The sequence below is a fragment of the Nipponia nippon genome, unplaced genomic scaffold (assembly GCF_047370975.1).
Source record: "Nipponia nippon isolate SJK-2023a ecotype South Korea unplaced genomic scaffold, ASM4737097v1 scaffold_31, whole genome shotgun sequence".
In the NCBI taxonomy this organism is placed as follows: Eukaryota; Metazoa; Chordata; class Aves; order Pelecaniformes; family Threskiornithidae; genus Nipponia; species Nipponia nippon.
Window position 1 is genome coordinate 801,791 of NW_028262349.1, and position 132,830 is coordinate 934,620.

The window sequence follows — 132,830 nt, forward strand, 5'->3', positions numbered from 1 at the left end:
GAACGCATACTGACCCATTCAGCAATGAACTAGTCTCCTCCCGCAACCACCACCGCCTCTGCAGCTGGTGCCACAACCACGTATTTCAGTTACCGCGATCGCCTCCTCCCCGTCCCAGCCCGGTTCCCATTTTAGACGTGAACCCGTTGGCCCCGCGGCCCCCGGGGGCCACCGCCGAGGGAGCCCCGCAAAGCCGGCTGCCCCGCTGCCCCGGTGCTCCCCCCACGGAGGGCACAGCCTGCGAGGTGCTGCCACGCTTCGGGTGCGTGGGCACCCTGCCCCACGGGGCACCCGTGCCCCCCACCTCCGGCTGCAGGCGGGTGCTGCTGCACCATCAGATGGTCTCGGGGAGCTGCTGCAAAGGCAGCCGGTGCCTCGCCTGCTCCCACGCATTCCCAGGCGCGCCCCAGCCCACCCTGCAGCCCACCCTGCAGCCCACCCTCTCCTGCGACAGCATGGCTCCCTGGGCAGGGCTGCAGATAAAGCCTCTGCCCTAATTGCCACCGCTTGCTAAGGGAGGGGAGGGCTTGCAGGTGCTCCTGCAGGAGCACCCCGGGCTGTGCTGGCAGTGGGGCCCTGGGGGGGTCGGTGCAGGGTGGGGAGGCTCAGCAGCAGGGGAGAGTGGGGTGGGTGCTGGTGGGGAGCACCTCCTGAGCCTGCTGCTGCTGCTGCAGCAGCGCAAGGAGAGGGCAGCGTCTTGGAGGGGACCCCAGCACGAGTTTTCTCGTTGAACCTGTTGCTGCTGTGACGAGACTGGCATTTTGTGCACACGCAAAGCTGCGGCGCAGCCCCTGCTGCAGGCAACCAAACCGCAGCCCGCTGCTGCCTGCAGCTGCAGCCCCCAGGGCTGGGGAGCAGGCAGGGATGCTCCTGGCACGCAGAGGGCTCTGCCTTCCCTGGCACCCCGGTGCGGGTGGCCCCCCGGTGCGGGTGGCCCCCCGTGGCGGCCCTGCACCTCCCTGCAGGGGAGGAAACCCCCAAGCAGGGGATGAGGCAGAAGTGATGCTGGTCTGGGGTGGTGGGACTGGGGGCACTGGGGTTGCCCTGTGCCCGCACTGGTGGGATGTGAGGAGGAGAAGCACGATGTGCTGGGGACACGGCTGAGTGCGTGCTGATGCTTTGGCCCTTGTGGGGGGGGGCGTCCTGGGAAATGGCTGGCTTCCCAAGAAAAAGCCCTTCCTGGGCAGCTGGGTCCCCGGAGGGCACCCGGTCCCGAGGAAACGGGGTCAGCCGGGAGTGCTGGGGCCCTGCTCCTGCAGGCTCTGCTCTTGCGCGCTGCAGAGCGGCTCCCACCAGCCGTGGCTGTGTCGGGGTGAGCCTGGCCGCTGTCACACGCAGCTGGTTCCTGTTTTTCCCTACAGCCTGGAAATCCCCTGACTTTCCGCCGGGGTGAGGAGTGAGGAGCCCTGCACCCAGCTGGCTCCACGCCTCCCCGCAGCTTCGGGAAGAAGGCAGCCCCCAGGGAACCGGGCTGCCCCAGTGCCGGGGCCCCCTCTGTGCTGGTGGTGGGGCTGGAGTGCGCAGGGAGGCAGGGACGGGACCGGGCAGGGACCATCCCGGGGTGGGAGAGTCCTGCAAAACCATCTCACGTTTGGGCAGCCCCCTCCTCGCCCCCCTGGCTGGGAAGCGGGGCCGTGGCCAAGGGCTCTCTGGGCTTTGCCCCGTCCGGTGGAGGGGACGGGGTGGCAGCGGTGGCCACGCACCGTGCAGTGGCCCACATGCAACGAGCTTTGTAGGTCTCAGCCTGGTTCCCCTTGGCTGCTGGGCAGGCTGACCTCCCAGCTGGAGCTGAAGATGCTGGTGCAGGCGCTTGGGAAAGCCGATGCGGCCACAAGCCCCTGATGGGGAACAGCGCTGGGGCATCCGAGGGGGCCTGGGGACACCCCGTGTGTGCTGGGGGGCCTGCAGTGAGACCCTGGCATGCCCCGCTCCAGCTGCCCGTTCCTGGAGGGTCGGGCAGGATTTGACCCCGGGGGGAGCCTGTTTTCCCCCCGCCCCGGTGGGGCAGGCGGCAGGGCCGGCAGGAAGCAGAGCGCAGCTGATGCAACGCAGGTACGGAGCTGCACGCGAAGCGATGGGAGCTGCCTCCTGCCTGGGTTTCTCTGCCGTGGACGGTTTCCAATCGATCCTGCCCTCCCGCTGCTGGGAACCCGGCCCTCTCGGGAAGGGGAAGCACGGCACTTACCAGAATTTGGGTGATCGCTTTCCAGCACTCCGGACTCGGTGCCAAGATCGAAGTAAATCACATGTGGCTGGGCGCTATCATGAGAAAAGGCTGCGAGGGAGCAGGAGGGAAACGCAGCGCTGGCAGGAGCCTGGGGGCTTGGCGGGGCAGTCTGCTCCCGTGCACCCCCCCTCCTGCGCTCTGGGGGTGCTCGGCAGCCCCTTGGAGCCTCCCCTACCTCCTCCTGCGGTTACGGGGCTGGACACCCCCGGACAAACCAGCAACGGAGCTGGGGCGAGACCCCGAGCATCACCGTGCTCTGACACCCGTCCCTGGGGACGCACCGAGCCCCTGGGGATCCCAGGGTGGAGGGATGTGCTGTGACGCTGCTTGGGCCCCCCAAAACGGGCTCGGGGATCTCCCGCCTGTGCTTTGTGATCCTGCGCGGTGCCAGTAGCTCTCGTGAAAAAGCAGAACTTGTGGATTTGTCCTGTCCTGCCTCAAAGTAACGGCTCAGCTTTTGGAGCCGGTGCCCCACATGCGATTCCCAGCCGAGCCTGGCTCGATCCCTTCGCTAAAGGGCGTTTTAACCTCCAGTGCAGCGCGGCCTGGGAGGAAGCTGCGGCTGCAAACATCTTGGTTCCTCTGCGTGTTTGGAAGCGGGTGTGCAGCTGGTAACTGCGCGGAGCAAGCGTGCCGGCACCTGCGCCCAGCTGTTCCCCGGGAGGAGCTGGAACGGCATGGGCTGCGCCGGCAGCCTCCGCGCTGGAGCTGGCTGTCGTAACGCAAGCCCTCGCACCGGCGGTTTGGCCGGGCTGGGAGGGAGGGAGGCTGCAGCGTGCTCTGATGCGCCCGGTGACACCCTTCCTCTTGGGAGACGCTTCTACGCGGGGGAAAGCAGCGGTGTGAAGCCCAACCCTTATTAGACAGCAGAGAATCCCCGCGGGAGAAGCGTCTCAGCCGTCACCGAGGCTGTCCAGGGCCGGTGGCCGTGCCAGCGCCCGTGCTGAGAACAGCCCGACCCCTCGGGACGTGCCGGGGCGGTGGAGCCGGGCGCTGGGCCGCTATTTCGGAGGGCACCCTGGCAGCTGCTGGGCCTCATCCAGCGCCCCGCCGGCTTCCCGCGTGTCACCCCCAAAGCCGGGTCCCCCCGCCCAGCACTCCTGCTGCCCGAATCCGGAGCGGGGCTAAGGAAACCACGGACCTCTCCAGAGCTGCTGTGCTGGGGATTTCTCTCATTGCCCTCTCATTTTTTCCCTAGCCTTCTCCAAGCTCCTGTGCATGGCCACGAGGCCAGCAGGCTATTTGCATGTTTTAATAAAGGCAGAGATTCCCGGGGAACCAAACCCCTTCCAGGAGAAGGGCTTAAAACGTGATCTAGTGCAAAATTCAAAATAAAGAAAATCACAACTTATTCAAAGGGAGCTATTGCACGTGTCAAATCAGGGATGTTTTCTTCTCTGTAGTGCACTGACCGAAGCAAACGGCAACAGCCAGACACTGTCGCACAAATAACAGAGCCTTTAAAAGCCAAACAAGCCCAGGCAGCCGCTCCCTCGCTGCTCGGGGCTGATGCGGAGCTGCCCCCGGGGCCGCTGCAAACCCAGCAGCCGCCCTGCCGGGAGGGGGCAGCTCCCGACTCCCCCCTGCTCCCACGTATAAACCTTCCCGTTGCGATAGAAGGGGAAAAGAACAAGTTTTACACAGATTTCAGCAGTGTCCAGCTCACAGGGGGGTGGGGAATCCGTGCCCCTGCCTTTAAATGCCCTTAAACACGCACTGCTGAAAGCACGGGGCCGCCGGTGCGGCTGGGAGAGCAGCGGGAGCAGCTTTCCACGGCGGGGGAGCGCGTGCGGAGCCAGGGACCCCGGACTGGACCCGGTACGGCCTTGGGCGCCGGCAGAGAAAGCGAGGAACCCGTGGAAACGCGGGATTTGTGGCACCAAGACATTTGCATTATGTATTGGGAACAACCTCCCCCCGGAGACGCAGCTCAGCACCGATGCGGGCTGCGCGGGGCTGGGAAGGCTTCCAAAGGCCGGATAAACGCGTGCCGGAGGCGATCCGCGCCGGAGGCTGCCTGGGGGGGCCGGAGGGCTCCTGGCAGCGGTTCTGGCCCTGTGTTTCCAGGCCTGGCTGTGCTGGGAGGAGCGTCCCCGCCTGCCCGCTGCCTGTCCTGCCTGTCCTGCCTGTCCTGCCTGCTGGGGAGGCCGTTCGGGCAGGACGCTCTGTGCCGGCGCCGTGGGTCTCCCAGGGGCTGGGGTGATCCCTGCGTGCTGCTGCTGAAACACGGCGGAAGGCAAACAAATGGTTGTGAGATGAGAAAAGGGTGAGGGGGGCGGGAGGGTACGCGAGGGAACGAAAACCAGAAACGATGGTGGTAAATTCCCCACTGAGCCCCTCTCCCGCAGCCAGAGCGACGTCCCCGGCTGATCTCCAGGCGGGGAAGGTCGGGATGCACCCGGGATCAGCCGGGGTTTAGGGATGGGGGGCGGTCGCAGAGGAGGCCGCTGTGCTGCTAAAGACGCGCAGTCGGGATCGCCGGCGGGCGCTGGGAGCAGCAGGAGCACGAAGGCTGTGTCTGACTGGAGGGGAGCCCTTCCCCAGCCGCGTTTGCCATCGGGAACAGCAGACCTCAGCGCCCGCGTTCACATCGCGCAGCAGAAAGAAAACAGCCGCCGCCACCCGGCCCAGCGCTGGCGTCACCTCGGAGGCGGCTGCAGCGTCCCCGTGCCTCTGCCGCCGCTGAGAGTTACAGATAAAAACCGCATGCTCCTTTATTTACCGTCCGTTGTTTATTATTGTCCTGGAGCGTGAGGTGTTGGGACTGAGCCTCCTCACCAGAACACGGCGCGCCCGCCTCAGGAGAGCTCTGCTATCAGAATCCCCGCACGCACGGCGCAGGTTTAACACACGTTCAATTCAGCACGAAACGCGCAGACCAGCGGGAGAGGCTCCCGAGGAAGACGCGGTTTGACCCAAGAGCGTCCGCGCCCTGCCCAAAACCGGGCAGTGCCAAGTTGCCGCCCGCTCCCCGCGGGCTTGGGCCTGCTCCCCACCGGGGAGCCGCCGGCAGGGCTGCGAGGGGCCGGGGGGACACCCGGCAGCGGGAACCGCTCAGCCCGGCCTGGAGCTGCGCGACCGCCCTGGGAGCTGAGCTGAGCCCCGCGGAGCCGCCGCAGGGGAGACCGGGGAGGCCCCGGCTGCACCCCGACCTCGGAGCTGCTGCAGAGCGGCCCGAGGGCCGGCAGCCCGTGAGGACGGCGGGAGCAGGGCCGGCCCCCGGCAGGGCCCGCTCCCGGCAGGTCCGGCTCCCGGCAGGCCCCGCTCCCGGCAGGTCCGGCTCCCGGCAGGCCCCGCTCCCGGCAGGGCAGGCCCCGCTCCTGGCAGGGCCGGGGCCCTCTCCCGGCAGGGCAGGGCCGGCCCCCGGCAGGGCAGGCCCGGGCAGGGCAGGCCCCGATGGCGGGGTGGCGGGGACAGGCCCCGCGCCCCGTCTCCATGGCAGCCGGTTCCCCTTCGCCCTCCGCCCTTTGCCCTTTGCCCTCCGCCGCAGCCGCCAGCCCCGCCCCCGAGGCTGACGGACAGCTCCCGCAGTCTATCACAGCGCCTCGCCGCCCGCCAGAGTGGGTGGGCGGGCTGGAAAAGCAGAGAGCCAACCGGAAGGGAAAACCGTACCGCCGGCTCCGCCCCCTCGTGGCGCCGTCGCAGCCAACCAGCGAGCGAGCCCGCGGGGGCGGGGCCGGCGCCGCGGCCAATGGGAGCGCACGTCGGTCGCCAGGGGGGTGCGAGGCCCGGGGGGGGCAGCGGCGGGAGCGCGGCGGGGCCGGGCGGGGGCGGGAGGTAAACAAAATGGCGGCGGCGTGCGCGCTGCGGCGGGGCTGGCGGCGGGGGTAAAGGGGCGGCGGCGGCGGGGGCCGGCGGGTCCGCGGGGCGGCTGGAGCGGGCCCCGGGGCAGGGCCGCGGTGGCAGAGCGGGGGCAGCGGCTGGCGGGGCTCCCCCTGAGGCCGGGGGGACGCGGGGGGGAGCGCGGCGGCGGGGCCCGGCCCGGTTCCCGAGCCCGGCGACGGGGAGGGGGGACGAGGCTGCCCGCCCCCCTCCCCCGACTCCACAGCGGGGCGCGGAGGCCCGGGGCTGAGGGAGCGGCCGGAGCTGCCGGCGGGGCTCGGCCTCGGCCCCGGCCCGCGGGGGAAGGGCCCGTCCCGGGCGGACTCCCCCCGCCCCGCCGTGGAAGCGGGGAGCTCGGCTGCGGCGGGGGAGGAACCGGGGGTCCCCTCGCCCCCCGGGGGTCCCTCCCCTCCTGGCTCCACCCCTGGTTTGGTTGCACTTAAGGTGTTTTATATCCCCTTTTCGCCCCCTCCCCGCTCCCCCCGGGGGCGGCCGCGGTGTCGCTTGTTTCCTCCCCGCCCCGGCTGACACCTGTGGAGGGGCCCGAGGGAGCGGGGGAGCCCGGGCGAGGCTGGCGCCTCCGCGTTGACCTTCCCGTGTCGGAAAGGGAATGGGGTGGTCTGGGTGCTGGGCAGAGAGAATTCCCGCCTCCCCCGTCTTCCCGTTTTAAGGTGGGCCGGTAACGCTGCGGTAGGTTTTGCGTTGTCTGACACCGGCTGACACCTGGACCAGTGGTGGTGACACATCATGTGCCAGGCGGAATCCAGGTGGTTGAAGGATGCCCCTGGGAGATCTTGATAGGCACCGAAGGCCTCAAACTTTTGTAGGCGTGAAAAGCGAAGACATTAGAATTGTTTCTGAAAACTCCTTCAAGGAAACTTGGTTCCAGCTTCCGAACGGCTGAAAAACCCCATCTGTGCTCGTACCGGGACGGTGAGGACAGCAGGGCAGAAACGCTTCGCCTGTCACCCAGTTTGGAGTTGGTGACTATGGTCTACTAGGAATGGAAAGTCACGAAAGAGACTCGGCAATTGTCTGTTTTTATGTGGTGGCCTAAAGTCCCAGAGGATGACCTAGCACTTAAGAATCAAACTGGGCCAAGTTAAAGGCCAAGTTGACTTGAGAGAACCCTAGCAGTGGGACCAGGTCAGAAGCAAAGCAAGTCCCAAACTGAGTGTATCTGGTCAAAGATATATATTCTTTTTAAAAGACATTGTGTTACTGGAGCCAGGCCTGGATCTTTTAGCATCCAATTGAGCTGGAAGCAGCTCATAGGTTTTTTTGGTTTTGTTTTTTTTATTCATGTTTGTACAATCTTCTGGATTTTTTTTTTCAAGAAGGAGTAAAAGGGAGTGTTGGAAACTAACAAACAGGATTAAAACCCTGGGCGCTTGAGGAAAACAGGTTAAGGAACTTAATCCAGGATGGATATGCAGGAGCCACAGCAGCTGGGTATGTTTGCAGAGAGCGAGCTGATGTCTGTGGGGATGGACACTTTTATCCATCGCATTGACTCTACGGAGGTCATCTACCAGCCTCGGCGGAAAAGGGCCAAGCTCATTGGCAAATACCTGATGGGAGACTTACTTGGAGAAGGGTCTTACGGCAAAGTCAAGGAGATGTTGGACTCTGAAACCCTCTGTAGGAGAGCTGTGAAAATACTGAAGAAGAAGAAGCTACGCAGAATTCCCAATGGGGAGGCAAATGTGAAAAAGTGAGTAAATATTTCCAGCAGCTGGGAACCGAGGGGTTAAACTTTGTCATTATTTTCCACCCGAAGTTCCATATCATTTTAAGTCACAACATGGCTTTCTGCTGTGGAAGCGCTTCCTAAACCGTAGGTATTCAGGAATGTCTTTACCATTGAACCGCAGCCAGCGCTCTTGTTGCGGTTGGGAACAGGGAAGGGAGCCGGTTCTCAAGGGCCGGGGAGGCAGGTCCGTCTGTCTGAACAGGCGGCCCGCAACACACGTCGCTTTTTTAGTAGTATGGCTTAAAGAGTAAAATAGTGTTTCTAAAGAAATTCCTTTTTAAGATTCCACATTGAGGAGGTAAACCGTGGTGCTGTCGGCTAGGAAAGGTGAGAGGCGGTGTAGCTGAGAGCACAGACGTACCCTTTGTGTCGTTGCGTTCTGCGTTATTTGTGTACCCATCCAGGGGTGCGTGCTCCTTCAGCTCTTTGGGATGGCGATTACCGCTCCCACCCGCGTAGGGGGTGCCTGGAACGCGATCCAATGGACCGTGCGCCCAATGGGCATAAGGAGTCTTGTTTTTTTTTCTTGGTTTCACTTCTGACTAATGAGCTTGGGAAGTAATTCAAGGCTCTTCTCAGTTGATTTCTGCAGCTGTAAAATGGGGACAAGGGTTGTCAACCTTTTTTATTTCAGTGACTCAAGATCTGTGCTTGGAAGCTTTCGAAGTGCCAGTTACATGCCGATTAGTCAGGGCACAAGTAACTAATTAAAATTAACTGTGGGAGAGGCCTGGTGTTAGGCTTCATCTGTAGGGCTGGGTGTATGAAACTTTCCCTTTTCTTGGGGCCGCGCTCTGCTTGCGGGGACCTCGCAGCCAGCTGTGTTTTCCGCAGCAAGCTGTTTGTCACAGCCCTGCGAGATAGTTGTTTATCTGCTGTGGAGGGGAGCCTTCTGCAGCCAAAACAAACTATTCACAAGGGTTTATCTCGTAGTGGGAGAAAAAACTTGCGAGCTGTTTAGAAGACTCGTGTATTGCGTCTTTAGCTGTGGCGTGCTGAGTGTAGAGCCCTGACCTAGCAGGGTCTTGTTTCTGTTTCTCAGTTTGGTTTGAGTTTCCGAGCTCAGCTGCGAGATATTTCACATCCTGTACCGGGACTTCTGTCAGTGAGCTGTTTAAGTTTGCCTTCTAACCTTCAGTGACAGACTTCGCTACGAAATAGTCACAAATCCTAATGCTGGGACCTCCCTTTCTCTCCTTTGCTGGCTCAAGTTCAGAATCAGAGTAAACTGTTGGTTAATATGTAATGAAATGTTTCTTGTTTTTCTGGTGAAGCATGAGTTCCCCTTTCCACCCTTGTCCCCTCCTTGAGTTACATCAAGAGCTTCTACTGAAGAAGCGGGAGATTCTTCCCTCCTTAGTGAAAATTTAATTTTAAATTTTTCCCCCTCTTGGTGGAAAACGATTTGCCAAATAACAGGAGGTTTTCCTGATATCAGAGCCATGGTAATGGGCCTGTGTCCTGAAGTGAACTCTGTAGAAGTTTTATTCACGCACAGAGCCTGTCTGTGAATGTCTTGTTTGGCTTCATTAAGGTTAGTTATTAAAGCAGACCAGCCAAGCACCGCTCGGTTTTGCTGTGGATGTTTTTCTGGCTCAGCCGCACCTGCTTCAAAACACTGAGGCAGATTTTAGATGTCGTCTTGTAACAAGGGTTTACTTTAGTTCAAGTTCCTATTTTTGTCACCTTGTCCTTTTCTCTTTGTCCACCTATTCGTTTGCTTTATCTGCTTCTTCGGTGGTGAATTTTTTTAAGGCAAAATGTCATATTTTAATATTGTGATACCCGTGGAAATCTGACCTTAACAACACCCTTCGGCACTACTGCACCAGGCAGGGAAAGCCGTCTTTGCTCTGAATAAACCCGTTGTAGTGAGATACGTTGTCAAACCTGTATGGTTTGACTGGTCAGTATGGATGTGGGGGAGCAAACCATTGCTGGATTTCCAGGTAGCACTGCAAAGTACTCTAACATTATTTTTTTTTTAATGTCACATTGCTTGGCCAGACTCCATTAAAATTTCACTTTCTACAACTGTATTTGAGCAGCTTTGCTGAGTGGTTTATACCCAGCAAACTACTCACATGTAGTAGAACAGCAGAAAATCAGATTGTGGACCGAATTGCACCAATAGGTTCTACTTTCTTTCTTCAAAGCTACTAATAAGTGCAGTAATAAGTAAATATGTAATTCCTGTGTTAGTGAGGCCTGCTTCCAGTCCTTATCTAGACAAGGATGTCTGCAGCTCAGTACATGTGAGAAGAGTGCGATTAGTTGTCTAAGCTTTGTAAACATCCCGACTTAAGTTGGTGCCCTTTGAGATGAAAAATCTCTTCATCTGCCACCAGAACTCGACCGCCACGTGGTGCTCCCTCTCCCTGCCAGTGGCCCTGGTGGTACGTGCAAGCAGAAGGCTCTTCCAACGCGTTCGCATTCATGGTAAATGAAATGGTCAGGAGGGAGAGTCTTCTGAATCCCTAATGAATTGTTTTCTCTGCTGTAGAACCACTGCATTACGTTTTCTGGGGGTTCATTTCTTCATATAGTGCTGCAAACGCGTTCAAAGTGCGCTGGCAGAGGGTCTGGGCAATGAGGGGGTGTGTTCAGGCTTGGTTTAAAAGCGCGCGTCTCTTGGAAGTGACCCTTCGCTATTTCAGTCTCAAAATACCCCGTCGTACGGTTTTCTCTTAACTGCGAAGGCAGGGCCTGTTCCTACTGAAGCGATCTCCAGCATTTCTTACCATACAGGAAAAAACAACATATGTGGCTTTGTTTGTTTGACAGGTGTAATTGAATTGTTCTAATGGGCTTGTGCCTCTGCCGTTGTCGCAGGATGCCTCGGTATTGCTGCTGCTGTGGTGAGGATGGAACTTGCGTTGATAGTGTGTCATCACAGAACTTCCCTAGAAAACAGTTCCTGGACCGTTGGCCCTTGGGTAATTACCTGAGCCAGTAATATACAGGGAGTAATGACAGCGAGGGAGAGCGTGGTAACGATGAGCCGCGGAGGATCGTACGGGTCTGCGCCGTGCGTCGGGGACCCTGGGTACGTGGGGCTGGAGATACAGCTCAGGAGCTCTGACTGTTCACACCATCTCGGTGTCGCTCCTTACCAGTGCTTCAGCCTGCAGCCTCATCCTGCGCGTACGGGCTGGTTGCCCCAGCCCTCTCTCTTGGTGCAGTAGAGAGTTCTGGGCACCTAGAAATCATGCCTGAAATATGTTTGAGACTTATAAAATTGAATGATTCTTCTCCACCCTAAAATACTCCAGTTCTGCCCCTGAAAAATGAGCCCTTAAGGGATCTGTGAATCCTGGTGAGGATGTTGGGGGTTTAAACTCGTAAGGCACGCGTTTCCCTAAGTCAGCCTAGGGAATCTGCACTTCTCTTCAGTAGAGACAGGTTGGGGTGGCTTAGTTGACCAGACAGTGCTATGGCTAATTACTGCTTCCAGTTAATACAAAAAAAATGAGTTTAGTAGGATTGCCAAAGAGATGAAAGAAAATTTGGAGGACTATTTGTCTCTAGCAGCACAAGTTTAATAAAACTGTGTGCTAATAGCCTCATATTTTAATTAAGTGTTTGGGACTTTCTGTGCGTATCCCCAGTGTCTTGTACTGTACTTACCACGCTCGGTGATTACTTAGATTTGAATATATGCTCATTAGAATTCCTCAGAGGTTTAAAATGTCTAGTAGGCCTGTACTTTGGCAATTTGCTCCTTGGGTCTGCAAATCAAGACTCTTGCACCTCGAAACATAGACAGTTCTGCTGGAGGAAGGACTTGTTGCAAGCCGCAGAGGCGTGTGCTTTAGACGAAGATGGGCTAAAGCTGACTCATCTGATTTCCTGTCCCTCGCTCCCAACCGAAAAGGTCTGCGGTACGTAACCGGGTGGCTCTGTTATTTTCTTTGCTAAGCTGGATGTTTGCTTGGGTTCAGTGGTGAAATGTTGGAAACTGCAATCCCTAGCTGTGCTGTGGTGGATATGGGGCTTGTAACGCCAGACATCCCTGCTAGGAGTGTGATGTGGAGGAAGGCCTGGAACTAGGAAAGAAAAAAAGCAACGCTGCGATCTTCCCCTCCCTCAGCAGCCCCTCAGGCTCACAGGCACGGTTCTGGAGCAGGGGCTGCCCTGCCCGATGCTGTCAGCTTCTGCAAGGCGAGGGCTGTCCGGGTTGGGGTCGCCGTGTTGGTGGCAGAGGGTGCGCTCTGATCTGCCTCTGCAGCGTTTTACCTCGGGGGCTTCTGGCTGCACATGAAGAAAGAAGCGTGGCGACCACCGGGGATGTTTCTGTATCTTGACATGTCGTGGCCCTGGGGGAGGGAGAGGCAGCGGGAGCGTGGTGGCGATGCTGTAACGCTCGCAACGTTATTTTGGGTAATGGCTGGTGAAGAACTGCTTGGATACTAAAACTTGAAAGATGTAGGTCAGCACCGGATTCATCAACACGTGACGGTGTCAGCCCCTCCCCGTGTCAGATGGACATTCGGATGTGTAAAGCTGGGTTTGAAGAAGGAAATAGTGAAGCACTCCGCTCAGTCTCTTATCTGAAATATCAGTCGTGCTCGTGAGAGGTGCAGCCTCTCACGTGGGTGACAAGGACAAGCTGCATCCTTGCAAGTGGAGGCTGCAGGTTTCACCTATTTTTTTAGGTGAAATAAACAGGAAAAAGCTGTTCACAAGCTAGGCAAGTTAATCTGCTTTGGCATATTGGGAATCCCAACTTGTAATTACAACTTGCTTTGGCTGTACAGGATTACAAAATCAATCTAAATAAATACATAATGTAGTTGTTCAGTTGCGTAAAGGCCATGAATGATTCTTGAGTCCCTTGTAGCAATTAGCGAGAATGGTGTTAGTGGATTTACGGTGCGTGCCAAAACTGGCACAGGGAGCTCTTCTCTCTGCACGTCTCCAGCCCTGATGGCACCGGCTCTGCGGTGGAGGTGTGCCGGTTCCTTGTGCCTGGCTCCTCCGCACCACGTGCCGCGTGTAGAGCGCGCGAGACGGGCCACGGTTGTGTGTGGGAGAGTGGAGGGGCGGGTGAGGGTAAGCTGCTTCCAGGCTGAAGGCTGTCCCTGCAGACCTGCTGCAAACCCTCATTTCTGACACCATCTGACCTGGTAGGTCGTGTGGAAAAGATTCACCATTGTGTGTCCATATATGTATGTCGTATGTCCGCAGTAAAATCCGAAAAGCTTAGACCTGTGGAGGAACCTTGTCAACCAAAGGCAGGGAATGGGTCTTTTGGCTGTACTGCTCACTTTCATTTAAGCAAGGATGGCTTCGATGAAACTGAGGCTTGAAACAAACTGTAGACAGAATGCTAAACCTCGCGGTGAAGATGTGCTCTTACTAGCGTGGTCCGGGGAAGAATGTCTTCTTTCCAGGCTGTCCTTGGCATCTTCTGCAGTTGTGTAGCACGTGGTACAAGCAGGCAGCTTTGCTAGGTACACTTCTGAGCAGCACCACCAGCACCCTGTTACTTGCCAGAGCAAGGTACCTTCCTAGGGATAAGGCTTAATCTGTCAGGATGAGCTTAATGGGCCTGACAGAGCCACACAGCAACCTTGGAGATGGAAGACCTTTTCTTTTCTCTTCAATTCTGTTCTCCGTCCGAGATTGTTATATTTTGAAACAGGCCCCAAACTCTGACAGTCTGTCTTGTCGCACACTTGAGGGCTTTCTAGTCTGGAAAACTAGGAGCAGAATTCCATAGCGGAGACTGTTCTGGCCACGTAATAGGGGTGTTGAGTAGGGTGGGTATGGAAGCGATTAGCATGTTGCAGAGAGCAGAGCCTAGCCCCTCGCTGGGGTTCTCCCTCTCCCTCTGCGTTGGGGAGAGGTCTGATTGCAAAAGCAACTGTTGTGATGAAATTTCGTGTTCCGTTTTAGAGGTAGCAAGGAAAAGAGGCAAAGTTGCAGCAGCTTGGAAGGTATCCTGAAAATCTGAGCAGGTTCACTAGGCCAGGAGGGGAAAGGCGGGAAGCCACCTTGCCCCGGCTGGGAGGAAAGGCAGCGAGCTGCAGGCGTGCAAATCTCTTTCCCGGCGCTGTCAGTTGAAACACTATTGTGCGGGCAAATTGCAGAGAAAGCAGTGGGCTGGGGTGGCTTTTTTGTTGTTAATTTTGAAAAATGTAAATTTGGGCACCTTCTGACGCGGTGAGCGCCTATGTTCGCTTACTCGGTGAAGTTTGAAAACCGAAATGGAATTGGAGGTGACTGTGGTCTGGCTGTCTCTGCTCCGCAGTCGTTTGAGAATGTAAGAGTAGCTAAAAATAGAAGTAATCTTTCCTCTGGGAAATGGGCTGCTTGGCCTCTGCCCCAGAGGTGGGTGCACTTCACTGGCATTTTAGATTGGTTCGCAAAGTCCTCCCGGGGGGGGGGAAAAAATCACTACAGAAATATGAAATATTTATTAGTCCCTTAAAGGTGGAAGGAATTTGTATTTGTGCTTTCAAGCCGTATTACAGGGAATGAGCTGTTGGGATCAGGATTTTAAATGTGTCCCTAATATTGGAAGCTTTCTTTGCCTTCACAGCAAAGCAGTCTTACTCAAATAAGCATGCCTGCTCGCTGCCTCTCCTGCCGGCTTGGTCCGAGCGCTCGGCTCCCTGTCTCCCTTCATTATGCAGAGACTCCTTAGACCCACACTAATGCTGGCTGCAGTTCCTATGCTAATTTAATCCACTTCAGCCTTTTGGTCATTACTATAATTAGAGCGGCTGCATCACTTTGCAAATCTGTCTGCCATTTAAACTAAACACTCTTCTGAGCTTTGCCGTGTTATCCTAGGTTTCTGTTTAGCTATCTCAACTTTTTTCTTTTAAAGCCATATATGATAAAGGAAGAGTGCCTGGCCTAAACTTCGGTAGTGAAGTAGTTAATACTGCTGCTCAGGGATCCTTACAAGATGTTTTAAAAACCTGCTTGCATTCCTGCATCTTATGAGCCTTTCGAAGGAGCAGTTACTGGTTTGTTAATCAGATGCGATGCATCAACGAGCCTTTGTACTGGCCACAGCCTGTTATTAGAGGCGGGCTAATTGCGCAGGCAAGGGGCGAGTGGCTTTCTGAGCTCGCTGTGTCATGTGTTTGGGCAGAGGCTCTCGCTTCCCAAGCTGTGCTCTGAATTCCTTGTAACGCTGCTTTCAAGAGTCCTAACTGTTGAAATGTAACCATGCTTCTTAAAGCAACTTCCCAAATGGCAAGAGAAGGAAGCTGGAAAGAAGAGTTTGTGTGCGGTTTCTGTGCAGTTTAGCGCAAGCCCAGAATCGAGCAGCCGCAGAACAAAGTCAAGAGCAGTACCTGCACTTGCAGACACACCGACAGAACCACCCTGACCTGACTGTCCTGATCCGCCTGTTTCTCTTCACAGCTGGCATCCAGTGGGATTTTGCAGGCTGAGTTCAATGCAAAAGATACTAAAATGTGGTTTGGAGCACAGTACCAAATCCCAAGAGACAAAGATCAAAACAGCTGATGTGAGGTGACATACAAGGGACCATTTTCCTAGCCAAGGGAAGATGTCTCCTCGCTCAGTTTTACATTATTTATTCTCCACAGAGGATTCAATTCAGATCTCTGAATCGCTCAGTCAAGTTAAGTTAGAACTAAAGTTTGGAAGAAATGGAGTTACTAGCTGGAACTCCTGGTTTTGACTAATTCTTGAGACTAATGTTGCAGTTCTTGCATCGGTGGCTTCATTTCTGAATTCTCCTGAAAGTTATCGCTCTAAAAAAGGGCACTGTGAAATTGCCTCAATAGCTGGCTACCGCATATGAGGAATTTGACGTGTCTTCAGGATGATTTCTGTACTAACGCTGCTGTAAAGACACTCACACTGATCACAGCTGGGCTGGCCAGCTCGGGGGTCTTCGGGCTGCAACCCCGACACCGAGCAGCTCCTTGTATTCGGGGGTGGGCAGCCTGTAGCTGTTAAACTCTGCGTGACTTCCAGCAGCTCTAAGCGTGGTTCGTGCGGCGGGGAGCGGGGTTGTGTTGCTGTGGAGGTCTCATCAGGAGCGAGGAGGTGAGCCGGAGGGGTGCTGAGGCAGCATTTGGGGGGGCTGGGACCCAGCCAAGGCCAGCTCTGCAGGGGCTGAGGCATCTCCCACCTGGGAACTTCTCTGGAGTCCTCCCATCCCTCAGCCCCGGCATCCGTCGCGCTCCTCTCCTGGCCGCAGGGAGCTTTTGGTGCGGGGCTTCTCGGGTCGGGAGCGTTGGCGACTCGCTGCCCCTTCGGCAGCCTCGGCACGTTGGCTGCCTTCCCTTTTCTGGCTGCAGACCGCGTGCACGGCGCGGTGCTGCTGGTGATGCGCTTCTCTTTGCTAGCGAGGTGCCTCTCCTGCTTTTCTGTAGTTTATACATTATGTAGAAAACCATGTTCTGCTGAACAGCCCCTCTCCAGACGATTTTCATGTGGTATAATAAAGAATCAATTTAGTGTCATTTGTTTGTGTCTTTAGTAGATTAGCCAGTTTCTGATGTTTGTTTAAATGACTTCTATCCATTCACAATACGACAACTATCAGAAGGAATTGCTTGTTAGGTATAGAAACTTTTTATTTCTTTTTTTTGTTTGTTTTTTCACGTAACTAACATTTAAGTTGCTTCCCAGCTAAACAACAGAATTTGTGCTGAAATGGGCTATAGAGCGCGTTAACTGCTCTGCCACAGTTGGCACCGGGCACCGCTGCCTGTGACAGCGGGAGCGGACCTGACCGCACGGCGCTGCGTTACGCTGGCAGCGGGGGGGTTGGTCCTGGTCCTGGTCCTGGTGCTGATTAAAAACATCCCCTGAAGCATGAAGACTGGGAGCCCAAGCAAATTTATTTCTGCTCTTGCAACTACAGATGACACGTGTAAAGAAGCACGAAGTGCAAACATAAAAGGTTTGTCTTGGAAGCGACTGTCCTAGATATTATGGTAAACACAAAGGTAGCACATCTTTAGGGTTTAACTGAAGAGGCTGGGGGTGAGCTAAGCTCCCAACAGTCCAGCATCGTTTGGAAAGCTTTAATTGGAGGGAAGCTGATGAAGCCACATCTTTGACACACAGAGCAAATCGGGGTAGGCCTTGGCTTGCCTGAGCGGTTGACAGGGCAGCATTTCGGTTCCGATTATACCTTTCCTATAGCCAGCACTAGCTTTAACTGGGAATGGCGAGGCACTTGCCCAGGGCCACGGGGAAGGGCGTGGGCTGAGGAGGGGGCCGCAGGGGACAGCTGAACCCCTCTTGTATGGGTGGGAGGAGGAGGAGGCCTGGCTTGCTGCGCCAGGCCCTTGGAGGTCCGGAGCCGGTGCTGCCTGCGGAGGCAGGGGGTTTGCAGAGCGTGTCTTGGGTCGCTTTCTCTTTCCACACAGCCTGGCGTCGAGGGTCCGGCAGGATCGCGCCAGGCGTTGTTTTCTGTGGGTTGGCTCAGCATGATGCGCTTCGGGTCAAGCTGGCCGTTGTCTTGTTCCTACTCGCTTTGAATGGGGCTGTTTTGGCTGTCAACGTCCTACTGTTGGCCAGTCAAATAGCTAAAGGGGAGCACTGCACAGATTTTATGGGTAAAACTAGAGTAAAGCTTACGTTGGAGCGCAGGATAAAACTTTGTATTAGCAGAAGTAACGCAGCCCGCGTTGAATGGCACCAAAGCATTGGCACGGGGCGTTCTCACGACCGGTTTCATGTCTGGCACAACGGTAGGTTGCTCCTTGAGAAGACTTCTGCTGTTGTTTACCAATGGACTAAAATTCCTGCCCAGAGAAAACTGGCTGGCTGTGTAGCGTTAACTGAAAGGGTGCTTGTTTATAGTCCTGGTCAGGGACCAGTAAGTATTTTCATGGTCTAACCTTGGACTAATGAATTCAAGAGCACACAAGACCTTCTGTCGAACAGCGTGCGTAGGTAGTCTTGGGTGAAGCAGCTGGGACTAACAGGGTTTGAAGTGTCTTTAAAATCCATGTGATTTAGAAAACATTAATTTCATTCCATAGTAAGGAAATAAGCTTTTTAAACATAACTTTTTTCCTTTTCTCTTCCTGCAGGGAAATTCAGCTCCTGCGACGATTACGGCACAAAAACGTTATCCAGTTGGTAGATGTATTATACAACGAAGAGAAGCAGAAAATATATCCTTTTTTTCACGCAGTTGTTAATAAGGTTTGAATTCCCGTTGTTCTCTGCTATAGTGCTGAATCATTATCGTTCTGCTTTTGTTAAGGCCCTTTTGAATGTTTCTTAAGCTTAAAATTGCTTTCACTGGTATTAAACATACCGCATGTCTGGAATACTTTCCACGCAAATACATTTTCTTAAGTTTCCCAGCTTCCCAGTTAGGAAACAAAATATTGTCCCCAGGTTACAGATGCCGGGCTGGGGTAGGGCAGAACCGACCCGCAAAGACTGTGTTCTGTTGTGTGACCTTCAGCAACTCGGAGACGAAAAGAGAGCTGTGGATCTGTCATTTCTAACCTCCTGTCTTAGCTGTGGTATATGTTAATGCTTTTTTTTCCCCTGAAAATGGACCTTTTATTGTCTATGCTACGTGAAATCAATTTTTGTAATGCTTTTTTCTTTTAAGTCCTTAGCAGTGGTTTAGGTATTTTTTTTCTTTCCCTCAAAAGAAGGAAAAAAAAAAAAATCTACTGGTTTGCTGGCATCCGGATGCCTGCAACTCTCTCCTTCCTTTGGAGGGTTGTACTGCTGCAGTGCTGCCCTCTCTGAGGGCAGTTGGTTTGCTTTGCTGCTGGTTATCCGTAACGAGAGAAGATGAACTCCCGAGCCTGCCCCAGCCTCCTCTGTTTTGTTGTTTGTGTGGAAGCCCCCTGTGATCGTGCTGTAAGCGCCCTAAAGCTTGTCACAGTCACGAGGGATCGAAAGCATATTGTTCCTGCGAGATCTGCAGCCCAGCTTTTTGAGACTAAACTGTTCGGTTCTTGTGTGACTTGTGATCTCGGTGCATCTTTCCGACTGTCACATGTTATTCCAGTGCACTGTGTTCCCCAAGTACGCGCAGATGCTAACCAGCGTAATTGCCTGCCTTAACTTGCGAGTAGCTGGATTTCTGATGAGTCTGCCACGCTTAGAGCGCGCTTGGACTTGAACCAGTTTGTAAGCTTATTGAGCTGGTCTGTTGTAGTACGTGTTATAAATGGTTGCTTTTATTTTTGACAGTTTTCTGAGTACTGTCTTCCAATTACAGCGCTTCATGAAATGGGTAATTTAATTGTGTGCCTTAATTAGATCGAATACTCTGCCACCAAATCATTAGCGTAAAAAAAGCATGACAACTTCTGCTTGTGTTTTGTAGCCTTAACAGACCAAAGGGACTGTAATTCAATTACTGTCTATGGAAAGATACCATTTGATTAATACGGAGCTGGGATGCTAAAGGAGAAGCGTGGGGAAAAAGAGCCCGAGAGAGACCTCATGTGTTGGTAACAGGTGATGACAACCCAAAACGGTCATTCAGAAATGTGACCTCTCTCAGCCCGGAGGGATGTTCCTTGCTTTACTTTCTGAACGGTAGCGTTTGAAAAAGAACAAATTGTTTTTCAATACTTTTCCCTCGCAAGTATAGATTAACTTCACTATTTTTATCTGCTTCTACGCTCTTGGAAAGTTTGTTTCTATACCTGCTTATTCCGTGCACACGAGTGGCGGTACCTGGAGAGATGTGCTGATTTTGCCGGGGCTTGGAGCAGGAATTCATCCACGATGATGTTCTTGCTTAGCCTTCCTCCAGCTTCTCACTGGCGCTGCTGGTGCCCGTGCAGCACGGCCGAGGATGCGGCAATGCGAACGCTTGTGCGGCCGCATGGTAAACGGGTTTGGGAACAGATCCAGCTGCAAAGTAACTTTCTCTTTTAGGCCGGCTTCTCTGTAGGTCCGTTCCCTCACTCATTTCACTGGGTAGCCATGCAGGTGCCCGCATTAGCGCCTTGCAGGAAGCAATACAAGGTGAAAGTTGCGTGGGGCGTAGGGGAGGGATGTCAGCTTCCCCCTTACTAATGAAAAAAACGTCCTCATTTCTAGAACGACCATCGTGGCGTTTGAAATTGGGCCAGTAGAAGAAGGAAGGATTCTGTCCTCACCTGAGTTTTCTGTTGCTGATAGAAGAGAACTGCAGGCTTCAGCCATGCTTATGCTTGGGCAGATGGCGTTTTAACAACTTACCTGCCTGGTCAAAGCCTTCGATGATTTTCTTTGGTAAAGGGAAAGCTGTGATGACTGGATTAAAAATGTCAACTGCGTTTAGTATTTAATGGGCTGCTTTGATGCCCTGCTGTGGCTGGGAATGGAGAGCTAGCGAGGAATGGAGAACTAATCCAGGCAGAAAATAAACCCAGTTCAATAAGCAGCATCCCAGTTGGCACCCTCTCTCGACAGCTTCTGTTACCGGTATGTGCAGTTGTGCGTGGGAGCAGAACCCTATCGATTAGAAGAATTGAGAGCCTCAGTCGTGTTGGGGCACCTGTAATAGATCTGCTCCAGCTTGGAAGTTTGTACTCTTATCTGGCTGATCAACCTGCGATGGATCGGTTACAAAAGAAGGGGCGAAAAACAGTCTGGCAGCAAATGCAATCCCAGTCAGGCTGTCCTTTGTAGATGAGAACGAGACCTGGGTTTTGCTTCCCGGGAGCTAATCTATATAATCTACTGTTAGCGTTATTCTCTTGAGGGTGGGGGAGTTGATGTCTTCCGTATCACTGTGATATAAGTAGTTCACAGATTTCTTCCAGAGTACGAAACGGTAGGAATGAATTTTGGGAGCTCTTTCTGCTATTCTTGCTTCTCCTGGTTTACTGGGTGGCATTGTGCCCATCATAAAACCTTGTAGTGCTTTAGTGTACCTCTGAAGAGCAGCTCACACGGGGAACGCAGCGCAAATGTAATGAGTTTGGACAGTGCTTTGAGCTCCTCAATAGCACGTGCTACAAAAGGGCAACGCAATTTTTAGCACAGATCCCACTTAAAGTGCAGGTCATCTCTTTAGCCTCTCCTGCCTCAAGAGTTAAGATGGCATCCTGGGGCATAAGCAACTTATTTTAGGCTTAGGTTAAGAAGGCATCTGCCAGGAATAATTAGAGGGACCAAAGAAATGCTTGTCTGATGGGCTGCCTGACAGTCGCGCTTTTCTCTGCTCTTTATCTCGGAGGTGCACTCCCTTGGCAGAGCCACCAGATGTCTCAGGGTCTGTTCTCGCGAGCCCCTCTCAGCACGCAAGAGGAGGAAGACAGAGGCAATTGTTGCTTTAGGCAGTGGTGTAGTTTCCATTGTCTGGCCCCAACATTAAAGCTTAAGGAGATGAAAACTAGAATATGCTGCAAGGGAACAAATGCTAAAAAGTGCTGCCAGTTCTTGGCATTCCGTTGTAACTTTTTTTTATCCATGCAGTTTCCAAAAAGCTTCCCAGCTCTCTAGGGATTCTTTCTGCTGCTACTGAAATCCTACCATGGGGATGGGGGTAAGCAGCAGCTGTTAGAGCCGTGCGTACAGCCGTATCATTTTGGAACGGGAAATGAAGAATACCAAACTGTGGGGAAGGTGATGGGAGGTCACTGTTACATCAAGTGCAGAACAGCCAGGGTATTGGGAGAATACGCTACAGCCTACAGCTTTCCTGCCGGAGGTTCCCTAACTTTTTGTTGCCACTTCAGAGTATTAGCCTATTTCTGTCGTGCTTGTGAGATCTCCAGCTTCACTTCTGTGGAGTTCGTGTCCTGTTTCAGGTCTGATCACGGAGCTGCAGCTGGTCGTTAAGCAGCAGAATTTCCTCGTGGGTTCTTTGCCTCCTCCTGTGAGGCAGCTGGAGGAAGGCAGCTAGCGCAGGAGGCGCAGCACAGCTCAGGCTCTGCCTCTCCAGTGTGCGTACCAGGTAACGGGACTGCCTGGGCAGCAGCTCGCCAGCTGCACTGGAACGGGGCTGCAGCCCTCGCGCAGCGTTGGCCTGAGAAGTGTTTAACCTCGAAGCTTCCTTAACTCTGCCTTCACGTATATGGTGATGGAGTACTGTGTGTGTGGGATGCAGGAGATGCTGGACAGTGTCCCAGAAAAGAGGTTTCCAGTTTTTCAGGCTCACGGGTAAGTACAGTTTTGTTCCTTAGGCTGCATTAGCCTCTCGCCACTGTGCTCTCTTGAATTCAAGAGCACGTTCTACTCTGGTGCTTAGACTGCTGGCGGCACTTTAAAGTAAAACTGGCTTTGTGTAATAACTGCATCTTTTACATCCATGGAAAAAACTAAAAACTAACGAAGTGGTGGCAGGGATAGCCCTTAGACTCTGGGAAGAAACAACATCTTTCTATTGAATTTTCTGTTACTTTTGTTTTCCTTCATGAGATGCATGACAGCCCTTCTGGCCCCTCTCCTACGGCTCTGCTGCTCAGCGAAGATGGGTGCAGTGGAGGAATCTGTGAGGCCTTGCCCTGCCTAAGTGGAGGCAAGCCGTAGAGTTCAGTGTCAGAAAAGAGATTAAAGGTCTTTGGATGGATTAGGGATTGGCAATATCCAGCATCATCTGTGAACTTGTTTAGTTAGCAGACAGGGTAATCTGAAGCCCCTTTCACTCTGCAAGTAAAGAAACCGTAGGATTTTGAAATAGATGCAAGAAGATTGTCATGTATATCAAATCAGCGCAGACCAGCAGATCTGTGGTAACTACGTACTGTTACGGCCGTATTTTCGTTTTATTTAAAAAAGGTGTCTGAGATTACAGATAGCCTAAGTGAAATACAGGCACGTTAGGATATTAGGAGATAAAAGATGTGTATGCATGACTGTTGCCAGGCCGTCAATGCGCAGTGCTTGCTACGTTACAGTAATGGCCTGCCCGTGGTCTCTGACCATATCCACGTTACCTTTGCTCAGCCAGTAAGCTGTACCAGCAAAACACTTTTCTACTGGCTAAAGAAAACTTTTTTTTTCCTCCACCCCTGGTTAGAGAAAGCTGTGCCACAGAAAGAGCATCTTTTTGCTAGCTTAACTTAGTCTAGACTGAAGCAGATGTCAGAATTAACTATCAGGTCTGTGCCGGTGTGGTGCTCAGCACTTACAAAATACGCAGACTTGTGAGGAGGGCTTTGGTGTGGAGAAGCCCAGGGTCTGAAGTGGTTAGCACGCAGCTGCAGAGCTCTGGCAGGTAACTCCTGACTTTGTCAGAAGATTAAGTACCATTTCTTGTACACCGCAGTTCCATCTCAAGTTCCTAAGCATCAAATGTAAATGTATTTGACTTGTTTCCAATAACAGCACTCTTTGCTTTATGTATTATCAGTAGTTCACATAGTCTCAGTCGATGGAAGTGCTTGACTTTTTTCCTCTAACTCTTTCTGCAGGTACTTTTGTCAGCTTATAGATGGCTTAGAATACTTGCACAGCCAAGGGATTGTCCACAAGGATATAAAACCAGGGAACCTCCTGCTAACAACCAATGGGACACTAAAAATATCTGATTTAGGCGTAGCAGAGGTATGTGAGAACTGTGGCAAAGTCGGGAACGTGGGAAGCGTGACATTCTAGATTTAGGTCACCTTTGTGGTGTCAAATGATTTATTGTGCATTTAGGCTTCTGTTCTGTTAAACTTGCAGAGTGCTCTAGAGTGACTCTGAATATTAATTGCAATTGGCAAAACACTTGTTGCTAACAGCACAAAACTTCCATCTGGGAAGCGTATAAAGGAAGACGTCAGTCTTGGACAAACCCAAAGTGTGGTGAAATGGCGATAAGCTACATAACCTTGTCCTTAGTATATGAAGACTGTCTTAGCTAGGTTGGAGTGGTGCAAGAGTGGTCACTGACGGCATGTAGTTGTTGTAGCGGCATGTGCTTATGATACGTAAGTAATTTTCAGTAGCAGCGTTTTCCCCCCTTTTTCCCCCCAGGTGAAACTTTTCTGACAGTTACAATTTGTCTCCCTTGAAAGTTTGAAACTAATCGGCCTCTTCTGCTGCAGGCATTGCATCCGTTTGCAGAGGACGACACGTGCAGAACAAGCCAAGGGTCGCCAGCATTCCAGCCACCAGAAATTGCCAATGGCCTTGACACCTTTTCAGGCTTTAAAGTAGACATCTGGTCCGCAGGGGTCACACTGTAAGTGCCCGTGCAGCATCCGGGAGTTGCAATAAACAAGTACAAGCCCCCAAATAGCTCAGTCTTGTGCTATCTGCTGTCATCGCTGCTCTTCTGTGTGTTGTTGGGGGGAGCAGGGCGCGCGCGCGTGTGTTGGTCCCTCCTTTGGATGGGTGGATGTTCCCCAAAGTGCTTGTAATTCTGAGGAAAGTTATCTTCACTCCTGGTGAGTAACTGCCAGCCATTTCTCAGCATCCGAGATGCACAGCTACTGCAATAATAGAAACCACAAATACCTCTAGTATTTATTTTTAAGTTTCTTCCATCCCAGCCTGTCAGGGAGATGTTTTGGTGGTTTTGACTCATGTGAATAAAGAGGCTGTGATAAAGGAGGGCTAAGTTTCAAGAGGCATTCCAAATGCTGTCAAATGTTCATCTTTCAGTTTCCTGTTGGCGTCTTTTGGTTTACGTAGTCATGTAAGAACTGAACACCTGCTCTGTGTGCTTTTTCCTCATACAGCTTCTCCTTCTGCCTTTACAGATACAACATTACAACGGGTCTGTACCCCTTTGAAGGGGATAATATCTATAAATTATTTGAAAACATCGGGAAAGGTGACTACACAATTCCAGAGGATTGTGGTCCTCCGCTCTCAGACTTATTGAGAGGTGAGTCTCCCGACTGACTCTGAAAGGATGGGTAAAGTCTATAGGTGCAACAAATGCTCAGCTTGCATAGTGCCGGGGAGAGCTTCATTCCAAGTATCCTGTGAAGATACAGGATCCTGTTAGAAAGAGAGGTTATGCCTATGAACCTTGTAAGACTTCGAAAGGTCTTCAACACTGGTGTTTTCCTGAGAAACACTAAACCCTGTATGGGTTGCAGTCACTGCTTATAAAGAGTTGGCGCTTGCATTGTTTCTTGTGCTCTGAGAAACTTAAACCTAAAGACAAAGCCCACAAGAGGTTAAATTTAAAATGGCATCATTGATGCAGGTTCTGCAAGTGAGAACAGTCAGTTAAATTCCTTGCCCAAGCTCTCTCTAACGTGAAATACTGAGTACTCAGGTTCTGCTGTCCTTCCTCATCAGCCTCTGCTCTGATTTATTCCCTTCAATCCCAATTGTCTCCTCCTTCCCCCCAAATTTACAGTTGCAAGGGTATTGGAGCAAAGTGACTGGTGCCCACTTTCACGACAGGGCTGTGGTAGAAACAGGAGTAGCACTTTCTGGGTAGGAGGAGAGGGTTGTGGGTTTTGTTTGTTTGTTCCTGTCGCTTGCTGCGATAGTTTGGGGTTTAATGTTGAACAGTCCCTACTTCTGAAAGCTGAGTAGTCGGGGCAGCGGTTACGCTGTGCGTGGCAGCCAGTTCGGAGATGCCCGTTTGGCAGCAGGTAGAATGCGATTCCTGCACGGGGGAGATCCCGACCAGAGTTCCCGCTGCCTCGTCGGCAGCGCGGCAGCTGGGTGCCGTAGCGCTCCCCAGCCCTCAGCACGGGCTTGCTCTCGTCTTTGTCGTCAGCTGTTTGTGAACCATCAGACCCCAAATATGAAATGATGCTGTCTTGTTTCCAGTTTATTTTTCTGGTTCTAGTGCCACCCGGGGTTAGGAGGTTAGTGTGGGTGAAGAGCTGCGGGGCGCTGCGAGCAAACTGAGTCAGCTTCCCTTCCTCCTGTCAGCAGTGGCGTCAGGTCTGCTCGTAATAGGGCTGTTATTGCTAAAGCGGGGGGTTGTGTGCTGCGCTGCGTCCTCTGCGTGGTCACGCTGCTGTTGCAGTTTGCGGCTAGCCAGAAGGTTGACAATTTCGAAGCATTTTACAGCTGCGCTTCCTGCTGCAAACGCAGAAGCTGTGCCTCTGCAGGACGGGCTGCGCTGCCCGTGGGCTCCCGGCTCCTGCGTGGATGGCTGCGAGGAGCTGCAGCGCCGGCCTGGGCTGGCTTCCTCGCCCCGTAGGGTCACCTCCGCTGCGGGCCGCGGTGCTGGGGCCGCAGGCATCCTTGCTGGGTGCCGGCTGCGTGCCGGGTGGCGGCAGGTGGAGCTGTCTGTCCGAGCTCTGCCGGCGCTGCCTCCGCCGGGGCTCCTGCGGCCCCCCGCCGCCGAGGGGGTGGCGGACCCCCTGCAATCCCCCTCCGAGGAGACTGTTTTAGCTCATCTGGCCCCATTCCGAGGATGAAATAAGTTATTTCCGTGTGTTTCAAAAAGCATTAACCAGCTTTAACAGCTTTCAGAAAGCATTACATAAGGCAATGCTTCAAATTGCACTCGGCGCAGCCGGTATCTGGGCCGTTCTGCTGAGAGTAACGGGGCTACTGCTTACGGCCCGGCACTCCTGACTGCTGTGTGTTTCGTGTCGCAGCCGCGTGCCCCAGGGAACGATGTCCTGATCTACGTGTGGTGTTTGATTTGGGAATGCTGACTCAAAACACGCCCTTTTTTTATGAGCTTGGGAATTGCCCAAATGGAGTAAATCCAGCGGTCCATCTAAGCTGGCAGCCAGTCTTCTAAAGCATCCAGCAGAAATCTTTTGAGGTTTGCAATAAGCCGCTCAGCTGCACTTAGTGTGGTCCCCCAGGGAAAATGAGTGTGGCAGTTGTTTCTCTTTTCTTGTCCTGAGGATATTGATAGCTTCAAATCTTATGCGTCACTAGCAGAATAACTCCCTCTTTAGTTCTCTTTCCATCCCCTGAATGAGACCCGGGGTCAGAATCTCCTGCTTTTCTTTCTGCCTCACTTTAAACAGAGGAGCCTCGCGCCTGATGCCCTTTGTCCGTCCCTTCCAGCCCGCCCGAGTCACCTTCATCCTAGCTGCTGTCTGCCTTCATCCCTTCTGTGTTTGGATGCTACAGAGAAGCGGGTCGAGCGTGTTGGTAGGCGGAGGCGCTTCCCCTGGGGGATGCTGGTGTCTCTCCATCAGCTTGACCCTTTCTTCCAGGGCGGTGGGAAGTCCTAGGGATTTTCAGTGTCCCCTCTCCACCCCACCTGAGAACGCTCTCCCACCCCTCACCTTGTCGTATGCACCTGTTACACCATAAAAGCTGCAAAAAATCCTGATGTTCTCCTCGTTTGGTTTGACACGCTTTACTTTTTCTGGTGGTTGGAGTACCCGGGGGGCCCGAGGCGAGGGGATGACGGGGTGGGATTGCCCCGGCGTGTCGCCACGGCCCAGCAGATTGCAAGGCAGCTGCTGAAGACGAGGGCTGAGCCTTGCAGTGGTGATACTACGTAGCTATGGTGACAAAACCCGAATGCTTTATTTAGTTCATGATTTTCCTCCAGAACATCTACGTTTCCTGGTAGGTGCCTGCTGCTTCTGCAGCAGGTTGAAACTGAATCAAAAGCCTGCAGATCAGATATTGTCAATGGCTGTCTGATGCTTTTATATGAGCAGCACAGACACCCACAGCTCAGCTCTATCTCACTAGAGACTTTGTTTCGCCTTTGCATTGCTTTTAAAAGACTCTTAAAGCACTCTGCAGTGCTGCAAGCGTTTGTTCTGGTTTTATTGTGAGGAAGAATTCAGTACGCTGCAAAGTGCTTGTTTCCTCTCTGGCTATAAGTGCTGTGTTGACCATTGTACCGGTCTGGCTGTGAAGCAAGCGCTAGAATACACTTTTTAAGGCTTTTCCTGTTCTTCTGTTTTTCTGGCTTTTTACTTCTCTTGTTTTTATTTCTTTGTTCCTCTTTCCAGACGAAGCAGAATTCAGAGGACTTAAGGCTCCTGTGGTATTTGACTTGTAAAGAGACTTGCATGACAGTGTATTTCACAGATTAGTTGGGATGCTGCTCTTCTTTTTGTCTCCCTAATCAGGGATGAAGCTTTATTTATACTCTTCCCTGATGGAAAAGAGAAGGGCTAGTAGTGTCCTGGCTTCTGTGTGTGCAGTCAGTGAAGATGTGTCGGAGTGGAAGCATTTATAAATACCCTTAAGGTTCTTCTGTCACCATCTGCACATGACTTATCAACTTGTATGCAGTTTGCTTCTGGACAAGGAAAATGCACAAGGCCAGCTTTTCTTCCTCCTTTTCTAATGCACTTTACTGAAGGAGAAAGCTCTGAGGCTGCAGCCTCTGCACGAAGCATCTGGCTTGATTTCCAGGCGCTGCTGCAGACTTTGTGACCCGGGACAAGTCCGTTAGTTTCTCAGCGTTTTGTTTTCTCACTTCTGTGTAACTGCCGTGACCTTTCACGCCAGGGATGGCAGGAGGATGTGTGTTCTGACAGCAGTGGGATGCTTTAATTCTGCAGAAGCAGGGAGTCCCGGAGCCAACAGGCAGGCAGGCGGTGTCTGTAACCCATCCAGTGGCAAGTCTTCTGCATGTGCTCCATCAAAGGCTCGCGGTTTGCCTGCAGAGGGAGTTTCTGGTCAGAACGCCTGGCTGTGCTTGTGGAGGATGAAGGAGAGGGAAAAAGTCCTGTCTCATTTTACAAATTGGACTTATACTGCTTTATATTGGAAAGGTTGATCTGAGTTGGAGATTGAAGTGAAGTCCAGGTTGAGTTCAGTAACTCTGGCTGTAAGATTTCTTCTGGCCTCTCAAACGCCATACCTAAGGTTGTGCCGTCTGCTAAAAACGGGATGTTCTGCCACACGATAGACTGCTGTGCCTGTTCAGGATTATTGACGTGTGTGGGCTGAGTCTGTAAGGAGCTCAAGACAGGTTCGTGCTCTCCAGTTTCCAGATTGCCACTTGACATGATTTGACAGGGGGTTGAGATCTGCCGCTGTGCTGTGATGGGCACGATAGCCCATGTATGGGCACAGCGAATCCTGCTGAAATACCACGGGAGCAGAGGTTTGCGAGTTAGGCGTCCTCCTGAAGAATCGCCCTCTTGCAGTGTGTCTCATCTCTACTCGCAGATAAACTGCATGGAAATCTTTACCGTAAATGGTAGAGAGTATGTGTGGTTACTGTGGGCAGACACTCTTGGATGACTGGGCTGGTGAATAGTACATGATGTTTTGTCTTGACGAAGTCTCTTTTCAGTACAGGACTTCAGCCATAGAGCTGCCATGAGTGAGTCAGAGCTGAACGCATGAATGTACGGTTTGGGTGATTGGACTTACCATTTTCTTTCAAACATTGCCCAAAATACGGTCCATTTTCATTAAAGCAAATAGTCTTTTTGCTCAATTATCTTCTTTATGCCTTTTTAACTGCTTGAGAACAATACGGCTCTCTGCACCATAACTATTTGTGACTGGTGCTGTTAGGCCTCTCAATAATTTCCCTTAGAACTTTATCCTCTGCTTGTACCGGTTTCATCTGGTAAATGCCTTAAATTTCTTTGTTAGCCCTGTCATTCCTTAAACAGTGTTTGAATTGCTGCGTGTTTATTTTTTTTTTCTCCTTTGGTCGAAGTGAGCTGCTTATGAGGGTGCTCCAGCTCCTCTTCTGCAGCACCCCAGGGAAATGGATCCCAAACGGAGCGTGCCAGAGCCTTCAGACAGTCCCACCGTACTTCAGGTTCCTATGAAGACTTTCCAGTTGTATCTGCTTGGATGTGCAGAAGTTATCCTTAACTTGATGATAACAAGCTGGATTCCAAAAACACCTTGAAATGTGGTCTTGAAAGAAATAAACTGGGGGCGGGGGGAGGAGGGTGGTGTCCGGACTTACCTGTTTCTGATTGCGTTAATAAGATAACCTAGCTGGTACTTGCTGTGGTGTCCCCTAGACTTCATGTAAGATCTCTTTGCAGTCCTATTTCTTTAAAAAAAAAAAAAAGCCAACACATTGGGGCAGCTCAGCTCTGAAGCTACTGTCTAATAATCTTATTAATAGGTCATTTAATTAGGTGTGGGATTTTTTTCTCTGAACCACCTTCCCATCTTGGTTTCCAATTATTATTGCTTTTCTGGTAAGGTGAGGAGAAATTACATCCGAACGTGAGAAAACTCCTTCACTGCAAGGGTGGTTGAGCCCTGGAACAGGCTGCATAAGGGGCTTGTAGAGTTGCCATCCTCAGAGGCATTCGAAACCCAGCTGGACGCAGTCCTGGGCCAGCTGACCCCGCTTCGAGCAAGAGGGTTGCTCTCGATGATCTCCAGAGGTCCCTTCCAACCTCGGCTGTTCTGTGATTCCGAGAAGGCTGCAGGGCCCGCTCCGGACACGTGCTGGAGTATGGAGGAAAGGAGGAACGCGCGTTGCAAGGCCCCTTGTTGTGGAGGAAGTCCCTGATAAGGCTGTGTTCACTGTTAAACTGATGATTATTTTTTTTTAACTGTAAGGGAGTTTGTTTTGTATAACTCACTGAAAAAAGGAGGGCTTTCTCTAGCATTGTTTCATTAACTATGGCTAAGGTGAGGAAACAACTCGGAATGAGCCCTGCAAAAGCACCTAAGTGTTGTATTACAAGCATTGCAGCACTTTGCAGGACAGCAAGTTTCAGGATCAAATCCCTTCTCTGCTGAAGACGGTTCAGCCGTATCTTCCCTTCCCTCGCCCTTACTGTAAGACCATCTCAAAATGCACTTTCAGTGGTGTTCCCCAGTAGCAGACCTAGCAGCTGAGCTGTGCGGCTTCTGGCACTGTCGCTGCCATTAATCACCTCCTGCCACGCGCAGTTTTCATCTGTGGCTGCAGCCTGGGCTGCTGGTTGCTTGTTTCTAGGGCTTTCGCCTGTTCGGGGGAGAAGACACCCAAGATCAGGAGCTACTCGCAAGGGTCAGAGCTCTTGAGCAGGGAGCTATTGCTTTAGCTCCAGTCGAGCTCAGCCGTGTAACTCCAGTGTAGCCCCGTGGTGGGTTTTATGGTCTCGGCAAGGCAAGTATAAATTTCCAGTATGCTCTGTCTAAAGTGCTCTGAAGACTCTAGTGCCTTGAGTTCGGGAGGCCAGGTGCTTGTGGTGCGCTTGGCCTCCTCTGGCCTGGAGAGGTCTTCCCGCGTTTCTTTAACCTGCTTTGTAGTGATGTTACGTGGATCAGTAGTGACCTCATCGGCCTTAAAGCTGTTAGTGCTGTCATCAGCACTGATAAACCTTTACAAATTGCCATGGCAAACTGTATTTTGGTTTCTGGGGGAAAATAACTTCAGTCCTTCCAGGCTATACCTTTTCTTTGCCCATATTCGTTACTGTTAGTAATGTGATACAAACCGAACTGACGAGGAAGATGTTCTGGATCAGCTTTTGTTACCACGTGTCCTCTTGCTGATTTATCTCTTCCATTACCTTTGTTTCAACAGTATTGCAGAAATTCATCTGCAAAGCCCTTGCAACTTCTTACTTGAACTACAATGTCTCTTTCCAGCCCTCCCTTCCTAAGTGTCCATCCAAATGTATCTCCCATCCTTGTGCTTTCACTGTGTCCTTGTACTGGCTCTCCCCAGCGCTCTGAGCTGTTTGCTCCTTGTTCCGACTTTCTTAACTCCTTTTTGACAGTCTGTTCTGCTTCCTGGCCTTTCTTTTCTTCTGGCTGCTGGAGACGGGGTCCTCCTCTTCTCTCACCTCTTTCCAAAACCTTACTCTTCATGCTACCTGTGCAAGACTCAGCAGTGCTAGTGCTGCAAGAGCAGCAAGGGGGTATCATCCAGTAAAAGCAAAACTCCTTGTAACGTGCAGCAGGGAGACTTTGTTAACGTTTATTAGATCGATATATTCTTGGAACCTTCGTTGGAGAATATCTTGGCTGCTGCTGCTGACACTCGTTAGGTGCCATGGGCTAGTTTCTGAAGAGCACGGCAGAAGTTGCTACTTCCCTTCTGTTGAGTTGTGAAGCTTTTTAAAGACGGTGGAGCAGAGTGGGCATCTCGTGTCTGTTTAAGGAATCCACCTCCTTCTCTCCTAGAGAGAATACAGATAAGCTACTTTTCCTCTCCCCCCCTCTTCTCACCCCCCACCCCCGTTATCTTGGCGGATGATGCCAGACATCAAACTCCTGGCTAAGGGCAAAAGGATGGACAGTAGGATGATTTTTTTGTTGGTTCTCCCCAGTTGTACTTCCAGAATAGAATTTCACTAGACTAGAGTTTCTGGGATGCTGAGCAACTGGATATATGCTATGCCTGAGGCTTTGGCTCTTCCATGGAGCAGGTTCAATAGCATTATCTGTGAAATGCGAAGTCTTGATGTTCTTTGCCTGGAGATATGCTTGGACATACGATCCAGGGCTGTACAAGCCTCTGACCCTGCGGTGTGAAGGAGGGAAGGGTCATATCCACTTTGCAGGTGGGGAAACTGAGGAACAGACTTGATCAGGTAGTCAGCAATGAAGCTGGGATTTTGTGCTGAGCTTCTGTGGCCGAGGCAGCGGGTTCCTCCTGGAGGTAAAGGCTTCCTAAGCTGCCGGGAGGACTGGACACGGCAGCCGCTGTTGGGGGCGGGAGGTGGGAGGGAAGGGCAGAGCTTTATGCTTCCTGTCTTCAACTTGGCTGAGAGCATCTGTGATCACACCTGGACTTTTTTTCCTTCTTTTCAGGGATGCTTGAATACGACCCAGCCAAGAGATTTTCAATACAGCAGATAAGGCAGCACAAGTGAGTGTTCAGCTTCTTCCTATTAGTCATTCTCTTTCTGCTTCTTATGCTAATGTACCTGTGCTATTGCTCTCAACTCATTTTTCCTTTTGACAGCAGACACATGGAAGTCACTAGATATCCTTCCTCCGGCTCTGCTGGAGCTCTGGCAACCTCTACTTGGCTTTTTTCCTCCTATTAGAGCATCCGGTTCAAGCATTTGAATTGCTAACCGGTAAATAATGAATATGTTGAAAATGTTTCTAGTGTGACTGGTTCTCGATAACTAAGGGTTCTGGATAATTTTTTCCAGAGGTCAGCTAGTACTAATGGAGCAGAAGAACAGGGGTTCCTTAAAGCTGGGTTATTGAACTAGGACCGTTTAGTAATGTATGTTAGTTCTGGTTTTCTGGACAGTCTGGTGACAGAAATATCCCTTGGTATTTGCTCCATATGGAATCAGTATGTGGAGAAGCGTTCCAGGACAATAGGAAAATTTTTTTTTTCCTTTCTCTTTAATGTCATACTCCTCCCTCCTCCATATCCTCCCCCTTTATCCTTGCCATTGTCTGGGGGGGGAAGGCCCCGTTATCTCTGAGGGTTTTTTTTTTTTAAAGGATCTGTTTGAACATGCTGCCTCTGAGCAGAGATTTCCTGGGCGGATAAAAGTACAAGAACAAAAAGCATCATAAGGATGCTTCATCGCGGAGGCTGCATTAGCTTATCTCCTATTTGAATAGGAAGTGCTTCTGAGGACACACAGAGCTGCCTGCTGGACTGCAGCTGCTCGGCAGAGGCCCTGCCTACAAGCTTGCCCAGAAAGCTTTTGGGAACCTTGTAAAAACAAGGCTCTGATCCTGGAAGGTGATGGGCCTCCTTTGTGCTGCCTGCAGGCAGGAAGAGCGCTATTTTCTTGTTGCGTCTCTGAAAAAAAACCAGCAGCGGTAGCTGTGTGCTGTCAGATGACGATCCCCGGTGGATGTCATGGCATGGGAGGCATCTGCAGGAGCCACGGAACAAAACCTGACAGGCTTGAGCGGCAGCGGCGTTCTGCAGAGGAGCAGCTGTGACCTACCCCTGATGAAGATCAGAAGATGAAAGAGGCTGGAGAGGCAGGTCTTTATGCAGCTGCCTGGTCAATTAATTAAGCAGTCAGGCTGGCTCTTTTAAATAGTAGCCAAGCACTGTGCATTGGGTGTTTCACTGGGTCTGGGAGATGATAGGAGCAGGCATTTGTTTTTCAAGGCCGCCTTTCCCCATGCACATGCCTCCCAGTAACAGTGGGCCATGAAAGAGGCTGCTTGGGGCTGCCTCTGAAATGCCACGTGGCATTTAAAGCACCGTATAGAGCTGGTCTTCAAAACAATAGCTCCTGCTGTTACTGACCGTCCTCCCGTCTACCACTGAGGGCCAGAGCGCTTCGAGCTAGACAGCAAAGCACTGTACGCTTCTGTACTTGGGAATGAAGTAGCTCTCCTGTTGATTACAGCTAGCGTAGGGTGGCGATCAGCTTGCCACGCAGTCAAACAGATGCTTTGTCAGTAAGCACTGTGAAGAGGCACGGCAGGAATGAAGTCTATGGAGTACGTTAGTAGGTGTTGAGAAAAGCACTGGGAGCGCTTTCTTTCCTATCAGCGCTGTGGGTCCAAAGGCTGCAGTGAGCTGGCCCTGAGCTCGGGGCAGCGTGGCTGGTTCCCACGGGTCACTATCTGCTAGGTATTTGAGCTAGTTCTCCAACTCTGTGTACTTGATGTTACAGTTCTCCCATGTGGCAGTGAGTTTTTGCGTCAGCTTTGCCCAGCTGGAAGCAAAGAGGTTTCTCTGGAGACCCTGCCTGTAGTTAGAAAGCAGGAGAAACTAGAGCGTGCTTCTGGCACGGAGGGCGGCCGCGAGCCTCCCGTGCTCCGCAGGCACAGCCTGCCCTCTAATTGGGCCCAGCTGCTGGTGGCCAGGCTTTTCATCTCCTAGCTCTGAGAGGGGCTGAAGACAGACTCTACCTGCAAACGCAGGAGCGTTTCCAAGGCTTAGTCTCTTATTAGTTTTCTGTGAGCTTAGCCAGTGCTTCTTAACAGGCTTTTCTCCCCTATTAGTAATTGCCTCCTTCCTCCTGCTGCGGCATCCTAATAATTACATCAAGCACAGCAGAGCTTGCAGCCTTGGGCTTTGGATGTGTCTGTCCATCTCCTTTTTGTGGAGTAGCATTGTGCTAAAGAATCCAGTGTTTGATTCTCTTGGCTCTTCTTTAAATAGAAGAGAAGCTTAGCCCTTACGTTTAACCCGACCCTGTTTAGTTTGTTTTTTTTTTTTAATTGAACAAAGCGATTGGAAGGACAGCAGGTAGCCATCAGATATTTTTGGGAGGGTTTTTGGAAAGCATTTTAGTAAGAAAAGACTTGATTTCTAGAATCCTTATATTTCGTGGGCGGGGGGGGAGTCATAGTCATTAATGATTTTGGGTTTCTCTGCACTCCTTCCACAAAAGCACGTGTTAAGGCACAGGAACTAGACTATAGAAACATCAAGCGACTTACTGGGCTGCCCTGCTGAGATGGATACTGGCTCAAACCAGAATTACCCAGTGCCTTTCCGTGCTGCTGGAAGCCTCCTTTTATGTCTTTGAGCTGATGTTACTGGTGACTTGCTCATACGGACAGTCGAGATTATCAAAGCGCACTGAAAATCAACAGAAATGGCCCCCATGCCCTGGGCAGCGCTTTTTGCAGTGGAGCCAAACGCCGCTAGACCAGGCCCGTGTCGGCGCGATGGGAAGGGGCCGCGTTCCCCTCTCCCGCGGGAAGGGCGATCCCAAGGGAAGCGTCACAGGGCAGGCGTCCTGCGGCCGTGGACCTGGGCGCTCAGGATCCATCCAGAGCCGGATAAACAGCTCACGCTTCACCTTCCATACCGTGATGTTTCTTGCTCTTGTAGTGGGATCAAGGATAAAAGGCTTAATCGGTGGGCCAGGGGAAACACCGAGGAAGTGTTGAGCGTTGCTCTGTGAGGCAACAGAGCTGCAGGAGGCAGAGAAGGCGGCCAGGCACGTGTTTATTGCGCGGCGATGGCAATTCTGCCATTCCTCCCTTTATTCTTGTCAGCTACTCCAAATGTTTCCCCCCCTGTAGTGGCAGCCCTGTCTGAAGAACGCTGTAGGAAGAGTCTGCTTAGTTTTATAGCTGCCAGCTGCCTTCCTCCTCTCCTCGCTTCTGTAGCTAAACTCTTGCATCAAACCCCTGTTTCTGCAGTTTGTTTTAATGCAGCCGAACAAAGCTACATCCTCTTCTTCTTCGCTTTCAGAGGCTTTTCAAACCTAGCCAATCTGTGCAGCGCAGACCTGCGAGTTGTAAATTGAAATGAATTAAAACTCTCTCGGCCTGTCAGCTACGAGTTTATGAACTGCCAGAAGCTGACCCCTGAATAACAATGGAAGAGCCTTGAAACCTGCTCTTCCCAGAACGATCTGGATAGGACGATGTTCGATGGAAAACTGACACTTTGGGTTCACCTCTGAATATGTTGTACCCCTGGGGTGAGGGCGCGGGGCAGTGAGGAGAAGCTGCCAAGAGCCAGGGAGTTAGCAACCTGCTCCCTATAGATTATGCACCATCTCCTCTACACCCTGTGCTTTTGCTGAAGGGCTTAGCGCTTGTATACTGCATTTCGTAACTAATTCACTGACCCTGCTGCAGCACTTAAAGTGATGAAGTGGATGCAGAATTCTACCTCTGTCCCTTGTTTCCAAGGCAACCATCTTGCCTTCCTTCTCCAGAAGTGTCACACTTAATTTGTGCAGTCATAGATACGATTGCAAGAGTTCATAGCAAGAAAGGGAAGGCACTTACACCTTTTATTAGTGGAGGTGCAAATTAATCTGCTGGGCTAGTGTCTCCTCCTGACCTCCTGGCGGCTGCTGGGCCACCTTCCCCAGTGCTTTTGCTCACCCCCGACTCCTCCCCGGAGGTCTGGAGGGTTGCTGTTGGATGCTCTGCCGTGCTCTTCAAATCCCGGGTACTGAACCCCCTGGAAATCTGTGTTTGTTGCCGCTGTGGATTCCTTGCAGGTGCCGAGTGTGCTCCTTGACTCCTGCGCCTGCATTTGAGGGAGCGAGAGGGCTTCCCTTAACCTCTGCTGCTGCAGGTGTACTCACAGGCTTTTCCCATCCCTTGTCCGTGGTGTCGTGCAGTAATCTCCCCTCGGCAGGTCACGCACACAAAAAAAAAACCCCACTCTTCTTTCTTGCTGAGGCACCTGTGTCTGCTGTCCTTCCCTGCGGCAGGCACACGGAAGGAATCTTTGGTTCTTCTACCCACGTTCTGCAGATCAGTTTCATAATGCAACTCTGTGGCGTGGTAGAGGATGTCAGTCTCCATCTGTGCACAGAACACCTCTCCTCGTAGGAGTCTGAACTGTCGCCTCTGGCCCCAGCATCAGCTAGGGGGAAACTGCTTCTCTTTCTTACTCATTTCTATTTTTTTGTGAGCCTGACTTAAGAACTTGGACATCTCTTGATAGTACAGGAGTTGGAGCAGCGACTGTAGGGATGTGGCTATGTATTTACTGCTAGCATGTGTTGCCTTTCCCCAGGACGTGGTGTTGTGTGCCTTCCACGTTCGTCTGCGCGAGGACTGAATTAAGCTGGAACGCTATTAGCTGCTGCTTGTGGTGACAGTGACCTTCCAGTAAGCTTGAAGCCCTTACATGGTATCACGGGAGGTGGAGCATCAGCCCTAACCGATCCTGGCTGGCAGGGCGGTGATCTGCAGCTTGGCATCTGGTTTCAGAGAAAATTGTCCATATACAAAACAAGCAAACTGAAATATTTGTGACCTAGAATGGGAAGTGAATTAGCTGTAAGTATTTAGAAGCTGCAGCTGTGCTTACTGATTCTTATTTTAACCTTGCTTATGCCAGAACTTGAAAAGAGCAGGGTGATGACTTCTGATGTAAAATTCGAGCTTGGAAGCTGCAAACCAGGCAGGCTCATTAAGCATTGGTCAACCCGGGTTCCTTTTTTCATTCAGTCCTTGACCCTTGCTGTCTTATCTCCCTGTAGATTACAGCAACCCATCTGGACCCAACTTCTTAACTGGCAGGATCACAATCAATACTGGTGCCACTGCTGTCTGGAGTTTCTGTGCTTTGCAGGCATTCTCTACAAGCTTGCAAAGTAGTAAGAAATGATCTCTTACTACTGCTCCCTTCACTCTGTTTCAAAGGGCTGGGAGCAGCTAAGAAATGTTGCACAGACCAGGGAGGAATCTGCCTCTTCCAGGGGATGTTCTGGACAAGAGGCGCTTCCGAGATCTGCAAAAGCCTTTCTTTTCCCTTGCTGTTGAAGCAGCAGTCTGCGAGCACCAGGTAAATGGCTGTGTTTGTGCCAGGGCAGTTGGCTCGGAAAATATCGGTGAAACTGGGAGTAAATGGTGAAATAGGGCACTCCGTCAGCAGTGCTCCAGTCCGGCCTGTGTTTTAGGGCCAGCGGTGGAGGCAGGGTGAGGAGGGACTTTATCTTGTCTGCATCGCTGACCGATGGGACAGTTGCACTGCGGGAGAGCAGCTGCTTTCTGGCTTAGTCAGTGGCCAGTAGCTTCTTGAGCCAGATTAGGGCATTTGATGGAGCCAGTGGTCCTCAGCTGAAAAGCAGATCTTCGCTAATAACGTTTAGCACCGGTGCAGAGAGCAGAATCTCTGTCCCTGGTGGAAAATTGCTTGCCAGGAAATACTCTGCTGCTCCATACAGAATTGCTTGAGGCTCCTTCCAAGAGGTCTTTGATTTTCTTAGAACTTCAATGAATTTCTCTCCTCACTCTATATCCTCATTACCATATATGCATATGCGACTATTTGAAATCACCTCCCAGAGGATGGAATCGTTATGACTAGAGTACAGTGATTCAGGTTTCTGCTGTTAATAAAAACCTATTTTTACTCTCCTGGTAAGTAGGACAGAAGGAAAGAAAGAGGCAGAGCTGAAATACAGCAAAATAAAAACACTAGTTCCTATAGACTTCTAGGCTTTCTCCCTTTAAAACACTCCTTTTCGTAACAGTCATTCTGATCTCGTTTGCCCTGCATATGCCGTTCTCCTTAGGTCCCTGGCATTTAGTTTGGGTCTCTCGAGCTCCAGTGCCCCTGGCAGAAAGAGCTGGCTGTGCTGGGTCTTCTGTTCCTGTGCTAGATGATCCTGCCAGGCTGGATCAGCCCAGGCTGAATTTGCTCTCTTGGCAGTCGCTTCCTTGATGAAAGCAGTCTCCCAAGGAAAGGAAATCAAATGATCAAATTAGGAGTGCTGTGTGCCATGCACATCACCAAGGAAGCCATCCACAGGGCTTGCTAAAACCGTTGGCCAAAATCTAGTTAGGTTGGACCTGCTCGCTTCCTGCTCGCCCAGGAGCTGGGATGACATTTTACTTAACTCTTGTGATGCCGCTTCCTGCACCAGAGGTCGTACGTGGCAAATTGGATCTGCCTTCAGTTCTCTGTCGCTTTCCTAAAACGCGCTGCTCTCGCCACGGCTTCCCGGGTAGTCGTGCTATGGCCGCGGAAGAAACGCCAGTAGATCCACGTCAGCGCGTTAACTGGAGCGCGCCGACCTCATCGCTGTTTGGGGTGTTGTCCATCGGCTCAGACTGGAAGCACGGAAGGATGGAACGTGATTCCTTGCATGACGCTGACATGCTCTGCGATTAACCAAAATACGTTTCCTCTGAAAGCTTGAGGCTATAGGGACTGCTTCGGTCTCTCTTACTGCAAATGGCAAGACGCTGCCTTCCTCAGAGCTGCAGGCTGGCTTTGGAACTCCGTCACGACAGAGAAAACGGTTTGAGGATGCTAATTGTGAAGCAGGGTTTCTGGATAAGGGTTCACTCTTCCTCTGAACCCTAGCTGATTTGTCCCAGTAGCTACATTTTCATTTGTTTATCTCCGAACTCCTTGCTTTTGCTGGATAGTTTTGTTAGATTGCCACTTCTTTTTTAGGCCTACTGTCAAAGCAATGTAAGACTAGAACAAAATTATAATTACCATTCTTCTGTGCAGGAGGTGCATCCAACCCTTACTTCCTAAAATGAATTTGGAACTGGAGTGATAAAAACCAGATGGTTCAGGTTTATAAGAGCTCTTTGGTGGCTGGCTTCAGGCCCTCCTCAGTGGTTATGAGCCGGGAGTTACTGGATGCCTGTGCAAACTACGGAGGGGAAGCACTCGTGTCACGTCGGGCTTCTCTAGGGCAGCAGTCGTCAGGCAAGAAGTGAATGTGCCATGAGGGGATAATTTTAGATCTTGCTCTGCTTTTGAGGTGTGTTTTCAGAGAGACCTTAAGTTGCTTCCTAAAGCAGCACCCTTTTGTGGCCTAAAGTAAACTTTGAGAGGGGGAAAAGGCTTAGGCTTCCTAGGCTGCCTCCTGCTGTGAAAGACCCCGAACGTCCCGTTGTGCAGGTAAGTGGCATCTACAGAGTATTTAGCAAGGTGAGCACAAGAGTGCAGTTGATCTGGTGAGGCTTTTCTGTCCTTTGTTACTGGGCAAAGGCCAGGAAGAATGGGTCCCAGTGGCTTAACTGACATCCGACCCACGGCGTGGAAGTAGGGCGTTGATATCGCTGCCAATTCAAAAGTTTATCAGGAAAGCAGGCTGCGGTTCAGGAGGTGGTCCTAAACGTGGGAGGTTTTGATGCTTTCTGACCCGTCCTTCGTGTAGAATGGCCCTCCAGGGCAAGGCGTAAGTAAGAGCCTGATGAAGTGCCTCTGTAGGACAGCCTCCCTGCTAGCAGGGGCAGCCAGCTGCTGGGCACACCACCCCCAAGGGCAGCGGAACAGCACCCTTTGTCGGGGAGGGAGCGACTGGATGGCCATCGCCTGACCTCATTTGCTAGCCATAGGCAGCTGATTTCCCCTGCCACGGGATGCGTCGCAGGGGGAGCGAGGAGGAGCAGGAGGTGCATGGGCTGGAAAGGCGTGTTAGAAGTACCCAGGTCTGGAGGAACTTCTGTTCACACCTGCGTTCAAGAGAGGATCGGTAGGAGTGCGGAGGTTCCAGCAGTACTTGTAGGAAACTTCCGATGCCCACGTGCAGAGCTGATGGATGTCCCAGAGTCTGGTGCTGGAACCCTGCTATGAAAGTACGGTAAAAATGTAAGAGGCCACCCGTATGGCTTCTGAGATGCTGATGTGATCCGAGCCTATTGGATTCTTGATCTGATTAAGAGCAGCTTTCGGAGCTGATATCCTTTACTGGGCAGATGGTAGCGCTATGGCTGCTGGTTTTAATGGTAATAGAAGTCCCTTGAGACAGAGGTGGGATAAGAAGATAAAGCATAAGCATTTTTGCTGTGGTCTTGTTGAAAACTGCCTGTTAAAGGCGCTTGCGAGTCGATACCACTCTCCTTAGGCTGACGTTCTGCAACCTTTCTTTTGTCTTGTTGCGCTGGATTAGCCTCAACGTGAGAACCGAAGTTTCTCCTCTTCTGCTTGCTTTGGCAATACAACTCGGGAGCTCTAGCAGCTCTAATAAGGTGTTTTGACTTAGAGGTGGGTAGTTTGGGCTTGAGTTGTTGATGGAGAACGTGTTCCCGCACTCTGTTTCCAGGCAGACCCGTTAGTTTCTCCTTAGCTGACAAAGCGCCCAGTGGATGGAGCACCTTCCTGGGGTGGCTTACGCGGCTGTTGCTGTCCCTGCGGCGTTGTCAGCAAGACAGACTTGCCTTTCTTGACAGTCGCCTCTCTTGGTTACTACGCATTAAAAAACCTGCAGTGGCATAAAACCAGCTAGGAAGTTTTCCATAAACAAACTGCCCATGCCTTTGAGTGTTGGGGTGGAATGGGACCATCTCGTAGCGTCAAGGATTTCTCCGTGCCTTCTGTACTGACGGAACTCTGCTCTTGGACTCTTTGCAGTTGGTTTCGTAAGAAACACGCTCAGGCAGAGGCTCTGGTGCCCATACCTCCCAGCCCAGAAACGAAGGACAGGTGGAGAAGTATGACGGCGGTGCCTTATCTGGAAGATCTGCATGGCTACAATGAGGAGGAAGATGATGACTTGTATGACATTGAAGATGATATCATCTACACTCAGGACTTCACAGTACCAGGTAGGAGAGAATGATGCTGGGATGGGTAGGGCAGAAGTGGCTTTTTTTTGTCTGTTTAAAGCTTTTTAGGAGAGGCCTTGAGGTCTGAATAATCCTTTCAGCGGTGGAGGAGACTATTGATTATTAAGTGGTGCGAGTGACGCATAGTGAGTGAGCCATGGTGCTCCGGATGCCTCGGTCTCTTATTTGATCAACCAGGATGCCCCTTCCTGCCTGCTACCCATATGCCAATTTCCGTCCTTCATCAAGTAATGGCTTGCTCCTGCTGGACTCTGTTTAGCACATTTAATTCTTTTGGCCAGTTTTGCTAGGCTGAGTTATTTTGGAGCAGAGCCCTAAAATGACTCAGTGTTCAGAGTAGATGGCACATCTGGGGAAGAAGGGTGCTTGTAGCCTTACACTGAGACCTTTTTTCTGCTCCAGTCGTGGTAACTATCTGGTTACAGAATTGCTTCTTTCTTTATTTGGGATTTCCTGTTGTTTTGAGGTAAGCAGACCAGTAAGGACAGGGGTGTGTGTGGTTTTAACCACGCTGTTCTTACAAAGTGGTGGTAATCAAGTAGCTTTCCTTCTTCGGCCGTTCTGTACCTGTAAGCCACGTAGCTTGTGAGCAGAGGGCTGAAGGGCATGTCTGCGGTAAGACCAAAGACAAAGGCTGCTCGCTTTGCCGTCAGTGCAGCAGCGGTACTGTATGATCACGGCAGCAGTTTCTTTGTCTCGCTGCCTGGGTTCTCACTGCCTACATCAACAGAACACGAGTTCCTAGATTAAGTGCTCCAGCCTAGCTCAATTGTCTTGGAGGGAAGGTTTCACGTACTGTCTGTAGGGATGCTGATTTACTTTACCACGGTGTGATTAGAGATACCTGCGACTGACCTTTCCTCGTGGTAAGGAAAGCCCTGGTTTCTGCAGTTCAAGACTAACCAAACTGCTCTGGCTTTCCCTTGATGATGGCCTGGTGGGCTTCTGTGGGCCTGAGTAAAAGCAAGGTCTGGTTTTACCAAATCTTGCACCTGAAGACCTTGGTTTTTCTCTTGGTTTCCTGGTTAGGCGGAAATTGCTTTTTTGAAGCACTATCATGGAGGAATAAAGTGTCACGCCTTGAAGTGTAATAAGCCTCAAATTGTACCCAATGCTCAAAATTTCTTTGGGCAACAACTTGAAACAAGATTGGCTTCCGAGGCAGCGCCTTCCAAGGGGAGAAGGGGAGAGGCTGCTTTGCGCCCAACTGGCTAAGCCAGCGCTTCGCTCCGTGCTGTACGGCATCCTTGGGTGACAGTCCCCAACAGGGTGTCTCTTCAGATGTTCAGCCGAACGGATATGTAGGTGGGTCGGAGGTGGAGCCTGCCAAGATGAAGAGAGTCTCATCAAAGTGAAATAGATTTATTTCCAAGTGCTGATTCACTGGTGACAGTCGGGTAATTTATAACCTTTTCTAATAGAGCTAATGTCCCAGCGCCAGCTGGGTGACCTGCAGAGCTCTGTCCTTTGCTCTCTTCTTACATCCCGCAGACTTTTGTGCTAGAATCTGACCGGGGCCGGGCCTTTCCTCACAGCTTAGTGGAGGCTTTTTGAAAGGAGAGATCCTCTTAAAAATGCGATAGACTCGCTGAAGCACATACTTGATTGCTAGGGCCTTTCTGAGTACAGAAGCAGGAGAGAAGAGGACTTGCCTGATGCTTTCCCCGTTGTCAGAGGTTGGCCGTTTCCCTCTGCAAGAGCTCTCGCTGGGAACAGCCCATGCATAAGGGCCCCAGACTTAATTCTGCAGAAGCGTTGGGGCTGGAAGCCCCGTCACAGGCAGTGGGGCCTGAGCATAATGATGAGGCTGCCAGGCTTGAAAATCCATAACCAGCATCGCTTGCATCCCTTTCTAATTTTACATTTTCCTTTCTGAACTGGCTTCGAGAGGCAGAAGGAAGGTATGGTTGTGCCCGTAACCTCCCTTGGAGGGCCAGCCTTCCAGGAGGATAACCTCTGTGAGAGTGGATCTGTTGCTCTTGGTACTTGACTATCTCACAGCCAACCCAAGAGCCCACAGGACAGTCTCTTACTGCTTTTTTGGCGTCAGTCTAGAGAATAAGCATGTGCATGTCTCTAATGGTGCTCTGTTGCTTCCCTGTGCGTTCCCAGCTGCGGAGGAGGAAGCTGAGGCAGGGCTTAGAGGACAGAGTGGAGCACTGAGCAGTCATGGCGAGCTGTTCGGAGAGGAAGCCGTGCTCCCATCGGCCACGGGCGCAGAAGAGGAGCGTGAAGCTTAGCCTAGGCCCCAAAGCCACTGCCCTCTTGGGCTTCCCGTGGCCTCAGCTAATGGCAGCGGCTGGAGAGTGCAGGATCATCTCCTTGCTTCCCCAAGCTTCAGCAGGATCCTACCTATCTCCAGGACAGTTGTATTATTTCAAAAGCAGATAACTTTGTTCTGCAAGGGAATCATTCTGTAGTTTTTGGCTTTGTATTTTTAAGCAAAGGGTAGCTGTAGGGGTTCAGCACGCCGCAGAGGAGGACAGTTTGTGACCCTTTTCAGAGTGGGTTACTTGGCTTGTAAAGTCCAGCCCGTTCCTGCAGACCTGCCCCACAAATGGTTTTGTACAGAAGGTGCATTCCTCTCTGTTCTTGCTCTAGTTAAAATGGTTTGTTTCTTTTTAACGTTTCCAGTGGTGATTAGCCTGCGTTGCTGTCTGGTTTTGGTTTATACGCTTCAGCGTGATTAAAAAGTGGCAGCTTAGGCAGACTTCCAACATCAGAGAGTGGCTGTGTGTCCAGCAGCCCCGGGACAGAGCTGTCTGTCCTGGTTGCTGTTGAGGGTCTCTGGCCTGCGGTGCTGCAGCTGGGCCTTGCACGTTATCGTCTGCGTTTGGAAAAACACCGTGCTCTGCCCTTCCTCTGAAGAACAGCAGAGCATGCGAGATCCTCTTCTCGGTCGCGTGAGGGTTGGCGCTGAGCCCTCCGCACCGAGCGGGTGAAGTGTTGTGCCCCCATGCGCCCACCCTCCTGCCGCTCGACCGTCGGCGTCCGCTCCCAGGCCCCCTCCCACCGCGAGTGGCTGCGGCTGCGTCCCACGGGCAGCGTTACTGCCCCGTGCGCACCCGGGAGCCGGGCCCGAGCCCGTGCCGGTGCAGGTGCTCCTCCAGCAGCCGTGCCTATCTGCCGCTGAGGTGGATGTGCCCCCGCATGCAGGCAGGTGACTGTGGTAGTGGGAGATCACCTCCAGAACGGTAATATCAGCTATTATACGCTCCTAATGCAAACAGCAGCATTTAAACCCAAATAAGAGCTGTCATGTCAGAAGATGACAGGCAAATTACTGGAAGATTTTTTAAGTTCTTGTGTGTAACTTGTGCTGTTTCAGAGGGATTAGTGACCTAAAGGTTAATTGTGGCCCCACAGACCAGCACCTCCCATGTTACAGTTCGCCAGGGTGGGTGGGCTCGACATGATTTTGGTTTAACTTAACTGGCGGATGGTGATGGGTTTTAACCTTTCAGTTATTTCAAGAGTTGTTGCTGAATTGCTTAGGTAGGTAGTGAAATAAAGCGTTGTTGCCAGCCAGTCTGAACGTCCTCTTCCCAGCACTGGGGGGTTACGTTTTTGTAGAGTCGGTGACCGAGCTGGGAGGGGGGGATGCGTCCCATGAAGGGATTCTCTGGGGGCTGTCAACCACAGCAGTCCAGATGTGGGCTGGAGCTCAGGAAGTCCCCAGGGAACCACCCGGAGCAGGAGGAGGATTGCTCGGTGCTGGACGTTCTCATGCTGCTCCTCAGCAGCCGTCGCTGGCAGGCAGGGCTCTGGCTTAGGTCGGTCGTTGAGTCTGAGCACGTGTGACTCTTTACCACCCTTGATTTGGGAACATATCTGAGCATGGAACAAATTCTTCTCTCTCAGACAAATCACCTCTGGCTTGGCTTGCCCTAGAAAGGACAGAAAGCATAGTCCAGCGTGCCCCCAAACCCGGCAGGAACAGATTGGGTTTGGACTTAAGCACTGAACAGCTGAGGACTGGTCCGCTGCGATGGCTCATCCTCTCTACCTCACCCTACAACTTCTGACCAGGCTGCGACAGAGGTCGAGCTGCTCACAGGGCTTGTAGAGATCCCTTAAATAAGGCTGTTAACAAAAACAGGGTCAGAGGGGCTGGTGAGATGGGATACGAAGGTGCAGTTTGCAGGGTCAGTGATTGCGATGGACAGACATCCCCTCGCCGAAGTGCAGCACTGACAGCGAGCCCATGGGAGGAGCAGGGGTGAGGAGGGAGCCCCGCCTGGGTTCGCGTGCTCCGGGGGCTTGCATGGCGTTTGCCAAGGCAGGGGGGCAGCTTGCATAGAGAATAAACGTTCATCTTTTTTCACCCGAGTCTTCCTGCAGGATCCTTTTGAACTTGCTCAGCTCTATGCAAGTGTTACATTTCTAACAGTGACGCCATATTAAAATAAAAATTTTAAAAAAACGCTTGTAAATGACTGATCAATTCAGCTGTGGTTCTGCTGGGCAGCGAGAGCAGGAGTACAAGTGACTCATAGGTGGGAGTGGGTGTTCAGTTTGGGAGGGGAAAAAGAGAACTTCATTAAATCCTGCCTTCTTCAGAGGAAGAAGGGGCTTTGAGAATGTGCTTTTATTTTTAAAGGGTTATTTAAAGATTTATGCAGCTCTGTAGAGAGCTTTAAATGTTACATGCCCCTGGTTCAATCGGTGTTAAACATCTCTTCCGAGGGAAGTGCTGAGGAGAGAATAAGTGTGGCACTGAGCACGTGACGAAGCATCCTCTCCAGAAGCGGCTGCCTTCTTATTTGGAGAGAGGCAGCGTATGCAATAAATGGATGTAAGCATCTTGCTTGTTGCTTTTGTGCTGCGTTTCAGATTTAGAAGGCTGCGCTCTGCTTTTTTCCTCCCCTGCCATTAACCCCTTCCTCCGCTGCAGCCCAGTCCTCCTGCAGAGGCAAATGGCTGCATAGCTTGAGGCTGGTTTTCTTGTTTTGCTCCCTTAGCATTCAGTCTGAGGCTGGAAAATAAAGCCAGGACTGGAGTCTTTAAGTAATGCCTGGCGCTTGAAAAGGTGTGTTTCTAGCCGCAAATCATGTACGCCTGTTTGTGTCTGACAAACACAGCAATTCAAAAGCTCTTCACGGTTTTATTTTGAAACCTTTTTTGTGCCTGAATGAGCTGGATGGAGCCATTAAGAAATGTGAGAGGGGGCAAGGACGAACGTGCACGTTCTCAATGCCTCTCTCAGCCCTCCTTTTATTTATTTTATTTTTAGCCCTGTTCAGCTGGTAATGGTAAGGTAGGATATAGCTGTTCGAACAGACACAGCACTGGGTCACTGGCTTCCGCGTGGGCAGGCAGTTGCCAAGACTTCATCCCATGTTGAATTTTTACTTTCATTAATTTGAACGTCAGCAACTGTCACTGGTGAAGGAGGTAAAATTAGCTCGCAATTCAGCCTCCCTCCTTGGTATCCATAATAGACTCCTGGGACTGTGCTTTTCAAGCAGGGCGGGAGGGGGAGGAGGGAAGAGTCACACAAAAGACAAATGAACTGTTTGGATATTTTTTTTTTTCCCTCCCCAGTCAGAAATGTTAATGGACTTGGCCTGAGTTCAGCTGAGGGAGGGGAAGGATAAGTGCTCAGCTTTGCTCTGAATGGGGTTATTTGAGGCTCTGCGGACACGGGGCTGGGATGTAGGGGGAGAGGAAAAACCCCCAACTCTGGGTGGGGGCATGGCCGGGCCGCGCTGCCCGCGGGCTGCAGCCTGACCCGCGGCCGGCCGCCTTGCTCTGAGTCACGGGGGAGAGCCCCGTCCCCGGAGGAGCCATGGGGACAGCGTGTCCCCTCTTCTGGAGGGGCTCCTAGAGGCTGGGTGTCTCGGCCTCTTCTAGCGAGTCGCCCCCTCTCACGGGTCAGACGCTGGAAGCCGATCAGATCGATAGCGGGTCCCTAAGCGCACAGCCGGGTACGGCTAGCGTTTCTGCTTCGTGCTCCGAGCCTCTCGCCGTGCCAGTCACTTTCAGAAAGTATTTGAGGTGAGGATGGGTGTCCGGGGTGCCTCCATCTGCTGTGGTGAGCTGCGCGAGGAGCTGGCTCTGTATTTCTTGGGAGGTGCAAGGCTGACAGCCCCCCCGGGAGCGCAGTGGGTGCCATCAGCTCTGGCAGCGATAGGCTTGGGCGCACGAAGCCAGCAGCCGTCCCTGGCGCGTCAATCCCCGTCTCCTCCCGCGGCAAGGCAGAAGCGCTCAGGTAAGCGGCAGCAAGCCAGTGATGGGGAGCTGCGTCCCGACTTGGTGGAGCTGTCGGGGAGGGATATAAGGGGCAGATATAAGGACCCCCAGCAGCGGGTCCATGGGGGAATCAATTGCACTCGTAACCCGGAATCGCCCTGCAACAGGCGGATCCGTCCTACCCTCCCTCTCCCGCTGTTCTCGGGCCCCTGTCCCGAGCCCGTGGCAGACCAGCAGTACCTCACCCCTTTTTGCATGGCCGGAGGCCCAGCTCTGGCGTGCCGGAGCGTCCAAACCACAGCGCCGGGAAGGTGCTCCTGAGCTCTGAGCGAGCTGGGAGCGCAGCTGACGAGCTTGAAGAACTGACTGCTTTGGTCTGTAGATCAATCGGCAGGGTAACTTCTCAAGGTAATTCCTGCCTGGGCCCGGCTCTGCAGCTAAGCCTGCTTTTAGGGGGAGAAACCCGCTCCCCAGCGAGCACCCTGGTTCTCCGGTGCTCGCAGCCTGCACCAGGCCATGCTGGCCGTGGAAGTGCTCAATCTGCTCTTTATTTCCAAAGACACGGATTTGCTCTAGCCTGCTGGGTGTTGCCCTGCTGCAGCCCGCGCTTTGCTCCCGGGCTCTGTGCCGGTGAGGCTTTACAAAGCCAGACCCCGCCAGGCAGAGGGGCCGTGGGCTCTGCTGGGCCCGGGCTCCTGCTGCCTTTGCCGCTCCGGGTCTCTGCGAGCGTTCAGCGAGGCTGATCCCTCTCCCCAGCGCGAGCCCTCGGGGCGAGGAAGGTGGGTGCTGAAGGTGACCTTGTCTGAAGAAGGTGACCTCTGTGTCCCCTTGCAGCTTTTGTTTCCCGAATGACTCTTCACCACGGAGGACTTGCCGGGCTCCCTGTACGAGCCGTGCGGGGATGGAGGCCGGGAGCCTGCAGCGGTACCCGGGAGGGATGCAGCGAGGCGGAGGAGAGCGCGGGGGTCCCAGGTGGACCCCCGCTGTTCTCCTCCAGAGGAGAAGGGGCTCTCCCACTGCCCCATCCCCGCATGTGTCCCCCTCCTCCCCGAGCTCAGCAGTGGTGGGGTGATCATTGGCGCAAGTACAGAGATGACGTGCCGTTCGGCCTTGGCGGAGAAAGGATTGAGCATCCTTTAAAGAAAATTATACATAATCGTCTTACAGCCTTCGCTTCCACTCAAACCTCTGAGTCATAACTGAAGGGCCCTGGAGCGTGACGTTCCTACTGGAAGGAAATTGCCTCGGCTGGATCCGGTGGGGGGGAGCCGGGAACCTGACGAATCCTCATCAGCTCTGCGTCTTGCTGGGGGATGCGCCACGTTACCGATGGGAGCGCGCTGGGCCCTGTGTGCGGCGGTGTCCCCTCCTGCTCCGGGCCAGGGCTGCGCCGGGGGGGGGGACGGACGACACACACCCTTCGTCGCTCCCCAGGGGCAGGGATGCGACCCGAGCCCCATCCGGCCACGGCAGCGGGCAGGTGCCTCTGGAAATGGCTTTTCATCTGCTGTGCTGAGTCACACAGAGCTGGCCCGTAGGGGAGGGGAGAGGGGCCGATCTGAAGCCCTTCTCCCGTCGGTGTCCCCCTCAGGGGACGGTGGGATGCCTGAGCTGCTGCACCGCTGCCTAAACGGGCAATGCCCCAGCCCCTGCGGACTCGGCCGTGCTGCCGCGGGCGGAGCAGACCTTCCCCTGTGCTGCGAAAGCAGCCGAGCAATTGCTCTCCGAACGCATCTGGGTGCTCCGCAGGTCGATGGATGGGGCTGACTTGCTCCCTCCTCCAGAGAAGGTAGCGGGAGGGAGGAGGAGGAGTGACTTCCTCCACTGCTGCCCCTCTGCTCCCTGGCCAGGAGCCGGGCTGCTGCCTGGGCGCTCAGGGTGGGCACGGCGGTGGCCCAGCCCGCCCGGGGAGGAGGGGGCACGCCGTTCCCGAGGCCTGGACCAGCCGTTCTGGAGGCCTGGACCAGCCGGGGTTCTCGCTCACCGCCTCAGGCTTTCTTTTCTCTTGCGTACTGGGGACCACCAGCTGCTGCGTGCTGGAGAAACGGGTAAAACCAGTCCTCGGTGGGAGCGGGGAGGGAGATGTGGTCTCGGGCTCCCTGCCTCACACATCCCCTGGTTGGGCTGCCTCTCCGGTGGTCCTCAGAAGCGTGGACATGGGCTCTGATTTCCCTCGGGAGCCGCGTGCCTTCTGAGTGAGGGGAAGGGTTGCTCTTGAGCGGAGGTGATGCTCCGGGGCCGCTGCCCTCCCTCTGCCTCACCGTCTCCCTTCCCTTGCAGGACAGGTGCCTGAGGAGGAGGCAGGGCAGAACGGGCAGAGCCGCGGCAAAGGGCTGCCCAAGGCCGTGTGCATGAACGGGACGGAGACGGGACAGCTGAGCACCAAATCGAAGGCAGAGCGGCGGGCGAGCGCCTCTTCCAACCCCTCCCGCAAGGCCTGCTCTGCCAGCAGCAAGATCCGCAAGCTCTCCACCTGCAAGCAGCAGTGAGGCAGGAGCCCCCGCGCTCTGCACAGGTACGGGCAGCCCGGTCCCCGCGGCTGGTGGCCACCCTGGGTGACTGCCCAGGGAAGGGGGGGGACATCTGAGCCTGCCCCAACCGTGGGCAGCAGGAGGGAGCTAGAAAGGGGGTTCTGTAGTCCCAGGTGTGGAGAGGGGAGAGGTCTGGGTCCTGAGCGTCCCTCTGCAAATGTCCCTGGCATCCGGAGCCTGGATCCCCTGCAGTGCTGGGGGGTGCAGAGCCCAGCGGGGACCCCCCTGTGCTCCCTGCGCCCTGCTCTGCTGCTCGCCTGGTTCTGCCTTACCCCCTCCTTGCAAGCTGCTGCCACGTCGGGCGAGAGCTGCTGTCGTAATCCTCTCTCCCCCCCAGGTTGCAGCCAGGCTGTGTCGTGATAACCCCTTTCCCTGGCACTGGAGTCCCCCCGCTTTCTCCCCTGCTCTGCTCCCAGCCGGGGGGAGCACAAAGCCCCCGGCGTGCGGAGGAGCGGGGCTGCAGCGGGATGCTGAGCACTGGGATGTCTCCGGAGGTGTCCCTGAGAGAGGCCCCCATGGGGCCTCCCCCCCGCCCCAGGAGGTGGCCGTGTCACCCGTGGCCAGGCCGCTGCCATGCCCAAGCCCTTTCCTCGGGGACGCCGAGTGCCCTCCCTGCTCCCCCTCCTCCTTTCGGCTCTTTCCTCCTCTGCTCGCAGCCCTGTCCCCTTCTTCCCACCCCTCATTCATAAGTGAGCCAGCAATGACTCATGTTCCACGCTCATCCACCCCCGGCCTCGCGCTCGCGCTCGTCACCGGCGCTCTGTGGGGCTGAGGCTCTGTTATCTGTTTGGATCACGACCAGCTTTGTGGTGTGAAAAAAGCCAGAAATAAAAGCTCGTTCCTCCCCCTGCAGCTGTCAGACCCGCGCTCAGCCCCTGTGGCAGCTTTCATCTTTAATTCATGGCTGGGAGTGAGTCACCTGCATGGGGAGTTACTCTATCGGCAAGCAAATGCCTTGGATCTGGGTCTCCCCGGGGATCTGCTGCTCCTCTCGCCCCTTCCCGCTCGGGTGCCCGGCGTGGGGGCCCCGCGGCAGCTGCCCAGCGGTTTCAGGAGGAGAGGGTCGGTGGCGGCTGCCTGAGCTGGTGCGGTCACTGCCTCCGCTCTCCCCCCAGCCCCCGCGAGCATCGCAGCGACGGCCGCGTTGGGAATTGCCCGCTCTTGCACTGCCCCTGCTTTGGTCGGCGCCTTAAAACCTTTGAAAGCCAAAAAGCGCTGCTCTCTCCTTGGCGTACGCAAAGTTCCTTGACTGCGTTTTCCCCTTGGGTGTTTGCTTCCCGGGGTCGGGGGCAGGTCCGGGGTTACCTGGCCGAGGGCCGGGCGCTGTGCCAGCACCCCCACCCCTCCCGGGGACCCCAGGCCCCCTCTCCCTCCCGTCCGCGCGGCGCTGGCGGGAGAGGGAGGCCCGGGGCAGGGTGCGACCCGCCCGTGGTCGCAGCAGCGGCCAGGAGCAGAGCCGGGGCTTGCGCCCCGGTTTGGCACCAGCCCTGCCCTGCCTGACGCCCCCTCCTCTCCTCTCCCACAAGCAGCGTCCCAGGGCCCGGGCCAGCCCGCGTCCCCCATCCTCGCCCCACCTCTGCCTCTCTCCTGGGAGCGGACTCTGCTTGCGACCCAAAAAGAAACCAGAGGAAACCAACCAAGGAAACAGCCCCCCTCCCCGCGGCCCCGCTCCGGACAGCGCCAGGAACCAGAAGCCGATGGTGGCCAGACCCCACTTCCCACCCTGGAGGACGAGATCTCCGGCTGCGACGATGCTGCCCCTCCTCCCCAATCACTCTTTGCCAATCAAGACACTGATTCTGTTTTTAATTTCGCGATGGGCAGGGTGGGATGAGCGGGGCCGGGGTGCGGTGGGACCCGCGCCCCGCTCCCCGCCGGGCCCAGCCGTGCCCACCCTGGCTGTGTAGAAGTCGTGCAAAGCCATTGCCGTGCACTTTATGTTTTAGACTACTGTTATATATTATATATTTTCCTCTTTTTTTTTTGTTTATATTTGCGGTATATTTAGAGATTCCTACACATCGTGATGTGTTTAAAATAAACCAGATGAGGAGAAAAAACAGGTATTAAGACAAAGCAAAACTCTATTAAACCTGCATGCTGTAAAAGGGCTCAGAAAAGGGAATGGGTGCGTTCGTCGTCTTTTTTCTTTTCTTTTTTTTTTTTTTTTTAAAGAAAAACAAATAAAGTGAAAACAGCGAGGTGGGTTTCATGTCCTTCCTCCCGCAGCAAGAGGGGCGGCGGGCGCGGGACCCCCGGGCAAACCCCGCTCTCCCAGCAGCGCCGGCCCGGGGGCCGCGGGCCCGGGGGCCGAAGGTAAGAAGCAAGCTCAGAAAAGTCACAGTTGGTTTGGGTTTTTTTTTTTTCTCCTTTGTTTATAGACTTAAAAATGCTGAGTTGTAGATCGAGTTAGTGCTTTGGACAGAGACTCGGCAGAGGGAAGGAGCGACCCGGCCTCTGCTCGCATGCAATGGGGGGGCCGAGGAGGGCGCGGGGCCCTCGGCCGTGCCCTGCCTGCCCCGCGGCCCAGCCCCCGGTAACACAGCTGGGGCTTTTTATTTTTTTTTTTTTTCCTTTTTTTCACCCATCCTTTGAAACACAAATAAAAACCCAATAAAAAGCTAACCCCTCCCCCGGAACAGCAGCATCCACCTCTGTAAAAATCAATAAATATCCTCTGACCGCCTGGCGCCGCGCTCCCAGCGAGGGCAGGGGCTGCGGGGCGCTCGGGGGTCACCCGTGTCCTGCCCCCCAGCCCTCGGGGCGCTGCTGCGGGGCCCGCGCTCGCCCGCGCCCCCGGGGGGGGACGCACGAACCCCTCCAGCGCCCCCCTGCCCCGCACGGCGGCCCCAGGCCCCCGCTTCCAGTTTGGCTCCCAGGCTCCCTGCAGCGCCAGGCAGCCCGGGGGGCGCAGGGAGGCGACTCCCCCTCCCCAAATAACTGCCCCGTGCCGGGGCGGCCCCGCGGCACCCCCAGGGGCCGGGGGGGTGCCCAGCTCCGGCCCCTTCCTCGTCCTCGTGAGGACGTTCCCCGGCCGGACGGGAGGCATTATTGCTTGTAAAAAACCGGAGAGAGGGGGAGAGTGTATCTGCTACACAGCTCTGCCGTGAGGTAAGGACCAGGCTTCAGCTGGGTTTGGGGGTTTATTAGCGAAGTCCCTCCTCGCTGACCTCGGGGCCATCGCTCTGCTCCACCTCTGCGTCCCGACCCCCTGGGCACCCCCGGCCCAGGCCCTCCGCTGCCACCCGGCTCCTCGCTCCTGGGAGCGAGGGGGCTCGGCCACCCCACGCTACCGGACCCCCGCGGTGGGGGGGGTATGGCCAGGGGACCCCATGCGCCCTCCTGGCCTTCCCGTGCCGGGGCCACCCTTCCCATGGCGCCCCGGGCACCGGGCCGCTCCCCACGCTGGCAGCAGAAGGGGATGGAGCCCCGAGACCCGCTGCGGGCCGAGCCCCCCTGCACCGGGGTCTCTCCCCCTCACGCCGGGCCTAGACAGGGCTGTGGTCGGGGGGGGCATCGCTGGCCGCCACAGCCACCGCGCGCTCGGTGCTCTCTCCCGCTTTCCTCAAGTGCCCGTAGAGCCGCTCCTCGAGGCTGCCGGCGATCTTGTCCATCAGGTCTGAGCCGGAGCCCAGCCCCAGGCACCTCCCGGGGCCGGGGCAGTCGTCGTCCCCGGGGGGCTCGGAGCCAGCCTTGGGCTCGGGGGCCGCCTCCCCGGGCTCCTCCACGATCACCTGGATCTCGGGGTCGGGCAGCGCCGGGGCAGGGGGGACCCCGTCGGCCGCCTCCGCCGCCTCCTCGTCGCCGGCGCTAATGATGCGGGGCAGGGGGCTGTGGAAGCGGGCGTCCAGGGGGTAGTTAGCGCTGTCCCCGCGGCGCAGGGGCGTGCGGTGCCGCTCCAGCGCGGGGTAGCGCACGCCGGGGTCGCTGTACTGCTTGGCGTGCTGCCACTGCTTGCGGAGGTGGGTGCGGGAGCGGTGCTTCCCCCGCAGCGGCGACTCGTCGAACTGGGGGTCGTGGCGCACGAAGGCGTTGAACAGGGCGTCCGTCTTCTCGTCGATGCTGTAGTCCCGCCGGGGCAGCGCGTCCCGCCCCGGGAACATCTGCCCGTACGGGGACCAGGCCAGGGGGCTGTGGGGACGGGGGGGTCCCCCACCCGCTGCACCCCGGACCGTGCTCCCCTCCTCCTCCTCCTCCTCCTCTTCCTCTTCTTCCTCCTCCTCCTCCGGCTCCCGGCCCTCGAAGCTCTCGAAGATGGTGCCTTTCCGTCCCGCGCTGGTGAAGCAAATGCGCTTCTCGGAGGCCGTCTGATCCTTGGGGGGCCCCTCCTCGCCCCCCCGGCTGGGCGCCTCGATGGAGGCGTAGCCGCTGTCCATCTGCAGCAGCTTGCGCGTGCCGGGCTCCGACTCCTCCGGCTTGGGCCGACCCCAGAGCTTCTCCTCGGGGCCTTCAGCCTCGTCCAGGGAGGAGGAGGGGCAAGGGGGCATGCCGCCGGCAGAGGAGATGCTGTCCCCGCCGTCACTGCGCACCGAGTCCTGGTCGTTGCTCCGCTCGGAGGAGGCGTACAGCTCCAGCGAGGCGCGCAGGCTCCAGATGTCGTGGTAGGCGCTGGGCTGCTCCGGGACGCTCGCCTCGCCGGGGCTGCCCGCGCCCCCCTCGCCCGGCTCTAGCCTGCGGGCACCGCCCCGGCGTCACGGCCGAGCAGCGGCCAGGGGAGACGCCAGCCCAGCTCCTGCAGGCTTTGCGGCGGTGCCCTGGTGCCACGCGGTCCCCCATGCTGTCCCCAGCACCCTGCCCGTGCCCCGACCCACCCTCCCCATTTCCGACTCTCCCTGGACCCCCTCGCCCAAGACCCTTGCCCCATGGCCGCCCCACCAGAGCTGCGCGACGGCGGGAGCCCCCAGTGCACGGGGCGGTGCGGGGTCCCCCACTGCCCGGCTCGCCCGTCCCCGTCCCCTCTATCTACTGAAAAATACCTGCCGAGAGAGGGTGGGGGGCTGGCGGGGGAGGGCAGGAAGGGGCCGCCCGCGGGGTGGAAGGCCACATCGTCCGTGCGGGCGATGTACTGGATGATGTCGGTCTGGTGAGGGTCCCGGTCCTCCTGGTCCATGCTCTCGCTGGCCGCCCGCTGACGCTGGAACTGCCGCCGTTTGGGGGACCCTGGGGGACGCAGGGCAGGGCTGGGGGGACATCGCATCCCGGCACGGTGACCCCCCCCCGCCCACGCATCTCCACCCGCCCGGCACAGCCCCGCGGCGCCGTGCCCCCCGCCGGCTCCCACCTCTGGTGTCCAGGCTGGAGGCCCGCTGGGTGCTCTCCAGCTTCCACTTCTTGATCCTGAAGTAGGGGCTGGCCCCGTCCAGGCTGGCGTGGCGGCGCAGGCGGGTGAAGAACTGCAGGACGGTGCCCTGCGCGGGGGCCGGGGGGGGCTCCCCGGGGCCGGCACTGCCCACCCCAGCCGCCTTCCCGCTCCTGGGTGCTGCTGCGAACTGGGGGGGCGAGGGGGGCCATCAGCGCCTGCTCAGCTCCAGGCACGGCCCCCAGCCCCCCCGGCCCCAGCTCGGCTCCTTTGTCCCGCTCCTGCCCAGCTCGGCTGCGGCAGATGCACAAATGGCCCCCGGGGCCGGGGCGGGGGGCAGAGCCCGCTTCCAGCTGGGTGCCCCCGTCTCTCCCCGGAGCCCCAGCACGGAGCGGGGGGCAGGCAGCCCGGGGGGGCGCGGGGCTGGCCCCACGCTGGGGCTGCCGAGCCCCTTCCCCTGCGCGGTCGCCCCGCGGCCCCCCTGCCCCAGCACTCACCGAGGGGCCCTCCCCGGAGTCGGAGGAGGCGGACGGGCTGGCCTCGGTGAAGCTGGTGTCCACGGTGGAGTTGTAGGTGTCCCCGGGCAGGGCAGAGCTGGGGCACACGGCGTGGCTGGGCAGCGCCGGCTGGGGCAGGGCCCCCGCGGGGGGCTGCAAGGCAGAGCGCGCTCAGGGGGCTGCGCAGGAGGCCGGGGGCCGGGAGGGGCCCCCAGGACCTCCCATGCCCGCATCCCCGAGACCCCCACCCCAGCTCCAGCGGTGCCTCCCTGGGGCGCTGCGGGCCCCCCATCCCGCCGGGTGCCGGGGGCTCACCTGGAAGATGGCGAGGCCGGGCTTGGGCGGGGGCAGGCGGGGCGTCATGGCCAGGCTGTTCTCGCTGGACTCGCACTCGTGGATGGTGACGATCTTGAGGGCGGGCGGCGGGAGGTGCAGGTGGGTCAGGCGGGCGTTCTTCAGGTGGTGGAAGTCCCCCTCCGTCAGCGTGTACCTGCCGGCCCGCGGGGTTAGGAGGGGTGGCCCCGGCCCCCCGGCCCCCCCAGCCCAGCCCGGTGCCTCACCTCCTCCCCTTCTCCTGGGTCTTCTTGCCCTGGTCGAAGAGCGCGGCCTCGTTGAAGGAGACACGGCGGGCGGTGGAGGAGCTGGAGGACAGGAACCGCTCGCTCTCCACATCCCGGTAGCTGGAGGACGACAGGCAGTCGGGGTCCTCCACTTTGATGGTGATATCTGCGGAGAAGGGGGTCAGCAACGAGGGTCCCCCTCTGCCGTGGTGCGTGCCAGCTTCCCCTGCTGAGGCCTGGCAAACTTGCTGCACCCCGGGCCTCGACGCCAGCCCGGCGGTCCCTGCTCCCGGCGGTCCCTGCTCCCGGCCGCCCGTCCTGCTCGTGCAGCCAGGGCTCCTCTGGGACGGGCGATGGAGGGCGCAGGGGGTCTGTGGCCACCCCTGCCCCAGGGCTGGGGGCTGCACCCAGGAGAGGGCCCAGGAGCTGCTTCCCCCCGGGAGCTGGGGGTGCTGCTGGGGTGCGGCTGGTGTTACTGGTGGGCGGCGGCTGGCAGGGCCCCGCGGCACCCCCGGCCCCACCGTGGCACTCACCCTGGGCTGGCTGCGAGTCGTCCAGGTAGGTGGTGTTGGTTTTCTCGGGGTCATCGCTGGCTCTGCGGGGGGAGGAGGGTCAGCGATGCCCTGCGCCGGCACCCCCGGCCCCCTTCGCGGTGCCGCACGCCCCGTGGCCCGTCCCCACCTGGAGTGCCGGCGGTCGGCCTCGCAGCACCGGCGGCAGATGATCAGGATGCTGGAGAGCAGGACCAGGGTGCCCCCGATGAAGATGGAGAGCAGGGCGAGGAGCAGCACGTAGCCATCCTGGGGGGTCACCTCGCCGGGCACCGCCTGCGCGGGGCGGCGGGGGCTGAGCCACCGGGGACGCCGGGGGGGACAGGGCCCAGCCCCGAGCCCTGCCTCGGCCGGGTGGGGGGCAGCCCCCTCCCGCACCCCCGCCGGGCGCTGCTCCCCGGCGCCCGCACTCCCCCGCCGCCCCCGGGCCTGCTGCCGGCGCCGGGGCCCTGCCTTCACCAAGGCAACGGCAGCCGGGGGGCAGAGCCGGCGGCGGCCCCCACGCCGAGCGGGAGCGGGGCCGGGACCCCAGCCCTGTCCCGGCGCGGGGGCCGGTGCTCGCCCCCCGCCCCGGCCAGCAGCCCCGGCTGCGGCAGAGGGGCCGATCCGGCGGCAGCACCCAGGACCCCTGGACCCCAGCACCCCCTGGGGGGCTGCAGAGCACGGCGGGGGGCTGCGCAGGGCACGGGGAGGTGCCACCCGCCCCCGGGGCCGGAGGAGCAGGGCGGGGGACAGCGGCGCTGGGTGGCCGCCGCCGCCGGGTGGCCGCCGCCGCCGTCCCCACCCGGGCGCGGACCCCGGCCCCGCGGCACCCGCGCAGAGCCCCCGCGTCCCGGGCACTGCCCCGCGCCGGGACGCGCGTCCCCACCCTCCCCCGGGACCCCGGGGGCGGCAGCGCGGGCGGGGGCGGGCGGGGGGTCCCGCTCACCGTGGCGCTCTCCGTCGCGTTGTCCCAGGCTGTCGGGTCATCGCTCATGGTCCGTCCCGGCCCGAGCGCGTCCTGCGGCGGGGGGAGACAGAGGGAGGCGGCGGGGCCGGGGCCGGGGGCGGCGGGGGCGGCGGGGGCGGCGGGGCCGGGGCGGCCCCGGGCCCTGCCCGGCACCGCGATGCGGAGCTGCCGGGAGGGAGGCCCCGGGATGCGGAGGGAGGGAGGGTGCGGCCGGGGGGGCCGGAGGCGCGGGGGGCTGGAGGGAGGGAGGGAGGGGCGGAGGGTGTGGGCAGGAGGGGCGGAGGGAAGGTGCCTGCGGAGGGAGGGACGCGGGGATGCGGGGACGAGGGATGCGGGGCTGGGGGGATGCGGGGCAGGCCCGCTGCCCCTCCCCGGGGAGCCCCCTCGCCCCTCGCCGGGCACAGCCCCCGGTGGGACGGGCGCCGCTCCCCCCCGGCCCCCAGCCCCGGCGCCTCCCGGGCCCGCGTGGGGCGCAGACCCCGGCCCCGCGGAGCCCCGCACCGGCAGCCGCGCTCCCCACGCCAGGCTGGAGCCGGAGCTGCCGAGCGGGGCCCGGGGGGGCAGCGCTGCCCCGGCGGCGGGGGGGCGGGGGGGGGGGGGGCAGATGGCCGCCCCCCGCCTTTGTGCACGGAGCTGCGTGGGTGCCGCCGGAGCACGGGCGACGCTTCTGAGTCAGGCGGAGAGCGGCCCCGCCACCGGGCTGTCCCCACGCGGGAGGGGACCGGGCTGCCCCCGGGCCCCCGGGCGATGGAGAAGGGCCGAGCTCCCGAGGAGCGAGAGCCAGCGGGGCCAGGGGACAGACGGCCGGACAGACGGCCACCTCCGCACCCCTGCTGTGGCGTGAACCCCGCGGCCACCCGGCCGAGAGCCCCTCGCCCTCCCGCACCGCCCAGCGCGGCTCCGGGAGGGCTCTGCCCGGGGGCTGCCGAGCTCCGGCTCCCGCCGCGGGTCCGTGCGTCCCGGGCTGCTGGAGGCGGCTGGGGCTGAGCCGGGCGGGCGATGCTGGCGCCGGGGGAGCCCCCGGGGCAGGGGCAGGGGCAGGGGCGGGCGCTGCTCAGCGGGGCGCTCGGAAGCCGCCCCAAATCGGGGCAGCGAACAACGCGAGCGGAGCCCGCGGCCGGGCGGGAGCAGCCGCTGGCGGGGACGGCGCGGGGGCGACGGTGCCACGGCTGGCGGCGAAGCTGCGCCGCGACCCCCGCGGGGGGACAGCGGGGCGCTGCGGGCCCCCGGGCCGGGCCCCCCGCCTACACCCGCCCGCGGGCCCCCCCGAGCTGCGGGGGCGCGGGGGGACCGGGGGGGACCCCGGGCCGAGGGGAGCAGGGGCACCCCCGGCCGAGGCGGGAAGAACGTCCCCGCTGTTCCCATCATGGAGGAATCCCGTCTCCATGGCGACCCGGCGGGAACAGGCCCGCCATTGTCTGGCGGCGGGGCCGGGGCGCGGGGCCGGACCCCGCTGCTGCCGCGCTCCCGCCCGTGGGCGCCCGTGGGGGCGGGTCCGAGCCCCACGCGTGTCCGTGCGCGCCGCGGGGCCCGGGGCTGCGCTGGGGGCTGGCGGGACCCGCTCTGCTCCCCCGCCTGCCGCGGCCCCCGGCCCCAGCCCGGCCACGGGGGATGCGGGAGGTGGGCAGGGATGCGGGCAGGGATGCGGGCAGTGACGGAGACAGGGATGCAGGCAGGGATGGAGGCTGTGGGGCAGGGCTGTGGGAGGGGGATGCAGCAGGGCTGTGGGGCGGGGATGCAGGCAGGGATGCAGGCAGTGCTGTGAGGCAGGGATGCAGGCAGGGATGCAGGAGCCCCCGGGACCTCCACGCGCGGTGGGGCGCGATGGGCTCCCCTCAGCCGGGCCGGGACGGCTGTCCCGATATCGGGCTGTCGCGAGGCGGCGGGGCCGGACAACTCACCTACAAGTGGGACCGGGGCTCCATCGCCGCCGCTGCGCTCGGTGCAGCGGGGCGGCCCCGGGATTTATGAATGAACCGGAGCCGCCCCCGCGCGGCGCGGGCGTCACGTGGGGACAGGGGCTGCCCCGCGCCCTGCCTGCACCAGCCCTGCCCGCACCGGCCCTGCCTGCCCCCAGCCCCCTGCCCGCCCCCAGCCCCAGGTGCCCCCGGCACCGCAGCTCCGGGAGCGGCCGCAGGCTGGGGCCCCCCGCGGGCCCGGGCAGGGCGCGGGGCGGGACCGGCCCCCCGAGCCGGCGGGGCTGCGGGGCACGGCCGGAGCCGGGGGGGGGGGAGAGGGGGTCGCGGCGGCCCCTCGGGCCCCATCGCCCCGCAGCGGCGCCCGGGGCGGAGGGGGGGGGTCCGGGCCGGGGCTCTGCGGGTCCGCGCCCCCCCCCACCCCCGCCCCGCCGACCAACGGGACCGGCGGCGGGCGGGGCGCGGGAACTACAGCTCCCATGCGCCCCCGCGGCCCCGCCCCATGGCGGCTCTTCCGGCCGGCGCCCGGCGCCCCACGGGCCGTGTAGTCGCGGCGCGGCGCGGGGCAGGCTGGGAGCTGTAGTCCCGCCGCCGTCCCGGCCTGCCCCGCGCCGCCCGCTCGCCCTTGCCGCCGCCACCGCCATGTTCCGCGCCCGCCGCCTCGTCCTGCGCCTCGCCGCCCGCCCGGCGCTGCCGCCGCCCCGCGCCCGCGGCTATGCCGAGCCCGCCGCCGGGCCGGCCCCCATGGCCTTCACCTTCGCCTCGCCCACGCAGGTAGGCCGCGGGCCCGGCCCCCGCCCGCCGACCCGGGCCCCCGCGGTCGCCCCCGTTTCGCCCGAGGCGGCTGCGGGCTCCCGGGGCGAGGCCTGCGCTGGGGGCTGGGGCGGGAGCGAGCGGCGGGGCTGGGGCCGGCGCCCGGGGCTGGGGGCGGGAGCCGGGCTGGGGGCGGCGGGGCTGCGCTGCGATCGCTGCGGTGCCCCCGCTCCCGCCGTGCCGACGGCCCTGACCTCGGCCCTGACCTCGGCCCTGACCTCGGGCCGCCGCCGGGCCCCGCTCCCCGGCAGCCGCCCCCCCCCTCCCCGTCCCGCCCCCGCCGCGGGGTGACGGCCCTGCGCCCCCCGCCCGGCCCCTCCGCCCCGGGGCGGCTTCTGGGCACCGCCGCCGGCGGCGGGGCACGGGCAGCGCCTGCCCCCGGGCCCCGCGGGGCTGCGGGGGCGGCTGGGCCGGCGGCTCCGGGCAGGGCCGGGCGCTGGGTTTGCGCGGCAGCGGCGGAGCCGCGTGGGACGCTCGCTCCCGTCAGAGCGGTGACGGTTGGCGTCGAGGTCTCCCTGCGTCTTCCCGGGCTTCTCCCAGCTGCGCCCTTCGCCTCTCGCCCACTTCACGTCTCCGCCCGCCGCCCCCCTGCCGCCGCCGCGCCTCTCGGCAGGCTCGGAGCGCTTTCCCGCTCCGTTTGCCAGGACCCCCCCTCCGGAGCCCGGCCCCGCTCCCGCCCTGTGTTCAGGCCGTCCTGGTCGCGCTGTGCCGTGTGTTAAACCCCGTGGCCTGCCAGCTGCTGGGAGCAGGGCTGCTCCCTCGGGCCCTCGGGGTGGGAGCAGGCCGCCCACCGCATCCCTCGGCTCTCCAGAGGTGGGGGGAGCCACCTCTCTCCTTCTTCTCCGTTCCTGGTGACGGACTCTTTCCACCCGCTCTGCCCTCCCCGTCCAGGTGTTTTACAACGGCGCCAACGTGAAGCAGGTGGACGTGCCCACGCTGACCGGCTCCTTCGGTATCCTGGCCTCTCACGTCCCCACCCTGCAGGTCCTCAAACCGGGAGTCGTGACGGTCTACGCTGAGGACGGCACGGCCACTAAGTACTTTGGTAAGTAAAGCAGGCGGAGCTGGGGAGGGAGGACAGTGTGCGTGGGGGTTGTTCTCAGGGCTTTCGCAAGGGAGGCTCTGCCGATCAAGGTGTGCCCTGGTGCGCTTCCAGGGATTTCTGCTTTCCCAGCCTCCCAGGGGCTGCTGGAAGCTGCCCTCGGGCGGGGGATCTGCCCTGGAAGACGGGGCTCAGTGCGAGGCCGTGGTCTGGGGTCGGGCTTCCTTGGTTCTGCTGAGAGCATCCCCTGCTTTAGCTTCCCTTTTGGTAGGAAGCGAGTCCCGGTGGGCGTCAAGGTTTTGTTTTGGCAAAGGGGTCGCGGCGGTTCTGGGGATCAGCTCGCCAGTGCTGTCCTGTGCGTGCACCCCCAAACGAGGCCCATCTGGCAGCCCTGCCCGCGCCGCCTGACTCGGCCCCCGCCGTTGTGCCGTTGCAGTGAGCAGCGGCTCTGTCACGGTCCATGCGGACTCCACCGTGCAGGTGCTGGCGGAGGAGGCGGTGACGATGGACATGCTGGATCTGGCTGTGAGTACCCCGCTGCCCGTGGGCCGGGCTGCGCCTGCCTCCCTCGGGCAGGCCCTGGCAGCCGCGCTCCCTCCTGGAGGGGGATTCGCTCCCCGCTTCTCGCATCTGGGGCGGTTGTCTCAGGAGCCTCCTGTGGCTGCGGAAAGCACAGACCGGGGGCTCTGCCTTCACCCCGAGCTTCCCCACCGCCCGCTGATCGGGACCGAAGGCTCGCAGCTCCTCCTCGGTGAACTCTCCACGGCTGTGGGGAGAGGAAGCCGTGCGGTCGTTAGCCCTTTTCCAGGCCACTTCCCTCCCCTCGGCGAGATGCTGATCTTGCCCCTTCCCACCCCTCTTAGTCTCAGGAACAGCTTTTCCCCAGCAGGGCCTGTTGATAAGGCGTCTGCTGCTAACACAGCCGTGTAAGCGGGTCTGCGGGGCCCCGTGCGCGGGGCAGCGGCTGCGGTGAAGGGAGGGGTGGGAGAGGAGTGACTCGAGGGCTGTAGGACAAGTCACCTGTCCTGCGGCGGTCTCTCGGTGACATGTTCTTTGTGTTCTCGTGTTCAGACTGCAAAATCAAACCTGGAGAAGGCTGTTTCAGAGATGGCCGCAGCATCCGATGAAGCGGCTAAAGCAGAAGCTCAGATTAAAGTAGAAGCTAACGAAGCCCTTGTAAAAGCCCTGGAATAATTAAGGTAAATGTCACCCACGTCCCGGCTGGGATTTCCAGACCTGCTCTGGAGACCCTGCTCTGTGCTGCCCTCGGGGCGCTTCTCGCAGCAGCCAGGCCTGCGGGGCTGCCCGGGGTGGGCAGGGGTCTGTGCCTGGGTTTCGGGGAGCGGGGACACGGGAGCTGTCCCCTTCCATGGCCGGGTGTCAGCTCTGGGGGACTCACGGGGGGGCCCCTGCCCGGGGCCGGCCCGGGGCCGCTAGATGGCAGCAGGGCCCGGTGCCGCGCCGAGCCGTGCCACGGTGCCGCGGGCTTCGGCCCGACGCCGGGACAGGCTGGGAGCCTGCAGCCACTGCCGGGGCCTCGCCACTGCCTCCAGGTCTCCGCTGGGATGGGCCCCGCCAGCGGGCAGCTCGGGGGCAGGCAGGATGCCTGGGGCCCCGGAGGGAGAGCGATGCCTGGCCTCTGCTCCACGTACGCTGCCTTCCACTAAAACCAAACAGCTTCTGTCTCGGGGGAGGCAAGGCCGGGCTGCTTACCCCGTGGCCCCTTTTCCCTCTACCCCGCTAAGACTCTGCCTCATCCCTCTTCGTCCCACGTGCTGGCAGTTGGGAGACTTGCTCTGCGGCAGCGCGCGTGCTGTGCCGGGCAGGTGAGTCACCGAAGCGTCTCGGACGGCCTCCCTGGAGCAGGTACAGCAGGGCAGCGGCTCCCCCGCTATCTCCCTGATCTCTGGCCCCTGCGCTCTTTGGCCCGCGAGGTCAGGTCTGAGAGAGCCGGTGGCTCTTGTTTGCTCGCAGCGGTTGAACAGCCTGAGCCGGGGCCAAGCCCTCGGACCAGAATCCACCGCTCTGCCGAGCCCACCCCGCGTTAAAACCAACTCCGCTTCTGTGTGTTGCAGGAATGCCGCTGTTGATGCAGAGAAACCCCAGACTGTCCTACTTGTCCTGGCTTCCCCGATTGTACAGATGGTGCGGGACAAACGGAGGCGGAGAAAACGCTCTGATCAATTAAAAGGAAATGTAATTCCATCTCGTAGCACGTCACCTGCTTCTGAGGCAGCAAATCGCAGCTTGTGCCGCGCCGGTGGCTGGGTGCCCGGGGGCAGGCTCCTGCCCTCGCGCCGGGGTCTGCCGGGGCACAGTCGCTCGGGGAAGGTGTACGTCCAGCGCCACCCCGGGGTTCGGCTGGGGATTCCTGTGGGAGGTTCACCTACGGGAGGCTTATCAGGCAGATTTTATAACGCCCTCCCTGTGCTGTCAGCCACCTCCACCTCCAATAATCCACCTGGACAGCGGGATGACGGCAGCGTGGGAGGAGGCGCGCATGGGGCAGCGCAGGTCTGCGCCAGAGGCTTCCTGTCCTGACTCCCCCGCCCCGCCCAGCGCTGGCTTTTGCTCAGCCTCCCGGCTCCGTTGCCGTGGGAATTCTCGTCGGCCGGGCTGTTCCTGCACGGTACTTCTGGCAGCTGGAGAGCAGCTGCCCGGGCTTTGACCCGTTCCCCTGCTGCTGCATTTCCACTGCGCGCGTGGCGCCCAGAGCAGGGGAAATCTCCCCCTGCTCCTTGGAAACAGGCTTGGTGCGGAGAGGGAAGCAGATGCCGTAGGTGGTGGGAGTCTTTCCTGAAGCCGTGTGGGGCGGGGGTGGCTGCTGATGTTGCTCTGCTGAAGCTGCTGCTTGCCTGGGGGCTTGCTGGCCGGCAGCCCCGTCCGAGGAGGCTGCCCTGGGGTCCTCGCAGCCCGGAGGAAGCGGGAGGCGCTGGCGTGTCTGCAGCGAGCTCGCCGGTCCCCACGCGCCTCGAGAAATGGCAGCGCTGCTGGGAAGGAGTGGGTTCGAGCGAGGGGCCGGTTCTGCCTGTGCCAGACGCCCGAGGATGCGCGTCTTGCCAACGGCACCATCTGCTGCCGGGCTCCTCGCTCGGTGCCGTCCTCCCCACGCCTCCCCAGAGGGATTTCAGGTTCCCTCTGCCACCCAAACCCCCCCAGCGCCGGCTCGCCAGCCGGGGGAGGCCGAGGCAGCCGCTGGCCCCTGGGCGCACGGGGCTGCGGTCCCTCCGCCTCGCTCTAATCCCCTTTTCCCTGCAGTCTTCCAGCCTGGGAACGCGAGTTGGCTTGCCTGTGTGGGCAGCTGCTCCAGCAAAGGTCAGCGGGCGGCAGGTTCGGCCTCCCGCCTGCCCTCCCCGCGGGCCGCGAGCTCGGCTCCCCGCGGCTCCACAGTCGGAGCGGGGCACGGCTATTTTTGGCGCTGCCACCCAGGATGTAATCTTGGCTGCCTCCTCTTCTTCTCACCGCCACCTCCTCCCCCTCCTCTCGCTCGCTCTGTCTTTCTCTCCCCCCCCCCCGCCACAAGTGATCAAAAATAGTACCTGTGGTGTTAAATTTCTCACTCTGTAGCTTATTAAAAGCCTCTGAGTGCCTGACGCTGAGCCTATTTGAAGCTCAGCCGACTTCTCAGTTTCTGAGCTGCTCCAGTGCCTTTCTCTTCCCTTCCCCTCTCTTTCCTTTTTTTTTTTTTTTTAAAGGTCATACTTTGCGCCGTGCATAAGCAAAGCCTCAAAGTCAGAGCGAGTGCTAATTAAAACGTCTCGGGAATAACTGGGGACGGACGGCTTCGCTCCCTCTTCCGCTCCCTCTCGCTCTCCTCTGTCCCCGGTTTCTATTTGCGGCGTGCGTGTGCCTCTCTCGACACACGCAGCCGCTCTCCTTCTGACGGAAGGTGGCTGGGGTTTTTTTTGGTTTTTTTTTTCATCTAATGGAAGAGCGTTGGCGAGGCCGGGAAGCTGGGGAAACGGCCAGCTGCTATTTTTAGGATGGGAAAAAAGTGTCTCCGTCAGCGTCCTCTCAGCAGCTCTTCCCACTGCCTCCTGCCAGCTCCGGGGGGACGGGGGGCCAGCAGCGATCCAGCCCTGCCCAGGCTCTCCGCCGCGTGACGCCTGCTGGGACTCGTAGTCTGCGTCTGGGGGGAGCAGCGGGGGCACCCCCGGCTCGCCCCGCAGCCGGGGTGGCCGAGGGACCCTGGGGATGGCCGTGCCCCCGCCGTGCCGCGGGAGGCAGCTCGGCCCCTGGGCAGGGGCTCTCTGGGGTGTGGAGAAGGGGCTTTTTCCTAAACCCTGCCTCCGCCAAGCCCCCCTGCCGCCGCTGGGTAGGACCAGAGCGGTGCTGGGCAGGGGCTGCCTGCGCCCTGGAGGTGCCACGGCAGCCCCGCTCGCCCTGCCCCACGGTTTGGGGGTGCGGGGCGATGTGTGGGGGCGTTCCTGGCCTCTCCCTGCTCCCCCTCACAGCCCAGCCCGGTCCCCGCAGGGTCCCGCCGCTGTGGCCTCGGCTCTGAGCCCCTCACCTGCCTCTGTCCTTTCCCATCACTAATTATCTGGTTCTGCCGAGAGCAGCGTTCTCCTCCTCCCCCGGCTCGCCGCGCTGAGCTCTCGGCTCCCTCTGCCCACGCCGGGAGCCGCCATCAGTCACGTCCCGCTGGATGCCACGAAAATGGTCTCTGACTCTCTGCTTGGCACAGGAGATGTGTGGCTGTGGCTGAACCGGAGGCGAGGCCCTTCCCCGCTCCCGGCTCGGCATCGATGCTGCGGGGATGGACGCGGCCGAGGGCAGGCGGGGAGGTGGGCGTCAAGCCCCGGCGTGGACCATGCCTGTACAGCTGATGTGATTCAGCCATGAATCCTCCCTCCTCTCCTCCCCAAACCGGCCTCACTCGGGCAGGCGGCAGCACCGGCACGGCGCTCAGCTGTCCCTGGCACGCTGGCACGTGCCCTCAGGGACCGCAGCCGCGGCTGGGGTGAGAGGTCTTTCCCCGCCGCCTTTTGGGGCAGCGGGTGCTGGGGCAGCACCTTGGCCCTGTGCTTCGGTCCCCGCTCTGGGCAGGGAGCCGCGGGCCGCAGCGGCTGGGAGCAGCGGCGGAGTTTTTACGGGGAGCCTGGGATCTGTTTGTCTCCGGCTTTCGAGGGCGGCGGGGCGGGGTGGGCGTGAGAGGGAAACGTTAACGCGCAGGAGGGAAGGGCTGCCTGGAAAATGGCGTGAGCAGGGCGAGGGGCCGGCGCGTCGCCCTCCTCCTTCCTTTCCACCCAGGGCTTTTGCCCATGACTTGCATCTTCTGCTGCCAGATGGAGGGTGGGGAGCCGGGCCGGGAGCGCTCAGAAAGTGAAGCATCACTGTTTCTGCCGGCGGCGTCTCTTCTCTTGGGGGCCGATTTCCGAGAGGGGCTGGGCTGAATCTCCTGGCGCTGGCGTCCCCTCCCCGTGCTCGGCCACATGGCATTTCCACCGTCCCACCCAGATCCCAAATGCAGGGGAAAGGTTCGAGCTCTTGTCTCTCTGCAGGGAAAAAAACCAAACCCAAACCCCACTGCAGCCCCAGGATTCCCCGGCTGGACTGACTCATCTGGCAGAGCCGCCCCTCTCCCTGCCCAAACCCGCGGTGCTCGGGATCCCGCCTGGCCTCTCGCAGCCGCCCTGCTTTTGCCCCGCGTCCTCGGTGCCCCCGTTGCGACATCGGGGCCGGGGCTGCGAGGGCCGCCCCCCACCCCTCGTCCCTGCACCCACTGCCCGGGGGGCTGAGCGCGGAGCTCGGGGAGCCTCGGCGCTGGGCAGCACCCCGCCTGTGCCCGCCAAGGCTTCACGGCACCCAGGTGCAGAGCTGGCTCCGGCCAGGACCCCTCCCCGGCCCCTGCGGCCATGGGCTGCTGCCCGCAGCCCCGGTCCCGGCGTGGGAAGGTCAGCAGAGGCTCTGCACGCTGCCAGCCCGGCCGTGTCCTTGGGCCACGTTGCCCTTGGGTGGCTCGAAGGCCGTATCCTCGCAACTTCCTTCTCTGGGGGGAGCGCTGCTGTAATGATTAACCCGCGCTGCGTTAATCGTTCCGTCCTGCAACCTTTTTCCTCTGCGTTTCCAGCACTGGAAAATGCTCCTCTTCCGCTGACCTCCCACGCACGTGGCCCCCGTGGTGGGAGCGTGGCAGAGCTCCGGGAAAATCCCGGCGGGCAGGGCAGGCAGAGCGGGGGTCCTGGGCTCGGGGCACAGCGGCGCACAGGATCTGGCCCAGCCGTGGCTCCTCGGTCCCGGCCCATTTCTGGGGTGATTTGCCGGCAGATGGCGGTGGAGCCGTGGGGAGACGTCGCCCCGCCGGCCTCCCTGGCCTCACCCCCAAATCCGGGCACAGGAGCGAGTGCCGACGGGCGTTGCAGAGGGCGGGTGTTGTAGCCAGCACGACGGTGCTTGTCATGCCGCTCCCGGGCCAACAGCCTCGGAGCGCTGTGCTGGCGAACGCGGCAAACCCTTGGCCCGGGGCAGGTTCTCTCTTGGGGAAACTGAGGCACGGATGGGGAAGGCCACTTACAGGCTGGGGAGAGCAGGGATGGGACAGAGGAGTCCCAGACCCTGCCGCTGCCCTGTGCTGCTCAGGGATGCCACCCTTGTGGGCGTCCCCCCGCGGCGCTGCGGGGGTCAGGCGAGGGGCAGTGGGGGCGGCGCGTTGCCCTGGGGTCCCAGGTGCCTTGGCAGGGGCTCGGTGGCCCCGGGGGCCGCAGGCGCAGCCCTCGCTCGGGGCAGCCTTGGCGGCCGCTCACACTTGGCTTCGCTGGAGCCGGCCCAAAGCCACGGGGGGCGCACGGCCCCGTGCTGGGGGTCCGAGCGAAGCCCCCTCCCGCCGCCCCCCCGGCCGGGGCCATGACCCGCACGGGGCAGGGGGAGGCCGGGGAGGAAGCGGCTGCCAGCTGGGCTCGACGCTGGCTACAAAGGCGGCCCAGAGAGCCCGAGCGGAATGAGGTGGCGCCTGTCCAGGTTCCCACGGCGGCCCCGGTGCAGAAAATACACCCGGAGCTGGTGGCGGTTGCCACAGCGATGGGCTGGGTGCCACGCCGCGGGGGGGCACAGCCCCGGACCCAGGTGTGCCGGCACAGGACCCTGGCGTGGGGCGGTGGGAGCACCGTGGGGCGGCAGAGCTGGGCGCTGGCAGGGACCAAAGGCTCCTGCCCTGGTTCCTGCTGCCCCCGCCTGCCTTTGATGTGCCGGGACTTCGCCCTTGGTAAAGCTGGGAGGTTCCCAAGGAGTTCCCGGCTGGAGCCCGGCATCCAGCACCCAGGCGTCCCGGTGTGAGCCCCTGCGAGCCCCGGGGCTCTGTCCGCCGCTTGGTTCCCCTCGCCTCGCCGCAGCCGGGGGCTCTGAGCCGCAGCCGGGGGCTCCGAGCCCCCGTGGGCTCCCCGGTTCCTGGCGGGGCTGGCCAGGAGGAAGCGGCTGCAGCTGGCCCCGGCGGTGGGGCGCTTCCTGGCGGAGCTGGCGCCGGGCTGGGGCCCGGGGTGGGGAGGGGAAGCCGGGGGCCGGGGCCGGCTGCCCTCGGGGATGCCCCGGTGTGCGGCGGGGAGGAGGGGACGGCAACATTTTCAGTTTTCATCCCCGCTCCCTCAAAGGCCGCCTGTGTGCTGAGCGGCCGCCCCTCCGCTGGGTATAAATAGCAGGGATTGAGGCCTGGCGTGACACTGGAGTCACTTCTGCCACCGCCACCTTGGGTGCCCCCCCGCCGCCCCGCGGGACCTCAATGGGGTCATTGTGCGCCGTGGCCCCGCGGGGCACGTCCCAAGCAGCTGCTGAGCCTGACCCCGTCTGCTTCCCCCCATGTGCCGGGGCCACCGCGGGGCTCGGGGTGCCCCTGCAGTGTCCCACGCAGGGAGGGGACACGTGCCCCCCGTTGCCCTCGTCCCCCCGGCAGGCAAGGGCCACGCAGCGGGTAGGCGATGGCTTCCTGCCATCCCCGTCCCCACCTGGCCAGGCCGGCTCCCGTCCTCGTCCCCACCTGGCCGTGCCAGCCGGCTCTGCCCCCCGCCACCCCCTCCCTGCCCGGGCAGCGCCGGCAGCTGCTGTGGGGCGTAATGACGGGGTGTGCCTGCCTGCCCCGGGGTGGAGAGCGGCGCGGGAGGCTGCTGCCACCCAGCAAGACGGGGCCAGCCGGGCGCGGAGCTTCCCTGCCTGCAGCCGGCGCGGCCACACCTGTGTGGGCTGAGCGGACCCCGCTCCCACCCCAACGCCCGGCCCAACCAGCTCCTTCGCGTCCCGGCTGCCCGCGGACAGGCTGCTGCAGGCAGGGCCCCCCGGGCCAGGCAGGTGCAGGGTGCGGCGGGGGGACGCGAGGGGCGAGCAGGAGCCGGAGCTGCCTCCGTCCCCACTGTGCTGCCGGGACACGGCTGCGGCAGCTCCCCTGAGCACACCGAGGTGCCCGGGAGAGCTGGGGCTGCGACCCGACTCGCCGTTTCTGCGTGTGCCGGGACCAGTCTGGCAGTGCCGCTGCGGGATGTCCCTGTCCCCGCTCGCCCCTCGTCGCTTCCCCGCATTGTGTCCCCCGTCCGGCCCCGCATCCTGTCTCAGCAGATGGGCCCCGGCCCCGACCCCGGCCAGCTGCAGCCCCCGCACCTCGTGTCCCAGCCGGGGCACCCCAAGGGTGCAGGCCCCTGCCGGAGCGGGCTGCGAAACAGCCCCGCCAGCTCACACGGGCTCCTGGCGGGGCGTGGGAAAAGCCAGCGCCTCCCGCAGCGAGCGGGGCGGGCAGGGCAGGCAGGGCAGGCAGGGGCCCCTCCGACGGGGCCGGGTGTGGGCGCAGCGTGCGCACAAGCACATGTTGCACCATCAGTGGGGTGGGGGTCGCGCGCCCCACACTCCCCCATCTGCTCCAGCCGCGGTCAGCCGGTCCCCAGGGCTGCTCTACCCCCCCATCCCGGTTTGGGGAGCAAGGACTGGCTGTGCTGCAGCATCCCCGCTCCCGTGGGACGCAGGAGCACGGGCGTCCCGCACCCTGGGGGGCCGGGGCAGCTCCGCGTGCGGGGGTCCTGGCTGGGCGGGGGGGGCCGTGACGCAGACGAGCCGCGGTGCTGCAGCCCCCGGCAGGCTGCGGGTGCCTGCTCCTGACGGCCGCGGGAGGAGCAGCGCGAGGTTGGCCAGCTCGTGCCACGGGCCTCCCGCGGGCAAAGAGTGGGACAAGCGGAGCCAGGCCGCGATGGCCATCGTGCGGGGCCCTGGCTGGGAGCTTTCTGAATTCATCTCGGATTCAGCAAATGGCTGTGGCTGGAGGAAAAGGGAAGGAACTGGACCGGGGGCTTCACCAGCAGCGTTTTCCTTTGGAAAGGCATCTCCTGTAAAACGTGAGCTGATGCTTTTTGCTTTGAAGGCTGCCAGGAGCATCTGGAAGGGCAGGCGGTGCTGGGGCTGCTCTGAAGCCAGTTTCTCTTTTGCTTTTGTTTGGCTCTTGTTTGGCCAAGCATCCACCCCACGCCCAGCACGAGCGGGCTCCCCAGTCTCTCGGTTTCCCTCGAAGCAGTGGCGACGTTGCTGCATTTTTGGTTCATCGGTGATGAGGGGCTCAGCGGGGCGGGGGCCGGCGGGGGCCGTGCCGCCGGGGAAGGGCGGCGGGAGGCAGGCCCTGCGCCGCGGAGGTTACACAAGAGCCCCGCTCTGCTGATGCTCCCAAAACCACAGATGATCTAATCTCCTGCAGCCTAACCTATCACCACCGTATCACATTTCCCCTCAAAACCTAATCCTGCAGAGAGCACCCGACGCCGTCCTGGCCCCGCCGGCAGTGCCCTTGCAGGAACATGGACGGGCGACTGCCCGGTCACACCAGCAGCCCCCGGGGAGCCGGCCGGCGGGGCTGGGACTGCAGGCACCGGGAGAGCGGGACCTGCCTCCCCTCCTCGGGAGGGCTTTTTCAGCCCGGGCGGCTCTGGGGCTGCCGCAGCCGCCTTCGGCTGAGCTCAGCCGCCGGCAGAGCCCTCGCTCCTCCTGACCCCAGCCCCGGAGCGGGAGGGCGGCCTGGGAGCCGCTCCGTGCCAGCCGCCCCGAGATGCCGGCCTTGTCTGGAGACTGTGGCAGCCTTGGTGTGAATCTCGCTACGGCGACCCCCCCCCCCCCCACGCGGCCAAGCTCTGGGCACTAATTGCACCCTGCAAGGGAGGGGAGAACGCAGAGAGAGAACGGCAGAAGGAGAGCCCTGGCGTGGTACTTCCTTCCCCAGCCCCGGCCCCGGCGGCTCGAGCTCTGCCACCACGTGCACCTCTTTCATCACCGCGGCTAATGTAATCGGGGAGCTCCAGTTCCTGCCCGCCGGCCCCACCAGCCTGGCGGTCACTGGAGCCCCATGGTCCGTGCCTGCCGGAGGGAGCTGCCTGCCCGGCAGCATCCCGGGATGCTCTCGGCATCACCCAGGCGAGGGGCTGGAGAAGCACCCACCTGCGGCTCCGGGCTCCCCGGGCAGCGGGGTCCGGCAGGGCTCAGGTACAGCCCCCGCGGCCCCGCTGTTGGCCAGGACGGCGCCTGCCTTTGCCGGCATGTGGGGTGCCGGGGCGTGCTCCAGCCCGCGCGCTGCCGCGCCGCCAACCGCCTGGCACACACGGGCCTCGCGGCAGATGTGAGCAGGTGTGGTTCAGGGCAGGGCTGCCTCCGCGCCGGGCCAGCACCGGCCCAGCGTGGCCAAGGTCTCCCGTTGGGAGCTGAAGGCGTTATGGGGAGACAAAGGTTTAATGAGGGGTTGTTCGGCTCTCTCTGATCCTTCCGCCCATTATCTAATCAGAGCAGGGCATTTAAAAGGCCACAGTGCAGGGTGAGTCACTTCCCTGGTCGGGGCCTCAGTTTCCCCACAGGTAGCGCGCCGGGCATGAGCTGAGCCCGTCTCCCCGCAGCAGCGTGTCTCGGCACTGGGGAATGCGGCACAGTGGGTCTGGCCCAGGGCTGGATTCTTCTGTCTGCTCTTCGCTCCGCACTGACTCACCCCCACCCTGGGCACAGCACCTCCCTCCATCCCCCATCCCTGAGCACCGGGGGGGTCCGGCAGGAGGGAGGGCGAGAGCCCAGGGTGCCGGGACATCCCAACGCCCGAGCGCCCGGCAGCACAGGGCACAGGTCAGGGGCACCCCCACCTCCGCACACGGCAGCTTTGCCTCTGCCGGGCCGCTGCAGCCCAGCCCCGTGGCAGTGCCGGTGCCGGTGGCACGCGGGGTCGGGCTCTCCTCCCCACCAGGATTTCCTGCCGCCGTTCCCAGAATAGGCTGTGGCCCCACATCCGTGGGGGAGCGGGTGACCCCATGCAGCCATCAGCCGGGAACCAGCCCTGAGCAGCACCAGGACCCGGGGTCAGGCATGAGGCGAGGTGGCAGCACCGGCGTCCCGCAGCCGGGGCCACGTGGTGGGACTCGTGGCGGTGCCCCCTGCCCCAGCCGGACCCCGCCGGTGCAGGGAGGGCCGGCCGGGCGGCTCCGTCACCGTAAACAGGAACTGCGGCTGGGGGGAGAGCGCAGCCGGCCGGGAAGTGAGGGGGTGCGTGCGCCCATGACGGGATGTGTGTGAACGGCGCGAGCCGGCGTCCGGCCTGGCCGGGGGGGAGCGTGGGTGGGGGTGCAGCACCCACCTGGGCGAGCGTGCATGGGTGTGAGTGTGCGCACACGCACGGGAGCGTGTGTGCCCGTGTCTGTGCAGAGTGAGCACGTGTGTATGAGCACGAGTGTGCATGTGTCCGGCTGGGGCGGTGCCGCCGGCGGGGTTGCACCCGCGTGTGCAGGGACGAGGCCAGGAGGAAGCGCCTCCTCCCGTCCCCAGCCCGCCCTGGGTCGGGGTTTCCTGCGGCACAACCCACCCGCGGGGCTCCTTTTCCTCCTCCCCAGTTCAGCTGCTCCGGTGGGTGCCGGCCCCGCCGGGGGGTCAGAGGTGGCGCTGGGCAGTGGGGCCGTGTGCGAGTGTACCCACGTGCCCGTGTCAGCACCGTCCCGCGCTGCGCCAGAGGCAGCCAAACCCACGGTGCCATGCGGCTGCCAGCCACCCCGCCGGCCCCCGGCCCCGCCAGCAGCAGCCCCGAGACCCCGAGGCGGTGATGGGGAGGCCGGGCGGAGGGGTGCCCGCGGCGCCGGGCTGGCACCGTGCCCCCCGCCTGGGTGAGGTTCCCACATTCCTGACGCGGCTCCAAGTGGAGCCGTGGGCAGGCGCGGGGCGGGGATGCCACTGCGCTGAGTGTGCGCCTGTGTCAGTGCGTGGGGCAGCCCGGTGGGACATGCCACCCCACGCCCCCCCGCCGGCCGCCCCACGCGGGGCCCCATGCCGGCATCGTCCCCGGCCCCTGGCACACGCCTGGGCTCTGCAGGATCCGTCCCACACGGCCCCGGCTCTGCCTCTGCCCTTGTGCAGGCAGGATTTGGCAGATGCCGCATGGGCAGCGGGGTCGGGCCCCCGCGGGTGGGCTCGCTGCCTGTCGGTGCCCCCCGCCAGCCGGCCGTGCCCCCGGGACCCCCGGGCGGGGGCACCGAGCTCTCCCCGGCCGCGGGGCAGGGTGGAGGGGTGGGCGGTGAGGATGCTGCGAGCCAACTGTATGCCCCACAGTGGGGCAGCCGGACTACACCCCCCACAATGCACTGCGGGACACACTGGCCCCACCCACTCTGGGGTGGCCTCGGTGCATTATGGGGTGGGTAGTCCCGGGGGTGGCCAGGCTGTGGGGCCACCCGGGGGGGTGTGATGGGGTCCCGGGGTCTGCGATGGGGGCACCACTGCCTCCACTCTGCTCCCGTGGAGACCCTGTCCATGGCGGCAACGCTCCCCTTCCCCGGGCGATGCCGATACCAGCGGGCGGCCCGATATCCCGATATCTCCCCCCCCACCCCACCCCCCCGATACTGGCAGGGGCAGCTTCGGGGCGAGGGGGGAGCCGTGGCTGCGGGGCCGAGGGGATCAGCCCCGGGACGGCGGCAGAGGCACAGTGCGGTGCGGACGGTGCTGGCTGCTGGCCAGGGCAGCCTCGGCTCCGCTCTTGCCCAGGCTGGACCACAAACTGCCCCAGCCAGCCCCCATGGCGGGAGCTGAGGGATGGGATGGGATGGGATGGGACGGGACGGGACGGGACGGGACGAGACGGGACGGGACGGGACGGGACAGGACGGGACGGGACGGGATGGGATGGGATGGGATGGGATGGGATGGGATGGGATGCAATGCGGGGGTTTTACTGTTCCCCCTGATTCCTGAGCCTGGGTCACCCCAGGAACAAGGTTCAGCCTGTACCCAAGGACGCTACCGAAATCCTGGGTCCTTCCCCTCCCCAGGGCTGGCAACTTACTTAGGCATTTCTAATAATAATAATGATAATAACAATAATAATAACAACAACAACAACAAGCTGAGTTGTCATCTGACTCCTGGAGCCGGTGATTTAAAGCAAACCAAGAAATGTCATGGCGTCTGCAAAAAGCCACGCGGCGCTGAGCTGAGAGCGGGGCTGGGCCCAGCCGCAGGCCCGGCCCGGCTGGGAAGGGGCTTTCCATGGGAGGGAGGGGTGCAGGGTGTCAGGGCTCCCATTCCTCTCGGCCGTGATGGGTGGGGGTCCGTGCCCCGGGCGCCCCTTCCCACGCTGGCAGGGACTGGATGCCCACGTTTCCAGGGCTCCCCGGGAGCAGGGGCCGGGTCCTGCCCTGCTGGGGGGTCTCAGCCCCCGGCCCGTGCCCAGGGGAGGGTCCCGTCTGTGGGCACGACACGGCAGCGTGCGCCCGCAGTTCTGATGCAACCACCAGGACCTCTCCTGACCCGCAGTTTCTGCAATTGCCACACCGCCTCTGGCACTCGGCGCAGGTGCCGGGCTCCTGCGCGGGCTGGGGTGCAGGACGGGGCTCGGTGCCGGGAGCCGGGGTTCCCCCTGCCCGTCCCAGCGCAGCTCTGGGCTGAAGCCCAGGCGGGGAGCAAGGCTGGGGAGATGCCCCCAGCCCCACGGGGGCTCCAGCCGCTGCCAGAAGGCCGGCCGCACGCTGACCCAGGGACGCCGAGCAGGGCTGGGGCCAGCCGGCTGCCTGTGCCCGGCCCCGGGCGCAGCTGGGCCGACCTGCCCGTGCGCTGCTCCGGCTGGCGAGGGGGGAGAGTCGAATCTCCGCTCCCGCCCGGCCGGGGGTGCTGGCCACGGGCCAGCACCGTCAGGGGCTGGCAGGGAGGCAGCGGAGCCGAGGGCAGGGAGCTGCTCGCCCTGCGTCAGCAGGGACGGAGAGCTCAGCGTCCCGAAGGGGACCGTGAGCTCAGGGAGCCCAGAATAGCCCTGGCCTCACCGTGGGCAGCGGGGCGATGGCCTGGCACAGCCAAGTATGGCCCACACCTGGGCCCGCGGCGCTGCTATATCCAGAGGGATTCACCATCCTTCCCGGGGCCGGGGCCAGGCGCAGTGACTCTCTGTGGTGACTCCCCCTGCCCCAGCCCCGCGTGTCACAGCTGGGAACTGCCTCATCCCGGGGTCCGGCGGGAGCCGTCCAGCCCTGCGCTGTGCTGGGGTCCCCCCCGCCCGCGGGGCGGCTCGGGGTGCCCAGCCCCCACGCCCAGGTGGCTGCTGGAGCCGCTCCAGGGGTGACTTCATCTCCGGGGCTCCCCTGGCCTCAGCCGGGCCTGAGGCCGCGGTGACGGGCAGAGCCCCGGGGGGTGCGGGGTGCCCCAGAGCCAGGGCACGGCAGGAGAGGCCAGGCTGGGCCACTGGCTCCGGCTGCGTTGGGCCGGCAGCCGGAGTGTCCCCAGGCTGCGACGCCCGGACGTGCTGCCAAGGGCCACCAGGACATGTCCCCGAGAGCCGGGAAACACATGGAGCCGATTGTGTGTTTCTAAGGACACGCCTGGGTGTTTACAGCCCCGCCAGCGTCACCGGCACAGGCACCGCCATCCTACCCAAGGACACCCCATGCCCGCCACGAGCCGCCCGCCACGGCAGCCCTGAGCCCGGCGGGACGGGGGGCTCCGGCCGCGGGGGCTCGTGCCTGGCTCTGTGCCGGGAGGGTGGGGATTGCCGGCTCCTTACTCACAGCAGCAAGCGATGGCTCACCTGAGCGCGCCGGGGCGACGTGAGTCACCGCTCGCCACCATGACTAAGGCTGAGCCGCTCGGCCCCGCGGGGCTTGGGGGACGGGGAGGGGGAGCCGGGACCCCCAGCCGGCAGCCTTGCGCCTCCCCCACCATGGCAGCACCAGCGGTGCCTGGCGGGCGGAGGTGAAGCGGTTCGGCTGCACCCTCCTGCCGGGGTGTGCCCCGCGTGAGCCCTGCCGCTGGCCCCACGCCTGTGGGAACGCTCCCACTCGCTGCCGGCGGCTCCGCGGCGAGGCCCCGGCCGGGCACCGTGCAGCTGGGCCCCCGCTGCCTGCGCCGTGCCCGCCGCCGGCGGCTCCTTCGCGGCCGCACCAGCTCTGCTCCCCGCGGGCGTGGGGTCGCTCCCCTTCCCGGGCTGAGGTCCTGGCGAAGTCGTGGAGGAAAAGGGTCCCCGTCCACCCCGCTCCCCCCAGGCTGCAGCCCTGCGTCCTCTGCAGCCACGGGAGCGAGAAACCCCCTTCTTCCCTCCTCTCCCAGCTCTGCCCGAGCCGGCGTCAGCTCTGCCCTAATCCCATGACCCCGCGCCTGCGAGGGGAACGCAGAGACTTGTGATAAAATCCCCGTTTGCCAAAGCTGTGAAATCAGCCAGGAATTCAGTCCAAAAGGGGAAAAAAAAAAAAAAAAGAAAGAAAAGAGAAAAGCTGCTGCCCGGGGCTGGTGGGGGATTTCCCCAAAGAAGGAGGGCTGGGAATTCCCTTCCTTCGAGGGACAGGACTTCCAAGAACCGGCCCCCGAAAGATTCAGGGCTCCCAGCTGAAGCCGGGGCCGGCGGGACGGGGCAGCGCCAAGGGAGGTGGAGGAGCCGACGCCGCCGTCCTGCCCCGGTCCACCCTTGCACCGGGAGGCGCACACCAGCCGGGCCCCGTGGGAAGCGGCCCCGCGGGACCCCAGGTAAGCCCCTCTCCTCCGCCCCGGCGCCCGCGCTGCCCGCGCTGCCCGCGCTGCCCGCCCCGGTGCGTGTGAGCCGCCGCGGGGGCTGACCCGCAGGGCCCAGGTTCACTAAGCGGATTGCGGGAGCTGCGTGTGGCCTGCAGCGGGATTTGTGTAGGTATTTGCTCGTCGGATGGTCTCTCCCCAAGCTGCTCAGCCGTGCGGGGTTTGGAGAACGCTCCCTCTGGAGACGGCAGGAGCCTCCGATGCCGCACAGCAATTATGCCCAAGTCTGACTGTAATCTTTAACGATTTATTCCCAGGGCAACACAATAAACTAAACACACAAAATCTAGGCTGCTGGGAATCCTGGGATCTCCCAGCTTGTGTCTCTGGAGGCTCCGGATATCTTCAACCATACTGAAATCTGCACATACTTCCTAAAGCACCAGCTCCCGGAGTCACGGGACTGCCAGAGGAGGTGAGCTTCCTCCCAGGAAGGAGATGGAGCCGTGCAGGGAGCGTGGCGACCGGGAACGGGGCTCCTCAGGGCTGTGAGGACGCGGGGAGATGCCCTGCCCTTGGGGCACGGCACGCTTTGCCAGCAGACCCGAGCGGCCATGCTCCCAGCCAGCGCCGGAGCAGCTGCCCCAAGGCCGCGATGTCCCCTTGTCCCTCCCCGCAGATCCGGGCTGCAGGGCTGTGAGCCGGGGGCTGGTGGCCGGGCCCTGCTCCCCAAGAAGGTGGCTCTGCGGTGATGCCTTGCCCCCACCACGGCCCCTCCTGGTGCACAAGCCCGAACCGTGGCAGGGCCAAACCTGCCAGGGCCCAGCCGCCTCCTCTCCTCGCTGCTCCAGGGGCCTCACCCCACACACAAACTGCGGACGCGGCCCCCGAGGGGCAGCTTCGCAGGCGCGGGGCTCGGCAGCTCCCGGGGAGAACAATGGCGCGTCCCTGCCCCGGCCCCTCTCCCAGGGACAACAATGGCAGGAGCCGGAGCTGGAGCCGCCTGCGCTCGTCTCCCCCCTGAGAGCCCGGAGGGGGCTGGGGCGGGCGGGGGGCTGCGGGCCGCCCCTCCCTCCCAGCCCCGCTCTGCTCCTCGCCCGTGGAGGGGCCTCGCTCCCACCCCAGCGCGGCCCCGGCAGCGATCTGCGCCGACCCCAGGGGAGGCCTCTGGCAGCGAAACAGCCGCAGCATTTTGGGGTGGCAGAGAGCTCCCCCGGCCCCCCCGGGCCCCCTTTGCTGCTGCCTCGTGGGCCGGGATGCGCGGCCCCCTCCCTGCCGCGGAGCGGCCGCCAGATCCCCCCAGCTGCTTTGTGTCGCGGTGTGCCAGGGCATTGTCTGCGAGGGAGCGACCCGGCGGAGGCAGCCCGAGGTCACGCAGCATCTCCCCAGCATCCTCCCTGCAGGCCAGGGCGGCCGCCGGCCCGCAGACCCCGGCCCGGGGGAAAGCGGCCTCTGGCTTCTGCTCGGGGCCCCGGGCCGTCGCCCCCAGCGCTGGCGGTACAAGGGCCCGCTTCTCCTCTGCTCCAAAAAATTGCGTGGGGCTGAGCCTTTGTCCTGGCTGTGAAGGAGGTGGTTGGGCAGAGGGAATCCCTGGGGGAGGGACGGCCCAACCTCGCTATTAGACATCAGAGAGTCTCCACCGGGAGCCGCTTTGAGGCTCAGCTCCCCAGGAGAGCCCAGCCCAGCGGTTCCCTGCGCATGGACTGACTTTGACCCCGGTGACGGGGCACCCGGGTGGGGAGAGGTGTCCGGGCTGTCCCCTCTGCGCGCCCCCAGGACGGGGGTCCCCCTGCCTGCCCTGCCCGCCCTGCCCGCCCTGCCCGCAGCGGCCCCCGTGTGCAGCGCCGAGCGCTTGCGAGCAGCGGGGGCAGAGCCGGGACCGGGACCCCCGGAGGGGCCGAGCCGCGACCCCGGGAGGGGCCGAGACCCCCCCGGGCGCCGAGGCCGGGAGCAGGGGGGCGCCGAGCCGGGACCCCGGGAGCAGGACCCGGGCCGGGGCAGGGGCTGGGACCCCCAGGGCAGGGCCCGGGGCCCGGGACCCCCCGGAGCCGGGGCGGCCGCGTCACCTGCCGGGGCCCGCTGAGGCCGGGGCCGGGGCCAGGCCGGTCCCTGCCCCCGCCAGGCTCCACCCCGGGCGGTGCGGGATAAAACTTGGGGCACCTCCCCGGCAGCTCCGCGTCAGGGCTGCGCTCGGACCGGCTCCAGCGCTCGGGAGGGGGCACCGCGCCGCGCCGCACCGCGACCCCCGCCCCGGGGAGCCTCTGGGGTCTCTCGCTCGCTTCCTGCCGCCGGAGGCAGCGCCAGCCGCGCCGGGGAGCCGCGCTCCGGGCTCGGTGAGTGGGGCCGGGGCTGGCTGCGGGCGGGCCGGGCCGTCGGGGGGCGCGGGGCCGGGGCGGGGGGGGATCCGCGGACCGGCGCTGCGCTCGCTCGCTTTGCCAGGAGCGGGCGGGGTGGCCCCGCTTCCCCGGGGGGACGCACGGCAGAGCCGCCCCACTGGCGGTGGCCGGGACCCTCCGGTCCCTCAGGGCTTTGCCCGCCCCCGGGGCCCGGGCAGCGGGGCCGGCTCCCCTCGCTCTGGGTGCCGGGGCCCCCGAGCGCGGCCTCCCGGGCCGGAGGGGGGGGGGGAGCGACCCCTCGCCCCCAGCCCCGCCGCGCCGGGGGCGCTGCCCGGGCTGCTGCGCTCCGCACCGGCGGGCGGGCCCCGGGGCGCGTCGCGGCCGGGCTCCCCGCTGTCTCGGCGGGGGCTCCCCGGGCCCCCCCCGGGCGCAGGAGGCGCGGCGGGGCCGGCAGGGGGCGCCCGCGCTTTGCTGACTCATGGCCCCCCCGGTTCCCCCCGGGGCCGGGCCGGGCCCCGCCGCTGCCCGGCGGCCGTGCCCCCCCCGGGGCCGGGGCTGGGGGTCCCCGCTGCGGGATTTGGGGGGGTGGCAGGAGCGTGCGGGGGGGGGGCAGCCCCGCGTCGGGGCAGCTCCCCGCATCCCCGTAGCTGTAACGGCGTCACCGGGAGGGTGATCGGGCGGGTGTGACCGGCCGCGGGTGACTGTGCGTGTGTGCGTGTCCCCCCGCCCTTTCCGCCTCGGTGTCCCCGCGTCACTCGGCTCCGGCTGCCGCCCGGCCCCGCGGGCGGTCCCCTCCGGCCGCGGCCTCCTCCGCTGCGGGGGCCGCTCACCGCCCCCGCCGCAGCGCTCCGGGCCGCCGCCTCCCCGTGTCCCGCGTTCACCCCTGCGGGCCTCGCCGCCCAGCCCCGCCGCTCGGGGCCCGGCAGCCCCCCGAGAGGGGCCGCGCCGTGGGGGGGCCGGGGGGGCCCTGCGCCCCCGCCGCGGCCCCGGGGCCCCTTTGTTGTGCGGCCCGGGATTATGAATGGCTCCGGGCGCGGCGCGAGGGCGCGCGGGGGGCGGGGCGGGGGCGGGGCCGCGCTGCCGCGTGGGCGGGAGGAATCCGGCCGGGCCGCCCTCCCACCGGGCCACGTGGGGAGCCTACGCCCGCTTCCTATTGGTCGACACCGCGGATGTCTGGGCGCTGGACGCGCTCCCATTGGCTGCGGCCGCCGGAGGAGCCGGAGTGAATGAGGGCGAGGCCCCGCCCGCGGGACGTTGCTACATTGTAACTTCCCCCCGCTCCCCCCCCCCCCCCCCGCGGCGCTTCCACGGCAGCGGCGGCGGCGGCGGCTGCCGGTTCGGCGGGTCCGGCCCCAAGCAGAGGGGGGAGCGCAGCGTCCTCCGCGCCTCCCCGCCCCTCGCCGCGGCCTCCGGGCCCGCACCCCGCCCCCAGAAACCCCGCACAGAAAGGACGAGCGGCGGAGAGGAGAAAGAAAGGAGGCAGCAGGCAGAGCAGGCAGGGCAGGCAGCAGGCAGGGCAGGCAGCAGGCAGCCAACGCCGCTTCCACCGCCCCCCTCCCGCAGGCAGCCAGCGCCGCCTCCCCTCGCCCCGCGGCCCCGCCAGTAGCCGGCGGAGCGGGAGGAGAACGGGAGAATTTTTTCCGTTTTTGCTCTTTTCTCCCTTTCGCCTGGGCCGCGGGGGCCCGGCCGGTTCAGCCCGGCCCGGGAACCGCTCCCGGAGCGCGCCCGGAGGAGCCGAAGCGGAGCCGGAGTCCCGTGGGTACCGGCGGGGCGTGCGGCGGAGCGGGCCCCGCTCCCTCCTTTGTCCGCTCCCCCGCCGCGTTCCTCCGGCACCGACCGCCGCTCCCCCCGCAGCTCGGCGGATGGACCCGCAGCCCGGCGCCAGGAGCTGCAGCCGCGGGGCTCCCGCCTGCGAGGTGGTCCCGAACGAGCCCCCCATGAACCTCTACATCAACACCACCACCGGGACCCGCTATGAGCTCTCCGTGCCCGCCGAGGAGACGGTGGAGGGGCTGAAGCGGCGGCTGTCCCAGCGGCTGAAGGTGCCCAAGGAGCGGCTGGCTCTGCTGCACAAAGAGAGGTAGGGCTCGGGGGGGCCCGCCGGGGTCCCCGGCCCCCCCGGCGGCAGGGCTGGGCGCGGGGGCGGCCCCCTCGCACCGGGCTCGGCACCGCACAAAGGCCCCCGCCCCCCTTCCCCCTGCCCGGCCCCATTCCTCCGCGGGTCGGGGGGGAGCGGCCCGGGGGGCCGCGGGCGGGGGCGAGCCGGGGCGGAGGGAGGGAGGGAGGGAGGCTCCGGGCCGTGCCGGGAACCGGAGCGCGGCCGCCGCCCCCTCGCTCGGCCCTTGCCGGGGCTCCTTTGTGGGCGGCGGGCCGCGGCCGTGCCCCGCGGGGGCCCTGCCCTTTGTTCTGGGCTCAACTTCGGCGGCGGCGCGGCCCGGCGCCCCCGAGCCCCCAGCGCTGGGAGGGCCGGGGGCGGCGGGGGGGCCCTTTGTCTGCCGGGGGCCCGGCCGAGGGGGCTGCGCGGCCCCCCCCCGAGGGGAGCGGAGCGGAACCCGAGGGGGCCCCGGCTGCCCCGCGCTGCGCTCAGCCCCGGCCTGCGATAACTTAAGGAGCCGGGCCCGGGCTGGGGAAGGGGAGGGGGGGCCGTGAACCTCTGCCGGCACCGGGGGGGCGCGTCCCCGTGCCCCCCCCGCGGGCGGGTTTCCTGTGCCACGAAGCCCCCCGGCCCCTGGCGGCTCCTCGCCTGCTCCCTCGCCCCGGCGGCACCGGCTCGGCCGACGGCTGCAGCCCCCCGGCCCTGCCCCGCGCCTCGCTTGCACCCTGCGCGGAGCAGGGGCCCCCCGGCACCGTGTGCGGCCCCCGGGGGGGGGCAGCGGGGGGCTGGGCTCCCCTCCCGCCTGCCGGGCGTCGGAAAGCTTGGGGTGGGGGGGCTTGAGGGGGCTGGGTCCCCTGGGAGCAGCCAGGCTCGCGGCCGCTGTCCCCCCCACCGAGGCTGCGCTGACCTCGCCTTTGGCATCTGTCTCCTCTCCCCCACAGTCGACTCAGTTCTGGAAAACTGCAGGACCTGGGGGTCGTGGAAGGAAGCAAGCTGACGCTGGTGCCCACCGTGGAGGCCGGCTTGATGGTAAACGGCCTCTTTCTGCCGCTCCCTCCCCGCCTCCCACTCGTCCCCATCTATTATTAAAGCCCCGGGCGAGGATGTGCTGGCAGCCCTGCGGCTCCGCTGCCCCAGCCCTCGCTGAGGAGGCAGCGCTGGGCTGGGCACGGCAGCAGGTTTAATATTTCACTGCTTTCTCAGTGTAGAAATAGTGGAAGTGACATGTCATCCCTCCCCTCCTGCCGCACAGACGCCCCCTCTTTCTCTGCATTTGTAATGTTAATCCCCCCCCTCCTTTTTTTTCCAGTCCCAGGCGTCCAGGCCAGAACAGTCGGTGATGCAAGCTCTGGAAAGCTTAACTGAAACTCAGGTGAGAGGCTCGATGCTGGGGCACCCGTAGAGACAAAGGAGGCTCCGCGGGGCGGTGGGGGGGACGGGACTGCCGTGGCCCGGCTCCTCTTCCTCTCCCAAAAGGCTTTGGTGTTTCGTGCCTCGCTTAGGTTTCACCTTCAGAAGGGGTTGGGAGCGCTGAGGGTGGCGCCCGGGGCGGGCACCGTCATCCTGTGCAGCACCGAGCGCAGGGAGGTCCCACGCTGCAGCGCTCGCAGCCCAAACAAGCCGGCAGCGGGGAGGGCAGAGGCGCTGGGAGGTGAAGTGACTCACTCAAGGTCACGCAGCAGGTCGGCGGCGGAGCCAGGCGGCCCAGGGCCCTGCCCGGGGGCGCGGGGCTGCAGCCCCCCCCAGCCGCCCATCCCGCGCCGCAGAGGCAGGGCTGGCTGCCCGCCCCGCGCTGGGGACCGGGGCTGGCGGCGTGCACCGAGGGGGGCCGCTGGGCCACGCTGGGGGCTCATGGGGCTGCAGAGCCCAGCTTTTCCTCCCAGTGCCCAGAGGGCTCTTCCCCCTCTCCTTGGAGCCGTCCTTGGGGGGGAAAATTGGCCGTGCCCGGGTGTTCTGGTGCTCTCCCTGTGCTGGCTCGGTGGCCTTGGGCTGGGGCACCGGGTGGCGAGGAGGGGGCGCGGGTGGGGGCGGGGGGCGGCGCTGGCGGGGGCTGTGTTTAGAATAACCGTGAAGTTTCTTGGCGGCTGGCGGGGCGGCCTCCAGCGCGGGAGGTGTCATGGGCGGGGGGGTCCTCCGCCCGCGGCGCGGGGAGGAAGCGTTCCCAGGGCTGGGTGAGCCGCCACGGGTGCGCACGCAGCCGCCGGCTGCCTGCCGCGAAGGTGGAATTTACCCCCAGCTGCGCAGGCCCTGGCTTCTTTGTTTTCAGTCTCTTTATTATTGCTGTTAAACTCTTTCCTTCCTTTCCGGCCAATGCTGCAGCTCTTTTTTTTTTTTAAAAGGTTGGGGTTTTTTGTTTATTTTTTTTTCTCCCTGCCGTGCTGACTTTGGAGAAGGGGGCCAAGCTCCCCACCGTGCTGCGGCTCGCCCAGGGCCATACAGGGGGCTTGGTGGGGGCACGGCTGTGCCCCCCGTGGGGACGTGGCGAGGGACAGGGCTGTCCTGCGCGTGGGGACCTTTGCTGACTCTTGGTGCCCTTGGCTGCCTGAGATGACCTTGACTTTCGGCAGCTGGTTTAACCCTGTGTGGGCCAAGGGGGTGAGCTTGGACCAGGAGTCCTGTGCTAGAGGCTGGCTCTTGCCTCTGCCTTCCCCTGCCGGGGTCCCCCGGGCCCCGTGGAGCCCAGTTTGCTCGCAGGGTGCTGCCCACCCCAGCTGGGGTGCAGAGCTGTGGGAGGGGGCTGCCTCTGGCAGCCTGACCCCGGGGGTCCCGGTGTGCATCCCAGCCTCGGGGCTGCAGCCGTTTCTGGGGGGCCTGTGCAGCTCCCCGCCGGGGTGGGCGGCGAGGTGGGATGCACTGGGGAGCAGCAGGGCCAGGGAACCCCCGGAGCTGCCCAGAGCAGGGGGGCTTGGGGTACCCCCTGCATCTTTGGGGGCTCCCATCGGGCAGGCGGCCCTGGTCCCTCCCGGCCAGGCACGGCAGAGGAGTGGTGCGTGGGCTACGGTCTGGTGGCCCAACCGGGGCTGGTGGCTGCACCGTGCCGCCTGGTTTTCCCCTCGAGTCTCTGCCAGGCAGGCCGGGGGCCTGGCAGCCGGGGCGTGCCGCGGAGGGCGGGTGGCGCTGGCTGCGGGAAGCGGCTCCGCGCCTCCCTGCCCACTGCAGGTTCCTCCCGGGTCGGTGATTCAGGAAGCTGGGGCTGTGCAGGAGGAACCGCCAGCACCTGGGGGGCGGAGGGGGGGCAGGAAACCACTCCTCTCATTCATGCTTTGCTCGGCTCTGCCTGCGTCACGCATCCTCCGGCAGCGCAGGGAGAGCTGCGCCGGCTTCCTCTGGGGGCGGCGGGGCGCCGGGGCACTGCCACCCCCTCCCTGCCCAGCTGCCTTGGGGAAGCGGCTGCGGGGCAGGAGGCGACGCTGCGCCCCGGCCCAGCGGCACGGGGTCTTCCTGGAAGGGCTTCGCCGCGCTTCCTTCCGCCAGGCACGCTCGGCGGCTGCCCCCGCTTTCCAGGGAGCCGTGCCCACGGCCCCGGCACGGCAGCGCCTTAGCAGGCAGCTGGCGTTTGGTCCTGCAGCCTCAGCTCTTCCTTCCCCCAGTCCCCCTGCCCGATTGTGGAGCAGGGGAGGGGATGGGGACGCATCCTGCCCCGCCAGCGCGGCTCTGCCAGGGCCAGGGGCTGCGGCCAGAGGAATGCGGCCGAGGGGCTCTGGCCCTCTGCCCTCCTTGGCATGGAAAAACCCCCAAGCAGTGGCGCGAGCGTCTGGGCGGTGGGACCCAGCTGTCAGCCGCAGCTGCGCCCGGCTGGAGTGTGCGTTGGGAGCCCGCAGGGGCTGGGGGGGGCGTTTCCTGCTCCCCCCTCGTCCCGGGCCCACGCTGGCCGTTCCCCTCCGGATCTGCCGGGAACCCAGGCGGGCAGCATGCCTGCCTGCCTGGTTGGGGGGTGCTGCTCTCCTGCGCGGGGCAGGGGCTGGCCGGGAGCAGCTCCCGCTCTCCGCCAGCCCGGGGCGGGGGGGCCCGCGGGTGTCTGGGGCTGGGGGCCGGGGTGACACGGGGCCAGGCGTTGGAGCGAGACGGGAATGCGGCGTTCTCTGAGTCATCGGCGTTTCTGAGAAGCAGCCGGGAGACACTTGCCCCATCCCTGCGGGCCCTGAGCCCAGCACGGTGCAGCCGGATCCCCTCCTAAGGCTTGGCAGGGTCCTGGGGGACCCCTTGGCATGGGGGCTTTGGGGGGCCCAGTGGCCCCGGACCCCTCGGCGGGGCTGTCCCGGCCCCCATGGCAGTGCTGGCTGGGAGGGACGGGGTCCTCCCCGGCCGGCCGTGGGCGGCCGAGCAGGCGGCTGGGTGGGACGTGTTTGCATTGGAGCGGCCTGGTTTCGCCGGGGGGGTTGGCAGCGGCGTGGGGGCGGGCGCTGGGAGCCCCGGAGCTGTGCTCCCGCTGGGCCGGCCGCCCTGCCTGGGGTGCCGCGGGGACCGAGCTGGCTCAGCGCTGCGGCCGAGCCCCCGGCTGCCTGGGGGGTGCAGTGAGCCGGGACCCCCACACCTGGGGAGGAAGAGGTTATTTTTATTGCTGCTGGGAGCGTCCAGCGGCACAGGCTCGAGTGGGTTTGGGGTGCTCTGGTTTCTCCCGACGCTTGCGAGGGGTCAGGCAGGACGCAGGCAGGGCGCAGGCAGGTGTGAGTCAGATGGAGCGGGGAGGCGGCCTCGGGTGCTGGCTGACGTCAGGGGGCCCCGGGGAGGTGTGCGGGGCTCCCCCGGGCAGACCTCGGCACAGAGCGAGGGCAGCCGGGACGCCGGGGTTGGTGGAGGGTGGCAGGAGCTGGTGTGGGTGCTCCTGCCCCGGCTGCCTCCCCCTGCGCACGGGATGGGGCCAGGAGGGCTGCGAGCAGACCCTGCTCCCCACTCGGGATCTCGGGGGGGAGGGAAGGATGGGAGCTGCCCTGCCCGTCCTGGGCGCGGGGCTGGGCTCTGCTGGGTGGCAGGAGGGGGCCGGTCCCCTTCCCCAAACACGATCTCCGTGCCCCAGCTGGGAGAACGGCGTGTGGACCCCGGTTTGGGGGTCTGTGGGGTCCCCGTGTTTGTGCCCCGTGGGAAATGTCCCACCTATGCTGGCTCCGAGAGCAGCAGCAGGGCCAGGGTGGTCCAGCAGCCGTGCGGGGGCCGTGCCAGCCGCTGCCTGCTGCTGCCTGCCCTGGCACTGCCGCCCGCAGAGGGCTCTGTGCAGGAGTCGTGACGGCTGTGCTGGTGATGCCGGGGAGGTTGTTGTGGCTGGAGCTGGGGTGGTCGTGACCGAGCGGTGGGGACGGGGCGCCGTGTTTGTGGGGACGGTGCGGCACCACGGGGGCACGGAGCTGCCAGTTGGGCACACATCCATCCCCAGCTGCTGCAGGCAGGGAAACCGAGGCAGAGTCCGAGCTGTGGGGCAGGACAGGGGCTGGGGTGACGCTTTCCTGCGGCCAGGTGCTGTGTGCATTCACACGCGTGTGCGCACGCCTGTCGTCCTCTCCCGCCCCCTCGCCCCGTAACCTCCGTGTCCAGAGCTGCAGTGTCTCCTTCACGCCCACCTCTTCCTCTGCAGCCTCCGCCTGACATGCTCGGGGCTTTGCTGCTGGTATTTTTAAAGCTGCTTTTCCCACGGCTTCTCAGAACCGGCCTCCGCTGGAACGGGGCGCGGGGGAGCTGGGGGGGCCGTGCTCTGCAGAGGTGCCGGCCCTCGGCTGGGGAGGGGGCGGGGGCCAGGGGGGCGATAGGGCGCGCAGCTCTGCGGGTGCGTTTGGGACCCCTCGCCTTGTCCTGCCGCGGGCGATGGCTGCGCCCCGAAGGTGCTGGTGGGGGTGTGGGTGGGTGACGTCTGCCAGGAGCCGTGCACGGCGCTGCACGTGACAGGCTGGGAAAGCCAGTCCTTGCTGTGCCCTAGAATAGCTCGGCTGGGGGGGGCGGCGGTGGCGTCATCCCCATTAGCTGTGACCCAGTGTCCTGCCCACAGCCCTGCCTGTGCGTGAGCCTGCGCCCTTCAGCCGGCCGGGCTGGCGGGGGTGAGTGGCTCGCCCCCCCAGCAGCACACGTGAAGGCACGGGGGGGCTCGCCGCTGCCCCGGCCCCCCCAGCAATGAGGGGATGTCAGTGGTACCGGGGGGGCTGCCCCGTTCCCTAGCAGAGATGTCGAGCGATGTATGCGTCCGGGGGGCTGAGGGGGGAGCAGGTGTTGGGGATCGGGGTCCCCTCCGCAGCCACGACCTGGGCAGGGTCAGGCCCTCGCTCTTGTCTCGGTGCTGCAGCTGCTGCATCACCTGCCTGCGACGGAGGCCTCCGGGGCGGGCAGGGGCAAATCCTGCCTGTGCAGCCGCTTCGCCAGGCCTGCCCCCCCTTGGGCTGCGTTTGGGGAGGGAAGGGGGAGGTGGGCTGCCCTCCCCTGCCTTTCCTGCCTGATAGCCCCGAGTCCTGGCAGCGGGCACGGCAGGGACCAGGCATGTCCTCACCTGCCCCCTCCCCGTCCTCCTGGGAAGGAGCTTGCTGCCTGTGCCCCCCGCACCCTCTCTGGGCTGGCCGGAGGAGCGGCGCTGGCCCCGGGGGCGGGCGTGCAGCTGCATGGCGGCCCTGGCTGCGGCCCCTGCCCGGCCCTGCCCGCCGGGCGCTGGCGGGAGCGCCCCGGCTGCAGCGGGTTCGCTGCCGGGGAGGGCAGGCGGGCACAGCACGGCCGTATTGTGCTGGGAGATGAAGGGTGGGGAGGGCAGGAGGGAGAAAAATAACCCCCCGGCGCCATCAGCTGATGGAGCTGGCACCGGGCTGGGGTCGTGTGGGGACAACGGCCGGGCTCGCCTGCCTGCCAGGCTGGCGCGGGAAAGGGCTGCGGGGAGGGGGTCACCGCTGCCCTGATGACCTGTCCCTACGGCTGCGTTGCCCCGGTGAGACCTGTGGGGGCAACAGCCGTCCCCCTGCTCGGCACGGGGGGGCTCCATGCAGTGGGCTCGCCGTGTGCCAGGGCTGACAGGGCTCCTTCTCTCCCCAGGTCAACGACTTCTTGTCGGGACGGTCCCCGCTGACCCTGGCCCTGCGGGTGGGCGACCATATGATGTTCGTGCAGCTCCAGCTGGCGGCTCAGCAGAGCAGCGGGCAGCTCCAGCACCGGCACGTCATCGCCAGCCGGGGCGAGGCGGGGGCCGCCGCCAACCCCCACTGCCGGACGCTGCACGGCAGCACTGGCTCCGGCTTCGCCCGCATCCCCGTGGTGCCCGCGTGCCAGCAGAGCCCGGCTCCCAGCCCCGCGCCCGCCGCGCCGGCCCCCCCCATGTACTGTAACGCCCCCCACCCCGCTCCCGTCACCGCCGGGATGTTCCGGTCGCACGGGGCCAGCACGCAGACGGTGAACAGCAGCGTGGTCTCCTCCTGCTCAGAGGTGAGTCGGGCCTGTGGGGCTCCTGGTGCCTTTGGGGCAGGGGAGCAAAGCCGTGCACTTCCCAGCCCTGCTGTGGCCATGCCCTTCCCTGCCTCAGTTTCCCCACACGTGGAACAAGGGTGTTCCCCTGCCCGGTTTGCAAAATGCCTCCAGGTCCTGGGGAGGGGCTCCGGGACAGCGTGGAATCCACGCTCTTACTGTGCTCATCTTCAGACCCTGCCTGTCCCCACGGCCGGGCAGGAGCTCCCTGCCAGCACTCGATGCTGCTGCTTCCCTTTCCCCCTTGCACAGCACAGCTGGCCCGGGGGGGTGACTGTCAGGACCCCCAGGGCTGGGGACACCAGTGCACAGAGGGGTGGCACAGCCACAGTTCTTTGTGTCCTGGTAAAACTGGGGCTGGTGATGCCTGTTGGACCCTGCTCCCTGCCCGGGGCTGCTGTGGGGGCCTCCTGACCTGGCCTGGCTGTTTGGGGGGGGCAGAAGGGCTAGAGTAGGGCTGCGTGCCCCCCGGCGCGCCGGGGTCCCCTGCCCGGAGGTTGATCCCGCGTCTCTCCCGCCCGCCCAGGTGGACTGCGGCACCCGCGGCAGCAGCTCCCCGGGCAGCAGTCCTGCCCCCACGGCCCGATCCCGCAAACCCGGTGCGGTCATCGAGAGCTTCGTCAACCACGCGCCTGGGGTCTTCTCAGGGACCTTCTCTGGTACGTGATGCTGAGCCTCCCTGGGGGCCGCGGCGGAGGGTCTGGGGGGGGCTGCGGGTCTGGGGGGGCCTGTGCGTCTGGGGAGGCTGCTCGTCTCACACCCACCTCTCCCCCCTGCAGGCACTTTGCACCCCAACTGCCAGGACAGCAGCGGGCGGCCGCGGCGGGACATTGGCACCATCCTGCAGATCCTGAACGACCTCCTCAGCGCCACGCGACACTACCAGGGCATGCCCCAGTCCCTGACGCAGCTCCGCTGCCAGACGCAGTTCTCCTCCTCCTCCTCGCCCCCCGCCTCCCCGGACCTCGCTACCAAAACTACCTCAGAGCCGCTGCCGGCGGCCGCGGCCTCCCCGCCCCTGCACCCCGTCGTCCAGTGCCAAAGCCAGATCCGGATGTGCAAGCCCAGCGGTAAGCCCGGCTGCCTCCGCGCCTCGTGTGGGAGGGGGCCGCTGCTGGCCCCCGGGGTCTGCTGAGTGCCAAGGGTGCCTCGAGCAGCCGCGCTGCCTGCGCGCTGCCCGCACGTTGTGGCGGTGCCCGGTGCCAGGAGCCCACTGGGGTTTGGGTTTGGCGTCCGTGGTCTGTCCCGTCCCGCTTGGGTCTGTAGGTGTTTGCAGCCAGGATGGGCAGAGGGGCTGGGGAGCCCCTGCAGCCCGGCACCCTCCGCAGGGTGGCCCCCTTCTTGTGTGGGGTCACTCCCCACCACAGCCCCTGCTCCCGCAGAGCCCCGTGCTGCTGGTTTTCAGGTAAACTTTCCCCTGTAACGACTGGCCAGGCACCCCGAGGCTCTGCCCTGCTCCTGCCTGCAGCAGAGGGAGCAGGCAGGGGGCTGGCAGGCAGGATGGGGCAGGAGCCAGTGGCTGGGAGGGGGCTGGAATGATTGACAGGTGTCAGTCAGGGTGGGGGCCCTGGGGCTTTGCAGGGTCTCTGCAGGGGGGGAGAGGTTTGCTCTTGCCTGACCTTGACCCTGCAGAGGTGGGGGTCTGGGGGGATCCCCCCACCCCTGCCCTGGCCCTCCGCCGCCTGCAAAACCCTGTGGAGACAAAGGATCCCATGCAGGGGGCACCGGCGGGGCTGGCAGAGCTTGGCCGGGCGCAGGCGGCTGCGGTGTCCCCGTCTCTGTCCCTGCTCCCCCGGGAGCTCCGGCCCTGGCCCTGCCGCGTGGGCGGAGGTTTTGGGGGGGGGGGGGACGGACCCCAGGCTCCTCGCCCACCTCCCCGCTTGCAAACCTGCCGCTTTGGGGGCAAAGGTGGGTTTGGCCGGGGGGTGCAGACCCAGCAGGGCGCAGAGGGCGGCTCCCGCGCCCCCCGGGCAGTTGCGGGGTGCACACCTGCACGCCCCGAGGCCGGAAGGCGCCCGGAGGCGCCCGCCCCGGCCACCCCGCGATTTGCTTAAGAGCAAAGAAGTGAAACCGCCGGTGCCGGCCGGGGGGGCTCGCCCTCCCCGCGGGGTTTTCTCTTCCTTCTCTCCCGGCCGAGGGGGGTCCAGGCCCCCGCCGGGGGTGGTGGCGTGCTGGCTCCCAGCCCTCGGCGACATGGCCAGGGCCCTGGTGTGCCAACGCGGCCGACCCGACCCTGGGGCTTCCCGGGGCCACCTGCACCTTGCGGCGGGGTGTGTTGGTGGGGGGAAACCTGCCTGCCCCCCCGGCCGGGCTCACCCCGCCGGGCCTGGGCCCCCTCATCCCCTTTGCATGTTTTTGCGCCGCTGTGAAATTCCCAGCAAGGGAGAGACGCCCCAAACCTCCGCCAGCCCCACACTGCGGCTCGGGGACGGGGCAGCCAGCAGCCAGCCCTGGTGGCACTTGTGGCAGGGCCACACGGGTGGCTCTGCTCCGTGCCAGGACCCCTTCTCTCCTGCCTGCCCCTCGCTGGGCTTCGCAGGGGGCTTGTCCCCCCCTTTCTGGCGTGCATTGCCATCCGTGGTCTGGAGGGCGACGCTAGAGCAGCGTTTGGGGGCTCCTGGGGCTGTGCCAGGGGCCACAGCCGAGCGTGGAGCATGGGGCTGCCCCACCGCTTTGGGGGGGCCACGGTGGGCTCTGTCCCCACCCCCACAGCAGCTCAGGCCCCTGCTGTGCCAGCCGGGGAGCAGTGGGGACGGTCGGGCTGCGCTCTGCCCTGAGGTCAGAGCCACGTTGTGGACGTGGGGCCAGACCGGGGCTTTACCCACGGGGTTCACGTGGGGCTGTTGGACCAGCGGCACGCAGTGCTGATGGTGCAGCCACGTCCCTGTCCTGGGGTGACTGCATGGGGGAAACTGAGGCAGGAGGGAAGCAGAGCAGCTCCATCCCCTTTGTGTGGCTTTACTGTGTCCCCGCATGTCCCAAGACCCCCTCCCAGCCACTGTGCGTGGGGGTTCGGTGCTCCCGGCCCCCTGCCCGCTCCCGCCACAGCAGCTCTCCCGGCCAAGTTTGTTCTGGAGCGGGATCCCTTTTTTCCTCTTTCCCCAGCGCTGGAGCTTCAATTGTTCATCCTCCCACGCGCCGCAGCGAGGCCGGGCCCATGCCGGCTGCCGTGCCGCGGCGGAGGGGGCGGCTGGGCTGGCGCCTCTGCTCCCTCACTGGGGAAATGCCCCCCTTTGGCAAAGCACCGCAGAAAGGGGCTTCTCCCCCATGGGGACCAGCCCGGTGCTGGCCGTCCCGCGGGCTGGCGGGGACCCCGCTTTGGGGGTGTCTGTGCATCCCTGCCGGCGGCTGTGCCGTGGGATGCTGGGGGTGGTGGGGCTGCATCCCCCCCCGTGCGGGGAAGGTCAGCCCCCCGTGACCCCCCGCCACCTTTGTCGTTGCAGGGGACCGCTTGCGGCAGACGGAGAACCGGGCGACACGCTGCAAGGTGGAGCGGCTGCAGCTGCTGATGCAGCAGAAGCGGCTGCGCCGGAAGGCTCGCCGGGACGCCCGGGCCCCCTACCACTGGCTGCCGAACCGCAAGTCCAGCCGGACCAACAGCAACAGCAGCGTCTCCAGCGAGGGCAGCCTGGACCTGGACTTCGAGGACTCGGTGTGGAAGCCGGAGGTCAAGGCGGACATGAAATCGGAGTTTGTCGTAGCATAGAGCCGTGCCTGGGGGGGCCCCGGGGCCGCGGACTCTGCCGGGGGGGCCCCGCTCCCGCCGCCCCGGCTGGCGGTGGTGTCATTTCTGTTGTCATGGGCCAGATCTCCTCTAGATTTGCCATCTCCTGCGACCGGACGCCTTGGGGCTGACCCTGCCCGCGCCGGGGGAAGCGTATCACGGGGGGCGGCCGGGGCAGCCTCCCCCCCACCCCGGCTTGGCTGGGTTTGGGGAGATGGGGGGAGCAGGCAGGAGCCGCTGGCCCCCTCCCGCATCCTCTCTGGCTGGGAGCGGGGGGTCCTGGCACCCGGGGGGTCCCTGGGGGCTATCGAAGCTGCTGCTTTGCTGTGAAGAGGGGTGCAGGGGGGGGCCCTGGCCCCCCAGCGTCCCCCCGGCACGGGCAGGAGGAGATGAAGTCTCTTTCGGAGGTGCTGGGGCCCCCCCGGGTTTGGGGGCCGTTTGTTTTCCTTCCCTTCTATATGTAGCATTGCTCAGCTGCGGGGCTGGGACCCCCCCGGCGGCTGGGGGGACACGCGTGTGCCTGGGCGCCGCCGGCCCCGCTGCTGCAGCCGGGGGGGGCTTTATTTTGGGGTGGGTTTTCATTTTGTTTTCGGAGGGAAAAGAAATGGCACCTTCCCTCCGCAGCTGAGACCAACTTCCGAGTCGCTGGACTCCTTCCCACCCGCCTCTTGGTTGGTTGGATTTTCTTTTTTAACTTAAAAAAGGAGAAGAAAAAAAAAAAAAGAAAAAAATAATGAATAAACAAACCCAGTACTCGGTCATGGCTGTCTGCAAGCCGTGGGGCTAATATTTATAGACATTAATTACCCGACTGAGCCAATACTGACATAGTCTTGCATAGGCCGTAGAAATCCTTTTTCTTGTCCGACTTTGATTTTTTTTTCGTCAGGAGATCTGTGCAAATAGAGAACCCATGTGATGTGTTTTTTGTCTGTAAAAGTCTTTTTTGTGTGTTTCAGGGAGGGAGGGCGGGGGGGAGAGCGAGGCTTTCGGTCTTTAATATTTTATTTTTTATTTTTGAAATAAATTTGGGCAGTCTGGATGTGACCGTGCCTGCCGTTGCCGTCATGTCGGGGCGGGGGGGACGGGGCGGCGCGGGGCAGCCGTGTGCCGTCCTCCCGCCTGCGGCACCTTAACGTTGTGAGCCTCTGCTCCTGCACAGCCCTGCGCACCTCCAGCCCTGCACATATGTGTTTGCACACCCTGCGCACATGCGTGGCCACGCATACCCTACCTGTGCACGCGTGTGGCCACGCTCAGCTCTGCGCATCTGTGTGCGCGCAGCTGTGTGCATCCCCACGCCCAGCCATGCACGCACGGCCGTGCGTGTGTGTTCAGCCCTGTACACATGTGCCCACAGCCACGCACACGCATGCGCCCAGCTCTGCGCACACACTCCTGTACAGTCGTGCACCCCACACCGCAGGAGGAAGGGAAACCCGAAAGGGGAGGGGGAGGTGATGGAGCTGCCCCTTCTTCCCGGGACCGGGGAATGGGGCTGGGGTCCCCTCGCCCTGGCCACCCATCTCGGTGCCCGGCTGCAGGGACGGGACAGGGCCGGCGTTCCCACCCCTCGCTGGACCCCAGCCTGCGGGGCTGCGTGGCGCTTGCCCGACTGGGTGAATCGGGTCCTGTCCCACCGGCCGCGCTGATGTGCTCTGCCACTGCCCCAAGGAGCCGGGCCGGTTCCACCAGCTGGGCCAGCCATGGGTGCTGGCACCCTCTCTCTGCACTGGCCTCGCCAGCCCTCCTGTGTCACGGCGGGGTGGCCACAGGCCGGGGCGGAGGGGTTGGTGGCTGCAAACCCACTGTGGCCCCGATGCACCGGTTCGATTCCCAGGGCCCGGCACAACCGTGCCTCAGTTTCCCCACCTGCAGCTGCAGGTTTGTTTCCCCGTGGCTTTCCCCCGCCCCGGGGAAGGTGACGGGGTGGGGATGGCCCTGGGGACGTGCGTCAGCACCATCCCATCCGCGGGCGCCTGCTTCCCCCAGCCCCTTTCCCTCCTGGGGTTCCCGGGAGGAAACTGGTGGGGGCCGGTGGGGCTCAGGGCGCCAGTGGCCGCGTGGTGCCACGACGGGGGACGCTGTGGGCCGCAGCAGCCCCCGCGCTGTGCTCCTGTGCCCAGCGCAGGGACGCGGTGATGTGGTGGGCATCGGCACTCCCAGGGCCCTGGCGCTCCTGGGGTGGGGGAAGCCGGGCCCCAGGGGAACGGGGGGGCTGAGCTGCGGGGCTGTGGTCTGGGGGGAGAGCGGGAGTATCCCCCCACCCACGGCCCTCCGGGGCTGCCTATGTCCCCAGCCCTGACCCCAGCACCCTGTGCGTGTCCCATCTGCCACCTCCCCATCCAGCCCTGTCCCCGCGCCCCAGGGACCTGGAGGAGGAAGCTGGGGAGGGGGGACGAAACGGAGCCGCACGGGTGCCCCAGCACCCTGCGGACAGGACAGGATTGCCCAGCTGGGACCGGTGGCTCTTCCCGTGCAGGGACACCTGGGGGCCCAGCCACGGGGCTGGGGGGGCCGCGCCGGACCCCGAGCCCCCGCGGGCAGCCGAGCGCCGGAGGAAGCTGGGGCCGGGAGAGGAAGTGGCTCAGGTTCCTGCGGTGACATGTGCCGCACCGGGCGTCCCGCTGCCAGCGCCCCGCTTTGACGTCATTTCGGGTAGAGCGAGCCCCGGGCCGCCCCCCCGACACCCCCGGCCCGCGCCGCTCACGCCAAATTTGGCAACGGGAAGAGGAGCCGCTCGCCGCGCCGGAGCAAACGGCAGAGGCCTTTTAAGGCAATCGCTGCCCAGCCGGGCACACGCGGGGGACACACGCACGTGGGCACGCTCACGCCCGCCTGTTTGCACGCGGGCACGCTCCTGCCCGGCTGCTCACGTGCACACACCTGTGTGCAGAGGGAGACAGACAGGCAGCTGTGCACCGGGACACACGCAAACGGCCGCACTGCGGGTGGTCCCCGGGGACCCCGACCCCCGGCGCAGCCCCGCGGTCCCGACGTCTGCTACCGTCCCGCGGCCCCAGCGCAGGGTTTGGGACCCGAGGGAACGGGGGAGCAGTGGGGCCGGGGGGTGCTGCAGGGTCGGTGGCCGGGGGTGCGAGCTGTGCATGGGGCAGGCCTGGCCCCAAAGCACGGCATGGCACGGCACAGCACGGCACGGCATGGCACGGCACAGGCTGGCTCGGCACAGTGTGCTGTGGCGTGGGCACCCACAGGAGGTGTCTGCGGCACAGCAGGAGGCAAGCTGGGACACGGGGCGCCGCATCGTGCCGCGCCACCGGGGTGACATCACTGCGCCCGGGGCCGGCAGATGCTGGTGATAAAGTGGGGGGGTCGCGGGCGGCAGGGCGAGGCCGGGCAGAGCCGCGCTCACTGCCCAGCCCAGGCGTCCGGGCGCTTCGCACCTCCCCGCACCCCATCCTGCCTCCTCCTCCTCCTCGCTGCCCCCAGCCCTGCCCCGGCGCTGCTGCGGGGCCAGGCCCACGCCAGCGAAGCTGCACTCAGCCCAGTCCTCCCAGTATGGAGCAATCCGGCAGCGCCAGCGTCGCGCCTTTGGTGTGGTGCCCGCTGGGGGGGCAGCATGGGTGTCACCCTGCGGGCGGGCGTCCCTGCATGCGGGCGTGTGCTTGCACAGGGCGGGGGCTGCGCACGGGTGGGCGTTCGCAGACGGGCGCGCACGGGGCTGCGTGCACTGGGGGTGCTGGGGGGGTGCACGGGGAGCTGTGGTTGTGCACACACAGATGTGCGTGCTCCCAGCACGCCCCTGCCGTGTTTCAGCCCCTGGGGAGCGACCGTGCCCCGGCCTCGGACATGCGCGGCTGCAGCTCCCGGCAGAGGAGCGGGTGCCCCCCCAGTGCCCCGGGGTCGGGCCCAGGGTGCAGCCCACGGCCCGGTGAGCATGGAAACACCCAGCAAACGCCCAGCAAACAGCCCGGCGGGGCCTCGGCCGTGGGCCTGGGGCAAATATTTGCCTTCAGTGGTGCAGCCCTGCCGTGGCAGGGTGACCTGAGCTGCGGTGGCTGTGGGTGCCAGCAGGGGAGGGCTGGGGACGCCCAGGGCCCCCCACCCATGCGTGGCCAGCGGGTGCGGGCGGGTTGGAGCGGGTGCCCCCCCCAGCCCAGCCCCCGCAGCAGAGGGTGCGCCAGGAAACACCCAGGGCGGGCGAGCGCCTGGCGGCTCCCGTGGCCCTGCCGGCACACCCGTGGGCTCCGGCGCACACCCACAGCGCCGGCCACAGCTGCAGCCCCGCACTGCACGGGGTGCGTGCCCGGCCCAGGCACACGTGGGGGCTGCACATCAGCTCCTTGGACACGCGGACCCTTGCACATCCAGCCCCTTGCACACCCAGCCCCTTGCACACCCGCCCGCTGCACCCTCCACAGCCCCCACCCCTGCAAGCACAACCCAGCCTCGCCACGGCTTGTGTATGCATGCATGAAATCCCCTGCCTGCAAACACGCGTGCACACACCCATGTGCATGTCGGTGCCCCGCTGCCAAGCACAGCAGCACGTGCCCGGCTGCTCCGTGCCCAGCCCTGCGCCCCCGAGGCACTGGGACCCCCGCGGTCGCCTCCTGCTCGCCAGGCTGCTCCCAGGCTGCCGTGGGGTTGATCGCGGCTCGGGATGGAGCAGTGATCCATCACGGCTCGGGATGGAGCCCCAGCCCTGCAGACCCCCGGTGCTGCCCGCCACACGCTGGGGCACCCAGCGGCTGCACCCAGTGGTGGCTGCTGGCAAGAGACTGGCACGGCCCTGTGGGACGCCGGGTGGGCAGCGAGCTGCCGGCGTGCCCCTGGCAGGAGTCGGGACCACGGTGTCCGCCGGCAGCAGGTCCCATCGCGGGGTGAGCCCCGGCCCCCATGCAGGGGCTGCAGGCGGCCTCCCCTCCACCGCCGGGGGCTGGGGCACCCATGGGTGCACCCCGGGCATTGCCGTGGGGCGCAGAGGCCCCCCGAAGGGCTGAGCCCCCGCAGCAGCCCCGGGGCTGCCACAGGGCTGGGCTGCGGGCAGGCAGCCCTGGCGGAGGCGCGGGGGGGCCGGGGCGGGAGCTGCCGCGGGGCCGGATCCTGGAATTAAAAACATTCCAGGAACTGACTTTGAACCAGATAAAATAACGAGCGCCGCAAGGAATGTCTCACCCCACCCCCGGCCCCGCAGCCGCCCCGCAGCCGCCTCCGCCGGGCCCTTGCACACGCGTGTGCACAGGGAACGTGTGGCCAGCAGGCATGCAGGCGTGTGCAGGGCCTGCGGCCCGGCAGCGGTGCCCAGGCTGCGGTGCCGGCACTTGGGGGCCGGGGGTCCCCGGGGGCGCGGGCTGAGCCCCCGCCGTGCAGCAAGGGGCCAGGGCTCTGTGAGGGTGCACGCGTGCAGCCCGGGTGCAAGCGCACACGCCTGTGAACACGGCTGTGCACATGTGTGAACACGCTGTGCACACGTGGGTGTTGCGTGTCGGGGTGTGTGCGCACCAGCCCCCTCCCCCGCGGCCCCCTGCTCCCTCCCAGCCCAGCTGGGGTGCAGAGGGTCCCCCCGTGCGCCGACCCCCACAGCCACGGGGCCTCCCCGGCCCCCTCAGCCTGGCCCGCGGCCGCGGCCGGCGCAGGCAGCCCGGCGTGCCTGGGCGGTGATATCACGGGGGCCGCGGCGCCAGGGGCACGCCGCCCAGCCTGCTCCCCGGGGACCCCCGTGGTGCTGCGCCAGGGTCAGAGCGGGGACGGAGCAGCAGCAGGAGCCCGGGAACCAGCACTGGTCACACTGGGAGTCCCAGTCTGGCTGCCTGCCCTCGCCAGCTGCCTCTGCCAGCAGCAAAGACCCCAAATCTCCCTCCTCCACCCCATGGGGACCCCCCAAAAGCATCTCCCAGCTGGAGGTGTTGTGGGAGGGGGCCCAGGCTCAGTCCCCCCGAGCTGGGGTCCACAGGGGACGGTGCTTAAATGCCCCCAGCGGCACCGGCGTGGTGAGGGGTGTCTCCCCGCGGCACCCCAGCCCTGCAGCCTGCGCCATGGGGGTCCCGGCCGCGCACCGGGCGGGGGTGGGCTGCAGGGCCGGCACATTGTGGTCCCGGGCAGCGTGGCGGGGCCGGCGGGGACACAGGGCTCGGAGGGCAGCGCCGGTGCGTCACTGTGTTTACGAGGACCTCGAGGAGCCCTCGTGACGTCCACGCTGGCCCTGCCAGCCGGGGCCCTGCCAGGTGGCACGGTGCCACCACCGCCGCGCTCCCCCCTGGCTGCCGCTGAGCTTTTCAGGGCTGGCGTGGGGCCACCTGGGCCCTGGTGGCGCAGGGGGCACAGAGCCGGGTGTCCCCCCCGCCTCCAGCCGCCGCGCCGAGCGAGCAGATGGGGCGTGCACGGGGCTATATATAGCGGCGGGACCCACAGGTAGCGATGCGTCAGCGCGCGGGTGACGCAGCCCCGGCGAGCCGGCGACGCTCGGCCACACACCCCGCGCGTGCCCCCGCAGCCGGCTCCCCGGGGCTGCGGTGGCCCCCCCGGCCTCCGTGCACCCGAGAGCTGGGGACACACAGCCGGGTGGGGGTCTCCCCGTGGGCTGCCCACGCCTGGAGGACGCTCAGCCCTCGGCCGTGCTGCACGGTGGCATTCGCCGGGTGGCACGTGCCTGCGCCCCCCACATGCATGTGTGCATGTGTGCATGTATGTGCATGCCTGTGTGCACGTGGTCCCCGAGGGTGTGCGTTGTGTCACTGTGTGTGTGTCACCACGTGTGCCCACACGCGTGTCCCCGTGTGCACGGCTGCAGCTGTGCTGCCTCGGTCTCGGCGTGCGGTGCTGCATCTGCGCGTCCCCCCACGCGGCCACGGCCGTGCTCTGTGTGTGAGTCCCCGCACGCGTTGCTGCGTGTGTGCGTGCACTCCCGTGTGCGGAGCCGTGCCCGTGCTGCACGGCCCCGCGTGTGCGCGCTGCTGCCTGCGTGTGCCCGCATTGCGTGTGTCGCTACGCGTCCCCGGGTGCTTTGCTGCCTGCACACGCTCTGCGTGTGGCCGTGGCGTGGCTCTGCGTGTGCTGTGCGTGGCCGGGGTGACTCAGCCCCCGGCAGCCCGGGAATGCCCCCTCCCGCCTCTCGCAACGCGGCTTCCTCCGCGGCCGGTGCTGGGAACCGGCCCTTCTGGGGCCGGGGACAACCAGGGCTGACCCGGGCCCTGCTGGGAAGATAAGGCGGTGCCACCCTGCCTGCACCCTGCCTGCACCCTGCCTCCATCCTGCCTTCTGGGAACCGCGTTATCGGGGCGGGGGGGCGGGGGGGGGTCCGGGCGCCTCGGCCCTGCGGCTGGCGGGGAGGGGGCCCGGAGCGTCCAAGGCTCCCCCGGGGAGCCCCCCGCTCTGACCAGTGCACCCCCCCCGCCCACCGCCCCCCCCGCCGCCGCAGGCAGCGAGCCCCGGGGGTGCCCAGGCCGCGGGTGCACGGGGGGCTCCAGCTTTGGAGCGCGGGGGCTGCGGGCAGGGCGGGGGTCCGGCAGGGCTGCGGGCTCCGGCCCCGCTGCGGGTCCCTCGGAGGTGCCGGGCTGGGGCGGGAGGGGTCCCCTGAGGCTGCCCCCGGGCGCCGAGCGGAAAGTGGGGTGCTCCCCGCCGGGAGGCGCGGGGGCCGCAGGCCCTGACTGCCGCGGGGCCGGGGCTGGCCCGGGCCGGGGGGCGCAGCTCGGCCCCTGCCCCGGCCTCGCCCCGGCGCGTCCCCTCCGCCCGCGGGATCCAGGCCGGGTCTTCCCGCCCGCCGGCGAGCCGGACGACCCCTGCCCCGCTCCGGCGGAAAAGCCCGGCCCGGATCCGCGGGCGGCGGAGCGGGATGGCACCGGCACCCACCGCTCCCCCCGCTGCCCGGTGCCGCCGCGGGGGGGGGGACAGCGCGGGGGGCTCAGGGGCGGGCAGGCGGCTGCGCGGGGACACGCGGGACCGGCCGGGCCGTGCGGGGGGCGGCGTGGCGGGGCTGGGCTCCAGACTCCGCTCCGGGCTCCGTGTTCCGCTCCGGGTTCGGCTCCGCTCCGGGCTCCGCGCTCCGCTCCGGGCTTTCCGCGCCGCCTCGGCCCGGCGCGCTCATTCATTCATAGATCGCGCCGCGCGCTCCCGGCCCATTCATTCACGGCGGCGCGAGGGAGGTCCGTTACCCCGGCAACCGCCCCGGCTCGCGCCGCCCGGGCAGCGCCCCCCCCGCACCCACGCTGCGCCTGCAGCGCCGAGCACGGGGGGAGCCCCTGGGGCCGGGGGCTGCGGGGGCCGGGGCCCTCCCCGTGTGCCCGGCTGCAGCGCCCGGAGCGGGGGGGCTGTGCCGGGGGGGCTGTGCCGGGGGTCCCCTCGTTTGCACGGCCGGAGGGCCCGGGGGCTCCCCTGCGGCTCCTCCCGGCTCGGCCCCGCCGTGGCCGCGCAGCCCCGGCCCTCCTGCCCCCCCCGGGCGGGTGCCACGTCGGCGGGGCGGCCCCCACCCGGGGCTGCGGCCGGAGCCCTGCCCTGCGCTCGCCCGGCCCCGGCGGTTTCAGCCCCGGGCTGGGCTTGGCGCAGCCTTCGCCCCCCCCCCCCCGCTCCGTGGCTGGGGCGCTGAGCTCCAGCTCTGCGGGGCAGAGCCCCCGGCGCGGCGGGGAGCCCCCCCGGGCACCCTGCGGGCGCCAGGGTGGGCGCCAGGGGTGCGAAGCGGCTGCGCCTCCCCGCAGGAGGCAGAGGGTGTCCCAGCCGCCTGCAGAAGGGTTGGTGCAGGTCCTGCGTGTGCACCCACACGTGTGTGCACCCACGGCTGCGCGTGCAGGGGGGGCTTGTGCAGACCCCGCGTCTCCAGCTCTGCTGCAGCCGCCCGTGCATCCCAGTCCGTCCGCACGGGAAGGACAGACATTCGCTGGGGTGCTGTGGGTGCTGGTCGCGCAGGGGCCCGCGTGTGGTGGCAGAAAGCTCGGGGCTGCAGCATGGGCACGGGGGGAGCCGGGGCTGGACGGAGCCTCCTGAGCGCCTCGTCCGCCTCCCCAGGGCATCGGGAGCCACGGCCGCGGGGTGCGGGAGGAGCTGCCGCTCGTTTCTTGGCCGCTGTTCCAGCCCACGGGTGGGCTCCAGCCCCGGGGCCGAGGTAGGAGCGTGGCGGGCGAGTGCCACCGGGTCTGCGTGGGGCCGGGCGTGGTGCTCGCACGGCCGCACTCGGGTGCATCTTGCACAGACGGGTTCTGCTGCAGTTTGGGTTTGCACACGGCGAGGACGCGGGCAGATGAGAGCACGCGTGCGCATATGCACACACGTTCTGGTGCTTTACTTGTGTTCCCGGGCATGTCTGCACATGGGGCCACACGCGTGTCCCCACCGCCTGCCCGTGGTCGCGCGCCGACGTCAGCGGGTGCGTGCACGCGCAGGCCGGGCCGGGCGGCTGTGCTGGGCCGCGCACACGCATATGTCGGGGGTTGCCCTCACACGCAGCCGTGCGCACTTCGCCTCCCCGGCGGCCTCTGCACGCCGGCCCGCGTCTGACTCACGGGCTCGCAGAGGAAGCGGTGACTCAGGCCTGGATTCCTGCCTCTCCCCACCCCCCCGCCGGCCCGGCCATCGCAGCCACGTGGAGCCTGCAGGACCCGAGCCGCAGCCGGCCCAGTGGGACGCAGCTGGGTGCTGGGTGCCGGGGCTCCCCGTCGGGCTGCTGGGAGCCGTGCTGGGGGCACGCGCCCCTTCCCTGGGCTGCTGTGCGGCCGTGGGGACCTGGGTGCCTTTGGGCACGCAGGAGGAGGCAGCCGTGGGCACTCGGGGTGGCACCACGCACGCCCTGACTCCCACCCGAGCTGGGCACCGGGCTCAGGCTCGAGCAGGTTTCCCGGGGCGTTTCGGGTGGTGCCGGCTGCGCCCAGCCCTGGCCGAACCTGGTGAGCTGCGCCCAGGCAGCGGCACCAGGCACCCACCCGGGAGGGCTCCCCTCTGTGCGGGGGCACCTGCGGAGCCGTTACCGTCGGGTGCACACCGTGGGCCGGTCGTGGCAGCACGCCTGGCGCTGGGCATCTGCTGTCCTGCCGCCCAGGCTCCTGCCGCCGCCTCGGTGCCCCCAGCTGGCGGCTGCTCCCCCTCCCGTCCCAGCCCCACGGCAGGGGTCTGCCTGTCGCTGGCCGCTCCTTCCCTGGCCCGATGTGCCGGTGCCCCTGGGGGGTTGCAACCCCTGGTGCAGCACCAGCACCAAACGTGGCCGGGGCTGCTCCACCTGCCGTGGGTTTGCCGCGGGTCTGGGGTGTGGCAGTGGCTCCACCTGCCCCTGGCGCTGAGCCACCACTGGCACCGGGCTCTGCAGCTGCTCCGGCTGCTGGCCCTGCACCCACCAGGGCCCAGGGTGCCACAGCGTCCCGCAGGCAGCGCCAGGGACCTGGGCACGGGCAGGGGGCAGGTGCTGAGGGCTGCAGAGAGGAGAGGGGCTCGTGCCACGGGCGCAAGGCACCAGCACCCTTGGCCAGCACAGACGGGGTCCTGCCTGCGCCCTGGGCAGGTCTGCGCGTCTGCTGTCACAGCCGGGGCGGGATGGGGACCCAGGCAGGGGCTGGGTGCAGGGGCCCGGGGCGCTGTGCCGGCGGTCAGCGGTGCCGTGCGGTGCCCGGGGTGCTGTGCCATGGCACGGGCAGCCTCTGTGAGTCAGAGCGAGGTGGAGCTGCTGCCCCCTCCCCGCTCGCCAGCATGGCTTTCGCAATGACTGGGGCAGCCACCCCGGCCCTGCCCTCCAGCGCCCGGCTCTGCTGAGCTCGCCCTGGCCCCGTGCCCTGCAGATCGCCCCTGCCCATGGCCTCCTGCCGTGCATCGCTGCCCGTTCCCCGGCACGGCTGCTGCCGCCGGGTTCAGCCAAATCCCCTTAACTCTGCCCCTCGCCAGCTCCTGCCCCCGGCGCTGCTGAGCACCGCGGCGTTCGCCCTCCCAAGCAGACCCTGTGTGTCCCTGTGGGGCCATGGTCCCCTCTGCGGGGACGGGGTCTGGCAGGTGGCAGCGGGGGGTCACGGCGAGTGGCTGCCGGGGCCGGAGCTGGCAGCGAGCGCCTGCGGAGCCGGGGTGAGTCAGCGGCAGGCAGGTGGGGAGGCGCGAGGACGCGCAGCGATCCGGGAATGACTCATCTGTTAAACAAACAAACAGGCGAGTCCGTGTGAAGCTGCGCTTCCTCCGCGCCCCGGCAGTGCCAGGGGAGCCGCCGGTGCGCCACGGCCGCCGAGCCCCCTGGGGTGGCAGCGGCTTTGGGAGCTGCAGCCGCACATGTGGCCGTGCATGCACACGTGCATGGGGCGCCGATGTCCCCCGCCGCTCCCCGCGCCGCTGGCAGCGTTGCGGTGGGGGGCACCGGGGGCTGTGGGTGGGGGGCTGCGGGTGGGGGGCTGCAGCCCGAGCAGGGGCTGGAGCTGCTCCTGGTTCGGAGAGGGACGCATGGCGGCGCAGGGATGTTTCGGGTGCCTCGGCAGCAGCGCTCCAGAGGTGCGAGGCTCGGCTGCTGCCATTCGGGGAGGCGCTGGGGGTGCGAGAGCAAAGCAGCGAATCCGCCCCGGCCTGTGCAGGTAGCTCAGCCCTGAGGAAAAGCCTCGGGAGGCTCCGTGGCACCGCCAGCAGCGCTGAGCTGGCAGCTGGGACAGGCGTGGGGGGACCCCCGGGTTCCTGCCGTGCAGCCGGGACCCCCGGGGCTGGGGTCGACCCAGCGGGGATGCGTCCCTGCTTGCGCGGGAGCCGGTCGTGCGGCTGGGGGTCCCCAGGGGCTCTGCAGGGGCGATGCTCGGTGGGGACTGGGTGGGACGGTCCCGCTGCGGAGGCTGCTGGTAACCCCGACCTGGGGAGGAGCGGGGACGGAACCGGTGCTGGGCCGGGCATCGGCAGCAGCAGCGGCTGTTGCGTTTGAGGGCACACGCCTGGGAAAGGGGCAGCAGGGCTGGTGGCAGGCAGGTGGGGACGAGGGGGACCAAGGGCAGCGAGTGGTGGCCACCGGAGCCGGTCGGCCCTGAAGCAGCAGCCGCCGAGGGGCTCGGAGGGAGCCGGGGCAGAGCACCGCGTGCGGGCGGCCGGCCCAGCACCGGGGACTTCCAGGACAGGGGAAAAAGCTGCGCTCGGCCAGGGGTTGTGAAGGGTAAGGAGGCTGAGTCAGCTAATTACAGAGCTGCCAGCCCAGCATCGATCCCAGCAAAATCATGGAATAGCTGATCCAGGCCATGATTAATAAAGCGTTAGAGCACAACGGCACGGCTGCTGCTTGCGTCCGCCAGCTGCCCTCGCTCGGCACGGCCCTGCTGCCAGCCCGCTGTCCCCGGGACCTCGCATGAGGTTTTATTTCCAAGACGCGTTTTTCAGAAGTCAGCAAGTTTCCGGGCACAGCGGAGATCTTTCCTGGGCCGGCAGCCGGGCGTCCAGGCTCCTGCTGGGAGGGAAGCGCAGCCGGCGCCCGGCAGGCACCGCACCCTGCCCCGTGGCCGGCAGGACGGTGCCCGGGGGTCCCGGATGCGGGGTGGGGGTGACCGGACCATTTGGGGATCCCCAAACACCTGCTTTTCACCCCAGGGTGAAGGCACCTTTGCGGGAACCGCAGTGGCCGATGCCGGGAGGCACCTGGCTCCGGCTGCCGGGGATTTCCCGCGTCTGGGCTCACCTGGGCTGGGGCCGTGCAGCCTCTCCCTCGGCCGGCGGGTTGTAAAACCCAACTGCATGCAACCACCCCGCTCGCGCCGCGGCCGGCCTGCCCGGGCACCCTGCGGCTCGGCTGTGTGCCCCTGCCGGGCTGGGAGCGAGCTGGGGGGCGGCCAGGCTGTCCCGTGGGGCTGCCGACTGCCCAGCTCCGCCTGCACCCCCTGCGATGCAGCCCGAGCCCCTGACCTGCGGGTCCCATTTCTGCTCTGAGTTATGTCTGTTCTCAGCCCCTCAGGGCCCTGCTGCAGCCGGGGCAGAGCCAGCGTGTCAGCCAGCAGCGAGGGGGGCTGTGAGCGCTGCAGCGATGCTGTGCCCGGGCACTGGGTCCGGCACCCCAGCCCTCGGTGGGGCTGGGCCATCACCATCACCACCGGTGAGTCCCAAGCATGACTTGGGGCCCCGTGCATACACACGCCCTTGCCGGCATGGCCCAAAATGTCAGGAATGTTTTGTGGTGAGGCTGGAAAAAGGGTCATTCACTTACTGGATTTTTTCCCCCCTCCTTTTTGCTCTTTTCTCCGCTGTGTGTTGTGGGTTTGGCCAGGGGCCCGCAGCGGGCGGGGGTGCGTGTGTGTGTGAGCAGGCATGTGATGAGGCGGGTGTGACGGGGCTGGTGAGGTCTGTGAAAGTGCTGAGCTGGTGTGAACCCGAGATCCCCATCTCCTCCTCTACAGCCCTTCCTGGAAGCGGCTGCGGGGAACGTCCCCGCCGGGTGCAGTACGTGGGCAGCCGTGCCCATCCCCACGGCGTCAGGGCGCCTCGTACCGAGGGCGAGCCCCCTCCTGGTCGGGGCGGGAGGCTGACGGCAGGGGCGGGAGGTGCAGGGTGGGGGGCTCAGTGCCAGTGCCCTGGGTGCTCGTGCCTTGCTGGGGGGGACGGGGCAATTCCCGCCCGTGCTCCCCCCACGTGAGGTGCCACACCGATGGGCACCCACCTGCCATGCCACGGCAGCGACCGGCACACGCGTGGCTCCGGCAGAGGCACCGGTCTCTCGCGGCAGCTCGGGCTATGCCGATGTGATCCTGGCAGCGCCCAGCACGGCTGGCACATCCCCGCGAGGGTCCCCAGCCCGGCTCTGCCCCAGCGAGGGGCGGTGAGCGGGGCTGGGGCTGGCACCGAGGCGCGAGGGCTCCAGGTGGTGCTGGTTGGGAATCTTTTGCTCGATTTAATTTATTGCCAATTAACTCAATCTTCTCATCACCGATTTGGGTATTGAGGAAGAGGAAAACATAAACAATTCAACAACCACTTAAGTAAACGCCTTCCCCCCGCCCAGCCCCAGGCTTGGCTGGAGGCCCCCGTCCCGCCTCGTCTCAGCCGCACATGTTCTTGCCAGGGGCTGCGCTCGCCGGTCCTGGCTCCTTCGGTGGGTGACGGGGACGGGAGGTGGGCGCTGGGGACGGGAGGTGGGCACTGGCTGTGTGGCGGCTCCTGTCTGCCCCTGGCTTTGCTCTGTGGGCTGCGGTCTCACAGGTGGGTGTACCTGTTCCAGCATGGGTCACGTTAACCGGGTCCTGCAAGTACAAACCGGGTGCTCATGCATGAACAGTTGGGTGTCATGTGTGAGCTGATTGCATGTTCATGCAGGGGTTAATTGGGCGCTCGTCTGCGAATCAAGCGTACAACCATGCACGTGCCGAGCGCGCGCTCACATGTGAACTAATGGTGTGCTTGTGGGCACCCATGCGTGTGCGAGGAGCGAGCTCATGCGTGAACTGCTGGTGCCTTCGCGCAGGGATTGACTGGGTGCTCGTGCATGAATTAACGGTCGCTCTTGTGCGGAGTGACTGCGGCTCCTGCGGGAGGTGCCTGGGCTGATGCGGGAGGGATTTGGGCGCCCACGTGTGCCATCAGTGTCCTCTGGGGCTTGTGCCAGCGTGGCACGGCCCTGTGCCAGGAAACCCTTCGGTCCCAGAGAAGGGACAAGAGGGAAACTGGGGCAGAGAGGCATGGGGTCGCTGGTCAGGAGCTGCTCCCCAGGCAGGGAGGGACGGGCAGGGACCTGCCAGGGCCACCCGCCTGGGGCTGCTCGCCTGCCCTGCGCCCGGCCCCACCGCCGCCCCCGGCCCCAGCCAGCAGCTTGCGCCTCCCCGCTGCTTTGGGGCAAAACAGGGCGCGTTGGTGGGGGAGCAGCTTGCCCATCCTGCGCGTGGCAGCCGGACCCCGTGGCGGGTCCGGGACCCTCCTGACGCCCCAGCTCGGTGGTGCTGACCCCGCTGCCCCGTCTCCCTCCTGGGTTGTGTCCCCAGCCGCGTCCCGAGGCCAGCCCAGGAGCAGGGATGTGCCGCTGCCCCCGCTCTGCTCTGCCCCTTTCCAGCCTGCCCGGGCTGTGACCCGTCCTGCAGCCGCGTGATGCCAACGCGCCCATTGGCACCGGTCCCCATCCCGTCCCCCGAGGCCCTGCGGGAGCCTCCAAGTGGAGGCAGATGCCGGGTCAGCGCTGTGCCACAGCTCTGCCCGCGACGTTTCCCCTGGCCGGGTCCCTGGGGACCGTGCCGAGCCGTGGTGCTGGCAGCATGCACGGCGCCAGGCTGTGGCACCGAGCCCTGGGGCAGCGGGTGCTGTTTGAGGGCGCCCGGTCCTGTGGCACGGCTGGGGACGTCACCGCCCTGGGGGTCCCTGCGTCGCTTCCCCTTCCCCACGGTGGGAGCGTGGGGCTCAGCGTGTCCTGGCGGGACCACGCGCTGAGTCAGGGACAGACCGAGAATAGAGTCGGGCGCCCTGACTCACGGCCTGCGTGCGAAGCACCAGGCAGCGCTTCCCCAGGCAGGGGGGACCCCGCGGCCCTGGCCCCCCCACCCGTGACAGCCCCTTCCCACCCCCCAGAGCGAGGGAGAGGATCCGGGAGCGCTGGTCCCTGCTCTTGTGCATCGGCCCTGGCCCCCCCCAGCCCTGGGAGCTGCCACTACCCCCACCGCTGCCTCTGTCCCTCGCTGTTGTCACCAGCCAGAGCAGGGAAGGGAAATCCTGCCCGTCTGCAGGCAGGGAGTGGCTGCCTCTCACCGTGGGACCCTCTCCCGGCCCCCTGTGGCACGTCCCCTGCCCATGCAGGGCATGGAGCCCCCCGACAGCCCAGGGTGCCGTGCTGTGCTGAGGGGCTCGGAAAGCCTTGGGGAAAGCATGCAGGGAAGAGCCGGACTCCCCAGCATCCCCCGTTTGCAGCTCCCCTTGCACACACGTGTGCACACCGCAGCCCCGCCACACGCCTGTGCACCGGCACCACAAGCACGCACAGCTCCCTCCTGCACCCCTGCCTCCCGTGGTCCCCCACGGCCGTCCGTCTGTCTCCCACCAGCTCCTGGCCAACCTCCCCCTCTTCCTCCCGCCCCTCCGGGAGCATTTTCCCGCAGTGTCTCCATTGATAAATCCGGAGCGTTGCCACGGAGACGCTGCAGCGGGGCGCAGTGGGGCGCAGCGGGGGTGCGGAGCCGCGGAGGGGCCCAGGCACATGGCACCGGGCCGGGGGGGCTGACTGGGTGCACACGTGTGGTTGCACGTGTGTGGGTGCACACGGGTGTGCACGGCGGGTGCCAGCCAGGCAGCGTGCGTGCCTGCGTGTGCAACGGCTGAGGCGTGGGTGCGAGCTGTCTCTGTGCAGCGCGTGCACGTGTGCCCATGCATGTGGGAACGGGCGCGTGTGCACACGTGTGCAAAGCCGAGCGCATGGGCTGGTGTGCCCCGGGGGTGCGGGGCTGCGGGGGCTCGGGGACCCCAGCCGGGGGCAGAGCAGGCAGACGGGGCCCCTGGCGCTGTCTGGCTCCTCTCCTGCAAAACAGCCTGGGGCTGCCAGCCCCAGTGGGGAAACCGAGGCACGGGGACGGCGTGTGATTCATCCCGAAGCAGACAGTCACTCGGGGACAGGGAAGGGAGCTCACGCTGCCACCACCTCGGCCCGCTCGCTGCACGGCAGTGGGTCCAGCCGGCGCTGTTGCACACGTGCTTGCACACCCGTGTGCCGCTGGCGTGTCGGAGGCTGCGTGAGGCCGCTCTCGCCATCAGGTTGCAGCGTGGGTGCGTGCGCGTGTGGTTCTGCTGGTGGGCAACCCCGTCTGCCCTGCAGCAGCCTCCACACTGGGATGTGGCTGTGCTCTCACGCGTGTGTGCGTGTTCCTGTGCGTGTGTTCCCGTGCATGCATGTCCGTGTGTGTGCCTGCGTGTCTGTGTGGCCCCGTGCTGGGGCCCTCCCGGCTGCCGCAGGGCGCTCAGGGGCCTGGCGCTGTTTTGTGACTGGCACTGCACCGGGAATGGGGACCCGCTGGGTGGCTGCAGGGGGGTCTGGCAGCGTGGGGGGGCTCTGGTGTGTGAGGGGGGCACAGGGGGGCTGGAGCTGGGCCCTGCACCGGGGAAGCCCCAGGACCACCCACCGCCTCCAGCGCGGCTGGGCGGCTGCAGACCCCGAGCGAGCCCTGGTGCTGCGACCACCCCCTGTGCGGGGCCGCGGCAGGCGAGGGGAACGCGGGGGCTCGGGCAGGCGGTGCCTGTCCCCCGGCAGCTCCTGCTGTGGCGCTGGCACCCTCTGCCACGCCACCCACAGCTGCTGCGCTCGGGGCTCCGTGTGGGGAGCCCGGGTCTGCGCGCTGCTGTGGCCGCATGTGTTCAACCCTGCAGATGTGGGTGGGCAACAGCCCGATGGTGCCGGTGCCCAAAGCCCCGAGCCATCCTGTGGCAGGATTGTGAGGTGCTGGGCGCCAGGATTGGCCCCATCTGCAGCTGGGAGCTGGGGGTGCCCCTCGCCACGGAGCGGGGTCTCGCCCAGGAGCTGGGGGGGGTGCGGACAGGACCCCATGGCATGGGATGGCACAGGGGTGCTGCCGAGCACAGCGTGGCCATGGCACAGCGGGACACACGCGTGTGCCCCTGCAGCCCACGCGTGTGGTGCCAGGCAGGATCGGTGCCGTGCATGTAGCATGGCTGCCCTCTGCTGCCACCGCCACGGCAGTGCTCAGCACCCTCTGGCACCCACGGGCGCAGGGCCCAGAGGGACGGCGGGCGGCTGCCCCAAGGGACGGCGGTCAGGACGGGCCAGCTGGGGACAGGGACGGCCACCCGGGACGGGGGACATCCTCAGAGAGACGTGGCCAGGGCACCAGGGAGGCTGATGGAGCATTGCTCTCCTCCCCACCGCCTCTCTGGGGCCATGCGTGGGGGCGCGTGGGGAGCCGTGCTCAGGGGGCCACAGCGGTGGTGGAGCTGCAAGCTGGCACCGGCGAGCCGGGGCGTGCTGCACCCCTGCTCCCGTGAGCACCGGGTCCCGCTGGCCCAGCCACCCCCGCTGCAGCCTGTGGGGAGCCGGGTGCTGCTGGGGCGCGGGGAGGGTGTGCGGGGGCGTAGGAAAGCAGCCACAGGCCGCGTTCCCACCGCGCCGCGCAGCTCTCGTCAGGGCCGGACGGAGCTCAGCCCTGGCTCTGCCGAGCCCCCCGGCAGCTCCGTGGCAGCCTGCTGTGGGGCTCAGCACCATGCCCGGGCACCGCGCCCTGGCACAGCCTCACCCACCCGCAGCTCCACGCCGGACAGGGCAGGGGTCTGGGCTGCAAGAGCACCAGGGTGGGGCAGGTTCCCTCGGCCTGGAGCTCGCCCCGGGGCACCGAGGTGCTCTGTCCATGCTGCAGCTCCTGGGTGCCGTGGGGCGGGGCAGGGTGCAGGCGTGGGTGCCGTGGGGCAGGGCAGGGTGCAGGCGTGGGTGCCGTCCAGCAGCTGCATGGGGAGGCTGCAGCGGGCTGCGCACAGCACGGTGCATGCAAACACCCACTCCCACGCCCCCCCGCATGCCCACCCTGCGGGTGCCCTGGGGTGGGGGCTCGGCGGGTCCCCGGGAGCTCTGCAGAGCCCGGCCGCAGGCCTGAGCCCCCTGCTGCTGCCAGCCCCCCGGCAGCGCCCTGCCCGCAGCGGTCCCCGCGCGGCGCGGGGGGAGCCAAGTGCAAGAGCCGTGGGCGTTAAAACAGGAACCTCGGCCCCCGCTTCCCGGATCTCACTGCCTTTTTTTTTTTTTTTTTTTCCAAAACACGAACAGTGCGGGGGGGAGCGGAGGCTGGGCAGCGGCCCCGGGGGGCACAGCCAGGCTGCCCGCAGCGGGCAGGGGGCCCGGCCGCAGGCCCCACCGCCCACCTGAGCCCCACGGCCACAGGTCCCCCCGCCGCCGCCAGGCACAGGAGCCCGGGCTGGACCCCCCGGTGCCCGGGGCACGCGAGTGGGGCAGCGAGTCGGGGTGGCCCGCGTGTCCCAGAGATGCTCGTCCCACATTTGGGCAACCTGTGACCTCCCTGGGCAGGGTGGCTGGGCAGCGCCCAGCCCAAGGTGCCACTGGACATCTCCGGTGCCCACAGCGTCCTCCTCTGCCACCCTCGCCCCCAGCGCCCTGCCCTCGCCTGGCCCTGGTAAGGGGGTGCCCCAGAGCACCTTTGGGTGCACAAGCAAGCAGGAGAGGGGCAGAGCTCCGCTTGCAGCACCGGCTGCGTCAGCGTGTGCCGTGCCAGCGGCCGCTGGCGGTGGGGCTGTGCCAGGTGGCCCTGGGGCCAGCCCCACGCCAGCCCCACACTTGCTCAGGCAGAAGCGAGGACAAAGATGGGGCCGATGCCCCGGGCTCTGCCCCGCGGTGCTGAGGCCAGGCGTGACTCATCGCGCCGGTGCTTTCGCTGCCCTCTCTCCTGCCCGACCCATGTTTTTTCCACAACCTGCATGGCCCCGTGCCCGCTGCGGGCTGACACCCGGCGCGAGGGCTGGCCGGGACGGCGAGGGCAGAGCCTCCTTCGCCGGGGGCAGCGTGCGGGTCGGGGGGCAGTGGCAGGGAGCCCCGCTCTCGGCTCTGCCACGGGCTGGAATGGGGCAGAGGGGCACTGGGAGAGCAGCGAGGGAGAGGTGAGAACCCTGCGGGTGTTTGCACCCCTGCTCATGGCTGTGCCCCGCACGCCCACCCGTACCCCCCATCCCAGCCGTGCCCCCCATCCCAGCCCTTAGGCGGGATCTGGTTTGGATCTGCCCCATCCTGCGGAGGGTTGAATTCGGTGGGGCCAGCAGAGAACCCCCACGCGTCCCCCCCAGATGCCAGCTCCCTGCAGCCCGGCCCCCCCGCCAGCCCCCCGCTGCTGTGCCCCCTTTTGTCCGCGGAGCCGCCTGCGCCGAACAATAGAGACCCCCCCATCGCCAGCCCCGTCCCGCGCCAGCCCCCCGCGGGCTCCCTCCCAGCCGCGCAGGGATGAGGGGCTGCCAGGGGGTGGGCGAGAGCAGGGGAGGGGGCTGCAGAAATGCTGCTGGCAATGAAACGTCCCCCCGCCCCATGCACCCCCCGCGCAGCTGGGACCAGGTTACCCAGCAGCTGGGAGGGAATTAAGCAGCATCACTTGTGCTCATTTGCTGGGCTTTTAAAGGCACTGAGGAGGGGGCTGCAGCCCTGGGCAGGGCTGGCTTCTGTTCCTGGTGATTCCTGGTGGTCCCTGCTGCTCGCGGGGGCGTTGGGGCCAGGGCAGTGCCACGCGGTGCTGGCCCACGGCTCGGTCCCATCCTCCACCTCGCCGCGTTGGGAAGCAGGTCACGTCCAGCTCCCAGCGCGGCAGCGATGCCGGGGGAGAGCGCAGCTTTCTGGGGCAGCGCTGGGCTGTTTAATTAGCAGCCGGCTGCAGCTTTCCAGCGCTTTCGGGGCTCTGACAGCAGGGCTGGGCTCGTGGCAGCCTGGGGGGGGGAATTTCCAGTGCAGAGTGGGGCTCCGTGCTGGTGCTGTGCCCGGGACGTGGCAGTGGGGAGCTCAGCACGGGGGTGCTGCAGCCCCTCGCTCCCCTTCAAGTCACCTTGATGGAGGCTGATAGCGCCCGTCTGCTCCCCGGCTGCTCTTGGGGCAGCGATAGGGGGAGGGCTGGGGGGAGGAAGGCGCTCCTGTGCAGGTTTGCTGGAGGGAGCGGACTGGGGTGGCCCCGGGGGTGGTGGGATGTTGGGATGGCCATTGTGGCTCCTGCAGAAGTGCGAGGCCGGTGGGATGCTGGGCATCGGCTGCTCTGGCGAGGGCATCGCCGTGCCCCACGGAGGGCTGGGGGCGAGCTCAGACCCACACCGCGGCCCCGCAGCTGCACCCTGCCCTGCCGCGAGGCCCCAGCCCCGTTATCCGCCTGCGTGAGAAAGCCCCCACCTCGCCGGCGGGGAAGGCCGGGTGGGCAGGCCCCGGGATCGGCCCTCGGAAGAAGCCTGCCCTCCGGCCAGGCGCCAGCGGCGGGGAGCACGGCTGCACCAAGCGCTGGCTTTAGCACAAGGTAATGGCTCAGCGGGGTGAGGGGACGCAGGCAGGCGAGGGGTGCGCGGGGCTGGGCAGCAGCTTGCCCGTGGACCCCTCCGTTGTGCCTGGCGAGGGGCAGCCCCCTCCTGCTCCGGGGCTGGTGGGCAGCCCCCAGCGCTGGGGTAATCCGATGGCGTGAGTTCAGGGTGAGGCAGGATGGGGCGACAGCTGCAAAGACAAAGGATGCTGGGGGCTGCCGAGCTCCCCCAAAAAGCCGCTCGCTCCAGCAGTCGCTCCCCCAGCCCGGGGCGGCCGTGCTGGGCTGGCAGCAGCTTGTGCAATGCTAAAATTCCAGCCTTTCCCTGCAAATGCACAGCTCCCCGGGCAGGCGTGGTGCTGCTGGAGGCAGAGACGTTGCCTCTACCTGCCTTCGCTCGGATCAGCTCGTGGGGGAGAGCGGGGGAACTTTCCCGACTCGTTTCCCCGCCTTAAGGGGAAAAAAGAGAAGGAGCCGCATGACTTGGAGCTTCACGAGAGGCAGCGTGGGGAGAGAGTGACCCAGACAGCCAAGAATCTGCTCCGCTGTCGTTTCTCATTCCTCCTCTGCAGCGCGGCGGGCGCAGAGGGCTCGGGGAGAGGTTGGGTTACAGCCTGGCCGCTGTGGCTGGCAGAGCAGGGAGGCACCGAAGGGGGACGGCGCAGGATGAGCTCATGCGAGGGCGCGGGAACCTTCTGGGCAGGCAGAAACGTTGATGCTGCAGTTCAGGGGTTTCTGCAATCGTGGCTGTTCCCGCAGAATCCCGGCTCGCTCCGCTGCGCTGCTCCTTGTGTCAATAGCAATAAAGCCGCTCAGGAGGGGCTGCGCTTCTCTGCAGATCTCAAGGTGATTTACATTCACTCGCCCTCGCAGGCAGGGAAATGGCAGCAGACGGTGGCTTGCTGACGAGCAAAGAGGGAGGCAGGGGGGCACTGGGTGTCCTGGGGAGCCCTGGGGCAGGGAGCCGGACCAGAGGCCGCCCTGCGCAGGCCTGGGGGGCACAAGACCGCCAGCCCCGCTGCAAATCGCGGCAGCAACCACCGGTGTGCTGGCAGTGCCGCCCCGTCCCTGCAGCGTGGGTGAGTGCATGGAGGGGGCCGAGGGCTGTGGAAAGGCTCTGGTTCCCTCCGGCACCCAGGCTGGCTCACCCCGCTGCGTGTTTCGTCCCTTGTTGGGGAAGAGAGACCCTGTTCCTGGCAGTTTTTTCCCCTACGGACCGTGGATAAAAGCCTTCCTGCATCCCCAGCCCTCTGTCCTGCAAGGTCACTCGGTGTTTGCACAGTGGGAGTTTGTTTGTTGTGTCCTTGGGTAGCATCTCCTGACCTTAAGAACTCCTATGCTGCAAATACTCTTAGATGATGATTAATGAGGGCTTATATAACCGAGATGAGTCCTTAATACAGCTGGTAGGTTGACAGGAGCGAAGGTGGGAGAGAGAAACACACGTCTCTGTCTGCTGCTGCTTTCTCCGCACCAGAAGTAGCTGCCTTTTGCACGGGGGGGCCCTGGCAGACGCAGATGCGGGGGGGCCGGGGGAGAGCCCACCTACGGAGCCAGCGGTGCCCTGCTAGAAGGGGCAGCAGCCAGGGCAGACCCCGCCTGGGCGTTCTGGGCAGCCCGGGATCCCGCGGGTGCGAGCAGCCGGTGCTGCTGCACCAAACCGCGTCGCCCACGGTGCAGCCCGGCTCTGCAGCGCGGCAGAGCCGGGAGGGGAAAGGTTTTATGCCAGTAAAGCATCGCTACGTAACCGGCGGCTGTAACGTCAGCGCTGATGCCTGCAAGTGGTAACGCTCGAAGAAAAGGGTACAAATCCCACTGCAAGTGCCCAGGCGGGTTGACGAGGCTCTTGCCAGAGCCACCGCGTGCCACGGAGCAGCTGACCTTTGGTGACGGCAGCCTGCGGAGGGGAGCGGGGCACGGCTGCGGCGTGGAGAGGTGCGGGCTCTGCAGAAAGCCTGGCCTCTTCCAGGTGTTCCTGAGGGCCCTAAAGGGGAGGCGAAAACTGCAGCCACCGCAGAAGCAAAGGCCGAGAGCTGGTGCGCTGCAGCCCTCCGAAAGCCCGGGGACACAATTACAGGAGGCTGAGCTGTGCTTTTTGCAGGCCCCCGAGGTGATGGCTGACTGAGGCCGCTCTCACAGCGCGGAGCTGTTAGTGGCACGAGATTTGATCTGCCCTTGCCGCTAGGATGGCAAAACCAACTGCTCAGACCGATGTGCGAATCCCTGCCTCGACGCCGGTGTCGGACCCGGTTTGCCTTGCAAGCTGTGACGTGTCAGCCAAACGTCCCCAGCGTGGCTCTCGGGACGGAGGCAGGGCCGGGGCTATGCCGGCACCGCCTCGGCTGTGCGCGGTCAGGCTCCGGACGGGTCCTCGACACGGGTGACCAGCAGCACGCCTTGGGCAGGCTGGGCACAGCCCTTCCTATCGCGCACCCCAAAAGAGGTCTTGCCATTTTTCAGGAGTGATATGGCACCTGTGTTCAGGTGTTCCTGAATTTCGGCTCCGTTTGGGCAGGTATCGATGGTGCGGCGAGAGAGGATTTAGTTTTCCATAATCTGGCTGAGAAGCACAGCATCAGTCCCTGATAAAACTGCCTCTTGGAGCCAATCCATTTACATCGTTGCCTTGGTTACCACATGCTATTTTCACCATCCTCCTAACCTCAGCCTGGGTGCACCGGCATCCCCAGCCCCAAATCCCCTCCTGGAGGCGCGGAGCATCACGCAGGGCCTCCGTCCCAAGGCTGGGTTCCCGTGGGCCGGGGGTGCTGCCTCCTGGGCTTTGGTTCTCCCCATCCTTGCCAGGGGCGGGTCTCCCAGCCCTGCTCCCCGGAGCTGGTCGGGGTCCCGCTTGTGCCCCTTCCTCCTCCTGGGGTGCCTGGGCGCCCAGCGCAGCGGGAACGGGCTCTGCCCTTCGGGAGACCTTTCTGAAGGAGCTGCCTGGGGCTGATGGCTCCGAGCTGGGCTCTTCCTCCTCTCGACCCCGGCAGCTCGTGCGGACGTAGCCCCTCGGCATGGCGTCTGCGTTCCCAGTCACCGGCTCCAAACCGGTAAGCTGCCGAGGAGCAGCAGCCAGGGCTGCACCTCCCGCAGGCGATGCCTCCTGCATCTCCGCAGTGCTGCTGCCTCCCAGCTCGCAGATCCCCATCTGCAGCCTGGCCTCCTCCTGCCACGTGCGGGTCCCGACCCCCGTGTGAAGCGTGCTGCTCTAAAACGGGGCAAGACCGCTCCGTACCCAGCGCTGGGTCCCTTCTTTGCTGGTGCAAGCGACAGGGATGGCGTGATGGAGAACCGGGGCCCTGGGGACGAGGTGGTCACTCGTTGCAAGGGCATAGCCAGGGAAAATGCACGAGACGGAGATAAAGCCGGGAATGGCAGAGGCTGAGCTCTCGCCAGGGTGGATTGGGAACTGAACTCGTTTCCTAATATTCAGGTTTGGGTATCCCCACGCTGCTGTAACCCCCCACCGCCTTACGGCAATATGTGCCAACCCAGATTTCATGCAGCTTTTTGCAAGCCTTGCTCTGGACCTGATCGCTTCGCTCGCTGTGGCTTTGTCCTACAACTTGGTAAATCCTGGTCACGGTAACTCACAGGAAAATGCAGCAGCAACGCTTCCTGCCATGGCAACGGCATGCTTGCGTCAGGGCTTTTTTTTCAAACTGCAAAGCTGGATAAGCAACTCCCTCAGGGAAAGTAGTAAGAGAGAAGGGAATATTTTTTTCCTGTGGGCTTTGGGACTGCCAGTTCCCAAATTCAGAACTGGCTCAGTGTTTCTCTCCTTGCTTCTGGGTGCAAGGCTGGCGATGGGACCGTGCACGGTCACGCAGGGCGGACTCGCCGGGGAGAGACCCCCCCGTGCAGGGGAGGGCAGCCGGCCCTGGCAGCCGCTCTGCTTTGCGGCGTAGGCCGACCTTGCAGGGGAGACGAAGGAGCGGCAGGTTTGGGGAGGGGCGGGATGGAGGCCCGAGGGGACCCCTGCTTCGGTCCAGCCTCACGTTCCCTCTTTCCCTGCAATCCCAGCAAAAACAAAGAGAGAGGAGGCGGCTCTTCCGCCGGCGCGGTTCGTGCTGGCGCGCTCCGTGGCAGCAGCTGGGCAGCCGTGCTCGCCCCCGCTGGCCCCTCCAGCTGCGGCCATGCTTGCCCGAAGGGTGGTCCCGAGCGCTTTGCTTGGGCTTAGCGGGAGGAAGGCGATGCCGGAGCACGGAGCAAATGTGGGCTAGGTGGATGGTTTTGCTCCCTCTCCAGTCCTGCTGCCATGGAGCCTGCGCAAGCCGCAGCCTGAGAGCAGACCAGGAGGTGACCAGCGCTGTCGCGAGGCACTAGGGTGCCTGTCCACCCCTGCCCGTGCCCCCGTGCTCCCTCCCAGCCCACGCTTCCCCCGTCCCTCCGGGAGCGCCTCTCTCTCCCAGCCCTCGCCCGCGGCGCGGGGCTGCTCTGGGGCTTGGGAGCCTCATCAGAGCGGCGCCCGGGGCAGGTGCCTCTGCTCTGCCCTTGGCTCCCAGCTCAGCCTCCCCAGCAGGTGCCAGGGCTGCCGAGCAGGTTCCGACTCGAACTTCGGCTGCCGCGTGGCTCCGGGCAAACGCCAAACTGCTGCGTGGCATGGAAAAGGGCCGGGAGTGCAGGGGGCTGGAAAAAGGTCCCTCCAAACGCAGACGGTAAGCGCGGCTCAGCGGGGACCCCCAAGGAAAACCGCAGCGCGGCGGGAAGGGCTGCTCGGGCTGCACCCGGGGCACAGCTCCCGTGGGAGAGAGGCTCGCACGGCTCTGGGACCGCGACGCAGGCAGGGGCAGGGGGGCAGGCGTTCAGCACGGCTCGTCGTGTCGGCGCTCCCCGAGCGCGTTTCCATGTGGCACGAACGGCCGATGCGCTGCTGGAGGCGGCCTCTTTCAGGAAGGAGGTGTTTTCATTTATGTGATGTTTGGTGCTATATCTCTGTCACCGGAGGTTTTAAAAAATGGGTGAGACAAACATCTGTCAGGCGTGCGGTTGCTTGATTCTACAGACAAGATGATCCCCGAGATCCCTCCAGCCTCTCGCGATTTACAATTTAACGACGATTGCACGCTACGTGTATGAAGACACAGGCTCCGCGTCGAAGAGCGCGCGGTTCAAGACAGCTATTTGTGGTCCTTGACGAAGCGCCGGCCCTGTCACTGTATTCGGTCACCACAGCCGCAGTCCCTGCTCACAGACAGCTACAGGAGACTGGAAATGGGCTTCGGCCAGAGAAAACAAACGCAAACGATGATGCCCGGCTCTAAAATTCGCACAGGGGTATTCGGGCGCCCGGCCCGCCGGCGGGAACGGCGCAGAGTTAACTCTGCGTGCTCTTTCCTGGGCGCCGAGCGCTCTGGGAGCCTCCGGCCAGGGGCTCTCGGTGCCAGCCGCTGCCGCGGGAAGGTTCGCTCTCGTGGCATCCGTCACGCGCGTTACGTGTCATTGCTCAATTACGGGCCATAACAACCCCTGCAATCTGCCAGGCGCGGGACCTGCCGGGCCGCTCCCCAGCGCCGCTTCAGCCCTGCGGTGCGTGCTGAGGAACCCGGCCCGCGCCAGCCGGGGAAGCGGGGCTGCTGCAGCCGCCCGTTTGCAGGCTGAAGCGACGCGCGCGGCGTCTAACGCCCCGGATCAGGCGGGGAGGAATAAGCAGATCCGGAGCACGGGAAACCTCCGGAGAGCTGTGGGACGGGGACGGGAGCGGAGGCCGCCCGGGCGATCTCGATTCGGCCTGGCTCTCACCTTCTTTCACGGAGCGACTCCGTCAGCGCCAAAGGCAAGGCAGCAACGCGCACCCAAACAAGCCCGAAATCCCACTTTTGGGGACAAATGCAGGCAGAGCTGCAGTTGCCGTTCGCTGTCACAGGAGCCACGCGGGTCCTTTCGTCCGGCTGCGACTACAATTCCCCCGAAGCAGCACAGGAGGGTTAACGGTGCTGCTTTCAAAGCACCCGACCTGCGCTGGCTTTGCACGAGGAGTTAAAAAACCGATTAAAACCGGTGCTTGTCCCTTAACGTTTGCAGTACTGACGGGCTCGGGAACAGGCCGGCGGCGCGGCGCTGCTCCTCCCCTCCGGCATCCCAGGGCGGCCGTCCTCGCCATCGCTCCTGCCGCTCGGAAAACGGCTCCCTGCATCAAGGTCGCTTTATCCGCCCTCATCACGGACCAGAAATGCTCGCGTTAACGCGTCTGTCGTCGAGTCAAAACGCCGCGCCAGCGACGCGAGCTCGGGGCTGGGCTCCCTTTCTGCCCCGTGAGGGATCTGTGGTCTCTAACGGCAGAGGAGCCGCCTCGCTCCTCCGGGCCAGGGCCGGCGCGCTGATGGCCCGCGCAAAATTAGGTGGAATTGAAAACTTACTACTCACTAAGTCAAACACAGAGTTTTAAATCAAAATACCCTCCTCGAATCAGGAAAGAGTTTTTTAATTTGCGTAAAACACTGTACTGCTTTGTCCTACTATTCGCAGCTTTATCCTGGTTTTAACTGTTGCTCTAGCATTTCCCTGGTGTCGGACCGCCTCCTTGACTGCAAAGCTCATCAGAGACACTGGATGACCAGCGCGCTGCGTGTATGACGTCATTATTGTCATTATTCAATGTTCATTCGCTCTCAGGACTGCAAAGTTAAGTAGTTTTTCCATGGTTTTGCCAGTAAGGAACTACTGCTGCTAGACTGGTGCCTCATCGGTATCGGGTTTTTACGCGCTCCCGAGCCCTTCGGCGGCAGCGCGAGGCCGCGGCGTGCCGGCCCTGCCGGCCCCCGGCGCTTGGCAAAACCGCCGGTGCCGTGGCACCGTAACGCAGAACCCGCAGACGGCGTGCCACCGCGAGAGCCGTGCTGAGGAGGAACGGGACACCTCCTTGTGTGGGTACAACAGCCGAGATTCGGGCAGAGCGCAATACCGAGATTCCTCTGTATTTCGTAATTACTACGCGCGCTTGCGTACAAAACAACCCTTTTCCTGTAGGTCCCCAAAGGTACGATAAGAGAGGAAAAGCCCGGTCTCCTTGCTCTGCGAGGCAGAGAATGGGTACTCGCTGCTTTTACAGAACAACAGCGGGCAGAAGACTTCTTTGCATTTCATGGTGGTTTCTTTTTACTCCGTCTCAGCGCTCAGTTCGGAAATCAATCGCGTTATCCGCGAGCAAACAGCCCTGATTTAAACAACTCCAGCGTGACTACTCCGTGCAACCCTGCCCCGACCAGGAACGCTCCGAGGCGACGGGAGGAGGCCGGGGCGCGCGGCTGCGCGCTCCTGCTGCTGCGAACTGCAGAGGGAATTCCCGACGGCTGGCAGCGGGGCCTGCTCTCCGGGCAGCGCTGGCGTGGCCGGGTCCTGCCTGCAGGCCGGGGACAGCCGGGGCGGCCTCCAGGACCCCTCCTCGCCGCGTCTTCTTCCGCCCTTTCTGTCGGCTCCCGTCGGCACGCCGCTCTTTTCCTCCTGCGCCGTCTCTTCCTCGCAGACGTTTTAAAACGCTGTTCGGCGCTTTCTAGACAAGATTGTAGTTATTTTATGAAAAAATGGAAAATTTTATTTTTAGGGCTTTTTAAAGCAGCGTAGTCCCTTGCAGAAACACGTTTGTGAGTTTCGTCTTTCGATAAGGCAGTTTTTAATGCTGAAGACATACTTACCTTAGAAAAACCCCACGGTGGGCTTTTAAACATTTCAGTAAAACCAGGCTGAGCAAAGTGCTTTTATTATTATTTTTTAAACAAACCCATTTGTGCTTTGGAACCAGCGACGGGGCTGCACCGCGCCGTGCTCTCCCGAGCACGGGGGGGAGCGGAGGCAGCGGCACAAGGCCTCCCAGGAGGCGGCTGCCCGGCTGCAGGGGCTCCTCACCCTCCGCTGCCCGGCTGCAGGCCTGGCTGTGCCGCCCTGGGGGCCGCGGGAGGAGGGCGGCCTCCCCGGGAGGCGCTGCCGGCTCGGGGGCAGCGCTTGCTGCGGTGTGGGAAGGCCGTGGGCGCCTGGGGGCGGGGGTTAAGACCTGAGCCAGGGACGAGGGGACCTACGGCCACGGTAGCGAGGGGGACAGGGAGACGCGGGGACGGGCAGGGCCTCTGCAGGCTGCGGGGCTCCGGCCCCGGTGCGCCGGGGACAGGCCGTCCCCCGCTGCCGCCCTCAGAGGAGAGGGGAGCGGAGGCGGCACCGGGGGGGGGGGGGGGGGGGTCGGCCCACGGCGGGAGGACGGCCCGGGAGGAGGGGGGAGGCCGCGGCGAGGGCGAGGGCCAGGGCCAGGACCCGGGGCCGGCGGCGGCGGGCAGCGCTCGCCACCCAAGATGGCGGCGGCCCCCTCGGGCGGCCCCTTTGTCTGCAGCCGCCGCATTGCCGAGAAGGGCGCGAAACTGGGGCAGCGCGGACACGCCCCCCCGGGCGGGGCGGGGCCGGGGCCGCCCCCGGCCAATCAGCAGCCTCCACTTCCTTCCTTCTCACAGGGGCTCCCCCTGCCAACGCTCCCCGCGCTCCCAGCCAATCCGCGCCGCCGTCCGCGCCCCGCCCCCGGGGGGGGAATGCGGCCGTTTTGTTTTCGCTCCCTCCTCCCCCCGCCCCCCGCCGGGGCTCATGAATATTAACAAGATCCAGCCCAATCGGGTGGCGCGGCGGCGACCGGCGCTTTGGTGACGTCAGCCGCCCCGCCTTGCAGCGGGGGTTAATCTGCATATTCAGGAGGTGGGCGGGGCTCAGAGCGGGCCTTTATAAGCCGCCGCCCCGCCAGCCTCGGCGTACATCGCGCTGAGGCTTTGAAGCAGTGTGTGGATCCCGCACCTCCAGGGCACCGGTAAGGCACCCGCCGCGGCGGGCGGGCTGCGGCCGGGCCGGGCTGGGGAGGCTCGGAGCGCTGGAGCTGAAGGGAATGTGTCTTGGGGGCCGGCGGGCTTGTTACCCGGGGAGTCCGGAACGGGGCGGCCGTGCCACGGCACGGGCGTTCTCCGCGGCTGCGGGGAGCCCGGCGGAGCCGCCCCGGCTGGCTGCCGTGGGGGGGGAAGGGGCCGGGGCGGGAGGGAGGCAGGCGAAATGCGCTCTCGGAAACAAAATGGCGACGAACCTCGGCCGTGCAAAATGGCGGCGGGCGGGAGGAGGGGCGCGCGGTGCGCCTGCGCGCGGGGGGCGGGGCCGCGGCGGCTCGGTGGGGCGCGCATGCGCGGGGCCGCCCCCGGAGGAGCGGGGCCTGGGCGGCCGGCGGGGCCCGCGCCCTGCCCGCCCCGGCCTCCGGCTGCCGCCGCCTCCGCTGGGGCCCTGGCCCCCGCCGCGCCTCCGCTTCCCGGGGGAGGGCGCTTGGCCCGGAGCCGGCCGGCGGCGGGGCCCCTGTGATACAGAGCACCGCTCCACTGGAGCGTGAGCGTCCTGCAAGGGTGCGAGGTTACTGGCGCTGTTACAACCCAGTCAGTCTCCCAGACGCGGGAATATTTTTTTCTTTTAGATACTGACGAATGTATTGACTTCGCAGGTCAGAATGGCATCAGACGAGGGAAAACTCTTTGTCGGTGGACTGAGTTTTGACACCAATGAGCAGTCATTGGAACAAGTCTTCTCTAAATACGGACAGATTTCCGAAGGTGAGGTTGCAGTGCCAGGCTGCGATGATGCTCGTGAGTTTGTCAGATCGCACAGGTGCTGATGCTATTTTTCCCCCTCTTTTCATAGTTGTGGTGGTGAAAGACAGAGAGACTCAGAGATCCAGAGGTTTTGGCTTTGTTACTTTTGAAAACATAGATGATGCTAAAGATGCGATGATGGCCATGAACGGAAAGGTAAGGTGGCTCTGGAACAGCTTTCCTGGTTTCCTTAAAGTGTAGTAAAAGACGTTTGAAAGGTGCGTTTCTATTTAATACTATGGAGAAAAACAGATAAACATTAGTGTCTTAAAACAATGAAATGATACAAACAACAAAGAATATACATCGCTAAAGTTCCATGGCCTAACCCGTATGACTGAAAAATACTGACGCGTGATCGGAGTGCCTGTATGTGCTGTTTGAACATCAGTCTACTTCTGTAGTTGGCTTAGTTGCGACATTAAATAAAAGCTCTGTTTGCAAGAACAGCAAATTCCAGTACTGCTTAGCTGGCAACGAAGGCGTGCAACTCGTTGTGTGTGCGCTTTGCTATTTAAATGTTTAAATCAAGCTGGTTTATTTTTTTTTTTTCTGTTTGCTAGTCTGTAGACGGACGTCAGATCAGAGTCGATCAGGCTGGAAAATCATCAGAGAACAGATCTCGTGGATACAGAGGGGGGTCCTCTGGGGGCAGAGGCTTTTTCCGTGGCGGCAGAGGTCGGGGCCGCGGCTTCTCTAGAGGTGAGTGCGCGCGAATGGCTTGCAGTTCCCAGAGTGGTAACGGGATTTGTCGGAATGCTTAAAAAGCCCCCCATGATCCGGTGTCTGTTCCAGGAGGTGGAGAGAGAGGCTACGGCGGAAGCAGATTTGATTCCAGAAGCGGAGGATATAATGGCTCCAGAGACTACTATAATAGCAGGTAACGGCATCGCGGCCGCTGGCGGGTCGTCGCGCAGCTCTCGAAGCCCGTCGACGGGCTGCAGAAGCGGTTGAGCAAATACAAAGCACGTGCGTGTTTCTAACAGCAGGAGTCAAGGTGGCTATGGCGACAGGTCTTCAGGAGGGTCCTACAGAGACAGCTATGACAGTTACGGTAAGTCTTGGTTCAAATGGGAACGATGAGTACGTATGCTGTAGGAACTCTCTAAACCTTCTGACCCTGTACTTGAGTCTGGAGAGACTGTAAGGCTCGGTTGGACTGTACCGCTATTTCTGTTCTTGCCCGTAAGAACCAATCTGCCAGGCTTCGGACGTGGTTGTGCCGTTTAAATTTCTAATTTGTAATGCATGTGTAGGAGTTGCTTGGATCTAAGGCAAAGCAAGTTTTTAAAGTACGTTCCTCGAGCTTGAGACTAAGACAAAACTCGGATGCCCTAACAAACTTTAATCAAGGGTGGGGGAGTTCTCTTACGGTGTAGCGAACTAGCACTAGCTTCTGAAATAATGCAAGGGAGTAAAATGCTGGAACTTGTCTATGCTTCAGTGCCTTTACAATTGTGCCTGCTTCTTGTCCTCAGCTACACACAACGAGTAAAAATCCTTCCTGACTCAAGATCGTCCTTCCAATGGCTGTATTTATAAAGATTTTTGGAGCTTCGCTGAAATCGTTATTGTGTAGTACATCTACTTGTATTTTCACTTTTGTAGTATTATCAGTTCTAATCTTGTCAAACACAGCCTGACAGCTTCTGATATGAGATGGTCTAATTAGACTTTTCTTTAAGAAAGCTCTGCTTTCAAGTGTTTTTAATCTTTTTTGAAAGCACTTCAGATTTTATTTTATCCTTCATGATGAGCCAAGGTGTTTTTTTAAAGTTGTGAAGTTGGGGCCCCAATTCAGTTTCTTTTGAGATAGAAAGGACCTTTAATTCAATGTTCACTGGAAGCTGAACAAGCTGTGGACTTTTTTTTTTTAAGTGCATTACCTTCGTCTTTTGTAACATTCCTTTAGTGTAGCAAGGTAGGAATGCAGCCTGGGTACAAATTGGAAGGCAAACCACCTTGATATATCTAAAGAGAAACTCGCTTGTATGTTCAACCTGCATAACGGTATTTTTACTGTTGTAATGATGTAAATTACCCAGAAATAGACTTGCAAACTTACCATAAAAGAGGTTCTTGAAAATGTTTATTTATATTGTCCTTTTTTACTGGAAGAAATATGCATATTCCATTGATATTGTATTTGAAGTGGTAAAGGATTCTTGTATACAGTTTTCTTTGGCTTTACGAAGCCTATTAAAAGACCGTCTGAAATGAACTCTGCTCCTGACATTTACATTTCATTGCACAACACAACCCTTGAAGATGAAGAACAGTCTAAGTAAGAGAGGATGCCAGAGGAGAGAAGACTAGCGCTAGTGGAAGAGCGAGCCAGATTGATTGACCAGTCGCTAGAACTTAATCGGTCTTGACACGTGCGTTCCTCACCATATGCCACATAAGAATAGCAGAGTTGTCTAGAGGCAGAGGACAAAGGGCATGCCTCAGGATGTTCTAGCGCGCAAAGCCGAAGTCAGCAGGAGTCGAGGGAACGCGAGCGTTAGGTAGGATAATTGACGTTGCCTTAAAGTACCGCAGTAGCCTACACCGAAACGCTGTAGCGAAGAATCAGTCCTTTAGGAGCTGGCCTAGTTACTAGCTTGACAGGAGCGCTCGATGGTAGGTAAATTGCCGTGATTAGCTAGCTTTGTCATTGCCTTACAAGTTCTAAGAATTCTTTGCTAGCATATGGAAACTGCAGTGTCCTTGGAGAAAAGAAGTGTTGTGCCTCCAACAGAAACCTCTGAGACGAAAGCTGCTCTCTTGGCTAGTTCATATGTGGAAATAGTCCTGTAATTCGAGGTAACTCCTTTTGCTCATGTCCGCATCCTTCCTCTTGTTGAGAGCTCATTTGAAAGTCTAATGTACCTGTGAAATATTCCTTTGACAATTTTGGTCAACTGAGGGAAAAATTTTTAACCCATGCCGTATGCAACCTTTGGCTTGTGGCACAACTTCGGTTCCACAGATCAGAGTTGGGCATGCAGTCATGTCTTGCTAGTAGGTATGGAAGCAAGATGGGAAACGAATTCCCTGACTCGATATGTGTTCATCTATTGAGAATCTTCCTAGACTTCATTAAGTTGCTCACTTTAATTGTAGCTTTCTTTGCCATCCTACTTGTTGCCATTAACTTTTTCCCATAGCCCACACTTCCTAAGCAGCCATGTCAAAGTGGTTAACTCTCTGCTTAGGGATGAAATGATTCAGTGGCTGGCGTATCAAAGGCGTCAGCCAGCCCTGGAACAGTTTTCCCAGACTGTGCTTCTGTGGTGTGATGGGTTCCGCGAATGGCTTGTGAAACCCTCGTACATGGCGTGACTTGTGTTGGGGGGAGGGCGGCAACGCGACGGCTCCGCTCGATGTTTCTGTTAATGCGTCTTTGCTTTGGCAGGCTGAAGAGGGGACACGGAGCGGGGATCCCGAGGAAGGAGAGCGGTCGTTCCGAGGAAGCGGGAGCAAGACGCGCGCTTGCCAACCAGGTAACCTCTCTGTTGGGTCTGCCCCTCGTCCCGCAGCCGCTCCTGAGCCAAAAGGTCTGGCTCCGTTACTGATCCACAGCCCTGGACGTGGTAGAGGCTGACCAGTAGCGTTTGGGTGAAAACTTAGCCTTTCTCTGCCTTCAAATTCACTGTCTCCGTTCTCTTGCAGCAATGAAGTGCGTCAGAGAAGACCAAGGCCGGCCATTGGCGGGAGCGGTGGAGACGAAGAGCGTTGAGCAGTCTTGTTACCGATCTTTATATAGGTCACTTGAAGGAGGAAATAAGCCAATTAAGCTAGAATAAAATACTGGTATGTGGAAAAAGACGCATCTCTGTAGTACTTTTGTGGGGAAACGTAAGAGTATTGGGCCTGTGGCCAGGGCGTACAGCAGAAATGGCAATATATCGGGCGTATAACCCAGTTAAAAGTACAAAACAAAGCAGCGCTGTTGTGGCTGGGGCGGCGGACAGGGAGGGCAGCCTGTCCTCAAGGGCGAGTTTGAGGAAGAAATGTAATTGCGTCCTTGTAACCTTGAATTAAGTGGCCTAATTACTTTGAGTTTGTGCCTCTGCAAACCTGCAGCCGCGAAGCAGCTGCCTGTGAAGGGAGCTGCGGGCTGAGCGTTTCCGCGAGGGAGGAGCCGGCGTTTGTGCAGAACAGAAGCGGCTTCTGCCAGTGGAAACGGTAACAAATATGAAAGTAATTAGCACTTGAATGCTAAAGCTTTTTTTGAGCTTGGATGGCGAATGAATTCCTTCCATACGCATCAGAGAAATTAAACTTTTGCTGATGCGAGTTGAGATGTTTCTGCTGCTCAGTGGCTGCACGTTTCCTTGCAGCTTGCAGCTGGGAGGTGAGGTTCACCTCTCTGAGCTGAGGATTCGCAGCCTGGAAGGACCTGGCTTGAGATAAAGCTGCCCCAGGTTTCCCACCTCAATGAAGCCGTTATTTGTAACTCAAAGTTTACAGTTTGGGTTTTAGGATCACTTATGTTAAAAATTAATATTATCGACGTCCGAAAAGTAACAATTTGGGCATTAGCAAACGAACTCTGGTCTTCTTTTATATCCTGGAATTTTCCAGTAGAGGGACTTGATCAGGTGAAAGCTGCCAGGAGCTCGGCGACGAGAGGTGGAACAGGACAAGCGTTGAAGCGGTGCTGAGCTGCGCAGCTTTCGAGTCCTGCGACGAGGCGGCGGGCAGAGGGGAGCGTTAGGGGTCAGAAGGCTTCAGTCATGGTCGCCAGCAGGGTGGGAACGGGTTTCGCCCGTCTGGTCAGGGCCCCGCGCAGAGGGGCACTGCGCGCGGCCTCGCTCTGCTCCTAAGGAAGCACCGTCCCCACAGCTGCGATTTTTTTTTTTTTTTTAACTAAAAAAACATTTGCCCGTGAGGGAAGAGGAGCTGCCTAGAACAAATCCTCCCGGTGCGTGGGAATGGCAAATTCAGCCCGATGAAAGGCGAGCGAGCCGCCAGTCGCAGAGCCTGCGATGTTGTAGCGATTCCCTTGACTCTGGACAAGAACGGCTAATGAAAGTTGTAGTGCCATCTTCCCTCCGTAGCAGGTGTTGCCTTTTACTTGCAATGTCGGTTGCGTTCTGCAGAGACTCTTCTGTGCAGGAGTTAAAACGCTTGGGTTCTGTTGCTTAATTAAGGTTCTCGATGGCTGTTGTGTTAACTGCTGTAATTTTGGTTGCGCTGCCTCGCACCCGAACAAACACCGAGCCGGTGGCTCTTGCACTGGCCCGGCGGGGCTCTCGGCGGTGCGGTGCTCGACGCTGAAGACCGTGGGCTTTTACTCGCTCTGCGGAAGGGCAGGTGAGGCACGGCGCAAGGGAGTTCGGGTTTCCTTGCAGGAAGTTTGCGCTTGGGTATTGATGGAAGAGTTAACTTTTCGCTGGTCTGTGAACCTTTACCTGCTCTCCTGGCAACTGTAAAGTGACGGGGCGACTGTCAGCCTTGTGTTGGTTGGAGTTACGCCGCAGAGACCAAACTTTGTAAGCCCCACTCTGTTGGATTGGGGTTTTCTGCCCAGTTTTAAGTCCCATCTTCAAGAGGGACCACCAAAAAGTTAAACTAGTCAAACTGCCCTTTTCTTCCTCTTCTGGACATGTAGAATGTTCTTAATTTTTTCTCCCCTTGCTGCCTCGTCCCTGTCTCCCTGGCTCGTGATGATGAGCGCTGGTTGCTGAATTCCTCCAGCTGGCCCTTGGCTCCGTCTCCTGCGTGCCGCGGCTCGGAAGAGCTCTTCCCTGCGTGGTGGTGGATGTTTTCCGATGCGTCGCGCTGTAACTCAGACCCTCCCGAGAAGCCTGTGCCCCCCAGGCTGTCCTCTTCGATGCGTTCTGCCCGTGCCTTGCCGCGCTACGCCATCGAGCGGAAGCGGCTCAGATTATTTCCACTGTCCCCCGGTCTGACCGATCGCTGGCACGAGGCGCTCAAATCTCTTGCCAGACCCACCGTAACCGGGCTCATTTGGCTCAAACTGCATCGGTCCACGTGCCCGATGCTCATGAAAAATGAGTTCTGGTTCTTGGTTAAATCCTGAGAACGTGGCAGCTCGCTAACGAGGAGGATTTATACTGCTGGAGGCTGGCAGCTTCAGCGAGAAGGGGCAGTAAGAGGGTTGCGGATGCCTGCCCTGCCCTGCCCGCCCTTTTTGTGTTAAAAGAACACATTTGATTGCTTTATCCTGCTTCCCACCCCCTCTTTTTTTTTTTTTTTTTTTTAGTGACACTTCCCTGCCTTTTGGTGATGCTGCGCCCCACTCGAAGGACAGGCTTTTAAGAGCACATGCAAAAAAGCCTGCTCGTACAGCCTGAGCGCCTTTGAAGGAACTGCGTGAGCGTTGTGCCCGGTAACCATTACTGCTGCGGCGCGTTTGAAGGGCAGAATTGAGTGCCTGCTCTCTAGTCCGCGCTGTAAAGCCTGGTTATTACGGCCGGCTGCGGTGGTTTGCCAACCTGCCGAGGCGTAGCCGCCGCTCCTGCGCTTGTGTTCTCGTCGCTTGAATCGGCTCTCCGGAGCAGACGGGCGTGATGGAGGCCAGACACTTAGCTGGTATAAATGAGCTAAATCAATGGGTAAAGCCGGCTTTAAAAACTTGTGCTCTTATTAAATGTTGTCTCTTGCTGGGGAGTCCCAGGCACGAAGGAGTTCCTAAGGCGGCAAGCAGGGTGCTTGCTCACGAGCCCGTCCAGCAGACCCGGGGGCGTTCGGTGCACGCAGAACGGGAACGGTTATCAAGCTTACTTCCCGAAACCTACTTTTTCTTCCTTTTTTTAACCTTTTTCAAATTATCTAAGTGAGGAGGGTTTAAAAAAAGAAATCAGCTGACACACTTTTGGGGGCTGCATGTAGCAATTCACCAGGGAGGATTTTGCATATTAATGGCAGATGATATTAAATATAGGGGCAAGAGAGTGTGAGAAAGCCTTGCTGATAAAAATGCAGTCGGGTGACGTTTAAATGAATTCAAACTGTAAACACTTAGGAAGCATTATTTGAAAGACCTTCCTAAATAGGATGCCTAGATGCTTAAACGCAGGCAGAAATAATTAATAGGTGCAAAAACAGAGGCCTAGTTTGAGGTGCTGTTATTTCAGCAGTGCTAATCACGGCACTGCGTTAATGGTTTGTTGCTGGGATGGGTTGAGGGAATAGCTGGCTGGATGCAAAACCCAGTCGTATCCTCGGGAAGGTGCTCGGGTGCCGTGAGCCTGACGTCACAGCTGCTGGGGTGACCCATTTCCAGCCAAAATGCCCTTTTTTTTTTTTTTTTTTCAAGTTCCGCGTGTCCAGGCCCTTCTCCTAGAGGAAAGCTTGTAGGGGGCTGTGGGGCTGCGCTTCGGGGAGGCTGACAGACCCCCGGGTCAGCCCGGAGCTCCTGCGGAGAAACGAGGGGGTTGTCAGAAATACTCAACATGCTCGCGTTTCAAGCAATGCTCGCCTCTGGCTGCCCATCGTGGCGGGGGAATGGCAGCCCTGAGGGAGAAATGGTGGCCCTGAGGGGAAAATGGCGGCACCGAGGGAGGGAGTCGTGCTGCGAGGGGGAACGGCGGCCCTGAGGGGAAAATGGTGGTCGTGAGGGAGAAAGGGCGGCCCTGAGGGAGGGAGTCGTGCTGAGAGGGGGGGAATGGCGGCCCTGAGGGGAAAATGGCGGCCCTGAGGGAGGGAGTCGTGCTGTGAGGGGGAAATGAAGGCCGTGAGGGAGAAAGGGCGGCCCTGAGGAGGTTACGGCAGCTGTGAGGGGGAATGGCGGCCCTGGGGGAGGGGGAAGCCGCCGCCCCGAGAGGCGGACCGGGGGCGGTGGGCCGAGGCCGCCCCGGAACGGCGCTGCCCCGGAACGGCGCTGCCCCGGAACGGCGCTGCCCCGGAACGGCGCTGCCCCGGAACGGCGCTGCCCCGGAACGGCGCTGCCCCGGAACGGCGCTGCCCCGGAACGGCGCTGCCCCGGAACGGCGCTGCCCCGGAACGGCGCTGCCCCGGAACGGCGCATGCGGCTCCGCCGGGCCCGGCCGGGGCCTGTTCCACGCGGCACCGTCCCGCCGCCTTCCTGCGCCCGCCCCGCCGAGGTGCCGCTCCCCGCCCGGCCCGGCCATGCTGCGGCCGGAGCCCCTCTGCCTCCTCCTCCTTCTCCTCCTGCACGCCGGCCGGGCCGCCTCCCCCGCTCCTCCGACCACCCCGAGCCCGCTCAACGGCACGGAGGCGTCGCGGGCGACCGCGGGTAACGGGACGCGGCCGGACCCGCCGCCGGGATCGCGGCGGCTGCCGGGGTCGGGGCTGCCGGTGCTGAAGCGGGCGGTGTACGTGCTGAGCGCCCTCTCGGCGCTGGCCGCCCTCTATTTCCTCCTGCGGGCGTTCCGGTGAGTGCGGGCCGCCCGGTGCCCCCCGGCCCGGGGCCGTGCCCCCGCTTGCCCCGGTTCCCCCCCCCCCCGGGCCCTGGGGTTGTGCCGGCTTTGCCCTGGATCCCCCCTCCCTCCCTCCCTCCCTCCGCCAGGCCGGAGCTGTGCACCCCTCTGGCAGCGCCTGGGAAATGCCGCTGTAAATTCCTGCCGCTGTTAATTACCTAAGGTAATTAGCAGCGATAAAGCATCTCCCGCTCCCGCTGCTTCTGCCCTTTGCGTCCTAACGGCCCCGTCTCCGTGCAGGCCCGCCGCGTGACCGCACGCTCACTCTGCACTCTGTGTCCCTCAGCCCTAGGTCAGAGGAACCCAGAAACGAGCGCAAAACTCATTTCAGGTTGAAGAAACCTCAGCGGAAGAAATACGGCCTCCTGTCGAATTACGATGAGAACATAGAGATGGCCTCGTTTGACAGCGACGAGGACACGGTGTTTGAAACGAGAAATCTGAGGCGGTAAGCGGGTATTTTGCGTGTTTCTCTTTTCCTCGCGAGGGGCTAAGGCTCCTTTTCTAAAGAGGTGGGAGCTCTGGCACAGATCCTATAACCAGATCTGCATAAATTAAACTTCTGTGCGCGGTCTCTCTGTGTCGGCACAGACTTCATCTCGCCTTTCTTCGTTTTCTGACCGAGCGCAGAAAGGGAGGTGCCCCGGTTTGTTTGGAGCACCGCTCCGTGCCTTGTGTTTAGCAGGCCCGTAGGAGGGAGAGACGGCCCTCGTGTCCAGGCTGAGCCTCCCCGCAT

The 132,830-nt window shown here is 62.7% G+C and overlaps 7 protein-coding genes across 25 annotated transcripts in view; 5 read left to right on the forward strand and 2 right to left on the reverse strand.

The window, feature by feature from the left end:
* The first annotated feature begins 6,031 nt into the window (after positions 1–6,031).
* On the forward strand, positions 6,032–52,210 carry STK11 (serine/threonine kinase 11). 3 transcript variants are annotated; one of them, XM_087769796.1, is made up of 10 exons: positions 6,038–7,763; positions 17,840–17,923; positions 21,789–21,878; positions 23,132–23,264; positions 23,750–23,886; positions 24,407–24,534; positions 32,283–32,340; positions 41,209–41,402; positions 49,896–50,130; positions 51,673–52,210. In XM_087769796.1, the coding sequence occupies exons 1-9, from the start codon at positions 7,474–7,476 to the stop codon at positions 50,102–50,104; spliced, it is 1,323 nt and encodes a 440-aa protein (XP_087625922.1). In that variant the 5' UTR covers positions 6,038–7,473; the 3' UTR covers positions 50,105–50,130; positions 51,673–52,210. The 3 variants fall into 3 exon arrangements, with proteins under 3 accessions (XP_087625923.1, XP_087625922.1, XP_009467372.1); XM_009469097.2 differs by having other exon boundaries at positions 6,041–7,763; positions 51,676–52,210; XM_087769797.1 differs by lacking the exon at positions 51,673–52,210 and having other exon boundaries at positions 6,032–7,763; positions 49,901–50,043.
* Positions 52,211–53,276: 1,066 nt separating this feature from the next.
* CBARP (CACN subunit beta associated regulatory protein) lies at positions 53,277–60,363 on the reverse strand. The gene is made up of 10 exons (XM_087769795.1): positions 59,904–60,363; positions 57,982–58,053; positions 57,184–57,329; positions 57,036–57,097; positions 56,503–56,668; positions 56,258–56,432; positions 55,943–56,095; positions 55,428–55,635; positions 55,123–55,306; positions 53,277–54,817 (listed from the first exon to the last, which is right to left on the reverse strand). The coding sequence occupies exons 2-10, from the start codon at positions 58,027–58,029 to the stop codon at positions 53,635–53,637; spliced, it is 2,325 nt and encodes a 774-aa protein (XP_087625921.1). The 5' UTR covers positions 58,030–58,053; positions 59,904–60,363; the 3' UTR covers positions 53,277–53,634.
* A 127-nt stretch (positions 60,364–60,490) lies between these two features.
* Positions 60,491–63,978, forward strand: ATP5F1D (ATP synthase F1 subunit delta). 5 transcript variants are annotated; one of them, XR_015707400.1, is made up of 6 exons: positions 60,491–60,692; positions 61,623–61,776; positions 62,210–62,298; positions 62,845–62,972; positions 63,519–63,639; positions 63,849–63,978. XR_015707400.1 is itself a non-coding variant. In XM_087769799.1 (6 exons), exons 1-4 carry the CDS (start codon positions 60,561–60,563, stop codon positions 62,965–62,967), a joined length of 498 nt encoding a protein of 165 aa, XP_087625925.1. In that variant the 5' UTR covers positions 60,491–60,560; the 3' UTR covers positions 62,968–62,972; positions 63,556–63,599; positions 63,849–63,978. The 5 variants fall into 5 exon arrangements, 2 of the variants coding, with proteins under 2 accessions (XP_087625925.1, XP_087625924.1); XR_015707398.1 differs by having other exon boundaries at positions 63,519–63,599; XR_015707399.1 differs by having other exon boundaries at positions 63,556–63,639.
* Positions 63,979–79,846: 15,868 nt separating this feature from the next.
* On the forward strand, positions 79,847–94,223 carry MIDN (midnolin). Of its 3 annotated transcripts, none has more exons than XM_087769604.1 (8): positions 79,847–80,015; positions 81,873–82,098; positions 83,055–83,142; positions 83,423–83,485; positions 89,113–89,499; positions 90,065–90,197; positions 90,318–90,608; positions 92,982–94,223. In XM_087769604.1, exons 2-8 carry the CDS (start codon positions 81,881–81,883, stop codon positions 93,242–93,244), a joined length of 1,443 nt encoding a protein of 480 aa, XP_087625730.1. In that variant the 5' UTR covers positions 79,847–80,015; positions 81,873–81,880; the 3' UTR covers positions 93,245–94,223. The 3 variants fall into 3 exon arrangements, with proteins under 3 accessions (XP_087625730.1, XP_087625729.1, XP_087625731.1); XM_087769603.1 differs by lacking the exon at positions 79,847–80,015 and adding an exon at positions 81,328–81,773; XM_087769605.1 differs by lacking the exon at positions 79,847–80,015 and having other exon boundaries at positions 81,780–82,098.
* On the reverse strand, positions 84,201–88,693 carry LOC148054318 (uncharacterized). Its single transcript, XM_087769286.1, has 2 exons — positions 88,583–88,693; positions 84,201–85,359 (listed from the first exon to the last, which is right to left on the reverse strand). Exons 1-2 carry the CDS (start codon positions 88,691–88,693, stop codon positions 84,397–84,399), a joined length of 1,074 nt encoding a protein of 357 aa, XP_087625412.1. The 3' UTR covers positions 84,201–84,396.
* Positions 94,224–122,734: 28,511 nt separating the features above from the next.
* On the forward strand, positions 122,735–127,511 carry CIRBP (cold inducible RNA binding protein). Of its 7 annotated transcripts, none has more exons than XM_087769631.1 (8): positions 122,735–122,884; positions 123,554–123,662; positions 123,751–123,857; positions 124,265–124,403; positions 124,470–124,581; positions 124,688–124,755; positions 127,099–127,186; positions 127,356–127,511. In XM_087769631.1, the coding sequence occupies exons 2-7, from the start codon at positions 123,560–123,562 to the stop codon at positions 127,101–127,103; spliced, it is 534 nt and encodes a 177-aa protein (XP_087625757.1). In that variant the 5' UTR covers positions 122,735–122,884; positions 123,554–123,559; the 3' UTR covers positions 127,104–127,186; positions 127,356–127,511. The 7 variants fall into 7 exon arrangements, with proteins under 7 accessions (XP_087625757.1, XP_087625758.1, XP_087625755.1 ...); XM_087769632.1 differs by having other exon boundaries at positions 124,691–124,755; XM_087769635.1 differs by having other exon boundaries at positions 122,736–122,884; positions 124,497–124,581; positions 126,390–127,186.
* Positions 127,512–131,421: 3,910 nt separating this feature from the next.
* The window catches only part of FAM174C (family with sequence similarity 174 member C), a 5,729-nt gene continuing 4,320 nt past the window's right edge, over positions 131,422–132,830 (forward strand). For 3 of the 5 annotated variants that reach the window (XR_015707362.1, XR_015707363.1, XM_087769621.1), the window contains exons 1-2: positions 131,436–132,049; positions 132,381–132,542. Coding sequence is in view for 3 of the 5 variants with exons in the window: in XM_087769621.1 (XP_087625747.1) it covers positions 131,439–132,049; positions 132,381–132,542 (773 nt within the window). In the remaining 2 variants the exon portion in view is untranslated. Of the gene's footprint in view, positions 132,050–132,380; positions 132,547–132,830 lie in introns of those variants that run through there. The other 2 variants (XM_087769623.1, XM_087769622.1) reach the window with 2 other exon arrangements.

Excerpts from the sequence above, each read along its gene's own strand:
- STK11 (XM_087769796.1), top strand. The coding sequence starts at position 7,474 with ATGGATATGCAGGAGCCACAGCAGCTGGGTATGTTTGCAGAGAGCGAG. Across the intron at positions 21,879-23,131 it reads CCAGTTTTTCAGGCTCACGG|GTACTTTTGTCAGCTTATAG; the intron begins GTAAGTACAGTT and ends CTCTTTCTGCAG. Across the intron at positions 32,341-41,208 it reads CAGCAGATAAGGCAGCACAA|TTGGTTTCGTAAGAAACACG; the intron begins GTGAGTGTTCAG and ends GACTCTTTGCAG.
- CBARP (XM_087769795.1), bottom strand. The coding sequence starts at position 58,029 with ATGAGCGATGACCCGACAGCCTGGGACAACGCGACGGAGAGCGCCACG. Across the intron at positions 56,669-57,035 it reads CGACTCGCAGCCAGCCCAGG|ATATCACCATCAAAGTGGAG; the intron begins GTGAGTGCCACG and ends CCTTCTCCGCAG. Across the intron at positions 55,307-55,427 it reads CTCCAGCCTGGACACCAGAG|GGTCCCCCAAACGGCGGCAG; the intron begins GTGGGAGCCGGC and ends TGCGTCCCCCAG.
- ATP5F1D (XM_087769799.1), top strand. The coding sequence starts at position 60,561 with ATGTTCCGCGCCCGCCGCCTCGTCCTGCGCCTCGCCGCCCGCCCGGCG. Across the intron at positions 60,693-61,622 it reads CCTTCGCCTCGCCCACGCAG|GTGTTTTACAACGGCGCCAA; the intron begins GTAGGCCGCGGG and ends CTCCCCGTCCAG. Across the intron at positions 61,777-62,209 it reads CACGGCCACTAAGTACTTTG|TGAGCAGCGGCTCTGTCACG; the intron begins GTAAGTAAAGCA and ends GTGCCGTTGCAG.
- MIDN (XM_087769604.1), top strand. The coding sequence starts at position 81,881 with ATGGACCCGCAGCCCGGCGCCAGGAGCTGCAGCCGCGGGGCTCCCGCC. Across the intron at positions 89,500-90,064 it reads TGGTCTCCTCCTGCTCAGAG|GTGGACTGCGGCACCCGCGG; the intron begins GTGAGTCGGGCC and ends CCGCCCGCCCAG. Across the intron at positions 90,198-90,317 it reads CTTCTCAGGGACCTTCTCTG|GCACTTTGCACCCCAACTGC; the intron begins GTACGTGATGCT and ends TCCCCCCTGCAG.
- LOC148054318 (XM_087769286.1), bottom strand. The coding sequence starts at position 88,693 with ATGCAGCTGCACGCCCGCCCCCGGGGCCAGCGCCGCTCCTCCGGCCAG. Across the intron at positions 85,360-88,582 it reads GGAGGACGGGGAGGGGGCAG|TGGTTTCCTGCCCCCCCTCC; the intron begins GTGAGGACATGC and ends GAATGAGAGGAG.
- CIRBP (XM_087769635.1), top strand. The coding sequence starts at position 123,560 with ATGGCATCAGACGAGGGAAAACTCTTTGTCGGTGGACTGAGTTTTGAC. Across the intron at positions 124,404-124,496 it reads GGGCCGCGGCTTCTCTAGAG|GAGGTGGAGAGAGAGGCTAC; the intron begins GTGAGTGCGCGC and ends TGTCTGTTCCAG. Across the intron at positions 124,756-126,389 it reads AGACAGCTATGACAGTTACG|CATATGGAAACTGCAGTGTC; the intron begins GTAAGTCTTGGT and ends ATTCTTTGCTAG.